A 144179-nucleotide genomic window follows, 5' to 3' on the forward strand; every position below is an offset into this window, starting at 1 on the left:
ACTTTTCAGGACTAGTGCTGTAAGTGATTACACGCATGATTGAAAACCATACATTGGGCTCCGCAAATACAGCTTGACCTACCTGTATATTTTCAATAAGAAGTAATGTCTCCTATTTCTAAGAGAAGAAAAAAAAATACCCTGCTGTTTTTAGCTATATACAAATGATAAAAGCAAAGACATCAAAGTGTGCAGCCTTTCAACTCATGCTCAATTAGAATAAAAGTTTGGTTGCTGTTTTAAACATTTATGGCTAACTGACTGTGACAGCATCTCAGCTCTGCAAATGGGATGATTTTGGATTGACTTTTGATCTGACTGACAGTTTCTTATACACTTCAGTGTTGGTTTATGGCATACAAGTCTGCATTTGAATCCACATGTGACTAATTAGAAACTGTTTATGGTCTGTATGTATACATTCGCACAAGAATAAAAGCTCTTTTCTTACTGGGGCCATGTTATTAATGAAAGAGTTAATTTAACAAGGTGCTTGATATGCTATTTTTATAAGGTCTACAACAAAGATAAAGTAAAAATACAAAAAAGCATATTTAGCTTAAAGAAGGAATATATAACTCTTAACAACAGAGATGTAAATTGTAACAATGAAGATCTCTTCTAAAAACCCTCCATAGTTTTTGGGTCGTTACACGAAAATAACAGGTTGAATAACACATTTTAGAGCACATTTACAGTTTGAGTATCTCAGTGAAAAATCTCATTCTGGTATTGTTTTTAGCCTTTCCGTATAAAACGCGACAGAAGAATGTATGTTTGTGCTAATCGCTTCATCTACCTTTTTATCGTAAGGGCTCCTGACAACACGAGTGGTGCTATAGCATTTGTGCCACCAAATACATCTGGGGGTTTTGAAGAGTCCGTGAAAAGGAGTGCTAAAATGGATACGAATATAATAACATTTTCTTGATAAAATAATGCTTCCGTGTCACAGAAAACGAAACTGTCAGCATTCCTTTGTAGGCCTCTCTCAGGCTTAAGAAAGGGTCCGTGGCAGTTTCAGCATTGCCTTTAAATATCTTATTGAAATGTAGATTAAGACTGTACATCTTATAATAGTTGGAAAGCCTTTTCATTTTAAGTCTTGTAGAAAAGCAAGTATTAAGTATTAACTTTAGAGTCATATTTTAGCATTTTTCTCAGGTTGATCCCTCCTAGACCTAATATTTAGATTTATTTAAAGAGGCAGTAGATTACCTGACAGTACAGTAGTACAGCATTGTGCATTCCTCAGAGTCCCCATAAAGTAAGATTAGCCGAGTCCTTTGTTAGTGCCATCCCCCATGTATTTTACAAAGGTATCACGTGTACGTGGGTACTGATTTAACCAATGATGCCTCAATGTTCTTGGTTAACGTTCAGCATTTTGAAATGCTTATACTATAGTTCTGATATTAACTTATTTGAAGTAGAAATTATATTGAAACGTGTTCTATAACCAGGACTTTTTCAAAATCTTCTGTAAATCAGAGTCATTATCTGGTTCTTTCAATATAGTGATGGGAGATATAGTTTACGGTAGGTAGTATTTATCAGTCGGGATCCTTTCTCTGGTTTCACTTGGTATGTAAACCATTTATCCAGTTTGTGTATAAAACAGTGATATTTTAAATCATTTTGTGTGTCTCAATTCCTGGGTGCTGATTTTAGACTCTTGGAGAGGAGCGTATTTTTCAGAAAACTCTTAGCTCTCACCTTCAGAAAGTCAGTTGCTTGCAGGAGTTGGTGTTTTGCTGTGACACAGCAAAAATTTGGAAGTACCCACAATTATGAATCATTTGTGCATTGAATGTTTGTAGATGTAAATCTGCACCGGAACCCTGATATAATTAATAAGCTCACAGAAATCTTGACTTAAAGGTAGTGACCTAGATGTGACAAGGTAGCCTTGTTATTATCATTATTTTGTATATACCCCATATGATGCATATAATGAGCTTGATTTTTTGCAAAGCTTAGCTATCAGAAGAATAACTTTCAGCTGCGCAAATGTGATATAGAGCTAATTGGAAGCCAATAAACACACTGTTTATACACTCTGACCTTTCAGAATGGGTCCCTGCTTTAAACAAATGCAAGAAATATAGTGCTTTAATGACACTTGGACAGATTCATACTTGCTGAATGTATATAAATAAATATTTGAATATAGATAAGAAAATATTAGCCTCAGCTCACACGAGATGGGAACTAGACAGCAGAAGAAAATGATTCATGAATGGAAAAAGATAGTCTGAGCAGTGTAGTAACTTGGTTCAAAAGAATATTAAAATACTACACGGGAATTTCTTGAAGTCCTATGGTAGTAGTTAAGGCCCCAAATAGCTAACATATAAAACGCAGGAATTGTATGGAAGAGACTGCTAGGCATTTTCACGGTCTCTGTGAATGCTATGGTATTCAAATGTCCCAGGAGATTATTTTTTTCTTTCTTTTCTTTTGAATGTTCAGTTGGATTTTAATAGGGGACCCACCCTTGAGTCTGCATATTTGGGCTCTGATTCTGTGGTGGTCTATCAAGAGCAGAAGGAAGAAAAATTTTGTTGGCATATTCAATGGCCAAGTTAAAATCCTTCAGAGATGGAAAGACTGGAAGGGATTTCTGTTTTTTAAATGGTGGAATATCTATCTCAGGACTTTGGGTATGAGCTGTGTTGGTATATAAGGAAATAATCAAGTGGTTTTACAGAGCAGTTCTGGAGAAGTTTAATGTATATGAGACTTAATGTACAAAGTCAACTGAAATTTTGTGATTTTTCCTTCTCTTATTTTCTTGTTTCTCCATTCCTACTATTCTTCTACAGAGCCATAGCACTCCATGCTTCATGTGTGAAAGTGTAAGAAGCAAAAGACTAGTATCTACTATCTTATAGAGCTGGTTGATTTGGGTAGGAAGTAAAAATAAAGCAATAACACCTTTTGACGGATTTTCTACTTTTGGGAAAATTAATCTAGGCTGGGGTATTTCACTGTTTTTTTTAAAGCTGTTCCAGATGAGTTACTGAGTCTTCAAAGAACTTCGTCATGACTAAAGAATACGGTTTCATGTAATTACCTTGAGATGATGTGGAAGAGAATAATCTCGCATATACTTAGTCATGCAGCTGCACTCAGTCCTCTGGTAGGCACTTGTACCCCAAAGTGTAGTGCGCTTTTATGCGCAGTAACGAGAAGACTCTTCAGCTCAGTGGTTTGCAAAGTTTCATGTAAAGAGTTATTGGGTCCCGCTCTCCCCCTCTTCCCCAGGCTTGAAATGCATGTGAAAGTTTTCATTTGAAATGGTGTAACGCTGGAATAGCACCAATAAAATCAGTGTAATTACTCTGGTTTTATATTTAATAATATGAGAAAGGACTTTGTCCTCCTGATCTTACTTTGAGTTTCAAATAAAACTGAAAAGTTGAAATGAAGCGCACTTAGAAATGCAGTGTTGTATTTGATATCAAGCCAAAACCATGAAAAATAATTGAATTTCCCATAGTTTTGATAAAAAACATAAATCGCTCCAAGTTCGCTCAAGCTGAGTCCAGAGATTTCCGGCAGCCAGACGTGAGGAATTCTTGAAAAACTTTGGGAATTCAGCAAATTTTGGATGAACACGGACTGAGATTTGTGTTTAATTACAGAATCCAAAACCAAGCAAATTTTGCCTTGTTTTCAGCTATGTAATAAAAGTTTGGCCAGGGTCTCAACGGAACTGATAGTTTTTGGTGGATGCTGATGAATTTTACTATGATTGGTATCTTTTATTACAAGATATGCACTGAATGTGGTCAGAAATACTTTGTGGCAGTTACTAAAATAGGAAGTTAGGCATCTTAATGCTGAATATTTTAAGCAAGTTGTTTGGTTTTTTTCTGCTTAGTGAGAGCTTTCCATCTATATGTTAAATTTTGGGGGGTTTTGGTCTGTTTTTTCTCAAAGGAACATGATTGTCTTACATAATTTTTAAGCATTTGTAACCTGGTGAGGCAGATAGAAATATTCAAGAAAACAAGCCTCCCCAAAATAATAATCATTACGACTGAATATTAAGTAAGGATCTTTTGTAGCTGTTCAACACTCTTCTGTGTGCTCTTGTGCTCCCTCTACTGACTCTGCACATGGGAATGACAAACACAACTGCTAGAGCAGTGAACTTTCCTGTTGACATTGCTGGGGAAAACAAATCTGACTTTTAATGCAACTAGGCTGTTTTCAAAGTTCCGCTTTAGTTCTTGCAGTCTTGGAAACACAGGAAAAAGAATAAGTCAGAGTTTGCAGATGAAGAAGAGCATCCACTTTTTTCAATACTAGAAGAAGTTGTGAATGCTGAGGGAACGGGTAAAGAGGCAAAAGACATTAATAATTGACTTTGTGAGACTTGATGGAGACCTTAAGGAATATAGAAGCTGTTGGAAGAAGTCCATGGTGCGTGTAGAGAATAGCTGCGTCATTTGTTGTGTGTATTCAGTCCCATCAAACTCCAGGAAATTCTTCAGAGCAGTCATTGAAATCCATAGTGAGATTTTGATGTTGGAGTCATACTGACTTTTTCTTTCACTCCAGTGACTGAAAAGCTTTGAGTCCATAAGTATGTAAGAGTAAGGGTCTCTTGACTTGTTTTGACCTGAGCTTCTTTCATCAATAAAAATGTTATCTAAAACATAGATGACCAATTCAGCGAAGACATCTTACCTGAGTACAGTTTTGATATTTTCCTCCGCGTGGTCAAAATCCTTGAAGGATTCTTGGTTTTAACTCTGTTGGAGTGAGCCTTGGAGGCATTGGAAGGTGGTTTCAGTCCACATTGTTCGTTTCACTTGTGACTTAAAAAATTATTTCAATAACCTGAGAAATCAAGCATGCGGCTTCCATTTCTGTTTTTTCTTAACCTTCATATGTATATTTTTCATCTGATCAGTGAGTGGTGATGGGATTAATTCTGGGAATAAGTGTACTTTGCAAGTGGGGATGGTAAATCTGTCCTTGGATTATTGGTGGTACATTTGAACTTCCATTTTATCTGCAGAAAGCTGTAATTCTTGTATAATTTTCTGTTAGCGTATTAATTAAACGAGTTCATTACTTGTGAGATGATGTGAAACTCCCCTTTGCTTTGCAGGTCGGTTTGCTGTGACGTGTTGTGTGCTTTGTGTGGGAGGCACACGGGTTGGGTTTCACCTCCCTGACTTCACCTCTCTGTACTGTGGATGCCTATAGGCGAGTCAGTTATCTGAGGTACCATTATGGTCAGCAGAGAGGAATATTAGCTTCTAAGGTATGGCTAATATAGTGCATTTTGGGGCCGCGTTTGCCACAAGTACCTATCTAATGAGAATCCCCTGTCTAGGCTCCTGCTGCAACTTCTCGTGGCTGTGTGCTCCATATGTATGTCCTGTGTCGTGTAATTTGGAGGATTTACAGACTGGTTTGGGCAGCTGAACTGATCTTTACATTTCTTCCTTGCAATTAAATTACTTCCTAGAGGCACTTTTTTTCTACCTGTTGATTATTGAAGGTGTTACGAATGACCAGCTGAGATATATCTTGTTAGGTGAAGGAAATTTCATCACTTGTGCCTGTGAGACTAGCCAATGTGTGATGTTGCTGTGTTTTGGGATTTTTTTTTTTGTTCTTTTTTGATGTTTAAGTTATTTAGATTTTAGATCTTTCTGATGATCCATTTTTCCAGTTGCTTTGGGGGAATTCTGGCACCCTAGTACCAGGTCAAAACATTTTTATTTCTACATGAACCCAGAAACTCAAACAACGAAAATACATGTGTGTAAGGGTGGCAGTAACCACAATATGTACAATTATTGGATTGCTGTCATACAGCCTTAATATAAATGTTAAAATGTCCCTAATGTGATTCTGGAATAAAATTTTAAAAAATATATATTGCCAAAAGGGGTATATGAGACTCAGGCTTCTAAATGACTTTGACATTAAAATGTGGTTTTGCCAGATGATTTCAAAGCACTCAGCATGCACCTAAGAGCTTTAAAATATTTTTTATTTAAAGACTGAAGCTAGGTAATGCAAATGTCAGGGTTAGGTGGGACATTGTGGAAAAACATGAGGCTGAATCTAATCTGTACTCTAAATTCTCCAGGCTGATTTTTCTAATTTGATTTTTGCCACAAACATCGCTCTTCCCTATCCCTGCCATGCTGGGACTGGAGAAGGGTCCACCCTGGGTGGTTCCCCTCCTTCAGCCAGAGGTGAAAATTCACTGCAGATGCTGTACTTAAGTCATGTGCAGTGACCAGCCTGAAGTGTGAATCTGTCACTTGCTTAACAATTTGCCAAACAAAAGTCATCCCAGATTGCTTTTCCCTTTTGCTGCTTCTTGTGAAAGCCCAAGTGGTACCTTGTAGCTGATGCCAGGATCACAAGATTCACGAATATATATTTCAATGTAACTTTGTCTTATGTGGACTAAGCAAAATTTTCTTAATTAAACCCCAAATACTTAAATTCTCATAGGATTTATGTTTTATTGAAATATTTAATCTTTAGATAAAAATTACATGAAAAGTTATTGATCTACTTCCTAGTTTTGACCTGAACTAGAGTGATTTATTAGGACCATAAAATATTTTTACTAAATTTTATTGCTTTTGACACGAAACACCAGCAGTAAGCAAACTTTAGACAGAAGAAAAAGAAAAGGGGAAAAAAAATTGTCCTTGAAATTCAGAACTAAAGTATTTGGGTTTCAGACAACCCACCTGGGACTTTAATGTATGCACTAAAATTTTATTAAAATAATAAATGAGTTAATTTTCAGGTGGGTCAAGAGTTCTTTGTTCTCATCCTTGACCCTCATTTTTAATTGCTGTAGGCTTCAGGTTTCTCTTGTTTTGTAACCTGTGAATGATGCTGATTTAGTTTAGTGGGCTGCTAGTTACCTGTGACAGTGATTTAAAGCGACTTCAGGTGCAGCTTATCTGTCTCTTCCCAAGGATGACTGATCTGCCTTTAGGAAGAGTTGGGAGACAATTCATACATCTGACTGACTCGTACTGTGGGTCCGTACTGTAAATGGCAGTTTTGATTTCAGATTGTTTAACAGTATGCTAAACATAGGCTTGGGTTTAAGATTTATCTTTTAGGTAGCTAAAAATGATTTATTTTTTAAAATCATTTAAAAAGAAAAGGCAGCTCATGGTTTCTTCTTGCAAGTATAATGTTAAACTAAATCCTGGGAAAGAAGAGTAACTATGAAATGGACATTGAGAAAAGGTATATCACAAGAAATTTGTCCCAAGTCTGTGTTTAATCACATTTACAGCCAAGTATGTCATGTAAATACATATTCTGAATGAAATCCTGTTCATATTCAGCCTGGTAGCAGAATTCCCATCTCACTTCACTGAGACGTGTCTATAATCGTCCGTGCACACAAAGATACACCAGAAGCTGGGCTATGTCTTGGAAGAACAAACTTCCTTGAAAAGTTGTTATAACTTCTGCCCAGAGCCCCAAATTCTTCAACATCTTTTGTCTTCATTGTTTTCCTTCTTCCTCTCCCAGTGAAAACTGGGATGTAACGAGGCACCAAAAGGGAAGGGGAAGAAAAATATTTTATATTGGTTTCAGGAATAGTTTGAAATAAGTTTCTCCTCTCCATATTAGGTACTGTAGATGAGATTTTCCTTCTTGTTGCACTTGGCTTTATACTAATGTAACTAAGAAATCTGTCGGGTTTTTTCTTTCTTTTGGAAGAATATATTGAATTATAATTGTCAAAACAGTCTGTGACGATCCTATTTATTCAGGTAGAGTTATGTTTGTTTTGACTCCTGTATATTTAGTTTTGCAAGTATTAAAGCAGCAACAAAGTGATCCTTTGTTATTACTCCCTCTGATAATAACCTTTCTGTCTCGTAAATAATAATAGAAAGTGAGTCATCAATAGTTTGCAGCTTCTTAAGCTATAAGGTGTCTGTAAGAGAAGTCGGCATATTGCCTCAAGGGAGTAGATTAAAGGGAAAATGAATGTGTTTCTGCTTACTTTCTTGGCTCATTGCTTTATGGATATGTGGGATCTGAAAAATAAATGGTGGTCAGAAAAGAACAAACACATTTATTAGAGCAGTTAGAAAAAGACACTGTTTTGCTATTTGCCAAGGTCCTTCTGAACAGCATGTTTGGCAGCTACCAAATGACATGGCCTGCACAGAGCTGATTTTGACGAAGCCTCTGGGATGTGTTAAAAAGTAAACCAGAGCAAATCACGTACTGGAAAGCATAACTCAATCAAGGAAAAATGTATGATTAAGGGCGACATGGGCAAGGAAAGCTTTGCCAGAGCTCAGGGTAAATATTTGTATCAGTGTGAAGTGAAAGCTTCACATCGCTGATGTCAAGCAGCTGGAATTTTCATTGTTTATAAACTTTTGTTGTTACAGTTGGATTTTGGCAGAAAAGGTACCAAAGAGAGAGCAGTTTCCCAGCAAGACAGTTTGAGTTTTGATAAAACAGCTTGAACAGATAGGAATGTCAAGATGCAAAATTTCTATGCCTTTTTTTAAAAATAGCGTTGCATGTGACCACCAGTTGCCTTGTGACGTGCAGTTGACTTGACCTCTTGGAGTTCTTCAAGTGCGTTTGTGTGTTCTGCGGGCAAAAAAGACACCGAGAGTGACCGCAAGCCTCCTCTTGCGAAGGTGACTAGCGACCGTCACACTATGAGATTTAAATAGTTGCTTTACTAACTACAGCTCTATTTTGTTCCGAGTCCAGAGTTCATTTTTCTTCAGAGAACATTGCCAGTATGAGTCAAATATTTTAATGAGAGAAAAAATATGACCTACTTGGGGATTGAACCCAATTATTTGGATTCTGTCCAGGAGCCTTATGAAGATAAACTAATATGCCTCCTTCCCCCACCCCTTACCCCCAGTGCACTTAAACTGCAGCTACGGGCATGCGCTGTTATATTTTGAACCATATTTTATTCAGTGAGGTTTTTCTTATTAGAGTATTTCAAGGATTTTAGAGCTACGTATTTAATCTGTAGTGATTAATTTCTTGGGGTAAAATTTTTATGCCATATAAAGTGCAAAGCTGGTTTTGGTTATTCTCTGTGTTGGGTACATCCTTGTAATACAGGAGGGAAGTGATTTGTAGAGAAGTTCAGTCACTGTGAGTGGAACTTTTTAACTTTAACTGAGGGTTTTTGTGATACTGCTCATCATCTGGATCATGATCCCAAGAGCTTCTTACGGGGCTGGTCTCTGGCCTTTTCTCTGGGTGAATTTGCAGCTGGTGAGCTGGTTCCTTCAGGAAGAAGAGGGAAACTAAGGCATCGCAAAGGCCCATTGGGAGAAAATGACTTGTAAAAAGTTTAGATCAGTTAAAACTCTGAGAGTGGTGATTAGATTCCTGAGTAAGGAACTATTGAACTTTAAAGGAACCTGGGCTCTGCTGAAGAGTTGGTTGTGTGTGTGGCTGAAGTGTACGTGCTCCGTTACACACACATGTGAAGGTGCTTCAATTTAGAAAGCTTTAGAGTTTTGTCAAAGTAAATCAGGAGCTATCCCTGCCAGTGGAAAACAGTGCTCTGCAAGAACGTAACAGCATTACCCAGCTGCACTAAGAATAGAAATCAAGCCCCTGCTGGTATAATTAAGAAATCTTCACTTCCAGTCCCTGGGCTTTAGAGACCTGGATCACTAACTAATTCCAATTTAGAGAGCTTTTTTGATAAGAGCTTTTGTAAACTAGGAAATAAGCTGAGAATGAAAACTTTTCATTGCAAGTATTTTAGTTACGCACTCAGCCTGTTCAATGTTATTTAATGTTTGGTCTGTCCTGGAGGGAAATCAGATATATCAGCATTGAATTGAAGAAATACAGCGTAGTCATTCTCCTAAGGGTTTTGTTTAAGAAGGAGGGGGAAAAAAAAAAAAAAGTGGCACTCATCCATGGTCTCCAATCTTATATTTGGAAGAAACCAGCAATTTCATTCATAAATGTGGGGCCTGGCCATGTGATCTTACGACAGAGTCACCTCCTGAGACTCGTGGCTGCTTGGGGCTCTGGATCATGTAGGGGTAGAAACGCAGCCTGGGTGTAGATGGATGTTTGGATGAATTTAATATCTGTCTTTCTGCAACATCAACTCCACAGTTGATTCTAATCTCATTTGTACTGGTTTGGCAGCTGGGTGGGAGCTGGGGTAGGGGAGTTGATCTCATTGACAGTGATGGGAGGGCTCAGTTACACCTGTGTGTTTTTCTCCAGATAAGATTAAATACATATTTATCAATATATCTTCTCTCTAAATGGGAAGCAGTTTGTCAAGGACAAAAATTATCAGAAGCTGGAGTGAACGTATCTTTTTTTTTTAATAGGTGTGGATATTCTTACTTTATGTTTTTATTATAGCTTGTTTGACTCATCTCTCATTCTTGTTTCAGTTTTTTAAAATTTTCTTCATTCTTCACCAGTTAGGCGCTCCTTCTCCTGCAGTGTCTTTGAAACAGCATGCAAATTTGGTAGTACTTCTGTGTGATTCAAACCTTGTAACCCACACATTGCAGGAGGTTTAAAGACACTGGTGAGATCACCCGCCCACTCATTACTTATTATTTTATGTATCATAGTGTAACAGGTCAAATATCTGCCTTATAAAGCGTGCATCAAGAACAAGCTGTTGTGGTAGTGCTACACAGGAGATGGAATGGTGTATTCTATTTCTAACACTGCTGTTGACATCCAAGTCAATCTTTTCTACTTACATTCTCACCTAGGGATGCAAGAATGCTAATACCTACTACCATTTGAAAGTTATGTAAATTTTGGATATATTGGACCATGAAGTGAGATGATGATGAGAATGCTCTTTAAAAATTCTTGCAAAGATGGAGAATTTTTAAATGGCTTGTCTGCTGTTTCTCGTATGTTGAGTATATAAGAGGGCTTTTTGTCTTAGTAGAACATGATAGCACTGAGGAACCTTTTATAAATAAATTGACAAATTAATGGTCTCCTACCTTATTCTTAGTGAGGTCTTCCTTCTGTGTCTCACTGCATTCTTCTTGCTCCCCCTTAAGACCATGCCCCCCTCCATCTCCTTTGGGCATAGACAGTGACTTCATGGCAAACATCGAGGCTGTCTCTGAGCGTTAGTCACCCCGCTGCTTGTATTGCTTCTGTGACTTTTAAAAGCAGCGGTCTAAGGAGTAGGAGATCATGGCTTGATTACTCCTGCTCTGCAGAGGTTTCCGAGCAGTGTACTCCAGCTGATGTAAATCAGACTGGCCTTGCTGTCAGGGATGAAAAGAAACGCTGCTCATGAGTGTCCCTGGGGTGAGTTAGGCTTGCCTCCTTTCCTCTTTCCAAGATTTGGTGTATATTCTAATTTTTGTCTTTCCAAACAACATTATGGTGGGAATCCAAACGTAGGAATCCCTCTATTTGAAAAGGGCTTCTACCTCCTAACAGACCTGGTGCTGTCACTCTCAAGAGACTGGGTATTGAATGGAGCACACTGCTTTGATCTAGCACAGGGGTTTGTATGAGTTTGAGTTAACGCAAAGGAATACAATATGTACAAAGTACCTTTGGTTTCTTCTGTTGCTTAAGGGGCACCCAGCATACTCGCAGAGCTCCCTCTATAAGGTCTTCTATGAGGTGGTGGAAGATGAATGAAGGTGGTGCCCAGGAGGTGGATGACACCTCCTAACCTAATCCCTTCTGCATCTGGGGGAGCTGACTTTTGGCTGTAGAGCCTTCTCAAGGCTCTCGGGGCAGGTGTGGGGCAGGTGTGGCAGGGTCTTGTAGCTGGGGACCTGACCAAATACTCTTCTGAAGGCCAATGGTTGCTAATACCAGCTTTGCTCAGGAAGGATTGCAGTCTCCTCCGCAGAGGAGCTGCATCCTGGGTAATGAGACAGCAGGAACCTCCTGGGTGAAAACCTACAGCGCAAACTGCCGCAAGGCAGAAAGCGTTGGCTGGTGCTGCCCTTGGCCCTGCCGCCTCCCGGAGCTATGCCGAAATGCGGCGAGGCCACGAGGGTGACCCAGGCTGCTGACCAGGCTTCGGTCATGGTTACTGTTTACTTGGGCATGCAGCCCCCCCATGTGATCCATTACCCTGCCTCAAACATATATCTTCTTGCAGGAGATATACTGTTGTATGCTGCCAATGTCAAAGCTTGAGTTACTTTTTTTTTTTTTTAAGTAGAAAATAGGGATGATTTTACTTGATGCTTTCAAAGACTGGCTACTGCTTTTAAAAGTTACAACCCCTATCATGTCTGAGGCTTGACTGTTGTTTTTTTTAAAGAAGGGCAAGAGTACAATTTAGACAAACTCCCCCCCCGAATGATGAAACTACTGCACTGCAATCAAACTGCAATAAAAATGTGAAATACTGTCAGAAGATATGAAGCTGGTGCAACTGAAAGCCAGCAATAGAGACAGAATCCTAAAATAAATTCCAGGAAAAAGCAGGCTATTTACTTTCAAAATACATACAGAAAGCAAACTAACCTTAAAAGTACTTTGAAAACGCAATAGCTTTACCCACATACACATTCAGTTGAAATACAAACGCGGATCTTTTTGCAATGAAAACAATTATTAAAAAAAAAAAAAGAAAATAAAAATAACTGAAACAAAAAGACTCCTGGAGCAGCCGGCAGAGGAAAGCCAGGGCTGCTCACAGCTGCCGGAGTCAGCTTTGCGAAGGGGACTGTAGGTGGAGCTCGGCTCTGCGATTCCTCAAGCCGGCTCCACAATGAAGCAATTGTTTCCCCGTCTCCGCTCAGCAATTCCTCCTTCCTTCTCTGTGTGCTTTTCGGTCGCATGTTCTATTTATTTTAATGTATACCTTTGTGTAAAGCCTGTCTCTGAGTGGTTAGATACCCCGTTGATATGTGGTCTTCAAGGCTGGGGGAGGAGTGCAGCCTATTCCCATGACATCCGTGGGCTTTGTAGAGCCAAAAAAACCTTCTCAGGAACACCTAATCCTTGGGCTCCCTCCAAGTACCACAATCTCTCTGCACAACTGACATGGGCCGCTTGGGACACTTGAGGGCTTTAGGTGTGTCTCTCTGAAGTCAGCCACAGCCAAGCATGAGGCAAATGTGCCCAGACCAAAGAAAATAAATTATGTGGGCTCCAATTTTCAGCCGTTACGAAGTATTAAATTACACATCTGAAGAATTCACTCTGGGATTAACCCTTCGGAACCTGCACAGAGCATTGCGGTGGCTCCTCCTGGAGGAACCGCGCTGCCCGCGCTTCAAAGGCCCGTGGGTCATTGATCACAGGGCTGGAACGCTAATTGAAATACGTGTCATAATTAACTGCTAACGCTAAAAGGGGAAAGTGGGAGCAAGGGCAAGAGAGACCTGGTACCTGTGCAAAAGCAGGCTGGGGGGATGCAAGAAGCACCTCTGGCTTTTGGTGCTTCTCAGGGCGCATCCCAAGAGGGTCCTGCATGCCACCAAAGTTTTACGTAAAACTGTAAAGTTTTAGGCTCCCTTTGGGAACCATGAGTGCAACTTCCAGCACAACCTTAACATGCACTTTAGCACAATTATCATGGACCTTGTATCTGCCTCTTCATTCAGGTTTGGAGAAGTGGTTGTGAGCCAACGTAATTCTGCTGAATTTCTTGCTAAAGAGCTACCGAAAAGGCATTAGCTCTTGGTAAGAGATACAAAAAGTACATCCTGCCCTGCCTCCCTCAAGTATTTCTGGTTCCCCACAACCATCTGTAACATCAAATATCTGGTATATTATGTTGCTGAAACTTAAAAGTGTAAACCCCACCCTGGAAAAACAAACAGCTGATTTATTTTTTTTTTAATGCGTGGATTTTTAAAGGTATTTTCTTAAGCAAATAATTAGCCTGTGGAAGCTATAATAATAAACAAATAGACAATTATTCAGAAGGAATAATTGCACTAATTAAAGTTTGTAGTCTTCCTGCAAACCAATCTGAAGCTAAGTTTTATAATAACTCTGGGAAACTGCTCCGTTGGTGAGCTCGCTGATGCACCCGTGCTGCTGCCTCTTGGCACATGCAATATTCCCATAGATAAAAATCGACGTGCAATCATTACATGGTTGGGTTTTGGGTTTTTTTAATCTTGGAAGGACCTGATCCTGAAAGTGGTGCAAAGCACCGTATTTTTTTGTGCATAAAGAGCACATCTGGGAGATAGCATTTAATCTACAGAGGCATGGAAGTTGTGATAAGCCCCCCTGCTAGTTCCTGCCTTGCCTTGCTGGGACCACGGGTGATGGCGTGGTGGGCCTCTCTGAGAAGAGACACATCGTGGGCTTCGTGGGTCAAGAGGGTGCTGGGCTGGCCCAGCTGTGCAGGACCTGGAAGGGCAGTGGAAGAGACACGTGTGAAATCTGGCGGTCATCTCTGAGGTTTCAGGGATTGCTTTGGCCCCGTTGTCGGTAACCTCTGTGGTCAGATGGGAACTACAGTGGCCCTGTACAGTCTGGAGCTTGTAAAATGCTGTGTGTATCATTAAACTGCTTGTATGTCTCATACACCTCTTGGAGATGATGTGTTTGCATGGTTTGTATTACAGATGAGTATCTCTTTGGCTTGAGTGTCTTTCCAAACTCCCAACATATTTCTCAGTTCCCTGCCCCAGTGACATAATAAATTTAAAATACAAGCTAGTTTTCCACCTTTGTATTTTTGGGAAGGTTTTTCACTAAAGAATAGGCCTAGTGTTTGAGGGGGAGGCAGCTGTAAGCATCAATGAAAGATAAGGCATGAAGGAGGTATAAATGGATTTTTATATATTTTGAAAATGGCTTTGCAAGTGAAGATGTTTCCTTTACAGCAGTATCGTCTCTTTTTTTAAAGTCTTGTGCAGTAGGAAATTAATCAAAGTATATGTTTGTGCAGGGAGTGTCTCTTTTTTTAAAGGAATCACTTAATTTTTCATGGTTTTTTTCAGTAGCATGACAAACTTTCCATGAGTTTCCAAAACCAATTTAATGGATTCAGTATTCTGATTACATCTTTTTATTAATGTATGGTATTAAAACTTTTGTAAACTGGGATTCTTTGGATGAAAAGAATGAAAACTACGATACTGGGGTAACACTATAACGAAATGTGAGCCTCTTCTATATGTACAAGCAAATAGACAGCAAGAGTAAATGACAGGTTTCATGGGTTTGTAAGTAGCCTGTTAAAATTGTTTTAGCTAAAACTTGGTGGAGAAATTATCCTGTAGCTATTTTTATGAAACACATGGAATTCTATTAGCAACTCTCACTCCAGTTTTGTCTGACTGCCTTGGCCCTGGTTGTAGGAGGCTGCTCTACACAAGAAACCTCTATAGAAACTTTCCTCTGGGGTATCGAGGAGGCTTTGGATGGGTGCAGAGCTCAATGCCCAACCAGTGCTCTCTGCATCGCCTTGCAGCATGCAGGGCCACACAGTGCTCTGCTTGTAAGCAGGGATTGGTGGGGGAAACTTCCCTTGTGTTGCCTCCGGACAACATTGCGATGTCTTTCCTTAAGTGGAAGTCCATTATCAATTTCAGGCTTAAGGTTAAAAAACTCTTGACCGGAGTACCGTGCTGAAGTTACATGAATTTACCTCTTTCATTCCTCCCCTTCTCCCTCCAGCTCACAAGAGCATGTGTTAGGCCCACGTCAACCCAGATTTTCAGGTTTATCTCTAAATCTACATCCTTTTGCAGGTTTGTCAGGCCCTTAATGCTCCTTATATGTCACCTTTTTAGTTGAATTATTTCTCTTTTTGTGCTCATAAAGTTCAGAGACCTAGGACAACCTATGCATTGAATCCAGGTCTTTGTTTATACCCTCAAACCCCATCAAATTGGAATTCATCCTTAAAGCCCCAGAAAGCACAGGAATTTTGACTTGTTATACTTTATTGCAAAAAGGCAGAAAGCTATGTTTGCTGGAAGCAATTTGTGTAACTCTGTTCTAGTCTATTCTCCTTTTACATAGCAATCAGGTGAGAAGTAAATATTTTTTTTCACCTGATTCTTCATAGATATGTGACACTGTTGACAAAAAATGACAGTGGAGTAATCATTGCTTTTAGGATCGAACATAAAGCATTTCTGGAATGTATGAAAATCAGGAGGCTTTTTGTCTGCTGAAGAGAAAAGGGGATTTGGGAAGTGTGGAATAGAGCTGTACGTGAGGGCTTTAATGAGGATTAGAACACCAAAGCATTTTGGCACCTTTGGGTCTGGGCCAGAATATCACTGAGATGAGGCCAAATGAAAATCCTGGATCTAGAGTCTTTTCCCAGCATCCCCAGTTTGATGATTAGGTTGCTGATTTGTTTCCAACTTTAGGGCAAGCTGGTGTTCCCACGTTCTGGTCATGAAGACCTTGAACACATGGATTTCCTAGCGTACATATTTAAGAGACTCAGATGATTTTCTGAAGCTTTCCTGAGCTCCACTTTTTAACCCAATCAAGCTCTTTTTGTAGAATTTAGAGTCAAGTAGAAAGTGCGAAAACTGGATTGTATTCAGAGAAATGCAACGAACTCATGAACTGGGAGGTAAGGGGTAAGGTGCCTCCTGTGACTTATTAGATCCAAAACAGCACTGAGGATATTCTCTCTCCTGTTCTAGGGAAACCAGATCCAAGTGGTTTCTTCACTCTGTTCCCTTTGTAAAGTAGCTATGAGGAAAATTACAGATAAGTGTCAGCCAGAAAATCCATCTGGTATGAGAAGAAGGGGCCAAAGTACAGCTCTTTGAACACTCAAGACTGCCTTCTGTCTTGACTAAACTGTCTCCCGCCCTGCCCGTTGCTGGGGTTTCCCATTCCCCTCAACCCTTCACATCAGCATTACTATAGCACCTCCACTATCCACATGCAAAATAAACTTGCTTTCAATTCTTGAAGGACTTAGCATAGCGTTTACTGCCCTTGCGGAGGTGCCCTGCTCATTTCCCTCCCCAGGTTTCTCTTGCATCGGGTGATGTATGGCCCTGTATCTGTACCTATGTGATGGGAGGACAGTGATGGGTCATCGTGACCAAAGTCTGGTGATCAGAGGAGTATCTTTGGCAGGCCTGTTCTTATAGCTGGCGCGTAGGTTCATGGGTGGTTCAAATTTTTTTTTTTCCTAAAAAAGATTTAATAGTTGCTTTGGTTCACAATTTTCAACCAAAGTTGGAACAGGAAATAATAGTTCTGTGTTGAATTTCTTGTTCAAACTGAAAGAGAACATCCAATATGAGAAGCTACTTAAAGCGGAGAGATTGTTTAGAAACTGTAAAGCTGAAGGGTTTCTTGATTTGTAAAATATAATTTTTGGTTCACGTGCATGTATTTAAAGACAAATTTTCAAACGGTAACACTTTTGCAAAGTCTGCATGATTTTTTTAATTGAGCAAAGCAGGGTATGGCTGAGATATTGCCCACCTCTAGCCTACGGTTTCAGTTGAAATATTTACAGGGAGTATAGAAAAGCAAATGTGGAGGGACCTGATCCCTTCTGGGTACCCTCTGCTAGCTGCAGGGGCTGGGACATGGTCTGCTTGGGGCTCTTCTGCAGCCTCACTAGCCCTTCACCTCCCAGCAGGGCGATGTTGGGTGAAGCTCCACGATTGGGATGATAGCAATGTAGTGTGCCAGGTGGGAAAATATAAATGACTATTGCCCAAGCCCACACACTGCAATGACAGTCACCTCTAATTAAATAGTTAAGAGAAGTTGCTTTCAGGCAGTTTCAGGGCAGCAAGAAAAAGCATGTTCAAAGGTAGGATCAGGCACAGCTGCAACAATATATCCCTGAGGGCATGTAATGTGCATGGAGTAGAAGTTAAGGAACCAGGAATGTGTCTAAAGAGGTTTAAACCTTTCCTTTAGCTTTTCTATGATCCAGCTGGGAAGGAGATTATTCTAATTCTTACATGGCCACAAATATATCCACAAGTTGCAGTAGGATCATCTCTGTGTCTTTTCTTCTATTCTTTCTTCTGCTTTGTAAAGGAAAGGTCTTGCACTGGTGGCACTCAGCAGTTGGTGACACCTATTCTGCGGTGGTCTTTTTGCTGTGTGCCAGATGGAGTTGGGTGTGCCGGGCAGTTTTGTGCCAGAGGTCCCACACCAGCCCCTGGGAGATGGATGGTGCCAGCTATGGGAAATGCAGCTGGGGCTCTGCAACGCTGGCCTCGGTCTGAGCATGTCCATCAGTAGACAGTAGCTGTGAGTAGAGGAGGAACTAGTGCTTCTGGTAGCAGGAGACCTGAAGTTACCTGTACGGTAACTGAGAATCTGTATGGGTGTTATATGCTCAGACAGCATGAAACAAATACTTTGCTCTGTGCATCCCTCTGCCGTGCTCCAGCAGCTCCTTCTCACGCACAGACCCAGCTCAGGGCACAGACCCAGCAGTGCTGTGCAGCTGCGGCAGTTGGCCGATCGCAGCGAGGTGCGAAGGCATCTCGGGCTGCCGTCCGTGCCAAGCACCGCGCTCTGCAGTCCCTCCTGCGACGGCTTCTCTAACCCCCTGCAGCGACAGCAGGTCTCACTTGAAACCGTTTCAGAGCCACAGATGACATAGAGAATCAGGCGTCTGACATTTGCAAGGAGATTGAAATGATTCACTGTTCTGAAAGATACACTACTCGGGGAGACCCTCACTGCTGTTGCCGTTTGTGCTGCAAACTTATTTTTTTTCCCCTGTCCTAAATACTGTGGAATATTGTATTCTTTTGGCAGATTGATTATAGCTTGAAAAATATCTCCTTGGCCTTTTTTTGTGAGGCTGCAGTGGTGCCCTTGGTCTGAAAACGTGTATGTGATTTGGGCAATGGCTATTTTACGAACTCCAGGCTAACAGAGATGTAATCTGGAGTCAGTCGCTCTCTCCAAAGGAGCCAGTGGATTTAGCAGCCAGGCTCATGTAAGCCAGCAAGGGACACAGGCTAAAATTAGCTTCCTTGCGTAATGCCTGTGGCTGTCCCTTTGTGTCCCTGTCCCGTGGCGTGTCCCTGTCCCCAGGGCCACATCTCTTGCCCTATCCTCCCTTACCTCATGCTGGAGGCAGCAGAGCCGCTCCCCTGACCCTGGGCAAGGAGGTCTCAGGAGCGAGATGTTGACCAGATGAAAGACAAGGATGCTAGTTGTGTATTTCCGCATTTATTTGTTGTTTTTTATAAATGGGAAATGGAGGTGGTGTTAGAGGGTGAGGCTATGGAGCGGTGGTTACTCACTCCTAAAGGATGGTGAACTGGGTGGCAAGGTTTGCAGTATGCAAAAAAAACCTGTCCCCTTGCTGTTTCTGGGAAGTATCAATAGCTGCTCTCTCCTCTGAGTTATACTAAATAAGAATAAGCTAACGAGTAGCTTCCTTGTTGGGTGCTGTGCGTTCCCTTTGTGTGCCTGTGGATCTCACAAGGCCCAAAGCGCATACCGAAAGTGGTGAAGGTAAGGTTACAGTAAGGCTCCGGACTAGCATTAAAAATGCCGAGGAAATAATCTTGCTCAGTAAATGCTCTTTTTTCTCCTCTTCAGCAATCCAGCGTACGCAATAATAACATGCCATCACAGTGGATACAGCATTTATGCCACTGGAACTCAAGTACTACTGAAATACCAATAAATAAGTTGAGAAAGCAAAAGCTAATGCTGCAATCGTGGGGAAGTACGTACAGATTGCAATCCGTGGTGTCATTTTTCACTTGCCTTGGTGCCTTCCATAGTATTTCCCTGCCATACTTAAAGAAAAATAGTTATATTGACATTGGCCTGGGACCATCGCCTATTTTGAGAAAGGGCTGGGGTCGGCATCAGAGGTGGTAATTCTTTATCCTAAACTTCATCCTGCGAGTTCTTTGCACAAGGGAAACAAAACCTAAGTGTGAAAATCATTTTTTCTGCATTATTTTGTTTCTGCATTGTTGAGGTTTCTTGTTTGGCATTTTCATGGAAGGAACTTTAGTTATGCTTAAGAGAAATCTCTGACTTTGTACCATCAAAGTTAAGCTGTAAAAGGAAACGGAGGACGATGAGGTGCCACATGTAGCTGCTATACCCAAACACAGCACTTTGCTTCCCACAAACTCTTTGTAAGCAGATATCGAGGCTTTGCACAGCACTGGCAATCACCGTCCTGCCTCACCCGCGGCTCTCCTGGGACAGGGTTCCCTACGCGTCCCCTCAGGAATCGCCATCGCTGCTGGAGTGGCACTTTTCTCAGTTGCAAACCACGCTGGGTTTAAAAGCAAAACTTGTACCGTATCAGGTTTTTAAGAACAGAGCTCATTTTAAAAAAAGACAGAGTTTCTTTAAGGTTTCTTTAACCCCATTAACACAGCTGTTAAGAACATAACCACCAGACTGTGTTTATTTTTTGTGGGAATTCTTGGCAATCACTCAAGGGATGCTATTTCCCCCACTTATTTGCCTCTCCCTCCACTAGAGGCAGAAATTTAGCTTTTTCGCTATCAAAGAGAGTAGGAAAGCTGCCATCAGGGCTCTCTGCTCATCATAGGGGTAGAGAAAACTAACTGGTTGCTGTGTGACAAGTGGTCCAAATCGGGTGGACCTGGTCCCTTAATGGGGTGTTCCTTCATGACAGAATGGACAGATTTGGTTTTCAGGCTCTGACCACTGAGATTCATCTGGCCTGTGATTGCAGCATATACAGTTACTGTATGTGTCCATTTCTTTTAACCTGTGACACAAAATATTTTTGCAAACAGTAACGTGACCTGCCCTTCCCAATTTCCTGGCACATCAAACGAGAATTAGTTGGGTCTTTTGCTGAGCTTCTAGCAGGGGCTCACATAAATCTCAACTGACTCAAAACCACATATAACCCTTCCATCTATCTCTGTTGGTAGAACAGAACATGCACAGGAAGTAAAAAAAGCATAACTTTTAATCAATGAAAATCTTTCTAGCCATTTTTCTATACGTAGAAGCTAATTTTCAAAATGTCTTAATACTTTCCTTCACCTTGACAGCTTCATCTTTCACCAGTTTTGACTCTAGTCACTGTGTAAGCCAGACTTGGAAGCAAAAACATATATTCAATTTTCCCCCTTTTTTCAAAAAAGTGCTGTGAATTGGGTGGACAGTAACGTTATCTTGTAAATTTGTTAATTATTTGATCAAAATGTTTCCTGTGTTTTGTTTTAACATGTAAAATAACTGTTTATTTCTGGACTTTAATGGACAGTATTGGCTCAGTAAGACGAAAGAACCTGATCTAAAAATGCATGCTTGAAAAATAAACACAATACAAAATATTGAATGCTCTTGAATTTTGACTACCTGAGGACAATTATTAAGGGTGGGATTAAATATGATTTAACATGAATAACTTATCTCCTGTTAATTTTTCTGAGACCAGAGGGTGAAACAATCCCACCCTTACAAAATGTTGTGACAGAACTATTTTTATTATTATTCAAGGTAAGCTTTTAGAATAAATATAGGAGGGAAATGAATGATCAGAACTTAATTTCCTCTTTAGTTCCATTGTTTTATATATACTTACGCTAGCTGTCTAATACTCTATTTAAATTGCCTTTTACTCAGAGGAGGAATAGGGCTCTGAAAAAGGTGGGTTCTGCACTGAGTTTCCCCGTTCATTACCAGGTGTTGAGGATGTGGTTCCCCCCCATGCACTGCTGCCTTCATTAGTAAGTATGGATTTAGGACTGCTGTGAAAGGTTAGGCTAAATTGTCTATTGCAGTTCAGCAGCTTGAACAACCTTAGGAAATGGAAGTCTTTTAACCTTAGTACAGCAGTGATATGACTTAATGGTGCTGTTATCACCTTATAATAACGCAACTACATGTGAAGCGAGTTGTCCATAGGCCATTGTTTCCTGCAGAGATGATGGCTCGTGGTAACGCAGCCCAACGGGTAATCTTGAGAGAAACTGCCCGAGATCTTAAAAAAGGCCGGTCAATTAATTTGTTCCATCCCTGCAGGTCAGGAGACAGATAAAATCACTGCTGTTTACAGCTGATCATCTCATATTAAATATAATTATTTTAAATGTTCAGCTATGTTGTCCATGTGGTGTGCTGGGGCTGGGCTGCACCAGCGTCGGTTGGGGTTGGGAACATCAGCGCTGCGGCGCACCGAAACCTTGAGCCTGCGACTTGTTAGGAATAAAGCACCTTGCCCTTCTCTGAGTCCCATATTATTGGATCCTGTATGTTGATCAGTTCCCATGCTGTTCTTTTCTCCTTCTGGTATTTTTCTCAATATCTTGCTGCTTCCCCGCTCGCTGTTTCGGGCGCGGTTAGTGGTGGCGCTCCGATGGATCCTGTTTTATGTCCACGCAGTTCTAGCGTTCCCTTACCATATGGTCATCCTGATGTTACCATTTGCCTCAATCATCCTTTTTGTAGCTGCTTGAACATCTTAATTGATCTCATGAGCTATGTTAAAGATTTATAACAGACGCCGGTGTAATTCATTTCACAAGCACGTAACTATGCCTTTCCGTCTGATTGGACGTCCACACCTCTCTCTCATAAAAATGTACACAAAGCACGGTCTTTTGTCTCTGCGGTGAAATAATGGTCGTCTTGAAGGATATTAGAAACCTTGTACCACTCTACCCCAGCCAAAAGAATAAGCTCTGGGCTCTCAGTTCTTGCTAATAAGATGTTCTCTACTCTCTCTTAAATTATACCTCCAATTGGAGGTATTATTACTTTTCCTTTCTTCACTGGTAATGGAGACGGTAAAACTCTATTTTTGAGTAAGATTCAAAACCATGTGTTGATAATATTGTTAAGCTGAAATGCATATATCAGAACGGCAATGGTGCCAGGAACTGCTTTTGGCCAGGCCTGTGTTTCTTAGTATATGCGACAGAGGCATGTGCAATTAATGATGTTGGCAAAAGGAGCGCTGTAGAAAAGGCACAAAAAATGAGAGCTTTGATGGTTTCTGCAAAGTACTGTGCCCATCTCTTCATGCAGAAAATGAGTAAACCATTACTCTACATATGATTGGAGCATAACATAGCACTTTTTGATAGGGTTTGTCAGAGAGCGTTCAGAAGAAGCTGTATATTAGAAGATAAATTTCATCACACAGTGAAGAAAATATGTCTAAGGGTAGATAGGAAGAAGATAGGAAGCATCCTTCATGCCCTTAAAGGGGTGGATTTTTGAGTGTAAAAGAGAGCCAAATCTGTCTTACGGAGAATTTTCTGCATCAGGATATCCAACTATGGTGTAATTGTTGAAAATTATCTTTGGCTAGAGACTCCTCAGAAGCTCTAGCCTTTGTGACTTAATTTTTCACCTCTGTGGCTGTACTCGAGCTAAAACCATCTTTATTTGCTTTCAGCTTTAGTTTTGTTGAGAGAATGAGTGGCAATCTGTTACCTGCATCTGCATGCACCGCCTTGGTAGGACCTTTGTGTAACAGTACCTGGTCAGACTTCGTGTGCACTGGCCAGACTGCTCATCAAAACTAGTCAGATGCAGAAATTATCTTAGTACACCTTGGAGGAAAAGATGGACACGTGCCATCCATTTACAGAGCTACCCCTTTGCTAATAGCCTTCTCCTGTCTTACACTCCCTTCTCCTCTTTCTGGCAATAACATATTTGAACATTGGTCTGTGCGCATGAGGGCAGTTGGCATTCGTTCTGGTGGTTTGTGTCTTTTTTTTTTTTGTTCCTGTTCTCTGATGTCACCCATTTTCAGGTTACAGTTATCAAGCATTAGTTTTTCTCATCTGGTATCTGTACTAGGCTGAACCCCCTCTGGTCTCAAATGCCTTGTATTTCTTTTTGGAAACTGAAGTCTCTTTAGTGAGAAGATCAAAGTACTCAAAAGCTTTGCCTTACGTATGAGATTGGGACGAGTCTTTCCACAAACTCGTGCTTCAGTTCTGTCCCTTGTAAAATGAAATAAATTTGTCCCTATCAAAGAAATATATAAATAAAGTTAAAACTGGTTCTAAATTCAGCAAGTTCTAATTAATCTTTCTCGCATATTTGAATAGTCTTAAAAACTGTACAAAGTGTTTATTTGTTCCCTAAAACATGGATTGAGTCGTTGGTCTCAGACCTTCACGTGGCATGGCCATAGCTCGCAGGCAAGGTTGGAAGGAATTAGTTCCCTTCTAGGGAGTACAGAGTAACTTAGGACTTATTTTTGAGATAAATGTTGCTATTTTTCTCTAATTTCAAATGCTTCTGTTTTTAGATGTTTGTGAAGTTGAATAACTAGAGTGACATTATCAGACCTAAGTCATCCAATAAAAGCGGATCTTTAACTGTTGGAAAGCCAAGATATTACCTCTGATTTTTCAGTCCTGCCTCTCCTCCTCTCCCCAGAATTTATGTGCACTCTCCAAATGACTTTCCATAGCACGTGGCCAGTCCTTTGGGACAGAAACAACAAATTTATTCCCTGGGTAGTTTTATAGGAAAGGACTCAATCTAACCAAAGGAAGGTGTTTCATAGGTGACCAAAGCCTTTATATAGTCTTTTATTCTGCCTGGAAAATGCTGGAGGAAAAATCTCCCCAGTTTTTGTGTCAAATAAAACACATAAAGTAAATATGTAAAAGAAACAAAGCAAACTTCCAGAGTATCAACAAAATCACAGAAGAAAGCAAGCAGTAAATGTGCATTCACCTTGGCAATAAACTGTGATTGCATGTTGCCCATCACTTCAGCCTCCTCCAAGGAAACTGCATGCAGGACTGGCAGCTGAACACCGGTGCCTGGAAACAGAGTGAACCCGAGCACCAGGCCTGTGTTTGTACATAACACTGAAACAGCTGGTTTGGATTTTAAAAATTCTCTTTTTATTAGAACACTGACTCTTGTTTATCGTTATTGATTTTATTGGGTTATTATTGACTGACTGCACCCCATGGGCCTATTAGTGAAGTGCTAGTAAAGCATTAAAGGAAGACTTAGGCTTTTCTGTGCTTTGTACTTACAATGTTTGCTTTTATCAGTGATTTTTAGCCAGCTGCCTAACTACAAACATGGGTAGTCTCACCCAGCAGAGATTGAAAGGGCGACAGGAAAGGAAAGAATTTTCTATTTTTTCAACCTATAGAAGAACAAAACAATGTTTTAAGGTTATTTACTGTTTTGTTGGACTAATTTTAATACTCTGAGAAATGTTTGTGTCTTTCTCATCTCGCTAAGACTTCTGGCTAATATTAGAAATAGAGAAAACTCATCAGTCTTACAAAATAATAAAAAGAATCTGCTTTTATGTGCTATTTGATCTTTCTGGGTGAAAAGGGAAATTTATTTTCTTATTATTATGAGTCAAATGGTACATGATTTTCAGTTAAAGCTAGATGAGAGGTAGGTGAACTCTGGCTGCTGGTACATTAAAGTCTAGAGGCCATCTTAATGAAATTTTAGGTATCATTGATTACTCTGTCCTAAGATAGTGTGTCTTCTCATAACACTATAATCTCCTGATGGTCCTACTGATCCAAATAATCTCTCATCTTTCCCTTTGGTGTTGTTTTCCTCTTCCCTGCTCCATAGAAATGAAGTTGTCCTCTTTTTCCATATACCCCAGTTGAGGGTTATGGGCTGGCCTTAATGAACTGTAGCAGTATCTGTGGAAGAGGTGCTGAGCAAGCAGTCAAAGCCATTGTCTCATCTGAAATTGCAAGAATTTCAAGTACTTCTTCCCTTTTGGGTGGGGAGGAAAGGAAGGAAGAGTTGAAGAGCAGCACAGGGGTCCTGAAGAAGTTAAACAGTACAGGAGCTAAAGGGAAAGTGGTAAAAGTGTCCCAGTATCGGAGCATGACGAATACCCACACTCCAGACGGAAGCAAGGAGAATTTAAATGTTCCCAAAGCTGCAAGCAGACAGATGGGGACAGCAAAGAGGCCTCAAACAGGTCCCCTTTCCTATTAATGGTAGCCTGTTGCTACTCCTGGCTGCTAAGAATATTTGTTATGGGTTAACAGCAACGGGATAGAAATAAGAGAGACTTTTGCTCCTCTGTAAGAGCAAGAAAGTCACCATACATTAATTATGAAAGTAATATTTTTCTCTGTCAAACCTACTGCTGTGAGTAGTAATGGCTTCCCCTGAAAGCTGCCATAAAGTAAAAACGTGACAGAGATGGCTCTACAGTATAACGTCGGGCTGAACTAATGGGCAAACTGTATTCTGTCTGAACAGTACAACTTTGGGGGGGTGATGAGGAAATAGCACCTAGCGTTGAACATAGAGATACCCAAGGGTGAGCCGTAGCACTGGTCAGATGTCCAGCAGCTTTAAAACTGCAAATTAAACAGATTTACTGTATTGTCTCTCCCACAGGTAGGTAAATAACTGACCAGAGGTACTTGCATTTACTCGCCTTTGGCGTGAACCCTGAGGACAGTGTGATCACAAGAGAAAAGTGGTGCTGAAAATGATGCAGGGGGTCTGAACTATATGCAGAAGAAAAACATGCATCAGAACTGCGAATCAAAAATAAGTTTGTTTTTCAAAATTATCTTGGTACAGGTTTGGCTCACAAAGGAGGCTGTTTTCCGCTTTCAGCCAATCTAATGTGTGAATGTGTCATTAAAGGCGGGAAGTATACTGGCAACTTTGTTCAGATATGAACACCATTTTATTTTAAAAGCAATCTAATTTTGTCTTTGAATTTCACGATGGGTGCAGCAGATAGCAGCCAGGCATCAACAGTTACTACTTAATTTGCTGGTACAATCAAACAGCTAGACGCTCTTACAATTGACTGTGCCCACAATTTTGTGCTTGACTGCAGGTGCAAAATCGCGGATGCAAAATCAGAGCACAACTTGATGATCGCTTAAAAATTTGGTCCATTACCGTCTGAAAGCCTTTAACTTCTGTCTCTTATGTAAGATTCAATATTTTGGATTTATTTCAGAATTTGAGCTCTTCACCAAAATTTACTCTCAGGAATAAGTAATCCACCTGCAAGCAGAGACTATATTTGCGTTAAGTTTTAGAGTATAAATAAGAAGTTATGTTATTTTAAATGATTTTTATAGTGTTTATCTAGCTTCCTTAAAAACTAGCAGATTAACTCATTGTTCCACTTATCCCAGATAAGCTGGTGTATTTTTTCTTCTAAGTATTTTTTTTTTTACTTTTAAGTACGTTTTATTTTAGTTTTTTTTAAATACAGTATACAAATAGTATTTTTTTTTTTAAATCTTGTAATGGAAATAAAGATTTTAAAAGTTTTTTTAATAGTAGTCACCGTAGAAAGCTATGAATATTATGCAAATTGGATGTTAAATTTTTCAATCTGACAAAATACACATTAACAAATGTTTTGATGATGCTGTTAGACACAGCGTATAAACCTATGCGTTGTTCAGTAGCAGCAATATTACACAAAGGTCACTGACCTGAGTGCAATACTAAACTCTCAGACTTCTGACAAAGCCAGTGACTTACATTTGGCCGAATTCAGCAAAACCACGCTCCTGTGCTAGCCAAGCAATACAATTCAGTGACTGCTTCCTTATAATAATAATAAGCACTTCAGTCATATATTAGATGTATGTCAAATATTCTAATCACAGATCAAGCAGTCAGTATAATTTAGGTTTACAGCAGCTAATCAGCTATTTCTGGATAGTGATAAGTAGGGTTTCCCAGCCAGTCTACTTCAGAAAACTAGTACTCGAAGAAAGGTTTTTACTTCTATAAACTGAAATTCGTATTGTATTTTTGATAACTATAACAAAGCACACTTCCCAAGCAATATTTTTCTTTCATTACTGAAGCAGAGGACCAATTTGTTGATCTATCTCTCTTCATTCGTATGCAATTCATAACCCCTTCTTTATGCTAAGGGACATTGTGTGCTTGCACTGATGAAAGATAGACCAGAGATAGTTGGCGTACTTAATGCCTCCATGTTGTGCTAAGTATTACAATACACATGGGATGATGTAGGACAACGTTTGATCTGAGTTAAAAAACAGAAAGCAAGGATGGAGTTTTTGTGCTTGATTTGTGCCTTGTTTCTTGTTTGCATCATTATTCCCAAAATCATGATTTATTTTTTTTCCTAAATTTGAGATTTTTATTATTGTGAAAAGGATGGAGACACTACAATAATGTCATCTTCTAGTCTCCCCATCCAAATATTCCTGGGGAAGGGGAATGGACTATCAAAAGCAAATCCGGACCTGTTGCTGTAAGGGTTCTCAGAAATGTGTCAGAGCGAAAATCGAATTTGTAGGACATGGACAGCGAAACGAAGTGTCTGCAAGAGTCCTTCAATGACTCTGTTGTTTGCATATGCATACGCGTGACCTTCCCAGGGTCCGCTTATTTCTCTCAATCCCCACTCTTCTGTAGGGTCCCTTATGGAGGTAGCCAGTGCTGGAGTTAGTGTAGCTCTTGGCCCTCATCTTACTCCCTTTATGTTGCTCATCGTTTTTTCCTCTGGTCCCCGTTACCTCTGCGAGGACTGCTGAAAGTTCTAGTGGGCACTGCAAGACTTTTTTTTTAATCACTGCTCTTCACTTAAAAGAACAAACAAACCCAACAGAAGAGGTGCAGGGGGAATTTGTGGGGTTTTTCCTCTACTTTTTCTGAAATCTTTTTTTTTTTTTCTTCCTTCATAGCATCACATTCCCTCTACTTATTCCTCCTCATTTCCTTTACCCACTCCCTTGCTCACATCTGTTTTTTTTCTCCCTGTTCCTTTATTAATTCTTCTTCCTCGCATTATTTTTCTACTCGCTCCTCTCTAGTCCTTGCCAGTTTTAACAGTCCATGATTTCAGATGGAAAAATCTGTCGCCAGAGCCCCTCCTCCACTAACATTAATGGCCACTCTAGAAAGCCTGCCCTGCCCTCCGTCATCTAATTTCAGACACTGAGGGGGCAGACGAAACAGATGGTTGGCACAGGGAAGGATGATTCACTGCTTGAAATCATGGTGCAACATTTCTGAAATTGGTGAGGGAGAAGGAGGTCTGACATTTGACAGAGCCGTGTAAAAATTGCCTGATCCAGACAAAGTTCAGACTAATCACTTGACTGTTATTTTCCAGATGTACTGATCATATGACTGTAATTGTAAAGATTATATTGACAATGCACCATTTCCCAAACATGCCATACTCATTCTTAACAAAATGATTCTCCCTCAGGATGCTCAGGTCAGGCTGCTGTGGTGAATTGTGAGTGTATTGCTATTTATTCATCCTTGAGTTCTCCTTTTTTTTTTTTTTTTTTTTGTATTTTTGAGTGGGTTCATTCATCTACTTTCCAGTTACTGAAGGCTATAGGTTTTCAGGTACACGATCAATAAAGCTGAGCAATAAATTTGAGCATTTACTTTCAGGCAGCTTTCTTAATAAATTGGACTAAAGCACCAAGATTTTACACGTTAAAAATAAAGAAAGAACAGAAATAAGCAAGGAAAAATACAGGGAATTGGCTTTTCAGCATATATCTGATGAAAGTTAAATGGATTACTGTGGTCATAGAAAAATACACGTGTATAAAGATGGTCAGCTCCCAGTATGGTTGTGAGAATTATAAGATCATGCAGATTTTCTGGATTAATGTTCACAATTCTCGAAATTAAGCAAGTATCCACAGCACCAAAGTAGCATTGATTCTTTACAAGTAGCTGCTTGCTGGTGTCCAGAACCTCTTGCTGCTGTCCGCTTTGGCCATCTCCTTTGCAGCAGCCTTCAGTCACGCGTTGGACTGAGCCACGGTGAAGCAGGGCAGTAGCTTTCATGTAAAACCTTTTAATCAGTGAAGGGACAGTGATCTTGAGCACTGTGCTAGAAATGTCTGTAACGGCCATAAAAGCCAGACTCCTAACTGCATGATTTGAAAAATAGTTTAGGAGCTACAATAAGTGGATGAATATTAGATGAGCACTTAATTTTTTGGGTGTCCTTGAGAAATTCCCAATCCTTGCTCTCTCCCCTGATGTCAGTTGAAATGTTTAAGCGTCAAGCTTAGTGAAGTTGCTTATAATTAGTCTTGTTAATTTTTATGAATTTCGGGGATAGCTTTCCAAATGTTCTCAGCCTTCTGCCGCTCCTATTGCTCTAAGCACGTCTGCAAATCTCGCTACTTATTTAGATGTCAAAGTGGTAACTGAAATATTTTTAAATGTCAGTGCAGTTTCTGTTTAGCACCCTTCAAAATTAGGCCTTTGTTCACTTTATACCAAAACTGGTGGTGAAGAAGGAAGGTGGAAGAGCTTGATTTGCAGTTTTCAGTTACTTGAGTTTAACTCCTTTGAATTCTATGAGTAAAAATAATCCCTGGCCGATATGGCTAAGTATTATGTTAGAAAATGGACAAAAATCTAGATCATCTATGTTTTCTCAGCTGAAGCCTTGTTTTTATTCTCTCAGATAAAATTAACACCCAGAGAGCTTCAAACATGAAGGATGTATTTCCCAAGGGGTTCAGATGTCTCAAACTCCTCGAGACAGAACAGGTCTGAAAACATAATGAGCTGGAAAGTATGAAGCTAGGTGAAAATATGACATCTAAAAGAAAAGCTTAGGAGTGGAGGACAGACTGTGAGCACCTCCAAACAGTGAAGAGCAGGAGCATAGGGAAGACCGTAAATAAAGCTTTGATAAACAGTTAAACTAGTTGATAAACCATAAAGCTCTTAAACTTGTGGGCTGACATCTTCTATGAAAGAGAGTTGAAGGAGCCTTCCTTATGCTCGTGGACGTGGGGACCTTTTCTTCTGGAAGAGAGAGAATCATATTAGTCAGGAGAAACCTGGAAGACCAGACAGGACCTGCTTATGGAAATGCCTACGCATACCAGACCTCGTCACCGTTCGTGGCAGGTGCCCAAGTACATTTTAAAACTGTCTTAACTTTATTTTGGTGCTTACATATGTAGGTAAGACTCTGAGTCCATGTTATCAGTTCAGAAAATGCTGGTCTTAAGGTCTTACTGAAGAGTTGTGGATCTTAATGCAAGCAGCTTTCAGTCCACAACAAGCTATGGGAAGGAATTCAGTAACCCATATGTAGTTAGGAAGATTGATTTAAGATAATACTGAAACAATTTAAATGGAATATTTCTTGTACTCGTTTTCCAGCTGGAAACCTTCACCCTCTCAGTTTATAAAGGTCTGTGTTTTCCTTTTTTTTGTCTTTTTTTCTAAATCTGAGTGCTATAGTAGGGTTTTTCTAGCAAGCTAGTAGCTGGATTCTGATCCAGACCAGGATACCTCATATGTTTAGGTGTGTAAGATCGTTCTGTGGCAGTGAGATCTAGTCAATATAATAAATGGAGTTAAGAAGGCATTTCAGACCAACCTAAGCCAGATACCTGTGTCTGGCCTTCTGAATTGCCATTTGCACTGCATGAACTCCATTGACTGGCTCTTCCCTGACCGTGGTGGACATGTATGTACCCAATGAGCAGGCAGACATCAAAATATCAGTGCCTTCATCTGGAGCTGAATTTCCACTTGTGTGTCTCAATCCTGAGCATTTTTGTTTCTCACTGGATTAAAAAACCTGGACCCTTGGCATCAGGGAGGATTAACTTCTATGGGGCCAGGAGTATGAGGACCTGCTCCAGGACAGGGACCAACTTCAGCACCTTGTAAGAAATTTCTTCTTTTTATTTAATTCTTTTTGGCTTGAAAACGTCTTTGGAATGAAGGTAATTGAAGTGGTAGAGTTGTAATAACAAACCCCCAAATTCCTCATTATTATAGTGTAATTGACGGGAAAGACTGAGAAGTAAAAAAGGAAAATATTGCTTTTCATGCACTTATATTTATGTGATGCTGGTCCAAAGTCACCAAAATAACTCATGATACTTTATATGTACATATGAATATATACGCGTGTGTGTGTGTGTATAACTTGGGTAATTTCTAAAAAAATGTAAGTTTCTTAGTCTCCCAAAAACGAGCCGCCTCACAGCTTATGGAAAAGCTGCAGACATGCTTTTGTCCTTTCCCACCATTCTTAAACTTCAAAAGCCAGATAGGACTTTACATGAAACATAACTTAATGATTTCTATCTCACAGTGGATTCTGGGAAACTCTCCTATCTGATGCTACTGAATTTAATAAATAAAAGGATTTGTTTTCTTCCCAGCCCTTGCCTTTTTGAATGGCATTCCGAATAAACGCTCCTAATTTCATGGTCTCAGTGAAAAACAGAGGAAAGGAAGGAAAATGACAAGTTTGGATGAGAGAAACTGATACAATTTGGTTTGGCAACATTTAGCTGAGAATTTATGAAAGTCTGGTTTACTTTCTAGGGGTAATCACAACTGCTTCTTTTTTTTTAAAGTCTGTTTTCCAGGTACTGCTTGTGTTTTCACTTTTATGACTAGAAGAATAGGTATATTTATCATTATAGGCAACTGCTAATACAAGTTTGGTTACATTCAAGCCTTTAAGCTTAAAGGAAGTGTCAAGAAATTATTCCTTGCATGAAAAAATGTTCGATCTTTTGCTGGGGTTTTTGTTTATGCAGATAATTTTATTCTGAGATATATGATTTTTTTAAAATACAAGCAGCCTTTTAATAACACTTCACATAGCTTTCCATACCTGAAAGCATGTATTAGTTGATTATGAGAATGTATCGTTTACAGGAGTTGGCAAATATGCCATTCTTGATCATTGGAAAACTATATTTAGATCTGAATTTCTGAATTATTGGTAAGCAGGAAATTTTTAAGAGAAGATGCAGAACTTGCAGAACGTGTGCATTGCGAGCAATTTTTATGCGGCTCAGATTAACCACAGTTGGGATGAACACGTCTTTGTCAAAGACCAAAATAAATCCAATATGGTTTGGAGAATACTCATTTAAGTAGAAACTCTTCTTACCTCTAGAAATTATCTATATGGTGTTCTTTTTTTCAAGAACTTGTGCAGGGCAGTCGTAAGCAACTAGGAAAACCAGGGCTTTATATTTCTCTCTTTATGGCTGCGTATGTACCAGGCATTTCATTTAAAAAATAACAATGAAACTACAGTAAAAGTGAAGAAAAAGGCAGGGGCAGAAATTAGATCATGTATTGATAGTAAAAGCAGAGTGTACTGGATGGACTCTATCACAAGTAAGCAACATTTTATATTTGCTAGCCTTTTCCCATTTAATTTTGGACAACTTCACAGACTAAATAATTTGTTACCAAAAATGCCTACATGTAAAGATTAAAATCATCTTCGACACCCAGTAATGGTTTAATATAGGAAAGATTATGAAGGGAATTATAACTAGATCCTGGTTTTCTGAAAGGAAATCCAGACCTATGTGTAACTTGGGGACAAGAACTGGGGCTTTTACAGGTTTTTTTTCTTTTAATTAGTTGGGGTTTTCTCTTCACCTTAACTTAGAAAAAGCAATTGCCAGGAAAAGAACGTGACCTCGTGTGCTGACTCTGGGGAAAATCCATGTCCCCATGGGGTCATGGAAAAATGCACCATGGGGTTTTTAGGCATCGCAATGCCCAGCAGCAACTTCATTTTACAGCTCTGCCAAAAGATGTCGCCGGACACCCAGCACCCTGCCAGGGTATCTGCTCGCTGGGCACGGGGAGCCCTGCCAAACTGCACGCGTCCCACCCGGCCAAAAGGCTTTTCCTCAAAAGCCGGTTGCTTGAGCACAGCACAGCCTGACCTTAGTTAGCTTCTGAGATCAGGGTCGTACCATGGTATGGCTGAAGCTCTCTTCCCATCTCATGAGCTATTCCTTGATCCTGTATAGGAGAACTCTGTCCAGGTTCAGGCGTCGGTGATTGTGCTGCACAATGAGCCGAAACGCCCACAACAGCCTAACTGGAAAATACAGCAACGAAATAGCAACACAATAGCATGATCTCACACTATTTATCTTTAAGTATTTCCTCCTTTTTGAGTTAAATAGCATTTTGGATTTGCTCATCCCATTCACTGTGGAAAAGCCAAGTTAATAACCGGACTGCAAATAAGAGAAGAAAAACACAAAAAAAGTAAAAAGCTGGGATTTCCGCAATGAGCCCAGAAATCTGTTTTACATCCCTCGCCCAGGCAGGGTACTGTTGTTAGCTGTAAATGTACTTTTTCCTCCATGTGGGCAATGAATCAGCAAACACTATGGGAGTTCAGGGTGAAAAGTCAGGTGCTATTTCAACAGTTGGTCTTTCACAAGCATTAGGGTGGATCCTCATGGAGGGTACCGACCTCCGAATTAGGGACCCGGTGGCAGTGATAACGCCCTTATCTCTGCTCCTCTCTGAATGGGGAAAATAATGACTCCCAAAGATGTGCTGCCTATTTTGGTTAATTGACGCCTGACCACAAACTGCTTAATAAATAATTTCTGTCTGGAAAATATTATTCCCTGAAATCATGTCTGAATTACACAAAAGTCAAATTAAGTAATTGAGAAAGCATCTGCTGTGTGGAAGGATGTTTGTTTGTTTGTTTGTCCTGTGTTTTGTGTTTTTTTTTTTTTTGTTTACCAGGACAATCACAATAGCATCTGTCTGGGAGGAGGTTTATTTGCGGAACCACAGCACACATCTTGAGATGAGGGTGTATTACAAAGAAATGGCATGCCTTTCAAATGAAGGCTACAAATAGGTTTGCAACTTTCTTCTGTCTTTGGTAAATTACCCAAGTGAGGCCAAATCACATTCCTAAAGACAGTCCCCTGGCATCTTTCAATAAGCAGATTTTGCCCTGTGTATAAAATGTTTTGCTCAGTGCTTTATGAAGTAAAGGTCATCTGAACATAGATGTTGCAATAAAGGGCTGTCTGAAAGTGCTTCCACTGAGCGTGAATAGCAGCAATATTGCCTTGAAAACTCTGTGCTAATTGATTAAACTCCCAACAAACTAATTTTAATTAGCCATACTAGGCTAACTTTATTCTTCCTTTTTATGATTCCAAAGGTTTGTTAATGGTGTATGTACAGCTGCTGTTATTTATTACCAAAAATGTTAAGGTATCAGAGAGAAATATGAATGATATAGAAACTCTTTTTTACATGTGAGTTTTCTGCTAAAATGTACCTTCTCTCAGCTGGTAGGTGAAAGAACCACCACTTTTTTTCTATTGCTGCTGGTCCTTAACATTCACATGCTTGCGCCCTCAAATTACTCCTAGATCTGGTATCGTTCTTGGAGCTCTTAGGAAAAAATCACTGCACATACTGAAGGCACGTGCAGTTGCCCTGCACTTCTCATGTGTTCCCACTCCATGGCTGCTTGTAACAGTTCTTGAGGGTTAAGAGCACCCTAAGGAATTTTTGCAGCATGTGTATTTTAAGTAGGGTTAAGCTGCCTGGTAATTAATTATTCACCCCACTGCTGATTATCCCCAAATCCTTGGTATCTTTCCATATCTTGTAGAGCAAAGACTCTGGGTGCTTTGGATGTTTCTGTAACAGGCCTTCTTATTTCTGTTCTGTAATGGTGAGACATGCTTTTTGTCTCGGTGCATACATATTGGTGGATTTTGGCTGTAAAATGCCTGTGCAATGGTTGAAAAGTTAGTGTTCATCTTCTCCAATTTTAATCCAGTTTTTGATGGAGATAAGAATGTTTGAGGCTCACACAGAAATGGGGTGTCTAAGCTTAAAATAAGAGCTGTAAAGAAGGGAAGCAGTGTGAAGATGATGCTGCTGGTCTGCAATTTCAGTGAAACAGTGCAGTGTGGTTCTCTTATGGTGTTTAAACTTCTACAGGCACAGATGTGATATCTGTGTCTATAGAAAACCAAGCAACTCTCCTGTAGCATGGTCTGCAAAACAGGCCTTGTCACTGAGACTGGAGGAAATGTTCTATTTCTTTACCTTGGTTTCTGGAGGGTAGCAAAGAGGAGAGACCACGTTGTCTCTGGAACACACCTCCTGTCTGTAACAACATGCCTTGTGATCTAGGATATGATGCTCCTACCTCTGATATTGACCTTGCAGGTGATCACGAGCCTATCATCCTCTTCTGGGTATGTTTCTTCCCATGCCGGATTGGAGAATTTGTACTTGCAACTTTAATTCCAAAATGTTTTGATCTACTGATAAAACATGCTACAGAAGCAGCATGTTGGTCTGTATATGGTGATATGCCATGCTTTTTTAAGTGCGACATCACCAGTTTTAGGCAAATGAATGCATTTCAAAGGGCTGTAGGAACCTGGCAGCTACCACTACTTTATATAGAGGTAAGAGGTGACAGATGTGCTGCTCCTGCTACAAGGTGGGTCTAACACTGGGTGCAGCTTGTAATGCCAGGCACCTTGAGCTCTCTGTGAGCTTGGAGACTCTAATGCCTCATGGAGAAAAAAAATGGTGCCGGTGACCAGCTAATTGCCCCTGCCTTCATTCTGTGCATAGTGGAAGCTCCTTGCTTCCCCTGAAAAGTCCTTGCTTCCTCTGAGCTTTTCAGGCCCAGAAACCGTTGCTCCATGAAAGGAAAGAACAGGACTTTTTCTTGAGCAGAGCTGACCCTCCCATGCTGCACCAATGCCTCATAGAATCATAAAATCATTTAGGTTGGAAAAGACCTTCAAATTGCCAAGTCCACCACTAAACCATGTCCCTAAGAAACAAATCTACACATCTTTTAAATATCTCCAGGGATTGTGACTCAACTGCTTCCCTGGGCAGCCTGTTCCAATGCTTAATAACTATTCAGTGAAGAAATTTTTCCTAATATCCAATCTAAACCTCCCCTGGAGCAACTTGAGGCCCTTTCCTCTTGTTCTATTGCTTGTTACTTAGGAGAAGAGACTAGTACCCACCTCTTCACAATCTTCTTTCAGTCCTCCCCAGAGCCTCCTCTTCTCCAGGCTAAACCCCCCCAGCTCCCTCAGCCGCCCCCCAGCACACTTGTGCTCCAGACCCTGCCCCAGCCCCGCTGCCCTTCTCTGGACACGCTCCAGCCCCTCAAGGCCCTTCTTGTCCCGAGGGGCCCAAACCTGAGCCCAGCATTCGAGGTGGGGCCTCCCCAGGGCCGAGCACAGGGGCCCCATCCCTGCCCGGCTCCTGCTGGCCACACCAGTGCTGACAAAAGCCCGGGGGCTGGTGGCCTCCTTGGCCACCCAGGCACTGCTGGCTCATGCCCAGCCGGCTGTCAGCCAGCACCCCCAGGGCCTTCTCCGCCGGGCACTTCCCAGCCCCTCTGCCCCAGGCCTGGGGCGCTGCCTGGGGTTGGTGTGACCCAAGGGCAGGATCCAGCACTTGGCCTTGTTAAACCTCACACAACTGGCCTCGGCCCATCGATCCAGCCTGTCCCGGTCCCTCTGCAGAGCCTTCCTGCCCTCGAGGCGATCGACACTCCCACCCAACTCAGTGTCACCTGCAACCTTAGTGAGGGTGCGCTTGATGCCCTTGTCCAGATTATTGATAAAGATGTTAAACAGAACTGGCCACAGCACTGAGCTCTGGGGAACCCCACTCGTGACCAGCCACCAACTGTATTTGACTCCATTCACCACAACTCTCTGGGCTCGGCCATCCAGCCAGTTTTTTACCCAGTGAAGAGTGCTCCTGTCCAAGCCATGAGCAGCCACTTTCTCTAGAAAGGATGCTGTGGGAGACAAGGTAAAGGCTTTATTAAAATCTAGGCAGACATCATCCACAGCCTTCTCCTCATCCACTAAGCAGGTCACCTTGTCATAGAAGGAGATTAGGTTAGTTAAGCGGGACCTGTCCTTTATGAACCCATGCTGACCAAGCCTGATCCACTGGTTGTCCTGTATGTGCTGTGTGATAGCACCCAAGATGATCTGCTCCACAACCTTCCCCGGTGCTGAGGTCAGACAGGCAGACTTGTAGTTTCCCAGCTTCTCTTTCCAGCTCTTCTTGTAGATGGGAGTCACATCACTGGGACCTCCCTGGTTAGCCAGGACTTATGATAAAGAATTGAAAGGCCCCCTCATGCTGGGGCTACAGTTGTAATCAACTTCCCATTATTTCTGCAGAAGGCAATGGCTGTTGCTGGAGTCAAAACCATCATCTCTTTGCTTTGGGCATGGTATGCAAGGGGTAGCTAGCACAAGTATCACATCTCTTAAAGTGCTCCAGATGTGTTGTGTGGAGTAAGGATAATAATGATGTCATACAAAAAATGGTGTCATGTCACAAACTCTGCCAAGTGCCTGCATATAGTTTGTGTTTGTTTTGCAGAGCTCAAACCCATCTGGTTGGGAGGAAGATGTGCTAATAAACTGCTTCCCCCTTCTAATAGGATTTGGGATCAGCATTTGTTGGTAGGCTCGAGACTTGCTGTCTGCTACCTGTGCAGGATTTCACACCTCTGCTTGAGGTGGCTAACTCACCACTTCATGCCCCCACCAAGGGCTCGTCGGCCCGGTGCTCCAGATGGACCATCGGTCTGCGCGTCAGCAGGCTGGTGCCAGCGAGTTGTCACCAGACTTCTGGCTCGGGTTACCCATGAGGATGTGCTGTAGACTGTCGAAACACTTCAGGGAATCTGTGTTACTAGCAGCAGAAAAAGAAACCTATTGTGGGACTGCCACTTATTCTGAATTTCAAGGTAGTTGAAAGAAAAAGGGGGATTGAGGAGGGAGGGAATCCTCTGACACCATGTTAGCTCTGCCCTACTGTGGGCAGTGGGAATGCCAGCTCTGAAGATGCTCAAAAGGCCATTAAAAACATGACACACAGACAAAATAACCTCCAAGTCTCTTCTCCCTGCTTTGATTTCAAATATGTCCCCTATTCCTGCAATAGGGTAACAGCCAATTTGTTTCAGGAGAGCTGGGCTGAGAAACTGTTTTGATTAACTAGAATAGCCCCGCTTATTTAGGTGTTGCAAATTTTGGGCAAAGGCCGCCAACTGTCTTTAAATTAGGCACTGTAATAGGTGATGATTGTGCAATATGGACTTGGAACTTTAGTATGTGAACACTAAATTTATTACAGTACCCTCTGAGCTTGGGTCTCACTTGCCAAATAGGCTAATCTACTAATTCACTTTGCTTCTAGCTGCTCTCAGAACAAAACCAACTTTCAAACATTTTCCATTTGCAATTGTAATCAAAGGACAAGCAGTGATACAAGAAATGAAGCAATGTGGGTGAAGTAGAACAAAATCATTTAGTGGGCTACTGGAGGAACAATTTAAAATGCTTAAACATGCCAAAAGGAAGGGGGGGTAGACCACAATTCCACTTTCACGAACGATGTATCAGAAAATGAGTGAAACTGTAAAGTGCTGGCTAGAAATCTAAGGTGGTGTTGTTTTGGGGTTGGGTTTTTTTTCCCGATTTTATGTATTTAATAATTTAATGCATCAGAAAACTTGGCAAGCAAGTTCCAGTATTGGAGGTATTCACTGACATTATACAAGTGGTTAACACGGTTCCTCAGTCCAAGGGGATATCAAGTCTGGATGGTACAGGGAGTGAATGTGAGTTAAAACAGTGTTAATGGGGTTAAAGATCTGAGATAAAAAAAGTACTTTTGGGTAGAAGTACTACGGTGTTGAAGACGTTATATCACCTGATGGCTGGGTTAGAGAAAAGCATTATGGTGAAGACTGGGATTTTACAGAACTAATGTAATTTGTGGGCTGTCTTCAAAAGTATGTTCCTTTTTCTTTTTTTAATGAAGTCTACAAAATATTCCAAAACTAGCTTCTTTTTCTGTCTTTTTAATATTTTTTTTTATCCCCCCCCCCCCCCTTGCCCCCCGAAATGTCATACAAAACCCTCCAGCTCTCTTCTCCAGGCTCAATTAGTGCTTTCAGTTCATATTAGGTTTTGGGATCCATCCAACCCTCCCCACAGGGATTCAAGGCCCTCTGCAGCCCTCCTGGCCACTGCCTTCCCACCAGCAGAACTGTGTTCCCTGCAGGCCTCTCCCAGGCACGTTGCCCACAAGGCATGGCCAGAGCCTCCTCTTGCTCTTAATCGCTGTTGATTAAAGTCAATTGCAAACTGCTTTAATATTTAGTGTAGAGATATGTGACTACTACCTTATATCCTCCAGCCCTTAGATGGTGCAAACAATCCTCTGGCCAAGCATACCTGCTTTGTGGGCAACGGGATGTGGAAAGCGGTAGTGAAATATTCACAAGATCTTTTCCTAGTGAATATTTCTGCGCAGTTGTGGTGTTTGGTTTTTTTTCTTTAGTTTTATTATCTTTTGCTAAATATTTTCTACTAACTGTGGTAGAAACCAACCAATTTGTTGGGTTTTTTTTGTCTTTTTTTTTTCTTCCTGGATTTCTCTTACCTGATAGAAGACCAACTTTCTGAACTGTGGTGTGGTCTAGAAAAATGAATTCAGATGAGGACTGAGGTAGAGAAAAGGAATGGAGCAGATACAAAAGTTTTTAGCTTCTTCAGCCTACCACAGTGGGGGCTGAGAAGTTAGGCTATGATTTCAATAGAGTTAGAGTCAGCTTTTCTTGGTATCAATTTTTATGTGAATTCTGGGATGTGGGCTTATCACCAGGGAAGTGAAAGGCCTCTAAATTAGAAAGCAGTGTTGGTGCCCTTTCATCCTGTTCCTTTCCAAGTGCTTTGTGTCTGTGTTTCACTAAAATAAGTAGTAATTCTTACCTGCATGGCTTTTGCAAGGGCAAGAAGACGAGGAAGTCTTTCAGAGCACGCTTTTGTCTTTTCCAGACTAATTAAAAGCTGCAGAATCCCATTTAAAAAACTATAGCTACTTGGGATGATCTCAAGATTGTTATAAGTTTTGTTGTAGATCTGAACTAGAAATCACGAACCGGGGGGGGGGGGGGGGGGGGGCGGGACACACACAAAAAAAAGCAAACAAAATAGTGTTGCCAAAAATCTCTTTTTATCCTCCCTGAATCTTTTTCTGTTCCCAGCCCAGGGAGTCTAGTGCAATGAGTGGTAATAAGTGTATACTGTTACTTGCAACAACTAGATGAATGTTTAACTGCCCAGGAGCTTTTCTTATCTGTGTAGGGTTACAAAGGTATAAAACCCCTTATTAGCACCCTTTAATGACGAGTTGGAGTTAATGGCCCTGAGCTATGCTTTGAGCCATCACCTCCTCCCAGATGGTCATTAAACCCCAGGAGATGCCCTGTACATTGCTCATTATTGCTTAAATAAAGATAATATTTTGTAGGTTTTAAAAAAATCTGTTGTGCCACTCTTTCTTTAGCACATTTGTTGTTCCACTTCCAAGAAGGTGGCAAAGATTGCGCTTTATTGCACCCTTGTAACCCCTCTGACTGTTGGTCTGGAGAGGAGGTTTACAAAGCTGGACAGATTTTAAAAAACACGTATACATAACATTGTTTTGGAACCAGTCCCATCTATTATCTATGCAATCTATTGCGTAATTACCTAATTAATACTATCTGTAATAATTAAAAATCCTTTGGAGAGTTTGTAAAAACATTTTACTATGCATGCGTCGTAGATAATTTTTAGACTCAGTGTCTCAGCTGTTTCCTTTTTTTTGTTGTTGTTGTTTTTAATTTGGTCTTTCAAGTTGCCAACAGTCTTATTGCTGCTTTGTGGCCCAGGCACTTAACAAATTTCATTTCTCAAATGGAAGGGACCAAATTTTCTCCCCAGAAGTGCAGTTCACAGGCAAGGGCAACACTCAGTGCTAACTTTTCTTTTGCAGAGACAAACACAAAAGACAGGTTTTTATACGTGTATTTCAAGGGCTTTTTCAACTGTTGGAGAGATTTAATAAAGAAAAATAAAAATTTCTGTGTAACAAACACTGCTTTGGGCTACATTTTAAAATCAAGATACAAAAATTGATTTTGCAGATGCATTATAACCCCACTCATCTCAAAATGGTCCTACAGTGCAGTTGTATTAGCAGTACTTATTTACTCTAGCAGATATTTTTGAGCACTATATAAAGGTCTAAGTCTACATATCAGCTACGTGGCCTGTGGTGATGCCTATTTGTATGTTTGAGATGTACAGGCAGGATGTGAGGTGCTGCCCCAAAGCTGGTTTTACCTGGCGGTGAGGGGACGGTGCTCTCGTGCAGCCGATGATGCTCGGTCACTGGTTATACCACACCCTCCCTAAGGAAAGGGCAAGCCAGTCGATGGCAAACTGCTTAGCAAAGTGGCGCGTGTAGTTTCAGCAGAAATAAGAGGAGACACTTATTTAACAGCCAGACAGCTCCGGTCCTCTGCTTCTGTACCTGGAGCTCTTGCAGTTATATTCAGCAGAGCAGCCCTGCAGCCGAGCACAGGAGCAATATTAGCCCCACAGGTGCACCATTTCAGGTCAGTTCTCCTTTCTGTGCCTCTGAGACAGCATGGGAAAGCTTTTTATTTCCCTTTCCATTTCCCTTTTTTTAAAAACCCAGACAGGCATCACAAGCAAAGGGCAATGGTGAAATCTGCACTGAGCTGGACAACCCCACTGACTGCAGCTGATGCCAGTGCTACAAGCAGAACTTTTTCCTCATTTTTCTCCCTCTGTGATACCTAAAATAAAATGTTTTTGCTTTGTTAAATGCTGTTGAAAAAAACTCTGCCTACTAACACCTTAATATCAGATAATAAGTTAAAATTGGAGCATCCCGAGATCTGTAACCTTGGCTTTGCTGTTACCAAATCATGAGCAGTTCAAAAGCCAGACAGCAAACTTGGCAGAAACAAGACTCGTCATTAAAACTGATACTGGTTCTATGTCGGGGGGGCAGAGGGGAGAAATTTTCTTTGAATGATTACACATAGTGGATGGCATTAAGTGTGTGGTCAATGCAGGAGGTGCTCAATGAATAATTATTAGAAAATAAAGGATTTTTGCTTTATCGAAATGTGGGATTGCATCAAATTGATTCTTAATTGTGAAATCCATTTTTCACCTCACAAGAGCCACTTAATAGTTTTTGTCAGCTTAGACTGTTATTTAACTTTTCGGTAACCGGAGCTACTGAAAAGAGTCTATAGCACCTGGAATGAAAATGTTCACCTTCCTATCATTCTGGTTTTTAGAAAGCCAGCAGAACTAATTCATTTGCCAGTGAAAGCAGACCGGATAGTTTGGTCTTTTGGGCTTATTACTGATCGTGGCACACCAGCCAATGGAAAAATAATCCCAAAATATCGAAGTAGAGAGTGAGGGCTGCATCCAAAACCACCATCTTACACATCACAGCAGCAAGAAGGCAGCGAACGATGCTGACTGAGTGCGGTGTCGTGAATGACGTTGTTGTTGGCTTTATTTAACGTTAGTTAAACTGCGGTGGAAAAATGCTGAAGGGGAGATTTCGAAATACGGTCTCCTGGAAAAGACTTTGGGTTTATTGTTGGTTTCTGGAGGCTGCTTGTGGTATGCCCAGCAGTGCGGAGGCTTTGCCCGGGTGCTGGCTGGGATGAGGGTTGCGGGGGGCTACCCTTGGCTTGCTGACCTGTTTCCATGTTATTGCCCTTCATCAGTGATGCCCAGCACGTCGTGCCAGAGTAGAAAGTCACTTTTCCTTTCCAGAGAGCACCTGTAACTCAGAGGCATAACTTAATTTGGGATTTTTCTGATGTAATTGTCTTTCCATAACAAAGCAGTATTTTCCAACCTCCTTGTTGTAAGAGTGTGAACATCTGTTTTGGCCTCAAAGTCAGTAAACAAGGACTGAAGATCAGCTCAAACATTCAGTCACATTCATTCTCCAAACCACGGGATTTCAGCTCACTGGTCACCTCTTCCCTGCATGAGTGCTGTGAGAAATTCCCCCTTGCTCAGCACCACTGTAAACTCAAATCAAAATTTTGGCAGTAAGTTTCAGGCAAGTTAAGGAGCTCCCCTGATACACAATGTACCTAAGATATTTAATTCTGGCTGCAGATGTTAAGTAACTTCTTGATTTTTTTTCATAACGCAGGCGACAAAAATACTTCTTTTTTAATCTCTATTTTGCAATCACTGTGACTCATATGATCAGCCTAAGGATATATATTTTGCAAATGAAACTGGATTATTATTAGTCTTGGCTATTTCAGCATGAGGAAGAAAAAAGAAAAAAGTATCCTGTGTACATTTTGCAGACCAGTTGCACTTTGTTTTCACTTCTCATATACACACCAAGGAAGGTAATGCCTACACAAAATACTTTCATGTGAGCGGGATGGCTTGTATAAGTGATAACTGAGAAACGTAGGATGCCACTTTTCATCCACAAAATAAAATAAAAAATCCCAAACCATATTTGTGTTTTAAATGAAAAGGAACACGCACATTTCTATGATCTTGTTTGTTGTTTTTTTTCCCCTACCGGCAGGAGGTTTCTTGAGAGAAATTGTGCCAGCAAATTAACATTTCCAGTCCTTTAATATACATTCCTGGAGGTATTCTTTTCCAAAGAGAGCACTTCTGGGAATGACAGCAACACGTTTGGTATTGCTCCAGCTGTCTGGCAGTGAGGTGTGCTCAGCATCACTTGCCTTTCAGTCGTTGTTGTAGGGCACCTGTGTTTTATTTGCTGCGTTATACCTTTGAAGTTTTGTCTCTTTGACTCTTTAAAAAGATAATGTGCCTGCCAGGTGTTTCTTGGTAGCCTGCCACAACTCAAATGCTAACCTGTAACTTCTCCTGAAGTCACTACTTAGGTGTCACACATCGCTTTCAGTAATTCTTTTTGATAGCCATAATATGGCCGTGACTAATGTTATTCTTAGTATACTCCTGTTTTTATTTTCATGTGTCTTTGCAAACAGTTACGCTAATTCAAAATGAACAGCGGTTGTTTAAATCATTTGTGACCCTGGTGGTGTAAGAGGAGGTAGCACATCATCTGAAAGGCTACAGTATGTTTTGTGACATCATCGTGACATGATGTAAAACATCATGTGACAGCTCTTATTGCAGAGGTGTCATTACATTTTTGCATCAGAATGCTGAGAATATCTTTTGTCAGTTTGCTAATTGCCTTGTATTCCTGTCTGGGAACCTCCAGTGCCATCACCTTGGTGAAATGGAGAGGGACGAATGCAGTGGTGCTTCTACCCTCATGCCCAACGTACCCTGTCCCGTACCAGCTAAGGCTGCAGCTCGCAGCAGGCACAACTCCTACTCTGCTTTGTGGCATTCTGTTGGCTGGTTTTGACTCTACAGTGATTTCATAATGACTTATTTAAAGCCTTGAGGGCTACTCTTTGGGCTAGAAAGACTTCTGCTGATCCCAGCTTCAGCCAGCGTCAACTCTGACTTCATGAAATTGAGTCTGATTCTGAAAATGGAGCAGAAGTAACTAACGTGAGAGTTTTTAAGGTCTTGGACCCAGTGATCAACGTGTCCAGTGGGGAGGGGAGTAACCTCCATTTGGACTGGAGGGGTGGTGTGGCAGGACCTCTTGTGGCCCTTTCTCTGGGAAACTGCTGCTAAAGTTGTCAAAGCTTTTCCGGCAAATCTGAGTAAATGAGGCTTTGGATAATAACACCTTGGCACGCAAGGAAAGAAGGGAGGCACATGTTAATAGTAACGATATTTTTTTTTTTTCTTTTTAAAAAAGGGCCCAAAGACCTTGTTGTGCTAAGGAAGCTGTAGATCTGATTATTTTTCCTGGTTGTTTTTTCCCATTGCCTTCAACTGAACCAGGATTTCACTTTTCTTAAATTTTAGAGTTTATCCGAACCTTTAGATCCTGCTGGCTGCTTGAGCTGTACTATATTTTTTTTAAAGGTCAGTGTCTGCTGCTGCCTAGAAATGCAGTTTTATTTGTTGCACAGAGTTTGCCCTACAAAATGCTTGGCAACACAGCACGTTTTTTCATTTACGCTCAGTGCGGTTGCATGTCCTGTTATACTCAATCCGACGGGCCTGAGAGTGGGAGCCCCTGCTGCATGCTCTGGGACAGCTAGGAGAGCTGTCTTCTGCCTTCCTTAAGTAAGACAGACACACAAAAAGCTATGAAAGTACTTTTCTCTGCAGCATACATTGCATCAACCAAGGGAAGTGCATCTATAATATATAAAGCCATACCCCTGCCTCCACCCCCACACGCCCCCCCCCCCCCCCCCCAAGACCTATCCCTTGATTTCTAACTTTGTGTAAAGTTGAAACACTTAGCCTGTTGTAAGCTTTAAAAGAGTAAAGTCCAACATCCCTCATTATGATTTATTGTTGCTGGGATATAAATCTTTCACATCTAAAATCAGTCTGGGCTATTACTAACTCAAATTGAAGCAACTGGAGTGTTACATATGGATCAAATATAGCCCATAATTAACCAATGCCAGCATTACGTTATTACCAACAATTTACAGTTACGGTCCATTTACACAGTGCTTTATTCTGTGATTATCCCATGGAAATTTGTGATAACTATCAGTGCAATCAGTAAAGCTAATATTTAAACTTTTTTAAACAACCAAGAGTGAGAAATAAGATAAGCTATTGGAGAATTTTACAGGTGTTAGAAAAATTGGTCAAGGAATTATCATCGGTGTTCTTAGGATTCATGTTGTTGCTCACTCTTTCTTTCTGTAGGAGGTGATACCTTTTGATAAGAGTTTACAGGTAATCAGTAAGCTACGACCCCTTGCACTTTTTCCTTTAACTCTAAAGGCACGTACATTTAGGACAGTTTAATTATTTGGATTGTATTAAACGTGGATTGAAACCTCTGATTCAAGCTTGAATCAGAAGCTTCCTATGCTTCTGGACAAATTGTGTCTTTTGTGACTTCTCTTAATTTTCTCCTCTCGCTCCTCCCTGATTACTTAAAAATGCTTTAAGGAAAAACTTCAAGCTGGTGTTTTCCTTCTTCCATACATGGTGTGATGAGGCAGAAACTTAAGGAGAAAATGAAGTCATGAAACCTCAGTCATCTGCAAGTAAAACTAAATGACCAAAACAGAAGTGAGGTGTGAAGTTGGTAAATTTTTAGTAGCTCTGGAATACAAATTCCCAGTAAATTTGCTGCAGATGACATGATTCGTATAGTTTTATTGCACACAAAGTTTATTTTGCAAATTATGGATCCTTTGATACCACTGTGAGGGTGCTTTAGGAGTCCTTGAGATAGTAGATGGATATAAGTATGCAAACCAGGCAGTGAATACCAATGCCAGAGGCATACACTGAAGGGTTTTATGTTGGTCAGGGTCTAGATTTTATCCTCAGGTTTAGAAGGAGGTATTTATTACACGAAAGTCTTTCTGATAATTTTTAATGGTGTGCAATGGAGCATTATTTAATTAAATGCCCTATAAGCTGGACAAGGAAAAGTTCAGCAGGGCAACTGCTTTTGGGATGCTTTCTAATTTGTTCCTTAACTATTAGTTAGGCAGATGCACTCAGTATGTCAGGTTTCCTAAATGCAGAATCACTGCCTCTGAATACATGAAGAAATGTGATTTCAGGCAACCCATAGCTCTAAAGCAGCTGGGCATGTATTTTCAGCAGGTATCCTCCCCTTAAATATATGCAAAAGCTGAGAGAAAGGTTGTCCTTAAGGAAAAATGAAATGAGCCTAGAGTAAGTGACACAGTGTTGAGTCTGGGGACAGCGGGATTGCTAGGGGAGGGGAAGGAGGTGCAGAGGAGAAAAAACAAAAGCCAAAGCTCATTATAAAAACAACGACAGGCTAAAAGGTGAGACAGAGATGGTCATTTATCCAAAGATTCCAATAAAATTTGTCTAGTTCTGTTTACTTTAGGTCTGGTAGTATCAATTTAAATATTGCCATTTAACCTCCAATCTGTATATTCAGTGAAGAATGCCTTCTATCATTTTTATGGGAACCTCGCTAACAGAGGCAGTCAATGGTCTGTTGTTTCTCAAAAAACCCCCAAACCAAACAAAAAACCCCACCCTGCCCACTACAAAAAGTGAAGGCCCAGTACGCTCAGAAACACTGTCTGAGTGGTTGGATGTTAAATCTGAAAGAGCCAGCGAGAACTGTGGTAACCAAAATTTGTAATGAAGCTCACAGAGTAATTTGGACATGCGTACTAGGCAAATATTTGCATTTAAACTGGGAGCTGAGCGAAGGCTTGTCGCAGCTAAACAGGCCAGAGAGCCTCGGCTTGGGAGGTCTGATGTCTAGAATGCTATATGGTAAACTTCTATAAGCTGAGTTCAATTTAAGATACAGTTCTCTGTGAAAATGAAAGCTTTACTTGCAACATTTAGGGGAGGAGTTTTTCATATATGCTCATTCATATGTGTCTAATTTCATTCCACATAAATTTGTCGGGAATTTAACCACAGCCAGCAGTTGGAGTTGAGTTAGGCCAGAGCTGATCGCTTCAATTGTCTGATCAAAATGCCTTTGATGCCTTTATTGAAAACATTAAAAGAATTAATACCTCCCAGAATCTCAATGAGAGAGAAACTGAAGGAGATGGAAGTAGTCAGAAAATCAGGGATATGTCAGAAGATCAAGACATCTGACAGAGGAACCCTAGGGAAATTGCACACCTTTGGACAGCTTTCCTTAAGTAAAAGCAGTTATGTAGCAAAAACATTTTTATTAGGGAAATTATAACCTGTTTCACCTGATAAACATACTGAAGGTACATTTTACTCCTTACACGGACACAGACACCTTGCACCCTCCCTCAAGGCTTCGTTCCTCTCCCCTTTCCCACTGATGAAACACTCCTCCGTCTCTTTCTCGTGCCCTTCTCCCACCACCCTGAAGTTACCCAGCATCTCTGGGACATTCCCACCCACATCAGGAGATCCTGCCCATGTACCCAGTAATGAGTTTCATTCTTAAAAATCAAACCATTTAAGGATTACATATCAACAAACAGGGAAGCAGTGCAAAGAATAATGCATATAATAGAAAACAGGATTTTTATTGTCAGCACTTTTAGGCAGTGGCAGAAGTTTTGCTGAACCACTGAAAGGAACTAACACTAACAAGAGGAAGATGAGCAGAAAGACACGTTTCAGTAATCAAATCTGATTGTAATAAGAACATTAAAAGGAATCTCTGTGCCTGTTAAGCAAGAAAATGTCTTATGTCTTTTTCTGGAAGCACTGTTTAGATGAGGAAATACTGAGGTGCTAGTAGTGTGCTCAGATGCGGAAAGCCTAGTGTCAAAAATGATCCCAGATTTGCTAAAATATCCCGATAGCAAGGTATCTGTCGTTGCAACGCAAATAAGGAGTATTGCTCCTTGTCACAACCATATCTCTATGTTCTGCCAATCAGCAGCGATCTATTCTTTTTTTTTTTTTTAAGTATTGGTCAAGCCCTAGTAAAAGTTTTCTGAGCTTAAATGTCAAACCCTTTGAAAACTAGAAGATTGCCATACCAGAATTTGATGGAAAAATAATAAATAGATTATCTCTTCAATGAAGAAAACACCCTCCATAATAGTGCTGCAGTGGGAAACTCAGTATTTAATGAATAGTGGTAGAACTGAAACAAAACCCAGCAGAATAACACGCAAATTCAGTGTGGCTGGAGGTATGTTAAAGGAACAAACAAAATCCTGGTGCCAGATAGGACAGAAACCAAACGCTCAGATAGTCCAACACAGGACATTAAGCAGTCCAATAAAACTACATGGTTCACAGAACTGAAGGCAGCTGCAATCTCTAATAACATGAGTACAGTCAAGGACCCTGCAACAGAATTAATAAGCAGATCATTACAGACTCTGACCAAGGCAGTCTCCATACTGACCTAATCGAAATCCAGAATGAAAATTATCGTAACATGCATGATGAACCAATTAGCCTGGAGCTGGGTTGCTTCCACCTGCTCTAGTATCTCAATTTAGAATGGTAAATTAAAACAAAAAAGAGATAAGAGAACATAAAAGAAGAAGAAAATGTGGTTCTTTAACATGGGAAGATGGCACAGACTTTAAGAGAACTGGGCTGCTCTGTCTGGCAGCAGCTCATTGCTGCCAAACAGACCAGTTTTTTAATGGATCTCCATGTTCCCATGGAGGTGGGATGGCCAGCCCCCAAAGCAAAAAATTACTTGTCTCTCTAAGACAGGGCCTAGGCTGGCTACAGAAATGTAGATTAAAAACTGATGCGTGAAGGCTCTGCTCTGTGGACCTCTAAATTTTTGCTTCTTTCTCAATGTCCCTGCCACTTTGCTGTGGGCTGGCCTGGCTTGGGTGTCAGCCACACACTGGTGGCCCAGCTCCCACATTCACACCTGCTGAGGAGAGGTCCACATGAACAGGGGCGGAGGTGGCAGCTCCTGTGCAGCTGCCAGGTGGTGTCTCTCTTCCCCACCCCTTGCACGAGAACGTTGTGGCTGGAGCTCTGGAGCCCTCACCAAGACCGTGGAGATGAGGGGGAAAGCTTTCTTCCCTCCTTCCCAAGGATGTTTTCCTTTTGATGGGCTATTGCGAACATCCAGATCTAGAAGAAATCTTACAAAGGGTTTGGTCGAGCTGGGCCACTGTGCACCGATGAGCAGAGGACTCATGGGAGAAGCACTGCTCTGCTGCTTTGAGTACCCATCAAGCAGGGACAGGATCTGAATGCATTTTGCACAGCACTGGCGTTCAGTTAGGAAAGAGACTGTGAATGGTCTGGAATGCAAGATTTCTGATTTGCTTTCTTGACTTATGTCCAGGCTACGCTGTGGTATGGTTTCAGTAAAAGGAGTGCAACTTACCCTTGCTAATTCCTAGCAAGCTGTTAGCCAATGCATCGCATAAGGAAACGTGAGATAGTGGGAAAAGTGTTGCCCAGGGATTTGCCATGCTAAATAAGTTTAAGAGTTGGCCTTTGCTACTTGCAATAGCATTTGGGTCCTTTCAGCTGTTTGTAGACCCACCCATGAGTACTGGCGTTGTATATAACAGAGGTTTGAAAGTTCAGAGATGGGTGATTAGCACAACTCCTATACACAGATACATTTATGAGGCCATGACAGCTTAATGCAGAAAGTAAATACACAGGAACGTGGCAGGAGTAGGAGTAGACCTAGACAAAATATAGGTGATTCTTTGTACTTTGTTTTAGAAAAATAGTCAGAAGGAAAAATAATCACACAACCTAGAACTGGCTTGGGAAGCTCAGCTACCAGATAATCCTTTCAGAGTCTAAACTATCTCCTAAATGAGATATCTCTGGGTGCATTCTTTTAATTTCATCTAGTAAAGGGCAATTTCTTATGTCTTTCTTAAAGGCGTTTGGTATCTTTCAGTATCAGAGTAACTAGATTATTTGAATGTTCCTGTCATCTGGGTTGGCAATTTTTGTTCCTAATGTTTCATCTTTCTTTAGTTCTGGTTCAGTATTCATCTGGTAAACCTTTTAGGCACAGATCCTGAAGTATTTGAGTATTGTATGAGTTCCTGTTGAACAGAATTTAGATTAATGGCGCCCCAGCTCACCTTGCATGCACTGTGGCTACAACCAAGCAAAATTGTTGACACGTGTGGACGCGTGCACTTGTTAACAATGAATAATCTACTGGTAGATTTTGCGAAGTTCAAACTTCCTTTGTTTGTAGATTTTTCTAGTGGTTAGGAAAAAGGAAGGGAGGAATGGCTGCAAACAAAAATATAATTGCCCAAAATCTCATTCTTTGAATGTTGTTCTACATTCGAAGGGCAGATGTTCCCTCCTCTGCAGGCTGCCCGTACCGATGGCCTCTTGCACCGTGCAGTGCTGCTGACTTTTGTGATTTACTGAGAGCCTCATGATTTTGCGTGGGTTTTTTTCCCCTTGTGGTTTTGGAGGAGAGTTTGAGAATAAGATCTGTAAGATTAAATAACAACAACGAGCAGTAGGAAAATGAAAGTCCATAACATTTCACTTCAGAAGTCGTCTCGTGTTCTGCAATGTAAGCTTGTGGTCTGGGCTGAGGGCTGGGTGGTGGACTCGGGCTGCCCGAGCGCTCACGGCACTCCCAGCCACGGGCACTGTGCGCAGGTGAATCCGCGTTGCCTTGTACCGCTGTCGTTGAGAGTACGCCGAAGGATGCGAGTACCAGCATGGCTGTAGAGGGCTGACATGTGGAAGAGGTGGCAAGGAACAAGGAACACAAAGAAAGACTCTGGGCTCCCGTGTACACATACGTATCCTAGAGTCCTGGCTTTAGCTGGGAAATGGGAAAGGTTTTAATTTAAAATTTGATTTAAGGGAGAGAGGCTTTTTCATTAGCGTAGCAGTTACTCACTCAGTTGGGAGCTATTGGAAGAAATTAAAGTACATTTGGCAATCTATATGCTTCAAGCAGGAATGGGATCTATCTATCTATCTATTCATCCACCTTGCTGCCTAATCACATAAATTCCATGGTATCCAGCATTACGTTTTACCTTTCCTGAACTGCTGCAAAATCTGACTGTTTGAAACTCAGCTGAAAGGTGAAAGTTGTTCTTTCTTTTACTATAATCAATGTCAACTAGTCTCTTTTAAGTTTTTGTATTACTTTTTTTTTTTTTTTTCCTGTTAACATAGGATTTTTTTTCTTGTAATCAGCTGTAAAAACACACTGGAAAACAGTTTCTTCTTGTCTTATTCTTTCCAAAGACATTTTTCAGGGGGAAAAAATGGAAAGCAGGCAAAAAGAAAGAAATTTAAGTCAAGCAAACCTGGACAAAAAAGAGGGGAGAGTGGTTCAGGGAAGAGTGTGTTGTGTACATAGCCCTGTTTTGATATGCAGTTATCTCCTTTCACATACAGCTTAGCATAAAGTTTTGTAAGTTGTGGGGTTTTTTCTTCCCTTTTGTCAAAAAAAATTATGAAAGTGTCACTTTTCCTTTGCAGTTAATTCAGGAGAGATCCTCAATTCGAGCAGGGCACATTTTCATGCAAATACAGCAGCACAGTTTCCAGCCCCCTAATAGCTTCTTACAAATGATGTGCCATTACAACGAGGTTTATTTAAACAAATTTAATACATCTTTAATCAAGCTGGAGAGCATTTTCAAAGGTCACGCTCCAAATCAGGATCACTGTTCAGAGCTTATCAAAGTATTAGCTTAAGGGGGAGGGAGAATTATTTCTTGGACAAGTAATTTTAGGCAAATCTTTATTTACATTTTTATTCAGTTATTAAATTTTATTCCTTTCCCTCCTCCTCCTAGTCTCCATTTATGAACCTATAAGAAAGTCTGTAAATGGAGCCATAAGCATATCACAGCAGTTACTATTTCCAGGGGCTATTCCTTTGAATCTAGTGGGCCTATAAAAGCACGGATGAAGTCACTTTTTTTTAAAACACAAGTTATGTATATCCATTTCATACCACAACCTCTTGCCTGAGGATCTGATATTAGGAGAAATACATGATTAGATATATTTTAAATTAACAAAAGAAGTTAAAAACAAATTTTGAGCATAATGGGTATTTAAAGGTGCTTGTTTGTTCCTGCTGCGAGAGGACAACTGTTCACGTTAAGTCCTATTAAAACTAATGGCATCTGCACTAAGGTACGGAGGGAGTCCACCCTAGTTCACACCTCCTGTATCCTTCATTGGGCATATATCTTTAAATAGGTCGCAAATGTTTTAACTCGTATGTAGCCAGTATTGTGCACGTAGGACTGTTGGTGCCTCTGGTGACAGCCCCCCACCCTCTGTTTTGCCACGTGCTCTAAAGTTAGAGCTATCGGAGCTCATGCTTGTGTTCATAAAACTCAATCCTTTGGCCTTTGCTTCACAGAAGTAACTAATGAGGCGCCAGGATTAAAGGAGGAGTGAACGCTCTAAGTGTGTGGACAGAAATGCTTCTGAGAGTTTGATGCTCGTTAGACTGAGGAGGCTTCAAACTTCTCAATGCGGAGAAGTAAAGCTGGCCATCTGAGGAGATAATGAAAGAGCTTGTGCAGGCTCTGTTAATTCTCTTTTTAAGGCTCACCTTGCAGCGAGCATTTGGTAATAGGGTTTAAAGGGAACTACGGTGAAGTAATGAAAAGGCCCTCCTGGGAAGAGGGTTTTGCAGGCCACTGACTTGGTGCATGTGAAGAATCATTTTGTACCCAAGCCTTCAATCCTTGCCAAGAACTCTTTGCAACTAGCACCTATGGCATCCGCATGGCTTCCAGCTCGAGAGGCAACAGAGTATGCAAAATAAATAAAGCGTAATCGTATCACCCGGTTTTCACTGATTTATGAACCAGTGGATGTCCCTTGATGCTTTTGGCAGAACAACGATGCAGATGCGGCTTGCTAAGTGCCAGCCTGGGTGCATTCACTCTTTGCTTCTTGACAAGGACTTTGGTGACTCGCAGAAAAATGTTGGTTAACATTTGCCTTTCTGAATTGCACTGACTAAAAGGTCTTTATGAAAATGGGCAAAGAAATAACTGTCCAGATGTTCAGCTGCAGCTAAGCATCACAAAACACAAATGTTGCTTCAGTACTGGACGCAGGTTTGTTGCTGAAAACTATAGGCAACTTCAAGCTTCTGCGATCACAGAAAGGAAATGATGCTATGTGATATATATGACAACAAAAATCCCACTGATTCAGACTAAAAAAGGCAGCAGTTGACCTCGTAAGGGTCAGTGGAGCAACAGACAAATTTCTGTATTGAACAGTTAGTGGTACACCGTACACAAACATCCACTGAACAACAAAATCAAAACACAAGTTTGGTCAGCCTAGGGTGAGGAAACGTCTGGTAGTATCCCAGAAACAAACCTCTGAGAAATGCAGCAAGCTCATAACATTTTTTCTTTTTTTTTTTTTAATTTTTTTTTCTTTTTCCTTTGAGGTCTCCCATATGATTATTTGCCCTTTGCTGTGTTACACAAATTCTGTGTTTACCTGCAGCTGGCGAGTAAGAGCTAAATACAGGTGTGAGTCTGGGCTGGTTCAGCGCAGTCATATACGTTCCGATCAATAGATAACAATTCTATGCTCTGCACTTGCTGGATAGCATGGCAGGTACCATACTGGCATATCCTGCTGTGAAGTAACACAAAAAAAGTGCAACAGCCTGTTTCTGGAGAGCTGCCTTAATATAAAAGGAATGTGAATATGTTTATGTGGAAAAAAAATATTCACAGACTAATTTACCCAAACATTTACTGTATTTTTTCAACTTCCAAATGATATTTTCCCCTAGTGGTTATGAATTTTTATTTATTTGGTTTTTTTAGTAGTCACAAATGGTTTTTCAGTGATAGTTAGTATTTGACGTCCACACTTTGTTGCTGGTGCCATAAAGGACATGATATTGTTTCCTTTCATTGCTTAGAAGAGCCTTTTAAGAAGGAGGACTTGAAGAAACTTTGAGCTTCTGAGCAACTTTCTAGAGCAATACCAGATCAGTAGAATTAGGGAGCATCAAAGGACATTTAAGTGCCTGAAAGGTCTGGAATTCCACTTCCTCTGTTGTCAATGGGGCTGCGGATTCAAATCCTTGGTTTCTGAGACTCCTTCTTCATCTTTACTTTTTTTTTTTGCCTGTATAAAGCATTCCTTAGAGGAAAAAAAGCAATGAAAAAAAAAGGGGATAGTTCATGAAATGTAATAACTACGCACAGACTTCAGGTTGAGTTTTATCATAGTCATTGTAGCTTCGTATTTGCTTGTTTGCACAAGTAAAGCTATCCCCAACCAGCTGCCAATGCAGTGCCTTCAGTAGCCCCTGGGGTGAGCATTAGTACCCAGAGCCCAAGCCCCAGCTCATGACCCTCCGATGGTAGGGGCTGCATAAGCACAGGGTAAAAGGACTCCTCCCAGTCCAGAGCTGGTGACATAGGTGAGGATGGAGGCTGCCAGAGGGAGCGTAGGAAAGTTAATAAACTTTGGTAGACCTTAGGATGGGCTAAGTATGCCAGCACCAAGCCAGAAAAAAATGTGAAGGAAGAAAGGATGAGGGGAAGTAGCTGCAGCAGGCGTAAATTTTTCAGCTGTATAGCTAGGAGTGAGCACACAAGGGCATCAGACCATTATAGGTAATCTCAAGATGCGGACATGGGGCTGAAGGTTAAATGAAATACCGTTTCTCATACCTGTAACAGCACATCTCCAACCTGACGAACAGATGATAAAGGAACACTTCAAAGCTCCTATAATTTTCCTTTCCACTGGACATATGTTGGTGGGGATCCTCTTGTCTACAGGTACAGATTCCTTGCAAATTCATGTGGCACTTGAGCAATAGTTATCCCTACCAGGTTATCTGTCTATTTTCCTTAATATCTAAAAGTTTATAAGAATTTCAGTATTCAGTGTAAGACTGTCCTTTCTGTGGTGCTTTCTAAATTACACTATTGGAATGGGGTTTTTTTTCATTCCATATTCGTATTATATTAGTTTTGTATTTGTATTATATTAGTTTTCTGTTTCCTTTTCTGTTTTCAACAGTTTACCTGTCAGTTATTTGAAAATCAGTAGTTTTGGAATATTTTGTTTGACTGTAATGGGTTCCTTGACCTGTTTTCATTCCCAGCTCAGAACTGGGATTCAGCACTTGCGCTCATAGCAAGAGTTTTTGTTCCCCTGGTTTGACAGGCAGTGACTCTTCCCAGTACGTACTTGGGTGCGTACAGTAAAAAGTTCCTGCTGCAAATATTAGTGCATATGAAGCTCTCACTACCATTTACAAAATGTGAGGAGGAGAAAATATAAACATAGGTATGAAGTGAATAAATTTTAATTCTAACCTCAAGGATGTACGGAAAAGAGGTAGCGATCAAACTCCGTGTTCTGTGCATCCCCTTTTTCTTTTGTATCTATTCTGTTATTAGAAATACCTAAATATAAAGGCTTTATTCAGGTAAAAGTAATTGTCAACTGCTTAACTGTTAGGTTCCTATTCTTTAAAACCATAAAAATCTTCATCCGTCAGTGATATTTTTCTGTTTTTTGCATCAGTGGTGTTAAAGTTCTGTGATTTGGGTTTGAAGGTAGAAAATATAATGGCTAAAATGGCATTGTGGGCACACACTTGATGCATACGAATTACATCTTCCAGTGGGTATATACGAGCCTGACAACACTGCTAAAATTTTCATCCTTTTTTATGCTATATGACAAAACTTGATATGAATTAATTAAGTGCCCTTTTGATCTCTTGTTTTCCTTCTGCTAAATAAGTAGTGGTTTGAGAAGAAAAGCAAACAAACCAGGACTGTTGACACTCTAAACCCTAAGGGTTTCTTTAGAGATATACTTAGTTGAATCAGAGCAAATAGGTCAGCTGCTACGCAAACTGCATTTAAGGCCTTCCAGTACTATATGACCCATTAGGCAGTCGGTAATTTTGGCCAGATAGTGCCTTAATATGCTCTGGTAGAGCCAAGAAGACTCTTTTCCAGGAAATAACCAAAACAGCAGAAATGTAATCACTCGTATTTGTGCTCCGAGGGTAGTGTTCTGTCATGTCCTGTGATAAACGCTGAACGCATACGCTGTAATGCTGTCATTTATTCATTGTAATAATCTGAAGAAGAGATGGTTATTATTAACTGAAAGCATTGAATATTATAGCTGAGAGGTTTTTTTTTTAATGTAATCTAAAAAAGTGCAAAAGAGGAAAATATAAAGAGCAGGCATTCTTCATGATTGTGATGTTAAATTTACACAGCTGGAAATTTTAAAATTTAAAGAATGAAAATTAATTCATCAGTGCTAACAGAAGTACGTGAAAAGTGAAATAGATATTTAACCAGAAAGAAAGGAACAGGAAATGCATATAGTAGATAAGATGTGAATATATAAATTTTGCTCAATGTACTAAGTACACGCATCTCCAAAAATAACAATGACCTGCTGAAAACAAGAAAAGCACCTCTGTAATATGATATTGATCTTGTAACAACTTTTTTTTTATATTATTAGTGCCCTCATACATCTTTCTTATGAAGTTCAAGTTTAAAGCCTATGCTATAATGGAAATTTAAGGACTTTCACCTAGTTTTTGTATGCTTTATTGTAAAAAGGCTGCAATAATTTTCGTCTTTCAGCATACACCTCCAGAAATGAGGTAGAGGTGAGGATGTGTGGGTGAATAAAGGCTACATGTCATTTTATAAAACAAACAGACAACCTTTATCATTATAGTACTCAAGAAAAGGGTTTTTTTGAGGTTTTTGTCTGGCAGGTCAGAGAGCTGTTTTGGATGAATGCTGGGTTTGTCATGGAGGTCCACAATGTCCCGTGAGGTCCTGATGTTGGGATACCAACAGTCATGTCTTTGTAGAAAACGTTTCACAACTTGCAGGAGGCAGGGTTTACTCTTTAATTTGTAGCTTTGGGCCCTGTTCTGAATTCCCACTTCACCTTTGTGAAAAATTATGGTAACATTTACGGTGCATGTATGACCATCTCTCCTTTGAGAAAGGGCATTTCTGCTTTTCTTCAAATCTCTTCCCCTTCCTGAAGGACACAAACCAGCATGGGTATCCTTTCCACCATCTACTGATTAGGATAAGATGAAAGAAGTATTTTTCATGTGATATCTGTGGTCCTACAGGGAAATGCTGGTCCAAAAGAAATAAAATTTTTATTTCCATAGCCCCACCAGTGGTCTCGTGCCACTTTCCCTGGTCCGAGCCCAGTTTTACGCTAACCCACAGTGTCCGTGTTTTCTGTGCCAGCACTAAGATCCAACCTCCACTCTTAACCCAGGTTGTATTTCAGTCTCTTTGCCTAGAGTTGCACAATGATTTGGGGAAAAGGTTCAGTTTACCATAAGCTTTTCCATGCAGAGCTGCCCTACACTTCCTTACCGTCTTAAAGTCTCTGGGGAGATCAGGACTCTGCCCAAAGTTTATTTGACCCAGTTCCTGCAGTATTTTCTTCAGAAAGCTCCTGCCTGTTTTTCCCTCTCTTTTTTTTTCCCTCTAAATAAATCTTGAGTTACTTGGTGTTTTCTATTTTAATCTCTGGGTTTGGAAACATAGGCCAGTTGCCTGTCTAGTGATAAGCATTACATTTTCAACATTATGTCATGAATAATTATTTCTTAAGAGCCTTTTATTTCCTTGCAAATCTCTTTTGCATTATTTTCTCTCCCACTTGTGCCTTCTAACACTGTGTGTTTAACATTTGTTTGGTGCCAAGCTGCCAACAGGATAGTGTATATCTTCTCCCATCCTTCAGCTGAAAATCATTTTCTTGGTGCAGTTGTGAAGTCCCATGGGTGGGCTGTGCAACTGGTCTGCAACTAGTGGGAGAAAGAGATGAAGGGAGGCAGAAATAAAACAAAACTAAGCCCTGTATGCATTGCATCAGCAGTGATTGCAGAGGAGAGGTATTGACAAGTGCTTAAGTAGTTGGTGCATAGTCCAAAAGGAAATATTCCTCAATTTAAAGACCACAAAGGCTATAGTAGTGCTAGGCTCAATAGGAGATGAGGAAGAAATGGCTCTGAACCCCCTTGAGTTGCCAGGGTGGGAGCTAAAGACATGGCGAAAGCAGATCCGGAAGAGGTAATCAGTTAATATCCTTATCGCCTTAGAGTCAGTAGCAAAATGCTCTCTTATTGGTGTGAATATGTTCACCAAGGAGTTCAGGATCACTCACTGAGACAGAGGATGCTAATAGACACTAGCAGGCCCACTCACAAAGTCTATCTTCAGGCACCAATGGTTAAGTAGGGGAAAATTTGTCCTGAAATGCCTGGAAATTGGCTGGCTAAAGCCTTCAGAATTAGTTGATGGGGGGGAAATACTCTTTGCTGTAACCATCCCTCCCACCTGAGGTTCCTGGAGTGTGTCACAAATGCAGGTGGAGGTTCAGGAGACCTTTGAATGGTTGTTGATGGTTTGTTGATGGAAGGGAGAAACCAAAAGCCGGCTTCCCAGCTGAGGGGGTGTGAGAGGGACCTCAGCGGGATGAAAACAAGTGAGGCTGCAGAGGGAAATGAGGTGATATGCAACAAGAGTAATTCTTTTGAAAAAAACCCACATTCACTCCTGTTTTTATTATGGGGAGATTAGAGAAGACAGCCCAGAAGAGAGGAGTAAACAGTCTGCCCTTGCCCTCTCTCCAAGCTGGCATCTGAGCTGGTGTGACTCACTCCGTGTCCTTCAGGGAAACGGTCCTTGTTCTTACTGTATATGGAGAAACATCTCGGTTGCCCACATTTTAAATCAATCTCAGGTTTAAGTGAAGGTGCAGGCTTAAAAGTTATTACAGTTCCACTGTTTCCCCTGATAAATTACATGAATAACATTTGAGACAATGCATTGTTAAATATTTATGTCTAGTACTATAGAACCAGAAAAAGCACAAGAACCCCTAGAAGAATAAATATATTTACCTAAATAAATTACTAAGACAAATATACTCCTATGTGCTCTGTACCAATAAACAGTAGGTATTCACTAAATTGTGGAATATAAATGGCTCATTTCCTCTAAATGTACACTGAAAGATCTATAACATGTTACACATATCCTGTGCTTTGCATATATATTTCAATATTCATCATGAAAAGGCTTGCTTATGTGTCAATATACATTACTTTGCATACATTAAGAAAATATTTTTTTAATTTTACCATTACAGATGTGCTTTACTATTGGGGGGGTGGCGAAAGTGAAGGCCTTATTTCATGATTAACCCTTTCGTGGCTCGTCCTTTTTTATCAACGTGACATTTGTACAAAATGAATTGCTGCTTAGACACAGCTAACTAAATAAAAGCAGGCCAGAGCTGATAGTATGAAAAATGGATTTTCATTACTGTTTCATTGATTCTTGTAAATAAGGGCCTGAGGCCTGCTCCAAAAAGGCTGCAAACAGTAATAATTTAATCTGAGGTGACATAGACCAAAATGTATGTGGACAAAAATCATCCTTGAATATTAAACAACAGCCTCAAGACAGAGAAAAGTGTTGCAGGCGAATTTAAATGTATGCAGATCAGTGGGTAACATATTTAAAAACAGAAATTAAAGATTCCTGTCATAAATCACATTTGCTGCCATGGATATGCCTTGTTATGGTGGCGTTTAAGAAAACCTGAAAGGTTAAGGCAGTTGGTGCATTAAATCGTACAAGGATAATTAATACTTTTCTTGTGGCTATTTATAAGAAATGGAAAATATAGTTAGATCAGCTGTGGCACTGTAGTAATTTGAGGGGGAAGAAATGAAAGTGTGAGTCAATAGTTTTAACTGGACAAATGTCAAAAGCTTAATGAAGCAGTATCCTAATTTGGAGGCCTTTTGAAAGTTATATATGAAAAAATTAGATAAAATAGTTCATTCTTCTGTTGCACGTATAACTTGTTTGCCTTTCAAACCTTCTAACCTGTTTAATAAAAATAATTAAAAATAATTTCTCCAACTGCAGTTTAAAAAAAGATAATCTAATCTGTTCCATGGAAGCAAAGTTTAAATCAGCTCTCAACTCTAGAATCATGAATTTTGTTTTTTTCTTGTACGTGTTCTAATTAAAAAGACCACTATATTTTGCCATAAAATAGCCTGAAACTATGTGTAAGAACATTATTTCAGTTGTAGTACTTTGACTTATTACAGTAGTACTTAATGCTCAGGATGGCTCATAGCAAGACTAATGTAGAAAATAATTTTCCCCTTCAACCTGCTGAAACATTAATTCTTTTTTTTCTTTCTTGGTTTTTTTTTTTTTCTTTTAACTTGGGGTTACATTCAAACAAACCCTTCCAACTACTATAATTCCCTAGAGGGAAATAGTCCTTCATCACTCATTGAGCTCAGGTTTATGATTGGCCTATTATTTAAAATTCTTGTTTTTCTTTTTTCTTTGCTTTCATGAATAAAAACAATAAACTTTAGTGGTATCAAACATTATTAAAGGGTCTCAAAGCAACAAGACAGAAGGTTTATATGACCAAACTCTCTTAATATAAAGGAGTTGTATATTTTCAGATGTCACTACCATTCATCTCTTCTCTTTCTCTCTCTCTGCCCCCCTTAAGCTAGGAATAAAGATCCTGTTTAAAAAAATCTCACCAACATGTAATAACTTTTCACCTGTTTCATGAAAAGTTAAACATTTGGAATACAATTTGCCTCACTATTATTTTTATTCTAAATGAAAACAGGAAGTAATTCTTTCTTCAGAAGGGATAAAAAAAAATAAAAAAGGCAAGTCATCCAAGAAAGCTATTTCAATCTGGAAATGACTGCTGCTGTGGGGGAATGTATTTCTCAGACATCACTGAATTTCTGATCTGTTTGGAGGACATTTAATCCATCATTATACAAAAAAAATTAGTTTTGAAATTTTACCCCAGTTTTGATTTGCAAATATTCATAAAAATTGCCAAGGATGCGTGCAGACCTTTGGAAACAAAGATTAGCAATTTTTTTCACAGCTCTAGCTAGAACACGCTGTTTTTGGCAAGTTTCTGTTTGCAACAAACAAAATATGATACTTTATAGGTTATAATATTCATCATTGCCCTGATGTGTCATTGGTATGTGGTGTCACACCCTGCTACGTTCTGGACAGTGTTTCCTATTTGATTATGACAAACCTTTTCTTAAAAACTGCATTTTTAAGAAAAAAAAAAAAATCATAAGAAATTAACCTAATCTGAAATAAAGAAAAATTCATGTTTCCTCACAGAGGATTACTTTACAAATAAAAGATTGGATGTGAAGTACATTCAGCACGCTGACTTCCCAAGAATTATCTGGAAAATAATCCAAGTTCAAAGGAGGTAAAAAAAGGTGTGAAATCAGAAATTTCACAATCCAAAACCAACAGCTTTAAAAAGCTTCCACCAAAATGGAGAGATGGAAAAACATTCCTTTGTAGTATTCCTTAGACAGCTCTGTGGATTTAATAAATATGGTGATTTTGGTGATACCCATATTATTTCTGTTTTAACATAAGATATCTTCCTTCTGCGGTGATAGAAATGTCTGAATATCAGAAGCTGAGCTGGATATGGACTTGTCTGGTTAGTACATTAAAAAAAAAAGACGACTAGTATAATGATCTGTTAAATGAAAACACTTATATTCGGTCACACCCTACTAATTCATGAACCATATCTTCATAGTTGAACAATCTCCTACATTATAGACAATCAACAATTGGTTGTGTAGGTCAGAGCCTTGTGGATTTTTTTTTAATTCTTTTTTTTTTTTTTTTAGTAAAAGCAAATGGTTTCACAGTCACTCTATCAATAGAAGTAGTATTACATTTTATCTCTGGTACAAAGCACACTTTACATACAATAACTGTAAACTGTGTGCAAAGTTATTCTGACAGTGGTATGTTCAGCAGAAGGAAAATGTCTCAAACATTATATTTTGATCTGAACGAACATGTGAACTGAAAGGAAAGATGTTAAGGCTTGCATTCACAGAGCAAACATTCTTTTTTCCTCTTTTAAAATTTTTAAATTATTAAACAAACAGTGCAAAGTCACAGGATCGAAAAAGCCTGTAAATCTCACCCTAGAATTTTAAAAAGTGGTTTGAACGCAACTGTGTTTATCTTTATTTTGCCTAGACATCTGCCAGTATATTTTAGGCTTCTGCTGATCGGTAGGCCTGAGCAAATAACTTGTAATTATTAATGTTTCCCTTGAATTTAGACTTCATTTTCTGTTTATGAAATATGTGAAGAAGATATGACATTTTCAAATGTCTTTGTTATTCAAAGTTATTTATGAATTTTTCCATGGCATATTTTACCCTGTGGGTGGTATTCGCTCTTGTGCATGCACAAGGACTAAGCAGTACTTAGACCCCACTTAAATCTTCAAAATGTGTCTTCTACAGAGGATTGATTTTCATGCAGAGAGACTTGTATATTTGATCAGATTGATATTAATTTTCCTATTCAAACAGATAGTTACAGGAGATAAGTTGTAATGTAGCAGTGCCATGTAAACGGCTGGATATGCAGTCCGGCAGTTGTAAAGGGACAGCATGTAAATCAGCCTATTTCTATAAATAATGTACAGTTCTTAGAAGTAAAACTTTAAAATGCAGAGCAGGAAATTATACTGTTGTTGTTAATATGTTAACTCTCGGTAAACACAAAGCTACCCATGAGCTACAAGTTTTTATATCTAATAGCTACACATTTTTCCCCCCTTCAAGTGCAAACGGCAGTTTTCGCTGTGTCATTGGTAGTTGCATTAGGAAGTCAACACTGTAATGCATACTTTTTGGTTTTAATATGAATGCTCCTTTTCATCGTCTGGCTGGAAGACCTCCAGATTAATTGACAGACTACAACTTTCAGGCTAGGAAAATAACAAACCCAAACAGTGCTTTGAACCTATCTTTTATGAGTACATGGGGTGCGTGAGTGGTATGGAGGAAACCACAGTACTAGAAAAGCAAAATCCCTATGTGCAGCAACCCTTTCCAAAGCCAGAGCCACCAGGGAGGAGGCACAGAAACAGGGGAGAGTCAGTAACCCCGACTTCCACATCACAAATCCCCAAATCACGCTGCAGCCAGTGGGTTCATTCAGGGGTGAAGGGGGTAAAGGGATGCACAGAAGAGGAAAAATTGCTCTTGCCTGAAAGGCTTGAGGTCAAGCATGACTTTGGCCATGTTCACTTCTCTCTTCGCTTAGCCTAACTCAGGCTTCAGCTTTTACATGCCAAAGCACCAAGGCCTACACCTCTCCCTTTAATCCTTTTTGGCAGTTTCTCCCTCTTATGAGAGGCCTTCTTAATTGCTTTCTTCTTCCTCAGGCCAAATGTTGCGAGCTTTCTCTGCTCCCCTAAGCACCAGGGATGTTGCTTCGATGTCCACTCCCATTAGATGACTCCCATTACCAGTTCCACCTCAAGCATGATTCATAAAGTTTAAAGCCAAAGGGAATGATTAGATCATCTAGTCTGACCTCCCGTATATCACAGGCCATTAAATTTCACTGAGTTACCCCTGGATTGATCCCAATAAGTTTTGTTTTTCTGAGATATATCTTGGAGAAATCACCCAATCGTCATTTGGAATGATCAGGGACTGGATCATGCCTGTTTCATCTCGGTGTATTATTCCTGTCGTGAATTACAATTGATTGTGATAAAAGGACTCAGAAAAGCATTAAAAAAGTCTGCTAATTTCCAAAGATTAAGTAGCACCCACCACCTAACAGATGGATAATAATCTTTTGTAGTGCAAGTCACGTTTCGCAGTATCTCCATAGAGGTATGATACGTTGTATGTTAAAGAGTGCTTTTGGCTCAGAAATGGCATTTTCCCCCCCAAATATTCCTACAATAATATTTTTTTTCAAGTGGCATAATAGACCAAATCCAAGAAAATATGTAAGTTTTACGATTATATTGCATGTACAAGTGAGTATATTGTTTCACTTCTGGGTAAGATGTGACTCTACAAAGACCAACCCAAAAGCTGATCAGTAGCCTGTGTCCAACAGTGGACAATAGTAGATTGTTATTGAAAAGGATAAGAACAGGTCAGAAGGAGAGAGAGGGAGTCCCTTTGCATATCCTTAGTGATCCTCAGTTGGTGAGTTAGAGACCCCTTGAAGCAGAGGTGACACGAATATCACTGTATCATTGCATTGTGTTTACTTAACTGATACTGCTTCTTGGATAAATACTTCAATAATTAATCTAATCCCATATAAAACTTCTGTTTTGGCCTCCACATCTTCCAGAATGAGTTCCACAGCTCAGTTATGCACTGTGTGTCTAAAGTACTTGATTTTGTTAGCTTGTAACTTGGTACCTGCTTGTCTGATGGTTGCCAACTTGTTGATTTATTAGCCAGTGTTGGGGTTAGGGTTTTTTGATAACTTGTTGAACCATATACACTTCATTATGATTTTATGATACTCTGCTCAAATCTTTCCAATGTTGGCTGACTTGGGTTTTTTTTTTCTTTCTTTCTTTTTGACAAGTGAGTCTAAACTCTGATTATCCTCATTGCCCTTCTTTGTCTGTTTCTGTGTTCATTGCATACTTTTCAAGGTGAGAATGATCAGAATACTGGGACTTCAATATTCAAGATATGGGCACACCGTAGACTTAAAAAATGTCACGAATGATGTTTTCTCTTGCTCTCTATTCCGTTCCTAATAATTCCTAGCCCTATTTTACCTTCAGAATGCAACTGATCATTGACATGCCACCTATTTGCCACCCATTAGTGACTTAAGGACTCCAAAGATAAATGCACCCTACTCTGTGGAGAAAGTAGTTGTATATATTTGAAATTGTTTCATATAGGAAATAAAATAGTGACTAGTTGTTCAAATGGAGTTATCCTGAGGATGCTTTTGACACTACTGTGATCTGGCTGTTCACGGATCTTTTAGTTAATCGCATATTATCCCTATCCTGGGTTTCATGCAAAGAGGGCTGCAACAGATGACCAAAATTTCTCTTAACTGTTACTCTTACTGCGGCCATTGTGTTTGAAATGAAGCACTTCAGTATTTAAAGCACATACATGTTCCAAATAAAACCCCCAGAACAAAGGTAGAAAAATATTTAATTCTCATCTATAAATAGACCAGTGAGCCCTGAAGAGCAATATAATACATTTGGTTTTACACAGGAAGGAGCTCGTTACATATTGGTCCAACCCCTCATTCTAGACCCTTATGATACTAGTTGAAAGACATGTGTCAAATAACCCACCACTGAAGCAATATACTCTATTTATATTTTATATAAAATAATATTCTGGTCTTTGAATGGTTCACAGAAGCATAAGAGGTCATTAACCTAATCCACAACATAGCATAATGTAAATCATATAAGATGTCATGCATTTTTAGAGGAAGTATTATTTTGAGTGAATACAGATATAGCTATTTGGCATGATTTCTTGAAGGGGATGGGAGTGTTATGACCCAGAAAATGTGCTGCATTTATTGCTTTGACTCAGGATGTCATGAAGCTTCACATAAAAATGGAAGTTTCAAAACAACAACTTTAAAAAAAAAAAGTTAAATACCAGGAATGTCTTTGTCTAGCTTTAGATTTGGGCTGTGCTGAAGTGAGCATTCCAGCCCCTCACATTCACGTCTTTACAGAGAGTCACTTCATGCAAAACTTACACAAAACAGGAATTTATTCTCCACAGAGAAAAAAATAAATTAGCGGTAGCATTTCTAGAGTCATTAAATATTTTTTTTTTCTTAGGAACGAGGAAAGGAAAATCTGAGCAATTACTTAAAGGACAGTGTATGTGATTCATTTTTTGTCATCACAGCTGTCTACACAAGGCCTCAGAAGTGTACCTACTCTTGCACATGCTTGGGTAATAAAGATCCAGCCCACATAAAGCCAGATCCAGAGCTTGCTGAAATCATGGTGAGGCTTTGTAAGTATTCCAGTGTTCTTGGATGAAATCTATAGACTTAGTCCTACAAATAAGGTTGCAGTAATATCTTTGATATGGTTAAATGAAGCAACATTTTTCAGAGAGAGAAGTATGTGCATAGATGCTGCATGCTTGGAGTATTAGTTCAGAGAAATGGAGTAATCGTAAACAAGTTCCTGGCTGTGTCCCACACGGAAGCAGAATACTTGCAACCTCAAAACGCGAAATGGCACTCATTACAAATTCCTTTGGAAGAGTTACAAATCATTGCTTTTGAGCTTACCTGGTTGCTCCACAAAAACAACCTTAAAAGATTTTTATATTCAGTGAAAAAGTTCTGATGGGCTTCCATGAGTTTTTATACTTGCCCCTTCCTCTTGTTCCTGGGCTGTAGAAAGGTAGGAAATCAGTGTTGTACGGTGATGGCATGAAGAAAACGGGCTCATTGCTCCACAGCGAGGTAGTTCTTAAAATCCTGATATAGCTGGACTTGTGATGCCGAGAGAAAAGTTGACGCCCTGTTATTCTAACCTAAACTCAGGCAGGAGCAGTGGAGATGTAGTTCTCGCATCAGTTTGCAGTCCGCTTCTGCAGGCTTAAGTGGTTTATGTAGTTAGGGCTCTTAGCCCAATGCGTGAGCGCTCATCTAAATGGAACCTATGATCTCCTTTGAGGTTCATCCATCATTATTCAGAACCTCTGCTTTGTGCCATCATGCGGGCAAATGCTTTCATGTATTTATTCATCTCATTGTAAGACTTTCTGCAAGCATATGCAGACCACTAAGGCTAGCAGTGATTAAAGCCATGCAGTCTTGAGCAGATGTAGACACTTTAGTTTACCCTATTCATTCCACTGAAAGAGTATAAATCAAGTATTTTCGGCACCAGGAAGAGAGCTCATCTGTTGCTGAGGATCCCTGCTCTCCCCAAAATGTCTTTCTTAGTTGTTGTCTTTTTATAATCTTTGCCTGGTTCATGACTCCTTTTGTACATAACAAAGCAGTAAAATGGATGCTGAACTTTTCTCACATACCCTGTCTTCGGCTGGCTACAGTAAAAGCCTGCTTATAAGGAGGTAATGGGGAGGAGCTGTGATTCCTGGAAGGGGGAAGAAACCATATCAGTTTGATAATTTGTTACCTTTCCAAAACAGTGAAGCCATGGAGGGAGAGTGTGAGAGGAAGGATCAGCCATCGAGAGAAAGGATTCAGCCAAAATAATTAAAATTTTAATAGGTGATAAAACCCAAGCTGAAACTAGCCTGTAACATGCACAGCCGCTATTTACAGCAGCACACTTTTAAGCACAGCTATAAAATATATTTTTTGTCTAAGGAGCATTTCTCTACTGGTTAATTTTTGTGAGCCTTTCATTTATACAGTAGGTCATCCTCCCAGACAAGCTTTCTGCTGGCCCCGGAGCTGCAAAGGAGCATTTGATTCTCTGCTTGGACCCTGTCCTCTACCTCTGTTCCTTACTGGCCCAATTAGCCTTATACTACACAGTTGTCAGTAGCCTAACTACCTTGGAGCCATCAGATAAAAGTTTCTCTTTCCCAACTACTCTATTCATCAGGAATCCAGCGCAGCCAAGGTCTGTATAACCTGCTATGATGAACCCTCCCACTCAATTGATTTCTGGTCCCTAATGAACCATAGGCTGATGGACAATTACTCATCTTGCTGAGACATGTGGGGACTTTTAAAGGCAGGGTACTTAGGAGCTTGTAAAACTATATGCTTTTTTTATTTAACATTAGCTATAATTTTTGACACAGGCAGGATTATAACAGTAACTGTTAAAAGTCAACCAGACTATCTCGGTAATGGCAGAAGTTGTTTTAAAAACTCTCAGGACCTTTCTTATTTACTTGCAGATAAACACGTAACAATGAGTTTTAAGAGTCTGGTACATTTAGAAAAAGTTACAAGCCCCCTGAAATACACTACCCTAGAATTTGACGTTAATAGCTCAAAGCAGTTCGGTGCCACTCTTGTGAGCTGTACTGTGTTGGACTATAACTCGGATAAAATTAAAAAAAAAAAAAGTATGATTATTGCTGTTATTGTACTGTGTTATGACTGCTGTGAAGTGCTTCGGCAACCTCAGTGCTTTTAAGCAGGGGTTTGCCACACTGAGTGCGTTAAATCTTAGCACTGATGTGTTGATGAGGATACCGACTGGAATATTAGAAAAATAATCTATTCCTATACCTAAGCATGCTAATAATTAGACAGCTAAATTTGTTATCCCCAGGGTCATAAAACTCCACTGGGAAATAAATTATTAAAATCTCTTGGTTTGTAAAGTGTAAGGTATGCAGTACATGCCGCTTTCTAAAGAAATTACTTGAAAAATGACTGTCTGATTTTAAACTCAGCTTAGCTTGTTGATCATTTACAACACATTAACGTGATTAGAACATACACCACTCATACTGGTGATTTCACTTCTGGTTTAAGCAATTGGTCTATAAAGCATTGACAGAACGGGTACGCAAATATATAACTACAGAAGTAACTGTGTTGTAAACTGATTAAAATAATGACAACAACAACAAAAACTGAGCAAGGTAGTTCATCAGCTCACTTTTGAATCTGCCATATCAATAGAAATATTTGGCCTGCTTATCTTCTGAGAAGTGGATCAGATGATCTGAGATATAAGTAATTATTCATCTGTGTAGAAGGTAGGGACAAAGGGGAAAGTACTTTTTCTTTTGTTTTCCAATTTCTGTCCCATTTTTATCATCCAGCTGTCTGTCACACTTCGCATAGAGTCTGAAATGGTTTGCCGCATAGCCTCACTTTCCTCCTTGAACTCTTTTATGTTCTTTTTCCAGTTTAACAACAGTCCTGCAGACCTGAAACAGCCCAACACCTAAGACTGGGTACATTGTTCTTATACAGAGTGCATAGCCTGAGACTCTGAATATGTCTTCGTCTATGCTCTTAAAAAGACATTATGGTTATTTCTATTTTTAAAATTATTTATAGGCCCCCCTATAGATGGGAACTGTAAAAGGTAAATAGATAAGTTGAAGACCCTTCCCCAACAATACTGATTTTAAGCTAAGCTACGACTTAATGAGAAATGTAGCAGTTAATGGAAGCAAAAGGAATGGAAGGGGGGAGCAACAAACCCAATACGTTTCTTTGGGTTAATATTGAACATATCTTGGAAAGTTCTTGAGACAACATTTCAACCACCTGTTCTTATCCATTTTCCAGGTGTATCAAAACCTGTCTTAAAACCAATGAACTAAAACCTAAAGCTGGAACTAGTTGTTCCAGCCTTTTACACCTCTAATACACAATGTTGTGTTTATTTTGCATCTCAACTTCTCCATGGCAAATTATGCTAATCCCATTTGTCCTTGTGCCGACATCATCCTTTAGCGGATGAACCCCATCTTTGGTGCTGCATCGCCAGCACAGCTGTGTCATGGCCCCCAGCAGGCTCTTTGTTGGGGTAAGCACAGGAAGACCTTTTCTTCATTTTTAGCACAAGCTCTCTTTTCCCACCACCATCTTCTGCTAGTCCTTCTCTGAAGAGTAGTACTCACTCTCCCGGGTGAATTAATACTTCTACACCTGCCAGAGATACTTTTTCTGAAGCAGACACTTTAAATCTTGTCTTTTCCTGGTAGCAAAGAGAAGCAGTCCCCTTACCCCTCGCTGTTACTTCTCGTTCCCCTCCGAGACCACGTACATGAGTGGGCTGGCGCAGACCCAGATGTGGCCACGCATGGGCAAGAAGGTGGCTCTGTTTGGGCTGGAAGGTACAAAATTGTGTGAGGAAAGGGCAAACTGGCTTGCACAAAAAAAGGAAGTCAGCAAAGACTGTGTACAAAATGCAAACTAATTTTTTAGGCGTTTGCAAAGTGTCATTAATACTTATAAAGTTTTTTGATGTGGGGTATTGTTTTTTTATTCCATCCTTGGTATTTCTCAAAAACATTTGAATTTCTGTCTTTTGTCTGGGCTCTGAAATCAAAGTGCTGAAATGGCAGGGCAGAGAGCACGAGAAACGTCACTTTCAGAAAACAGAAGTTTCTGTTCAAATTTTTCAAGCTCAGACCTCAAAAGTTTGAAAATGTAATTTAAAAACAGACTTCTGTTCGTATCAGCTCTTCCGGCTGAGTGCACCACTCTCTGGTTTGTCCCTTTAAAACAGTCTCTTTTTTTATTATTATTATTATTATTTTATTGGGAGTGGAGGGCAAATGGTAACTGCAAGTCCACTAGTCACTGGTGTACTCCCTAATATTCCCAGCAGACCATGTTGTATCATGAGAAATAACTGGCGGGTGTCCTAAATGACATGGTGTCTAGCCTTTTGTGTATGACAACTTCCATCCAGTAATCTCTGCCTGTGTGGGGTATAAATATGTTGTCAGCTCTAACCCTCAGACGGGAATCAAGCTGTGCTACTCAACTCATCACTTTTTTGTTTTGAATCCTTCCGATTCTGACGATTCTGAAAACTGAAGGGATTTTAGCAACTAGTTTGTCACAGGTGAAACAGGGTTTCTTCTAATTTTAGGGTGGTTTAATGTTTTTAACTCTGTCAAGAAGCGTAGGAAAGTAATAGCGGAAAGCCTGCTTGTTTTTCACCTCTGAGGATGTTGCTAGCACTGAAGGTCAGGAGTTATAAGACCAGGATACTCATGGTAATCAGAGCCAGATTTAAAGAAAATATTTAGGTGTCTAAAAGCGCTCTTGAAAATGTAATGCTGATCTGTGTCCTTAAGCACCTAACTTACCATTAAAAGTCTGGCCATAAAGCTCATAATGGCCCTTTTAAGACAAAAATAGCTTGCACTCACTCATGGTGTGAGAGAGAAAACGTCCATTTGGGTTGTGAATATTTTGTAGAGCAGCATCACGGGCTCTGACGCTCTGCACAAGCTACTGCTTTTCCTTAGTTTCCCAAATGTTCTTTCCAGCATCGCTTTTTTCACGAGATCTCAGCCTGTAAGATCATACTATTTGTGTTATTCTGCTTTTTGTTGCTGCATGACAGCCTGCTCCCTGACGAAGCCAGGCCAGCTCTCACCACCAGACTCCGGTGGGTGGAAACGAGGACAGCTTCTGTCACTTTGATCTTACGCTTAATAGCAGAGACCGCGGCGTTATTGACAGCTGCGATACCTTTAGCTTCTGCTGGGATATGCTGAGGCGGATTGCACAGTCTGAAATAGCGCAAGGAAATCTGTACCTGGCCCTTGAGAGCATTTTGTTGCCGGCAGCAGGATTTTGGCTCTTCCTTGCCCACCGCTTGGCACCAGGTGGGGGGTGGAAAATGTGAGAAAGGGGAGTGGGGAGTATCTTGGCGTTGGAAACCTGATTGCGCTTTTTGGGCATCACCAGTCGGTGGGGAACGCGAGGATTTCTGCTCGTGGGGGAAAACTGAGCAGCCCCAAGGCTGCTCTCGTCTGCACCAACAGTCGTGTGCTTGGGGGTGTGGGGTGAGGGGTTGTCTTTGCTTCTCCTCTCCAGCTGCTCAGTTTGGCCTCACATACAGACTCAGGTTTAGAAAGTATGATGCTGCTTAAAAGGGAATTTCTTCCAGTGAAATCAAGCTTATAGATTTGCTGAAAATAGAAAATGAACAAGCACTTTTTATATTTTTTTTTTTAATAGAAGCAATAATAGCTTTTTGTTTTTAATTTTTCCGTCTCTTTTTAAAGGTTGTATATCTTCACTGTCAGTTCAGGTTGTGGTGTGTGTGCCGAAAATGATATCTATGCCTAATAACCAAACTTGTAAACCCAGGGCAATTGCTTTTCTTCCATTACAGGTGCAAAGAGAATAGCTGTTTTGTGGGACAGGTATACAGAGAAGTGAGAGAAACTAATGTTTCACTAAACATCATTAAGCATTACTATAATTTACAAATGCATTTTTGGATTTACTTTATAGGATGTGCTGCTTTCCCCGCCCCCCTCCCCAAAATATAAAGAATGAAAATGTCTTTGAAAACTGACCTTCAGATCATCCTGATGGGAGTTCAGATCCCTGGTAAGCAGTGAGTGGAGAGCTGAATAAAAGGTCTCAGCTAGGGAGAACGGGACTGAAGCCAAAACTTGGGGTTTGGAGGCACTAAATAAGAAGGTGCCAGGATCGGTAAAAGGCCAGTAACAGCGCTTTTCTCCTGTTAGGGGTGTACTGAGGATTAAAATGTTAATTGCACGTACATGGTGAAGATGGAAGCCCTGAAGTACCTGAGAGATGTCTTTGCCTAGTTATTTACTAATTCAATACTGAAGAGTTCCACTGTACATTTCTAGATCAGCATAATTTTCCTCCTTCTCCCATCTGACACAGTCTCAACACTCACTCTCTCTCAGCTGTGGCTGCCTTCCTCTCTCATTCCTCCACCATCTGCTCCACATGCTTTCCCATAAATTCCTGACTTGGACTCGGTTCCCCAGCTCTGAGCTTATCTATCTCAGGGTTACACGCTGGAGCCATCGGAAAGGCATCTGAGAACTTTCTGTGTAAAGCGAATAGCAATGGCAAAATCTCCAGAGGAGTTTGTGAGGTCTCTGGAGGGGTCAGAACTTAATTTCTTGTTTATTTTGAGTTTGTGTTTGTGGTATGGGAGGACAAAAGAGGTGTCAGGAGTTAACAGAAGTTTACATGATGAATGTTTTCATGTTTTGAATGTTATTCCCAGAGTGAGACTTTTTTTTCACGTTTCAGATTAAGGAAATTAAAAATAACAGTTAAAATATTACTAAGTGCTCATTCCCATTGCAGTTAAAAATTATCATATTTTTTTTTTTTTTTCAGCCACTGCTTTCTCTTTCTTGTTAGGAAAAGTCCTGTTTCTTTTAAAAGAATCCTCCCTGTCTCCTCATCCCGCCCACTTCCCCAAATCAGGCTTTTTATGGTTAGTTTTCTTAACCTGGCTCTCTCTGTTCCAAAAGGTTTGTATTGTACCTTTAAAGAACTATCAACTCAGAAGAGATCCAGGGAAGTATATTTCAAGCAAATATAAAGATTAGGTTTTGTTACTCAGTTGGTAAAGAGGACCCACAGAGTGGTACTTCTAGGAATGGAGATACTTTTAAGTACATCATGGATCCCTGCTTCATAAGATTTCTGAAACCCAGGGAAAGTACGCTTCCTGACCTCCTCAGGCTCAGCTTTCAATGGAGGCTGCTCTGGCATCGATCACATTTTCATGAAGGTTGCCATGTGGCAAAAACAGCTCTAGCTTTGAATGCTGAAAGTGGTTGGATTCTGCTCTGAAGGAGTGCATATTGTGGAGAAAGCCACATTATTTGTAAGTGGCTGTTGGTTTAGACCTCTCCTGCTACTGCAAGAGAGTAAAAAGCAAGGCTGAATTTGTTGAAAATAAGTCATACCTAGTTTATAGTATCTCAGTATATACAATATATATGCTACAGTATATAGCCTGCATATATAAGATATATACTATAATATATAGCATTTCTAAAGATTCTCTTTAAAAACGGTGTGTTGATTTTTTTTTTCTTCTTTGCAAAAAGTATTAAAACTATAAAGGCAAAATTTGGTGTAATTAAGGCAGAACGGAACTGTACAAATTTCTACAACCTTGACCTCTGCAACATCCCCCACTGCTATAAGCTAGCTAACCTGGGCATCCCGTTTCTTCTGTTGAAGCCACCCCAAACAGTCAGCAGGGTGATGGAGAAAAGCTACCCAACCGAATTAGAGAATATTAAAAAGGTCAAGACAATGCAAAGGACGGCGATGATTTATGTCACCTTCAGGCATTGCGATGCCAATAGCTCATTGCTGTGACAAGGGCTGGAGTAGGAACGCGAACGGCCCAATATGAATTCATGATCCTGGCAACAGCAACAAGGAGGAGGCAGCGCGGGGCGGGCGTAACCCAACCTCAAGTACCAGAAAAACTCGGTATCTCCAGGGCATACCGTAAGTACCTCTATGTTTTGAGGCAGTCTTGTGGTGTCAACTGGTTTATTACATTCAGTACCAGTCCTGTTCTTATGATTGAGCAACTGGTCATTTTAGGGACTTAAAAAAAAAAAACCAAACCTAAACAAAAAGCATTGCAAACACTAGAAATCATCAAACTTTCTTACCTCTGGTTCCTCTTGTGCCAATTCTCAGTGCCCACCAACCTGACTGAGCTCCTCCTGCAGCTTTGCCAGTCTGGTCGTCCCGCTGAATTTTATTCCTCTACTTGTCAGACTGTGTTTAGGAAACCTGTAGGTACTTTCTAAATGGGAGTTTCTTAACCTTCTCTTGAACGTGATTATAATGTGGGGTGAGGGGGATGATGCACTCGGAGACAGTGCAGGAGTTTAAATCCCTTTGCTGAGAGAAACCAAGCTAATAAACAAGAGTTGTATCAACATTATTTAACTTTAAAAATAATAATAGACTTTTTGATTTCTGAGATGGAAAAATCATTAGGCGTGCGTACCTAGAATAAGAATAAGTCAACTGAAGGAATAATCAAACTCTCCCCAAATAATCTTTATATCAAAAGCTTCAGTCTGTCCTTATTTCAACCCTACAAACAATATATGTGCACCACAGCATGTCCAGAAGGTCATGAAACAGGCATGTTTTTGCCCAGATAAAATGAGCTATCAGATACTGAAAAAACCCACTATTCTGGAATTGATCTTTTGTGGCTTCTGTGAGCAAGAAACAGGGTTTTATTAATTTTAGAACCATCTGAGCTTTGGGCGCTGACTTTCATTGGCTAAGATGTTAATATTTTATGTGAGCCTAAAGCATGCCCAATTAAAGTGAGATCAGAAATGTCCACAAGTATATTCAAAGAGAAGTATTAGAGTTTTAGACAGTGCCATAAATTCATGCGCCAAAAAGCTACAGAAGAATAACATTAAGGGTCTGGCAAATAAAGAAATAAATAAAAGCTTGGAATGTCATTCCTGCAGCCCAGGCAAGTCCCGTGGTGTGAAAGCAAGCCTCGCCATAAATCCTTTAAAATAATTACCGCACATGAATGCACCAGAGCAATAGCTGATTTACGGGGTGGATGACATTGGCAGCGCACACCCACGGTACCAGAGGACAGAGTCGAGCCCTGAAACGGACCTCGAAAGGCGGGCATCAGATAGCGAGTCGGTAGTTATTCCTCTGCAGGGACGCCACGCTTGCTCAGCCCCTGTGACAGCGCTGAAGATGTTAAGTGGCTGCAGAAATGATAAGATACTGACCATCTAATCACCTCTGCCAGACTATGATTCTGGCTGTTTCTAGTACCTCCAAATTTTTGGAAGTTCCTCTTTGATTACTCAAGGCGTACAAGAGTGAACCTGGGTGTGCTGCAAACTCACCAGCTGTGTTACTCTCTAAAGGGTTTTGTGAACCCCTGCACCACTGCAGAGTCTTTAACTTATTATTTAACTTTAAGCAGCACTGTGAGATGCTCTGGAAAAGTCTGGGTTGGGTGGAAAAGACTTTTGCAACCATGGCCAGTTCTTGTATGCCTGTTAATAAATTCCCTTACTGTCAGCGCTGCCCAATCTCTTTCACCCAAGCAGATCACCTCCATCCCTACCTGGAGGTTTCATCTGCATCCATTTAGCTGTGATCCCACCCCATACTCGGGTTTCATCACTTGACTTTGGGTCTCACCCACCCGCTTGCTCCTGAAATCTGTCCCACCGATTTTCTCTGCTTTTCCTACTGAACTAATTTAGGGCTGACTCTGTCCCGTCTGTACAGACCTGCCCTCGCAAACAAGGAAGCAGGACACAGATTTTAAAAGTATTAAAATATGTCTGATCTAAAAAGCCTGCTGCCATGGTATGCATGTGTCCATACATCTATGTCTCTGTTTAAAAAATTGGAAACAGTTTCTGGACTTTCTACAGAAAACATCTTTTCATCTGCCCAACTAAAAAGAGATAGATATTTTTTATGGTCCCTCATGCAGTTTTGTGAGCGATACAGATATTTAATAGGTTGCTGTCTGCATTCTGGTAGGCAGAACTTATAATTGTGGGATAAGGGAGACTCAGGCCAGGGGCTGATCTGGATGTCAGGTGCGGCAGGAGGTGTGCACGGTCGTGCTCTCCTGTGGTTGGGCACAACGGTAGTGTTGCTCCATCAGCCCCCTCTTCCCCCTGCCCCTGTCCCCATGAGTCTTGCTCCGGACACCAGTGCTTCTGTTCACAGTGCTCCGCTGCAGACTGAACGCTTAAATAATTAGGTTTTAAGGACCATTTGGAGGCTTTAGCCTGGAATAAATCTGTAAGAGTAGAAAGAAGTCTCCCTTTGCAGTTGTGTGACCTAAATACGTAAAAAATAATATTGTCATTTGGAGGGGGGGTTTTGCCCTTTTTTGTTTGGGTTTTGGTGGGGTATTTTTTTTTTTTTGGCATGGGGCTTTGGGTTTTTTTGTTTTCTTTTGTGAGCATCCACTCTTGGGATGAAAACCCCTGGCTACCGAGTGTCAACACAGAGCAAAGTCATGCGGATGCACTAGAAACAGTTGAACCACTTTAGAAAAAATAAGAGTGAGAATAGAACTGTTTTTCCTTTTCTTTTCTTTCCTTTTTCCTTTTTCTTTTTTTTTGGCATTCTTCAAATCAAACATAAACTTTTCTGAGGTCTATGAAAGTTTTGCAAACATTTTGTGTTTGTTTTACAAATTTTTATATGCCTTAGCACTTCCTGGTTGTGCTCTGGTTCTGGAAAGAGAAAAAGCAAAATCCTGTGTAAAGAAATGCCTGGTATTTGATGGTAACTCTCATGGAAACACCTCCTTTCAAATATTCAGGTGTTTTATACTCCTGTTCTGCACCCATGGTCAGGTCAGTGTCATGGAGCTGGTGATTATTGTTAGATGTTGGTGAAGATTGAATATTACTTGCACTTGGATATTTATTGGCTCGTTATCATGCCTTATGAATTAATATGGAGTTCAGGAATCTTTTAAGTCTTATGAAAGGTAAAATTATATTTGTGTAAAATTATATTTATTTTTGTTATAGAAAAAGAAATATTGGTTCCCAAATAACAGAGTGTCTTGGAAGCAGATTTGCTAAAATTTTCTTAACACAAACTCGTAGACCTGATCATCTGAGGCTTTTTGTAGTCGCAGACCTTGGGTGAGCTTGTTAACTTGGGAGATGTTGTAAAGAAACTTTTGAGAGTGTTTTGTCCAGACTGTGGGTACTTTTAGCTATATACAAGCAATAATGATTGCTTCCACGTTTTGATTCTAGATTTTGGTTTCATTCGAGGCTCAAAGTCCGTAGGAAAAGGTGGGAAGGTATTCTTCCAGCCTTTCTGGCTTCTGGTCTGTGCGGAGCAAAAATGACATTCATTGTGAATATATTCTATGTATTTTATGCAGCAAAACAAACAAACTCAGTTACTAACAACCTGAGTCACTTCTGAGTAACTGATTTAGGGCTGAAAGGCTTGTGTTCTGTTACCAATCCCTTGAGCTACACAGTCCCTAGAGAGGGAAATTATTGTATTTTTCCATCCCCTGCCTGCTCACATGAGCAGAGAAAGCAAGGCAAAGGAATGATGTGACATGTATCAAAGCAAAGATGTGAGGTCCAATTTTAGTGTGTTTGTAACTCTAACCATGTCACAGGGCCTTCAATAAATAATAAATTCAATTTGCAATTGTTTGGAATACAGAAAGACTTGAAGTCTGAGTGGAACCTCTCCCTCTTCAGGTATTCAGATTTTCTCTACATTTATGGTATTTTGCTCATCTGCAGCATTCATGAGCCTTCTGTAGGCTCTAACCCTGGCCTCCACTCCACTAAACATCCAGGCCAAAGGTTTGTGCTTTGCCTAGGTGGCTCAGCATGCAAACTGGCCTTTCCTCAAGGAGTTCAGGAGTCTTCAGATGCAGGGTCTCGCCTGTCTTTGCCACGGCATCTACGGGAGGAACACAATAGATCTGTTCCTGATGTGCTAATAACCAAAGAAAAAGAATCAAAGAAAACATGTGAAAATACCTACTTCTTGCCTTCTTGCAAATGCCTATCATGGTTTAAACCACCACTTCAGCTTCTTTGGTCTCATAGGTTATAATTTCCTGTTATCAGGGTAAGGATGTTTTAAACAGCTTTTTTTGCAGATGATTAGGTATTTGCTGATCATTCAGGACAATTTACAAAGATAAATATATGTTAAATGGGTTTCTTGTTAAAACCAATGTAGAAGTAACCCCTCGAGGCCAGACAGTAATTACTCCTAATAACAAATTAAAGCATTACCCACTTCTTTTCCGTTTTTCATTTTGAAGGGGAAATTACCTTCCAGAACTGAATGTATTCAAAACTCTAGATTCACATTTTTTGATAAAGCCACTAAAAAAAGCAAAAATGCAGGGGGTAAAATGCTCAGAGAATTTACGGGTTATTTTTGCAGGAACCGTGTAGCTTTTGAGGACCTCATTGTGTCCCAGATCCAGCCATAACTCTGTTCACTTCCCAAGCCCAGCTGGTGGTGAGGCCCCACGCGGGGCTGGTCTGTGGGTCACGGCTCACAGCACCCACCGCTGCTCCCCAGCCGCCGTCCGAACCGGGCATCTGAGCGCTCCCCTTGGCACCCGCGCCCGGTGGTGTCTGCCCGCGGGTGTGCGTTTGCACGCAGGGCGTGAGTGGCAAACATGACTTCTTGAAACAGAAGTAATGATTAATTCTGTCTAAACTAATGGGCAGACACCTTCAGAGATATTTAGGTACTATCTCACTGATTTTAGTTAACGCCGGCATCAGCAGAAACTAAGCATCTAGACTCTAAATTATCCAACTATTTCTTTTTTTGTCCAGTTCAACATAAAAAAGGCTTTTAAAACAATTGTTGACAGACATGAACTCAGGTCAAGGTTTATTACTCCCAGTGCCTGCCTCCTTCAAGCTCTCCTTAGTCACCGCTTGAGTTTTACCCTGGTTCCTCCTAAAAAGTTCTCTTCTGCTCAAAAAGAGACTTATTTTAAACCTGCCGTAGATTTCTTCCCTCGTCTTTAATTTGGCCCTTTGAGTCCAAACCAAAATGTAGGCTTGGCTGGAAATGTCTCAGCCATTGGCTCTTAATTTTCCCTAAAATATATGCTGCATGGTGGTTGTGTTGCATCCTCCTTTTCCTGGTTGCTTTGTCTTATGGTTTCCTATTAATTTTACCAAATAACTTCAGGACGTAAACGTCGTGACTATCAAAGCAAAGTACAGTATTCATAAATTATTACAGAAAAGCTGTAGCTTTCAGAGGGCTTCTACAAGCTTCTCTATCCATGGTTTAGTTGTTGATTTGGGGGCTTCTGGGACATAAGAATGGCACGTCCTGTGGTCTTCTCCGTCGGTGAACTGTATATAGAAATGGACCTCCCAGATCCTCGGAGCTTTTTGATTGTTGGAATAAATGTCTGAGACTTAGTTGCTGGGGCACTTTTTACCGCTTTCATACTTCTCTAATTTATACTGAAATACCAGGCAGTGCACACCTCACGGTAAATCAGGCCAATGTGTTTGACACACTTCCTCCCAAGTAAAGATGACTTTGGCTCATCTAGTTCATTTATGTATAACAACTACTTCAGTTGTTTTTGAAGACTCTATAGAATTTGTATGAGTAAGACTTTTTTCATGAGTTTCTGTCTTTTCACTTAAAAAGCATTTTCTATCTAGGTCTTGCCATCTGTTTGCATAGCTGTCTTGCTAGACACTCATTTTAAGCAAATCACTGTGGCTTCTGAACCCAATCATATCTTTCTAGCTCTGTCAGAATCTGTCCCGAGTTTGGCCAGAAGTTGGGCAACAATCTATGTGCCTGGAGATCTTTGATACCTAATTCATCAGCAGGTACTCACTAAGGTGCACCATGCTATGGATGATAAGAGGCTTGGCTTGTAATACATAAACATTACATTAGATTCACTTTATCAGCTATGGAAGTTCTTAAATATGGTGTTGTTTTGTTGTTTTTGTTTTCCTTGTTGAAATTTTCACTGAGCTGAGGTCTCCCCGAAAGCGGAGCCACTTGGTTCTCATGGGCTCCATGTGGATGCAACACAGTACGCATCTGGCTGTGAAATAAACAGTATTTTCTTGCAAGTGTTTTTCGGTGACAGTAGAGCACTAGCAATACTTCCGTTTGCATAGTGCATCATGCTGCCTCTCACATATAATCTCTCAGGAGAAAGACCGCAGGGTGACTCTTTGGTATCCGCTTTTTAATATTGTCCCTACCTTGGTTAAAGGTAATGATGTTGGTTAAAAAGTTTGTGCTAGGGTTGGAAATAAAGGTTTCCATCCCATAAAGCCTTGATTTTAACTGCAAGATCTTCAGAAGTGACTTGCCTCTTTCTGAAATAATAGTGTTTTGAAGGATGCTTTAGAAAGCACTTAGAAATATGTTGGTGTATCTGGACAGTTCTTCCTAGGATAACTGCAGCATAACCTGCATTAATGAATTACAGCGTTGCGATCAAAAAGTCCAGATGAAAATGTGTCATGCGTAACACAATTAGTTATTTTCTCAGTTTGTCTTCAAATGTACCATTTTGTTTGGGAATATTGCAGATATATGTCACTCATTATTGATAGATTTGTCTGACTTCCTGTCAAATCTATGTACATTGACAAAAATCTATTTTGTTGTTTTTGTCACAGAAATCTATACTGGCATTTTTCCCCATGGAGATTTGGCTAGTCATTGTCAGCATGAAGTGCCAGCTAGAGCTTTTACTGTTTTTATTGTGCCAGCTGCTTTCTTGGCTTCAAATCTTTTGGTTCAGATTGTAAATGGGGGCGAGACATCCGTATCTAGCCAGCGTGCTCGATGGAATATGACAGGGACTTGATTTTTTATTTCTTGCTGCGTTTCTTAGTATTAGTGGAAGATGACAAGAATGGCTTTATCTTCTGACCAGCAGAGATGGTGAAGGAATGGGGGAAGAGAGAGCATGCATGAACATGGGCTGTGGGAAATATTAAAATAAAAATTTAAAGCTGCTCATTCTTACTGGTTTCAGGTTTTGGTTTTTTGTGTTGGATTTTTTTTTTTTTTTTGTGAGGATCTCTGAGGAGATCTTAAAGTTCAGAGAAAAAATAATTTCTAAACCTTTTGGCAAATGTTAAATCAGAATCGCTGCATTCTTTTCATAATAGTTTTGGCCTAATTTATTGTAACTAAGCACACACCCTCTGAGAAATCAGGTCCTTTTTGAGGTGTCTGTAGTTTGTTTAAAGGTGTCCAGAATCACCGGCTAGATTGACAGTGTAGGATTTAATTAATAAACAGTTCACATTTTAGGCCAAATTTAAGGGTTGGGTTTGTTTGGATTTTTTTTTTCTTTTTTAAAGCATTGGCAATTTTTGTGATTTTAGTACAAGGCTTGTGATATTTGCTATTTTCCCTAAAGCCCCAACTGCTGGAGTAACCTTTTAATCTGAACTTGTAGTCCTTTGAAAGTATGTTTCCAGCTCATGTGTTTACTAAGAAAAAGCTTAAAAACGTGAAACCAGTTGCAGCAGAACAATTAAAACCAACACAATTCTTGCCTTTTGAACTGCCATGATTTTAAAGCCAATCCTCTGACTTTTTGCATTCTGGCTCGTGATTTTTAAATACTGAGAGCTGGCATCCCGTTTGCATTAAGCTGTTTTCATTTTAGATGGCAGCCTTGTGACAGTCATCCAAACTAAAGAATGGGGCTGTATATTACGTTACAAATCCATACGGAGGCAGGACCAAAGGACCATTTTACTCTGTTGCGCGTACAGGATGCTGAGGCATCCCCACGCATCCCCACGCGTCCCTGTGCCTGGAGGGTGCAAGAAGCCTGACCCTGTTCTCCACAAGCCATCAGAGTGGCTGCAGCACGTGTAGGTTCAGCTGAGCTGGTTTTAATTCAGCTTGCAGGCATGCCAATGGCAGTGGAGCCATATCAGTGTGGACTTTGGTTCAGGCCAACTGCCTGAGAAGACATCCAGGGTCCCAAGCAGGTTTGTACAGCTCGTGCTGAAGCCCACTGCTGCCACAGCTATTCTGCTGCTGGTACCCAAGGTAGCTTGATTAAAGCTAACTTGGATGTTTAGACGCACGCTGTAATCATTCCCTAAATGACTGCAAATTTGGCCTTGTTGATCTTTTAAATCCTTGCACTTTCAGAGTGCTGGTTCACTATAAATCACAGACATTCTCCATTTTTCTTTATTTGATTCCAGAAAACTGTCTCTGTACTAAAAACAAGTCTTTGAAAAATGCTCATGTATCCTGCTGTCCTGTTCTACTTGGGGTGATTGCATAATTAACCTGGCCAAGTATCAACCATACAAGAGTTGAATGCATCCCAAGTTCAGTTGGGGAGGTTTTTACCATAAGAATGTGCCTGTCCTGAGAGTAAAACACAGGTTAGATTTCCAAGTTTCTGAATATTGCTCAATGAAAAAAGAATATGTTGCCCATGAGAAAAAAAAAAAAACAAATCAAATGGTGGTGTAATCTATAATCAAAAGCCCTAATGGGCACAAAGCATTTTAGAACAAAGGTTTGCTGAATCTGCAAGGATATTAAAAGTGTGAAAGTCTGAACAAAGAAACGTTCTTATTTACTAAGTATAAGGAGGTTACTAAAGCACAGATAAAAGGCTCGTAGGGCAGACAAAGCTCTCTGAATCCTTTTTCTTTTCCTGCAGTCAGATATGAACATATGATACATGAATATTTATCAGAACTGCAGATAACTAGTAGCTACAGTTGGATTTAAACTCCGCAAACCATGGCTTGCAGTTTGCGTTCACAGGGGCTTCGTGCGAGTTTTGGTTTGGGTTTTTTTTTCCTTTTTTTTTTTTTTTTTGTACTCCATCTATGCGGGCTTGTCCTCCCCTAAGCTGTCTTTTGAGTCTAACTGAATGAATCTAAAAATACAGCGAAGATCTTCAATACAAAACATCGAGTGCACATCAACTAAACGCTGAGAAGGTTTTCTACATTCAGCGTTGCCGAGACTGGCTTTCAAGCTGTACGTGGTCATATCCAGAAGTCTCCAGATTTAGACCCGGCTTCCTTGTGACTCTGTTCAGGTTATGTTGAAACATTTATGAACCTCCCAGAGCCTTGTCTTGCCTCAGTTTTGTAACAGTGTCTGCAAGCCGGTGATGCAATGGCAGTTTCACACTGGTGTAGCTGCAACCCGATTGTCTGCTACCCACAATTTTGAACAGCAGAAAATTGGAGGTTCTTCAGAGAAAAGGAGGAAGCTGTTTCATTCCCATCCCTATCCGCAGGTAGAGCGATGGATGGTAATTATAGGAAAGCAGCCATGCGCTCGCTCTTCTCTCACGTGCTTGCTTGCGCAGTGTGTGCACCAGCATCTCATGGATGGCTCTGAAAAAGATGTGTTGTGAGCAGACAGACGGGAGCATTGGAGATGCTGGTTGCAGCAGGCGCCCTTGGCAGTGAGAGGAGCGAGGGCTCACCCATCTCGGTTGTGAATGACCGTGCGCTGACCAAGCTTTCACCCAGTCCAACCCCATTCAGACACTAAAAGCTATGAATGCAAGAAAGGGAGACGGGAGTACAAGGTGTGGCACTCCTTTTACCTAGTTTTCCACTGGGGTATATTGCAGTAATATTTTTTTTCCCTGTGTTTCAGACAGATTTGCAGAATTGTGGCAGAGGGCGGGACAGTGCGGGGGAGAGGTTAAAGCAAGAGAGCGGGAGTCAATAGGTCTGCATGGCTTTACCCTGGTGGTGCCAGGCTGCTTTTATTAAAGATTAGCGAGTGATCTTCAACTGCTAATGTAAGAAAGGGTATTCTGGGCCAAACCAAAATTCCCTCTAGCCCAGTACCCTGTCTCTGACAGTGGCTAGTTCGGGAAGCCGTGTAAGAATAGGACTTTGGTATGCCTTCCTGGCTTTTGGTAAGTTGTGTTTTAGGGACTTTCTGAGTTTGTGGCTGCTGGGGGACGACTGAGTTTTTAGGCTGATCATCCATAAGCTTGTGTAATCCTTTCTTGAGCTCACCAATGCTTTTTGCCACTTTGTTTCTTAATCTTAATTTACTCAAGTGTAACGCAGGTTAATAGTTCTCTTGCAGTCTCCTTGTTTTCTGCAGTCTCTGAGCAAAAAAAAAGCAGAAATGTGAAACAAAAACTATTCCCCTGTTACGGGAACATGTCTTTTTCTAGCTAAGCCGGGTTAGCTTTTGCTCTGGAGCCAGACCTACGATGACTTTTCTTTCACGTAACAATACTAAATGTTATTTTTCCTTTCATCTGTTTTTTCAGTTACTACGTTCTTCATAATATAGGCCAGGGTCTCCACAAATGCCATACCAAGGGAATAGAGAGGTCACTAACGTGGGATTTATGATTTGATCTGTTGTTTTTATTGCAGGGAAAAGTGGACAAAACCTGCAGTTTGGGACCCAAGCCTTTATCAACTGTCTAGTCAGGGAAGGAAAAGCAGTTTTGCATCCCTGGTTTGGAAAGTGTTGCCATATTTTATAATTATCAATGTGATTTTAAAAAAATAAGAAAGGGACTATTTTCTGCTCTGGTTTCAGATACAGCTGAAATCTCTCAAGGGTCCAAGGTACAAATCCACTGAGGGTTTTAAAGCAAGTAAAGCAATTTTGGCTTGGGTGGGATGTAGGTCATGTGTAACAATGCATAAGAAAGCACATGGCAGTATTCGTCCTGAGCTAGAAAAGTGATAAAACTGAGGCTCAGGCAGGACAAAGAGGGGAAAAAAGGTATAAGACAAGGGGAAATTACAGAGCATAGAAGAGGATTTACTCAGAGGTGAACTCAGGAGGGAGGTATGCACAGGAAATTTTGCAGAGGAGGTAATAGGCAGACTTGAAGAGCTAGGAAATGCGAGAGGGGAAGGAGATATGCTGCATAATGTAACAAAAATTGGCCGGGTTGTAGAGGGGAGAGGTTTTTATTCACAGTCTTAAACTAAGATAAGGGTCATCTGATTCATCGTGACCTGACTAGAACCAACTAGGAGAGCTGGACTGGCTCCATGTGAGTCATTTTCCTGCATCCTGAGCCATTATTATTCTTATTAAACCAAAAAACTACACTGCGTTCACATGATAAGATTTTGGGAAAAAGAAACAAGAGAAGCAAGGATATTTAGAGCTGAAGGATTTGGTTTGTTTACGCTTAGCTGTCTCCCTGCCCAAGCCTGTGAAATGAGATCAGGGACTCTTCCCCCCGATTCTGCAGTGAGTGGCATCGGGGATGGAGCAGGAGCTGCACCTTGGCACTGCTCTGCCTTTCTGGAGAGGTGGGGTCAGGTCATGTAAGTGCTGCAGGACTCTGTTGCTGTCCTGGGCGGCTCTCCAAAGACCTGAATGCCAAACGGAGCTCAGAGAAGCACCCAAATATGCAGATGTTTTATATGAACATGACTTTAGAGCTGTGAACATCACAGAGGCACAGAAGTGAGCTGGAAAACTTTTTTGTGACTCAGCACTTCACTCGCACATGTGAATGCAGAAGCATACAAAAGTCAAAAACCATGGCAAAAAAAACCCAAACCAGTGTTTTTCAGATCTTGGAGGGAAAAAAACATATTTTCCAATTCTGGTTCAAGGCTTTGGTTAGTTGTTGTTTAACAAAGTTGGGTCACAAATTTGTGTAGTCATCTGGATTTCTGTGGGGCTCATCTTTTAACTTTTAAAATAAAATTTATCTTAAAATCTTTGAGGATGGTGGTCTCCTTCACAGAAAAAACCTGCAGTTTCTAAGCATGTATAGTCGGGGGGGGAAGCAACTTCAGACATCACTGCTCCATGGTCCTTCACAAGCAAACAGTGGAAGGGGATCAACAGAGGCCAACAAGTAATTTGGGATGGAAGAACAATCTGTCTGGAGACTGACAATTCCCAAATTAATTGCTGAGGTCACACAAGATGGGGATATACCCCTGCTCACCTCTGCAAGGAGCAAACACCCCAGGGCAGAGGCCAAACTTGATTGCCTGAAGCTTTCCCTGTGGGACTGGATTTGCCTGAAGTGTGGTTAGTGATTCCCAGGGGATCTAAGAATACGTCCCAGGGTCTCTGACGTTGTTGCCCCAAGTCCCTGTGCAGATCGATGCTCTTGGCAGCTCCTGTGTAACAAGAGGTTGATGAGCTGAAGACTCACTCCAGAAGACTCCCTGGTGAGCACAGGGAGCATCCAGGTTTCAGTGTGATTCTTGCCTTTTTCCTTGGCAGCTAAGGCAGACTTAAAGGTCTGGATGGTGGGTTATGGGGGGTGGGAAAGTAATGAGTTAAGCTTTTCTTCCCCTTATCTAACTGTGTTTCCCCCGGATCCAGCAGCCAGTGGGTTTTATCAGTCCTGCTGTGACTCAGCCTCATCCTCCCCCACTTTATATCCTACCTGATAGTTATGATTTCATAATCCCCTGCATGGGAGAGAGGAACAGATATAGTCTTGAAGCACCCAAAGTCTGTGAAGGCACAGATTCAGCAGCGACAAAGGGTGACTCAGAGCTCCATCTAAGGTAGACAAATCTGAAATCCACCCAGTTAACTGTGTGGGAGTCCTGTGGATCAGACTTTGGAGACCAAGATCCTTCCTGCTTCTCCTCTGCATAGCCAGTAGATATTGAATGCTTTTCTTTCATACAAAAATAACTTAGTACCAGTTTCTCTGGTCAAATTTTCCCCCTTCTCCGACTCATCTGTTACACTGCTGTTGTCAGGTTTCTGTCACTGTCACCCACGAAAAGGTCTGAATTCTCTCTGTATAGGGAGAAATACTTTATGGACGTTTAGCCATATTACCTATTTCCATATGAAAACCAAACTTGACCGTTCAGTCCATATTACATCCAATTTCAGACTGCGGGATCGCTGGAGCACTTATGCGAACACTGAACCCATGGTTTACAAAAAGCGTTTTATAGTTTAAAGCGCGTAAGAAGTAAATGAAAAAGATCGGGAAAAGTGTTGCACCTATGTCACAGGACATGCTCAAATCTGTTGACATCCCTTCTGATTCAGTTGTCAGAATCCTGACGGTGCAGGCTTGTAAAACAGGAGAAGTGTCTGCTTCAGCCGGACATTACACGCCATGCCCTGCAGTCGGGCTGACCGTGTAGCAGGTTACATCGCTACCACCAGCAAAGAGCCAGCCTCCAGCTGCGTGTGCATGCCTGGTCCTCAAAGGGTTGATAGCCCAGGTTCACCAATGCTGGTGTTGGCTGTTCCCATATCCACAGTTATAAGATGCTGCCTCTTCTGACTGTGGTCGCTAAGCTGGGGTTAGCTAATTGCTCTATAAAATGATCCAGCTATGATCCACGGGGCGAGGAGCGTGCTATATACAGCGTAATCCCCAGCACAGCTGGGTTCCCAGGGTACAGTTGCACCTGAATTCTCAGGGGTTTCTGCACTTACCTTTTCATTAGCATGTGCTAGAAAGGCATATGTTGTAGCATCAAGAAGAAGCTGTATCCAGACATTTATTTTAAGCTTGTAGCTAGCCAGAGAATCATCAATATTCTATATGTTGAGAGTGGGTGTGCAGCACAGTATATGTCTCTGCAGTTTCTGTGTGGTTCTAGCAAAACCTATTGAACTATTTGAGAAAGTACATATGCCCTTCAGCTCACCTTAGCTGAAGTTCTTTGATACCACTTGGGATGTGATAGGCCAAAGCACAGGCCAAGGTCATTATCACTACAATTTCTGTACAAACATATTTTTAGTCTTTTGCTTAGGGATCGGGCAAAAGGGACTATTTGGAGGGAAATAACTGGGAAAATGCATAGAGATCCATATTTTTAGTTTACACAACTCACGGTGAGCTTTAGGTTAAAGTATCTAAGGTTAGTAAGACCCAAGATGCATCAATGCAGGCAACTACTTGCAGGAGTTAGCCTCACAACGCTTAATCCACGTACCAAAAAGATAATTCTTCTTTGTTCCAAGAGTATGAGTTCTGTATAACAAAGGGAATCTTGCAAAAGGAGATTCCTGCACAGGTGGCTCTGTTTGACATTGATGCATTTGTTCTAACTTGAAGATTCAAACATATATTTGCTACAATAGTTCAAAATACATAATTGACTTTAAAAGCGTGGAGAAATGGCTGAGCTTACAAATGAATTGTGGGCATGCAATGGCACACCTGTTCAAACACGCTTTCTTGGTGCACTGTCTTTCTTCTACAAGTCCTTTTTTTCCCTGTGGTAATTCGCTTCGGGTCAGATTCTGCAATTTTTATTCATATTGTATAGTAGCTTGTTTTATGCATAACCTCACTGAAATAATGAAGACAGAACGAAGCTAGAATTTACTTGAGAAAGGACAAAAAAAAGGGCATTTCCAAGACTTGTCAAAGATTAGAGCCAAGGTTTCGGTCACTTCTCTTCACATGAAACTGCCTATTTATATATTCAAAGTACCTGACCAGCAAAATTTGGGTTTTAATTTATTTTCATGTAGTATTTGCCTTTGGGGAAAGAAGGGTTTTCTAAGTTGAGCGCTCAGCCCCAGAACCGAATGCTTTGTCTCAGTTTAAAAGTGACTCATAAGGCAGTGAGGATCCAGAACCTGATTTTGATCTAAAATGTAGCAGACAGTGCAAATACCCACAATATGTCTTGTCAAATCAACTTCTGTGCGAATAAAAGTCGCGACTGACGTAAGGCCGCGCATGTAACGTATCCGAGAAGGGGATCCCACTCATATCGTTAAAATAATTACCAGGGGTACAAATCCATATTTTCTTTTATGACCAATAACAGAGAAATTTGTTTTGTTTGTCCTTTGAATGTTGAAGTATTACCTGAAGACATTATAAATTCAAGACTAGCTAAAGTATTTGAACTGCTATGGTCTTTAACTTGCCTTCATTATAGCTTCCATGATCTATAGCTTCATTTTATGTAGACCACATGCAGTTAAAAATAACTGGAGTTGCTGCATTTTATATATGCCTTTGTAAGCATTTCCAACTGCAAAGGGATTTTTTTATAAATACAGAAAACCCCAACAAGTTTTATGTTTTCATTTCACCTCTTCCCTTTTTATTTTTTATAGAAATGCTACAAAGGGGAACTTTCGATAAGTATTACCAGCAAAGCCCGGTATTGCAACACAGTTAACTGCTGCGGAGTTGCTATTTAAGGTTACCTGGCATAGTCAGCTCAGCCAGATGTACTTCTGCTATTGGATAATCTGATTTGCTGACAATGTGCACTGCCTTAAAAAAAAAAAAGAAAAAAAAAAAAAAAGAAGGAAGTGCCTAGGTGACTTATATCCAAATCACACATATTCTTTTAGTTAAAATGAAATGTGAGCCTGAATTTAGCCTTTAATTACATTTCCTTCCCTACCTCCAACAAACAAATTTTTATAACCTTTCCAATGAAGAAAGTCATATTTTGTGAATTACTTGCTTGGAAGCTTACCAGGAGCAGAAGTTATTTAGGAAATTTTCTATTATTTGTATCAATCAAAGATTATTCTCTAGGTTTCTGACTATTCCATAAGATAAATTAATCCTTTTCAGAGAGTTTGGTGTATAAGTTTATTTTTATTTTAGAGCTTTTATCTGAGTTGCTATCTGGCAAATGGAAAGTATGCTCATGAAGAAGGAAGCATAGCATAAAAATAGGATCCATCACACCGTGTTTGGGGGATATATAATAGAGCTCCTACAATATGTTAGGGACTTACATCAACTCAAAATCTTATTTTTATAAGAATCTGTGCGGTGCAAGCTCTAATATAAATCAACAATGGAAAGAGAAGGGTTCTGTATGTATTTGAAGACATAAAATAGTATTGCTTAAGTGAAGCATTAAAAATAAGTATTACTTAAATTATCTTCCCTAATAAGATATGTCTGTCATTTTTTCATTTAGCATTGGCTCTGAGGAGATTGCATTGTTCTGTCAGGATTAAAATATGAAAAACCTGTCCACATTTGAGCATGTGCTTAAACAAGCAAGACGAAGTATTAAATCTGAGTCCTCTGTACTTCAGGAAGCATTTTTACAAGTGGAAAGTTGTTCAGCTCAGATAGTTCATCCATTTTCCAGAACCTTTTAAACCTGCATAATATATTGAATGTCAAAACGCTATAAAATCCCTTTAACTATTGATATCTATTTGTAGATAGCAGTATAAATTCTGCCATAAATTCAAATAAGCAAATGACTTTATCTAAAAGATTAGGTGCACAGCTATGCTGTTACCACGACAGTGTTGGCTTCTTCAATCCAACACCACGGGGGCAAGATTTGATTTTTTAAATTTTTTTTTAACTTGGTCAAGGCTTCAAAATTATTGCCATTGGAAATCAATATTGGGCAGTTGCTAACAAAAATATTATGGAATGAATCCTTTATACAAACAGCTGCAAATATATTATTGAATGTACAGGCAGAGATTGTGCTTATCTCCAGAGCTGGGCTTCAGTGCAGGAATCCACATGTTTGTAGGCTTGGTATATAATATCAACATATATTAAAGCAATTTATTTCCTCTATCAACTGAGGAATCTTTATTTTCTAGCACCAGATGATACGCTTGTGGTCATTTCACGCTTCCTTTTTGTGGACTGTTGAGCTTACTTGGCAAAAGCAGTGGCAGAAAACTGGTTTTGAAGTTGTCAAGGTTTATGAGCAAAATTTCAAGTTATCCATGAAATATTTATGCCACTACTGTTTGCACATTCTCTTAAGTTAGCAGTGTGCTCACAGTAACATTTTTGAACAGTTGCGTTTAATTTACACCATGAATAAAATCAGTAACATGTTAATTATTACTTTTTTTTTTTTTAAAAAAACACACTAAATAATGACCAGTATTGGATAGTCCAGGAAAGAATATACAGTTTGTGACCAAATTCTTAACCAAGCCTTACACATCCTACACGCTTGAAAGTCATAGATTAGACATCCTTCGTGTTTCACAATCCTGTCCACCCTCTTTTACCAGGAAAGCAAGCCCTTTGGTTTTAAAATCACTTAATGTGGCAAAAGTGTATAATAAACCAAAACAGAGCGAAGGAGGCTGGCAGGAAGCTCTTTATTCTTTTACAGAAACTGCCTGTTTGCCTGGGCAGCAGTGTTGCTGGAAAGCTTTAAACATTCTTTTACATGCAAAGGCTCTTTGGCTTCATTTTGGAGCAGCCCAAACCCCTTTAGTTTCTGCAGCCACATTTGAAGCACCCGTAACTGTTGCACACAGGTCAAATACTGGGTAGACCTTAAGATCGTGCTTCAAAGACCAGGACCTCTGATCCCGTTACCTTTGGGACACCGCACTCTCTTCAACCTATAAAAGAAATTAGGTTTGAGAATCTTCATTACTTAGGAATAAATCTTTTATTTCTTATTTTTTCGCCCCACTCTGCCCCTTTTCACCCCACCTCCACATGCTTTTTTTTTTTTCTTCCAGACAACAAACAGGAAAACCACAAGCCTTCATCAGCAAGCTGCGCTTTCCTCTCGAAAGCCAAGATGCTGAAGCTCAGCATACAAATCACATGCTTGTGCCCTCACTCCTCACAAACCACCCCGTAGCTCACTTCTGAAAATTATTAAACTTAGTAGGTTAAATATAAGTGGACCGCTTGGTTGAGGGGGGTGCTACCTCAGGATGCAGTGCACGTTAGCATGGCCAGGAGGAGAAAGAGTCCTGGGGTGGTGATTTAATGAAAAGGGAGGGAATATTTAGTGAACATTTAGAGGATACAATTATTTAGGGAATAGCATGCAACAGTTACCTCGCACACAGTTGTGCAGATGCCTCCGAGGAGTTTATTACGAAACAGAGAGTATTGCGAATTGGCAGCGCGGACTGTTCACCATCACCCAAATAGCTGGCGACGTGCTCCCTTCGGTCCCGCATCTTTCTTGCCAGAGCATTATCTATTTACTACAGGTGCTTACAGGGCTGTCTTCCTGTCATACCTGGCAATTGTTTCAGGTGCATTTATTCTCCGTGCTGTTGTTAATCAAACGTAGAAGGAAGGTGCAGTGAGGGTAAGGACACACGCAGCAAGGCCCTGCCTTGGCCAAAAGTAAAATACGAGAGCCTGGCTTTTTTGCCCTCCGCTTCAACTTCTATTTGTAAATTTTTCTGTTTTTTCTTCTTTTGGCCAGAATTCATCCCTGTACACTGCGAGAAAAAGCGATCATAGCCTAACATATGTATAAAAAGAATTAAAATGGAAATCCCATTCAAAGCCTCAGGGCTCGAGCGTGGCACGCCTGCGAGAAGCCGGCGCCGGGAGTGCAGAAGCAGCCCGGGAGCCTGCTCAGAGACAGTCAGGGGTGTCCGTGCCGCCGAGCCGCTTCGGCCCACCTTGTGCTGGAGCTCTGGTGCCCGGCGCTGCCGGTGCCTAGCGCACATCTGGCATTTCCACCAGTTCACCTGGTTGCTTTCCGGCGAGGGAACCGAGGCGCTCCCCAGGGAACAAACGTGCCTGCGACTGGTGCCAACCCTCTCTGCGCACCCCAGTGTCGCACACCCTGCAGCACACCGTGCTACACGCCGCCACAGAGCGGCGGTGGGCTATGCTATATACGTGCAGGGTTGGCACGGTCTGCCCTCCTCCTGAGCGCGGCGCAACACCGACTACACGCAAGGGCAGGCAAAGCCATTTTTTCAATTTGCCCTTGATTTTTACCATGTTCTGTTTGTGGTGCGTTACCTTCCTTCCCCTGCGTTCAGGGAATGTGACTGTGCCTGGCTCGTGCTACAAGGGCTGGGTAATGGAGAAGTTTCATCACCTCTCCCCAGACTACACAGCCACGCAGGACCCACGCTCAATCTTTTTGCTGTCAACACGAAATACATACTGTTACGATTATAACATGAAGACAAGGATTGTGTTTTATCTCAAAGAATGGAAAGGTTTAAAAAGGGTTAAAATAATCTAACCTCACTTTTTTCCCTTTTTTCCCTTTTTTATTTTTTTTTGTTCACAATGGCAAATGTTATTTATATTAAAGGGAAAACCAGCATAGTGTTGCCAGATCGAGCTCACTTCTCTTTGCCAGCTAAAACACAAAGCAGAGTTACTGCGTTTTTGGTACCTGCAAAGCAATCTGAACACAGTGTTCTGTCATCCTTTGAAATGGCAAATGGAAATCATTTAAACCAGATGAGTGACTGAACGGGGAATTTCTGCACCTACAGCACAGGATATACAGTACTCTGCACCTATTTCAAGAGGACTAGAGTGGGTGGCCGGAAGAAAGGAACTTTTTTCCTCATTTAACCTGTAATTTGACAACATCTGCAAAGAATTATCCCTAGTACTGGCATTGTAATTGTTGTATCTAACATCAATCACCGGGCAGGGGAGGTTGCCTTAAATAGAAGTTAGCTGCATTACAGTTTCAAAACATGAAAGCAAAAAAAAAAAAAAAAGGAAGGAATGAAATATGTAAATTGGTATAGAAATTAATTACTGGAAACTTTGACACTAATTCATTGTTTAAATAAGACACGTAACTGGCCAGTGTGGGTGACTGTTTCGTTTTGACCCCGTATGCTTTGGCAAGTGTTAGAAAACAGAGGCCACTTTTTTCTAAATCGTAAAAAATGTAACCTGTTTTTTCAAGTCTCTGTTAATGCACAGAAGAAGAAAGGGATTAGACTGACTAATATTTTACACTGAAAGGACAGCAAGTAGGAAAGGTTCCATAAAGAGTACGTCTTTAAAACAAAGTCCTTCCTCCTCAGCTCTTTCAGTGGGATTTCTGTCTTTGACTTCATCAGAAATATGACTACAAGGAACAAACTATGCACGTTTTTGGAAAGAAAAAATTGTAATTCCAAGCATGCTCCAGATTTCCAATAGCAGCTCAGCAACTACAGGAGTAAATTCATATTCACAAGTTATCAAATTTCCAGCATGTATCCAATTTTGTATTGGGTTTTGATTCATATTTGTGGCTAGATGTGAATCAGATCCAATATTTGTTTCTCAGAAATGTCATGGAAAAGGAAATCGTTGGGTGCACTGGTATTCACAGCCAAATACAACGCGCAGTACCACTATCCAGTCTGAGAGCCAGATGAATGATTATGATGGTCATGGGAATTGTACTTAACCTGGGAAAATGTTTTAGAGACAGAGAAGAAAAGCCATGCACTGTAGTGTCTCTAATAACCACCATGCTATATATATATGTATTCCTACGTGTTCAGCCTGAAATATTGCACCGTATTTTTAGAAGTTAGGCAGTAAATTGTGTTCTTTTTCCTCTTTCTTTTATCCACCCGCCCTCCCCTTCCCACCCCCCCTCTCTTTTTTTCTCCCTCTATTTCTCTTACTGGGCCACTACAGAGAAGATACTTATAGGGCCTCCTGGATTCTCTTCATCAAACCGCCTGCTCATTTTACTTACCTGAAGACTTGCCTGTAGGCAGACTTCCCAGCTGTGCCTCACATTTATGTATTTACAGGATAGGGGACCTTTTGCTCAGAAGCTGTTGCTCATAAGGAACACATCATCTTCAACAGGATATCGCCCTAAAACTATTTACATGCATATGTGAAGTAAGGATCTCTTAACGAAGATTCTTCCTGTAACATCTCATCACCTGTAGTTTAACATATTTCACTTCTTTAAAGAGAAAATAACTTCCACTTAAAAATAAGCATTATAATCCTACACCCCTTTAAACCTATTCCAACCCAAAAGTTGGCTCACTGTTTGGGCCAACTGGCCTATGCCAGGGGGCTCAGAGATGTTAGGCACGTGAAGGCTACGTCACGTTGTGCAGTTGGCGTCCTCCTTGGCTGTGGTACTTGCCCAGGGATGAGCCCTTGGAAGCACCATGACAAAACCTTGTATCTGTTTTGGGAGTTGGTTGTTTATTATGAAAAGGTTAAGAAATAGCTTTGGGAAGAGCAGACCAAAAGGCAGAGCTAGTCCTAGCATCCAGCAAGAGAGGGGTAGGAGAGGTCAGTGGCCTTGCATGGATGGTGCCTGGGAGGCCTTATTCGTGTGCACAGGATTTACCTGAAAAGTTAAAATTAACCTATTTTTTTGTCTTTGAGTACCTGCCTCAGGAGAACACCCTGGCTGCTCATGTGTTGTTTTTTGTAGGTCCAGGATTTAGCAATGCAAACTAGTTTTCTAGTTTAAGTTAAGCAAACCTCTTTAGTTGCCTAATAACTTCTCTCCCTATTTGATTTATTTCCTGAGGTGAAAGACAGCAAGCCTATATGCGTACACTGCCATGTGTACCCGGGGGAAACGGTTGCAGTATGCTGTTCAGCAGCAGGTTTGTCTACTTGTTTTTGAAGTTTTGTAGTAGTTCATTAGCAAAGTTTGGCTCGGTTGACGTGTACTGTGACCAGAGTCAGCATTTATGTCACGTTTTTGCAGAGAACAGCCCAGCCCAGCTGTGTCTCTGGTAGTACGAGATGTGCTGTCACCATGTGGGCTAAAAGGACTTTCGAGAAGGGAGGGCAGCCTTAGGCGATGTTGGCTGCTTGAAACCTCTCAGGAGTAGGCTGGGAGTGAGAACCAGGTGTGAGCATGTCGGAAAGGTGAAGACAACGGCCAGGATGTAGCGTGGCACAGCTAACCTTCAGTGTCATTATAAAACACAGGTACGCAGACACCTGTGGGCATCCGGGTGTGAGAAGTGGTATAGAAGATATTTAAGAGGACTTATTTATGCCCAAAACTAATTTGTCTACTCTGGAAACATTTATGCTGTGCTGTTCTCAGAGCATCTGGAAATCTCACAACCTTCTGGTATTTTTATGTGCCAGAGGGTGTTAGCCGTGACGGGTCGAGCAGTTTTGTGCAGAGACCCTGGGACAGCACAGCGTTCACCCTGAGCCTCTGACCGGGCAACGCTACTGTCCTTGTCACCGCACGGTCACTCTGTCCTCAGGGCAGTTTCCTTCCCTGGGAGTGCCAGCGCTTGCACACACGCCTTTCTCATGCGGCCCTAAACTTTCAAAGAACACCGTTCCGTGTATAACCTGACCGTAGTGCCAATAAGTCGTTTATTTTCTATACTATCATCATAATTCATAAAAATTCTCTCCCTCCTGAGGGAACATTTTATCATCTGATAAGGGGCAATAGCAAGCCAAAAATATAAGGCCTTAACTAAATGATAAATACAGAATGACATAAGCTATAAAACATAAAAGAGCGTGTATAATACATGCCAAGGATGGCTGAGGATCAATTTAAACTAAACGTTTTCTGTTAACATGAGGATTTTTGTAAACTAGAGAAAATGAGAGGGAAGGGGAAGAAAAGAACGATTTATGGAGTAAAGTGTGGGAGGCATGTAGTGTTAAAACAGCTAAGGCTGGGGCATGTTTGTTCTACTGTCTCAGGAGTAGTTTGTCCCATCCGTACTCTCTTTCTGGCAAGCTTGCTGATGCCTTTTGTTGGACACATTTGAAAGTTGAGGTTTGATGTATCTGTATTTCCTTTTTTGGATTAACTTGGAAATGGAAAGCATTATTCAGTGAATTAAGCATTCACCTGACATAGCCTCACGGATTAAGTCTGTCTACTCACATCCCTTTCTGGTGCTCACGTCAATGCTTTGCCGAACTTATTTTCCATCTCCTTTTCCTGTGGGATGCTCACCTTCTTGGGCAGGTCTGACGGCACCATCGTTATTCACAGCATTGAGCAATATCTGTCTGACTCCTGGAGGAGCCTCATCTTCTGGCAGCAGTGCCTCTGAGGATGGTGGCGCTGCACATCGCAGGGGAGCTACAACCTGGCCGTTCATCGCTCAGGGTTTTCCAGCAAATTCATCATCATGCTTTTCAGCTTGCAGTCCGCTCCCACCCCCAAATAAAATCCATTTTCTGATCCATGACCTCATTCTGCATATAATATTTCAGCCCAGCTGCATGATTGGGTCCCACATTTGCAAAACTGTAATTGCCCTGCCAGCTCAGCGCCTTGCTCAATTTTTTATTTCTTTTTTATTTTCGGGCTCATCACTACTTTGGCTACCTATATGGATACAGTGAGGCATATCATGAAGGCACAGACTTTGAGCCAGGAGAAGCAATCGTATAACCTCTGCAAGGCCAATTCTCCAAAGCTTCCCAGCGGGGAGCACAGATCACTAATCATTGCAGGTCTATTTATGAGTTTGGAGAACTTTCCAACTTCTAGAAACTTGCTGAGTTTATTTCAGGTATATGTATTTCCAAGCCTGTAAATGTTTAGTTCTAATGTAGCTGTGTCAGAGAAGAAAGTGAAAATACTGCCGTGTAAACAGAGAGCAGTACTTCAGCCCCGCATCTCCCCTTTTAAGTGAGTGCACGGGCACATGAAGAGCGAGCGATTCTTAGATATATAGCCCACCTAGGTAAAGCACTTTCAAATGTACTTCATTTATTTATTCTAGGCCATTTTTTGGCCCAAAATCATCAAAAATTACTGTCTCTAGTTTCATTCTGCCCTTTTGAAATTGTCCAGATTTTGCGCTAAGAGTCTAAAGCCACAGCAAAGAAGCAGGCCAAGAGGGAAAGCTTTTGAAGAGTTCCCACAGCTGTGAAAACACGGGCCTCAGGCTGTGTGTAGAGTTACTTCAAACAGCTGCTTCAGGTGACTAAACACCTTGAGTCTCATTCATCAAGTGTTGTTTATACTGGCTGACAGACCAGACTTGGAGAATTAACTCTGAGAAAAAAAGATGTACTACATACCAAGTATGGGAAAGGAACCGAGTTCCCTAAATAAGAAAGAAAGGGGAAAAAGGCGGGAGGGGGGGGGGGAAGAAGAAGGAGGAGAGGGAGGGAAGAGTCCCTTTAAAATAAAACAGATGAGGGGTAATTTTATTTCATCTTACTAGGCCTTTTGACGCCCTTTGCGTGTTTAAATTCAGAGGCAAAGCAATATCGATGGTTTGCCACTTCGTAATCATGCAAATAAAAGTGATTTGAATGATCCTGGTACCTTGACAAAAAGCTCAACTAACCTGGTATAAAATCCCGATGGTTAATTAGTAGCCTCGGCTAACCTATTAAAATGAGGTCCTTTTTCTTAACGACCCTCAACACAAAATATCAGGAAAAAAAATGCCCAGTGCCGCCTCCTCCCTGCTCCCATTTAACATCAGATTGCGCAGATTCCACCCGTAGTTTTGGTACAGGACTTATCGCTCAGCTTGAGATAATATTCTTTCATCTCATATCCATATGAGAAGGTGACATGATAAGATATTTGCAATCGTGTAACTGCTTTGCATGGATCAAAAGAGGAATGAAAGAAAATGACACGAGTCAGTGTCAAGTGAAGTGCTACTAGTTAAGTAAGCTTTAAATATTGAAGGGGATTTTTAATATTTCCTTTTAATCTCGAAATCTGTCACTTGGTGATTTTTTATAACATTGGAGTTGTTACTAACAACATTTTCCATGGTTTCATTCAGTCCAAATGTGAAAACCCACCCCATCACAGTCATGGCAAATGTTGTAATTTCTACTGGCAATTTCTCATCCGCAACCCGGGCAGATTTCAAAGAAAAGGACATGTTTTTCAGGCGCTGGGATACTGTTGGGATCCTGATGTTTGAACACTGGCACTAGAACATAGGCCAACAGCGAGATTTTACTGTTTTTCTTGTTGTTTTTTCTTAACAGGCAGTCAGACTGCGAGGGTGAATATTCCTTAAGAGACAAAAATAGCGTTCAAAGGAAGAATTTAGCAGTAGAATATTATTTTAAAAGAAGATTGTTTCAGAGCCTGTTTCCCTGACAAACTTGGTAAATAGTTTGGCAGATACTGAAGCTGTTGGATTTGCATATGCATATATAGGCGCTGAAGAAAAATACCAGGTGGTTTACTTCTTAGCGCTTCTGAATAACAGAAAGTTGATCGCAGTAGATTTGCATCTTACTGTCTGGAAAAAAAGTTTCTCTGAAAAACAGGATTGCAGAAAAATAGAATAGCATGCTTAAAATTGTGTGTGAGGAATGTGGATGCACCAGATTTTCCCTTCACTTAGGGTGAGATATGTTGTTCACAAAGAAGGATCTCCCCATTGGTTTTTACCTAGACTGAAAGAAGCAAACCTAATTGGATTAAAAAAACCCTAAGTAATCCAGTGTACACCCAAAATAAGACGATCAAATGACTGGAATGATATCTTATCCTTTTCACTCTTGAAACAGTGATATCACTGGAAAGGATTAAAAATTAAGTTGTTTATGTCCCCGGCTAACACGGTTTAGGACAGTTTCCCTCATCAGTTATAGTACAGTACGCTCGGGCTTGTAGCTGATACCTACGTTAGGTAAAAATTTAGGGATGCTTCACCTGGGAATTGAAGAAGCATGGAAACTGCAAGGTGTTTTCAGTAGCAGGGGTGCCACGGGATGCTGCAGCGGTGACTTAGCAAGGGAGTGGCTTGGACAAAGTTTCCTATTTAAAAACAAACAGCTGGAGATGGGCAAGGTTGGTTGGAGACCGCGATAACGGAGGAGTTTAGCCCCATCCCTTTCCAAGCAGAGTAAGGTTTGGTGCCTCGGTGCCCCCTCACTGTCCCAGCCTTGCTGTGGTGGCAATGCTGAGCAGCAGGGGCTTCCCGTGCCCGCCCCGATCCCTGCTCCGTGTTTGCGCCTTGCACGAGGGGCTCCGCGCTGGCTGAGGGCATTTAAGCACAACTGCAACTTAAATCACAGAGATTAATGTATAGCTGTGGTCGTACATGAAATATAACAGATGAATATTGGTTCTTTTTGCAGGGCTCCAGGGGGAAATAAAATAGATTTGTAACGTTTATTTTCAATAAATTATTTTTTGAGTCCAAACAAAATATTTTTTTCTGTTTTGCTCATAATTCTGGACGGCGCAGCTACTTTTAACTTGGAATGGGTGACTTTTGGCGAGCCCTGGCAGCTCAGCTCATGTTAAAACGCGACAGTCTTACATTTTTTAATCAAAGCCAGCGCTGGGCCCGTTTGGGGCACAGGGATGCCGTGCGTGTGGCCCTGCCGCCTTTGCTGACACCTCCTCGTTTCTTCTTGGGTGCGTTCGTGAACCTCTCATAAAATACTCCCGCGTGCTGGAGGACCTGCGATCCCAAGCCTTGGGAAAGGGGGTGGGCAGGCCGACGCGTTGCCCAGGTGTCACTGTTTTACGAGGTGAGTGCTTTTCTCCCTCCTTCCCATCAATGCCGCTCTCCCTGCCAGGCTTCGAGTGCTGCCACCCCGTCTCTTCATCCGGACGGGGCTGCCAGGAGCCACTTACGTTTCTGTCCCTTGCTGGGAGTTGAATGCTCTCCAGGTCCCTTGATTTCTCCCCCCTCCTCCTACTTCCAGGCTGATATTTTTTTTTTCTTTTTTTTTTTTTTTTCTCTCCCACTTTGATAATGCAAAGTTTGTTTGTTTCCTTAATTAAAACTGAAATTTCCCTGAAAAAGCACGAGTGCCTTCCAGGCTCACAAATATTCTGTTTGCTCCATTTTACTGTTGCTGCTAATTGCAGTTGTGCCTTTTCTATGAATCTGAGCCATGACATTTGCCTAAAAAAGAATAATCTGCCCACTGGAGTGAAATTAAAAGAAACCGATGATAATAAGAATCACCATTAGTAGCAACTGTGTAAATATGGTATTTTATAGAGTGTGGCTCCACATTTTGCAAGGGAGCTGAGAAATAATCAGATATCTCCTCTTTGGACAGCTCAGAGGACAGTTAAAAGGTAATGATAATCTGAAAGATAGTAAATAATCACCCTGGAGGTATAAACGAGCCCCCCCTCCTTTATTAACATCACAAGAGTCCTGGCATCAGTTTATAGCAGTGCAGATCATCTTCAGTGAGATGTTTGCCATGTTTCATTAGGCTGAGCTTGGTCCACTGGTTAAACAAAGAAAAGACAGAAATAAATTATCTAGAATATACCTGGGCTCACGAGAGGCCGCATTAATCTTTCACAGCTTGGTATTTTTTTCACGTAATTTCTAATTTATTTTGTACTTTAAAAGTTTGTTTTGGGTAGGATTGAAATTTAATTTGTTCTTCAAAGAAACATAACAATGGAAATACAAAGAGGAAGCTTTTGTTCTCTCCCTAGGAGTTCTGAAAGGTAATAATTATGAAATGATAAGATTCTAAATGAAAATGTCACTTGCAAAGGTTGAGGTTGAAAACAGCATAGACCTATGTAAAGCGAGAAAAGTCACATTTGATTCATGAACATAAATACAACCCGAATGATTTAATTTTAAATCATCTGATGATTTATTGTATAAATATTTTATAATTTTGAAAGGAAATTCTTCAAAGCACGGATGTCTGTGAGAACACAATGCAGCTTTGGAAAAACAGTACTCTTGTATTATTAATAATAATAGTAATGGTAGAAAGATTAATAAAATATCATAAACATAGACTAGAAGAATAGTTATTTGTATAAATTCTAGCAACTGCTTTTCAACAATACCCTAAATCAGATGTAGGAGTAAAGTTTTAAATTGTCTCTGTGCTCCTTATTGTTAGAGTGATCAGCATATCAATGGCCCTGTTTCCCCAGCTTTTCCCCCCCCTCCACTCAATGAGAGTATTATGCCTCAAGGTTTAAAACAAATATGTTCCTTCAAATTTAGCTTTATACACTGTATCTCCTGATTTATCTGGAGAAATTTAACCCCTTCCACTTTGTCTCCTACCTACCTGTCTTTTCCCCTGGCTTTATTCATGAACGTAGATGTTTCTGTAAAGGGTGATTCATTGATATTTAGATAAATCAGTGGTTTTATACACATTACCTGTCTCCTTCCGTACATCTTAGTCAGGCAAACTCTCATTGTCTGCTTGAGCAAAATATTTTGATGGAATTTTTCCATGGATAATATATGTTGGGTTTCCCCTCTAAACGTATGTGTACGTTTTACAGTGAAAACGTCGGTTCGGCATTGTAGTTAGCATGAGAGTTATTGCTGCCCAAGAGAATGACCCAACCACGCTCACACTCAATACCTCCTACTGCTTTGCCGAGATGTAGAGCTCCCACACAGGTATTAAATATTTTCGCATGGAAAAGTTTCAAAAGAGGGTATGTTGCTGGGGGATGTGAAGTCAGATATAAAGGAAGAAAGGACACGGTGGTCTGCATTTCCTTGCTGACAAAAACTTCTCTGCACTGATTGCTATCTACGTCTCGTTTCAATTTTCCCTTTGAAAGAGATCAGACAATATTATCAGCTCCTTCTCGGTTGTTTCAGTTCCTCTGAAGTCTGGATATAGCTGGCAACCCAGCTCTCCTCCCAGTGCTGTAGTCTTTCTTTTTGGCTGACGCGTTTATTTTGTCATTCGATGTTGTGCTTCTTTCCGAACTGTTCCTGAGCTAAGGTTGTGTGAGGTTTGACTTGCATTAAAAGTTACTTTTTTCAGTATCCAGAGTTAGATGTCCTGGGATGTGAACTTTGAGCGAACAAAGGAGGTTTCAGTTTCTGTCCCTGGGCTGGTTGGATAAGCCTGCATAGAATAACCTATCTAGAGAGAGGTTCGTAGTGGGGAATTCATTCGTTCTAAACCCACCTCCTGTGTATGTGGATGCTTACAAAAATTGTGTTGTCGAAGAATCGTGTGCACAAGAGCAAAACTGTGGTGCCATTAGAGACAGTAATATCTGCTTGTGAGGTTCATAAACCATTTTTGCCAACGTTTGCCCAGCTCTGCCTCGGCTATGGCCAAGAGGCCAAAGGATGCCTCCTAACTGGTTATGAGAGGGGAGATGGTAAACCGTCCTTCCTTCTGAAGGAAGTTTTCTGAATATTCACAGCTACTCTCCAGAGAAACTCCAATGTCTGTGCGCAACTATGGGGAAGTTTCTCGGTAATCATTAATAGAAACTACAAGTGGTTTGTGCATCAGCTTCTATTCTGTTCTTTTTAATTTCTTTTGCTGAAGGATAGCAGAGTTTCACAAAAACAATGAAGTGATACCAACGCAGTTGGAGAAGGGAATTTTATCTAAACTGTCTCTGTCTCTGTGTTGTAGGATACTGGGTGTTGATTAGATTCTAATTTCAGCCATGGCATATGGTATAATTTTTGCTTGAAATGAACAAAACCACTTACGATTACCTGAACTAGATCTGACTCCAGTATTTTGAGGCCATTTTGCCAAAACAAAAGGCAACACAGGTATTCATTTGCATAATCAAATACAAAAGCTCTAACATAATTTGTACTTTTTGTGTTCACTTCAAAATATCTTATTTAAAAAGGAATATTATTAAAAAATGGAATACGGTTAAAAAAATTTGCTGGAAGGTGTTCTCTTAAAAACTACTTTAAGAACATATACTTCTTAAAAAGATAATGTTGTAGAAGTTGTGTTGGATACCAACTTTTTAAAGGTTTTACGGTCTTTGCTTACAAGATTACAGAATTACAAGCTACTGAAATAGTTTGTTCCGTCACCGCGTGCAGCGGTAGCCTAGAAAATCTAGTCGACTTGTACCAAACTGACCACAGATGACTGCCGGTATAAAGTAGAAATTGGCCTGGGGGAAGTTAATATTTACATTTCATTTTGCCTTCTCTTTCAACTTTTTAAAAACGTTTTTGGTCACAGTTATAATGGGCCATCTATCTCTATCTTTGCACCCGTAGAACGAGCAATCTCTGTTGTTGAACACAGGTCAAAATGTGGCTAATGTGTAAACCTCCTTTTCCAAACCTACATTAGCAAGAGGTTTGTTGATTAAAATTGTGGACTTTGCTCTATGGGGTATTACTGTTATTCCCAGTTTGAATTTAAAAATATAAAAGAAAAGCTGCATAGCTTGTATAATTAGTCTTAGTTGTACTGCATGTACTTCAGACCGTTATTTATGTCGGTTAGCAGCAGGTTAATGGTAATTCGATTCATTAAAGCAAACTACTGTGGAACATTTACACGTCTTTTGGTGCAGAGCTTCTGTGCAGAGCTTTGGTGCAGTTTCCTTCTGAAATGAAGGCTAGTGGTAGAGGATCGCGAATGTATATTTCTCTTGCAATTTGAGCAGTGGAACCTAAAAATATACCCGCAAGACTTTTCGATGGGCCAGGCTGTCAGTCTCCCAGGAGAATAACCCTCATGATCATATGAACCTGGAAGAAAGACCTTAGAGTGGACAGAGAAATTCTTACCTGATTTTTTCACTCATTTCATAGAAATAGAGAACAATCTAGAAACCTGCCGTAGGTCAGCAAAATTTTTTATTGACACCACTGCAGATGATAGAAGTGGAAGTTTTTATGTGGGCTGTAGGAAATATTGCTGTGAGGAAAAGAATGACCTTGCATTCAAACATGGTTATGTTAACTCCTAAGTATTTGGCACATTTAAACACTCCAATAGGCCTATTTTTACATGTGAAGAGTAAATAAATATTAGGGAAAAAAATCTTCACCAAAAAAAAGATGCTAAAACAAACATAGGTATTGCATTTTATGTTGGTCTTAAAACAAGCCCAAGGCATTCTCCCACACTTTTTTTCAACATTATCTCCACCTGTAATAATAAAACATGTCTTCTGATTACTGTGCTTTCTATTATCTCATGTCTGTATCTAATTTATTTGCTATCCAGCCTTACTTTTCCTGTGTTAAAGGGTTCTTTCTTTTTTGGTAGTGCAATCCAAGGTTGTGATTTAGTAGGTGGACATACCCCAGCCCCCCCCCTTCAAACCCCCAATTTTATTTTCTTGCTGAAAAAAGTTTTAAGTTGTCAAATATGTAAGAATGGGATGTGTACCACACTAGAAAATGAGACTACTTTTGAATGATGCATTTTTAGATGAATATAAAGGGTGAGACAAAATCACCACTTTAGAAATATGCGATTGCAAAAGCCCAGGGAGTGCAATGTTTTAATGCCCTTCAAACCGTAATAGCCCCACAATGATTTCTAAAATATTAATGCAAAGTTACTCACAATTTTAATATATATGTTCTCAAAGGTATCGAGACACCTTATGCTCCAACGGCTGAACTCCTATACAGATTAAAAAAAAATTAGAATATTAGAATGCACATATAAGGCTATCGGATAAATTAGAAGAAATTTTCCACAAGACATTTGCAAGGTGTGAAAAACGAATGAACCCATTTTTTTGTCCCAGTGTTATATGGTTTCCTTGCATGCGTGCATTCATTATATAGAGTTAAAAGTACGGACTGCTATAACTAGCAGAAGATCATAGGCTTCAATATATTTCTTTGGTAAAAAGCTCGCTGCAGGTCTTGTTTTAAGACCTTTGTGGTCTTACAGCCAGATGCAATATTCGTCCCTTGAAGTTCGTGTCAATGGGAGCCTTTCCATTGTTTTCAATGGATATTGGAGCAGGCCCTTATTATTCTTCTAAGGCATAGTCGCCTTTGTTGACCCAAAAAACATGTGATTATCAGGACAGAGGAGATAGTGTATGTGAGTGAGTGATTTATGTTTTGCTTGTTTCTGTTGTCTACAGAACATGGGTTTGTTACAAGACGAACTCTGATTTCAGGAAATTACCCACGTTGTCAGCAAATTTGCTTGTCCTTCTTTAGCATTATGAACAGCCCATTTTTCATGTTTTTAGAAATATTTTAATGCTGGACTTTGATATATTATTACCACATGGTCATATCACAATAAACTTTCCACCGCACACATACAGACTTGAAGATTCTTAAAAAAATAGTATCAAAGGAGCAATACTCTTGGGTCCCTGCAGAGATCCAAAGGAAAAGCTCTCCCTAGAGCTGGCTCAGTTTTACTTTTCCCATAGATAATCACAGTACACAGGAGTCAGAGGTTCCAGTCTCAGATTTACCCTGAAGAATGAGGAATTTTGGGAAAAGCAATATACAGGACGGGTAGAGAGAGAGGGAAAGATTCAAAGGAAGGCGTGCCAATCTGCATAAAAGCAGTAAAACAAACAATATCATAAAACTCTCAAAACTGTTGATTTGCCTTTATCTAAAAGCAACACGTATTGATATCAAGGGGGGCTTAATATATGGGAAGGCTGTGTAAGTCCCTAATTTGCTGCATAAAAATACACACCATAGAAGCTGCATTTAGGATCTTCTGTGTTTTGTGGGACTTTTTTATTACCTGAAGGGAAATTATGAACTCGTCCCTGAGAAGGCGGCAGGGGTTTATTATTTCCCTTGTTAAAAGGAATGGGAATTTGCCTTTCCTATAAGTTTTGTTTAAGCAGACAGAAGTAGAGGAAGGTCCGATTAAGATTCTCTAAGAGTGGCAGAGTTAGTCCTGAGCTAAGTCTGATGGGCAGGTGTGTAATTTGGAAAACACAATTTGGTGTTGGATGGGTTTTTTCATCTCTCAAAGTCCCCATAAGTAAGAGAATGGTGATTCTCAGCTGATTTGTACAAGTGCTGAGAGCAGGGTTCTCTTAAGAGCTGAGACATCTGTCATAAAGGCTTTGTTTTCTGTTGTTAGCTACAGAAAAGGCTAGTGTGTTCATTTGAACTTAACTATCTAATCAAACTATCACCCTGAGGATCTGAAAGCAAACGAATGAAAAAAAAAACCAAGGCCCTTATTTTTTATCAAGCTTGAGATTCCTCACTTTGAGGCTGGTCAAGTACTGGAAGAGAGGCCCACTGGGGATGTTAGGAGAGATTATCCTTGGAGATGTTCCAAACCCAGTTGCAGAAGGCCCTGGGCAACCTTCTCTAACTCTGAGGTTGGCCCTTCTTTGGGCAGGGACAGGACCAGATGGCTCTAGATGTACTTCCCAAGCAAAATGAGCCATGCCAAACGCAGGCATACGTAGGTGAAGTTTGTCTTGGTCTTCCATAGCATTTGCTGACTTCAGGCATGTATTTGGGAAGGAAAGTGAAACTAGGTATTTTCTGTCTCTTAGGCACAACTATAACTCATACCTTCCCTTTTAGATATGTGATGGTTGGAGGTACGTTTAGCAATTTTAAATTAACCTGATAGAAGCGCTTTGTATTAAAGCGGTTTGCTTTCTTCTCTGGCTCTTTATAAACACTGTAAATATTGAAGCCCAGCAGAGAACCATTGAATCAAAAGGAATTAATGCAATATGTTCAATTAATGAAAATATCACTGGAATCAAAGAGGATCCCGGTATTTCCCATAGCCTGCAGTCTGGAAGTTTGCAAATGCCACTGCGCAGGTCGGCTGTGACACAATCCTGCTAAAGAGTGCTCAGCTGCAAAGGTAGCCCTCACCTCTCCAGAGCCAGCAATGCCTCCCCGCAGCACAGCGTGGGATCCTTCAGCTTTCAGGGCTCTGCTCTGTTTTTCTTCAAACTGGTTTCAAACTCCACCAAATTCGCTGCCTTGGGTTTAGTATCCAAACAGACAAAAAGAATTTCTTCTAATTTTGTAAAAGGTGGAGGCTTAATACGCTGGCTTTAGGAGATGAGGTTAAAGCAATAGCTCAGATTTTTTCATGGAGGGAAAGATACCAGGACCTTTCGGTTTATATTCCTCTAATTCTTTCTGAAAGCATGAGCTTCCCCTTACAAATTCAAGATTGCTCTTGGACACTAATTTCAAGGTTTCAACTTTCATGAAAAACCTCTACCTAGAATCCTTTTTACCATGTTTTTGTTCTGTGTAACTTCCCATGCCTTGAGGTTTTCCAGTCGGGATAAACCAAGGGATCATTTTGGCAATTATTATTTCCTCATAACTGTAAAGCCTCATCCACCACATCTTACAGTCTCATGTGTAACGGGGATAAGCTCAGATGAGCTCACTGCGTTAATATTTTTAGACCTGATCTGCATATTTTGCCCTGCTTCTTTGGCGATATGAAGCAAATTTACTTTATAATGATCAGTCTCACCTTTCCCTGTGTACCTTTATTATGAGATAGAATTATTCTTTTTGAAACACGTCACAAAAGAAGCTGCATGGATTTCAGGGCAAACGACATTACTGTTATAGCTCCTCATCATGGCTTAAGCTTATAATATAGTAAGTGAGGAGAAAACGAAGGTTTTGCTTATAGCCACCCAACCCGAATCGACGTGTTTTTCTAGCTTATTGATATCACTTACTCTTCCAAACGGACGGCTCACCAAAGCAACGTTTGTTCTGAGTTTCTCGATATTTTTGCTCCAGCTTGTAAGTGGAAGCCTCTGATAGGTCTTGATTTCTTTGCACTTTTGGTTCTGTTTCTTGCTGGCAAAACTGAAGTAAAAAAGCACCTAGATGTTCCTGGGCAGTTGGAAAGAACTGTGTTGAGTTTAGTTACGAATCAGGGAAAGGTTCAATAGATTAGAGCATGTTGTTTTATTTGCATTAATTGAGCTCAGGAACTCCAATAGGCTATAATTTGTACCTGGCATAAACAGGAGCATTATTACCCTGTCTTCTCCCCAGGAGCCAGCCTGCTGCTTTCTGCAAGCAAGGATGACTTAGGCAGAGGCTTTAGACCCTTTTCTTAATAATTCTCCCTTTGAATCTTTATTGAGGGCTTGGTACTCTACCTTTATTTGCATTTAGCTGCATTTGCCATCTACTTGCTACTTAAAAGATCTAAATCTTTCCCTGCAATGCCGGAGTTGTTGATCCTGCTGCATGGATTAGCTCTTTAAAAGCCTGTTCTTGGCTGTGCAGGTTCATGTATCGTATCCATTTCTCTAACTTTAGGAACACTACCCATTGACAGCAGGCCTCATCAACAAGTACAGTCAGAAAATGGCCAGGAATGTCAAATATTTATCCCTTTTAAAAAATTTAATATGTTCTCCTGGGGCCTGATTACAGAATTTTTTAATGCTTACAAATTTCTTCAGTGCAACAGTACTAGTTTGTTTCCAAGGAAACAAATGTACTTATACTGCACTGCACACATTCTTAATCATTAAATTCTATAATCTCCCTGGCTCATTCTTTCTTTTTCTCTCTCTCTCTCTCTCCCCCCCCCCCCCCCCCTTTGAATGGGTAACTTCTAAAAATTGTTTGTTTTTACTGGAGTCCCCAGATAGAATTTAACTACAGGTAAATTTTCAAATATGTTCTCCACAAAGGATTGTTTCAAATTACTGAAACCCCCCCGCCCCAATTGTCAAGAGCTTTTATGAAATCATCTTAATCAAGATAAATATGTATTCTTTATTCTTCTACTATTTAATGCGCAAATTTATTTTTCTGAAGCAGATCTTTAGTGTGGTTTGATGTGAAATGTCGGGGTATGAGCGATATTTAAAAATCAATCTTAAATGTATATTTTTTTAATTCAGGCTTTGCAGATTATGTGTGTTTATGCAACACCGTTTCTGTATAGGAAAAAGTACACGAGCCTATATGGTACATTGCAGATATCCATATTTACATACAAGATACTGACTTTGAATTTTTCATTCAAAATATACTAAATATTAACTGAGAACTAATAGGAGCTCACTGGAGGGACGACACATTTTTAAAGTGACATTTTAACATTCAAGCCATTCATATTCTTCAATGTGAATGTAATTTTTATCTAAATGATTTCAGTAGAAAATTGATTCATTTGACTATAGTGCTCCTAAGACCGGTGGGAAGCTCATCATCTTAATATTGAATCTGTAAATCCTTTCCACTAGGGATGATTAACAGCTTTGTCGAGTGTTTATTTTACTTTAAGAAGAATATGTAATTTCCTGGCATAACTCGGACAGATTTCAGTCTATTTCTTCTTTTGCATGTCACATTCATGCTGCAGGTTAGTATGATCTAGCCTACCTCTATTAGACTTCTATTTTGAGCAGTAAAAGGATAGCCTAATAAGTTTTCATAGTTTAATGAGCATACATCAGTTTGCCCTATGATTCATTTATACTTGATAAATAAAAAACCCTCAGCAGTCCTGATAAGAAGTAATAATGGGGAATTACTTCCAGATGGCACTTTTGCTATACTACACGTGTGGTCTGAGCTACCCATGGGATATAAACCCTGTATTAGCGCAGCGATGTGCTGCTCACATGACTGCTATCAAGAAAGCAGTGCTGAGCCCTTCCTAGTGGCAGGAGAAGGACAGGCAACAGGGTTAGTGGAGGTATTTAGCTGTGCAGTGACATTTACGTTCTCGGCTTTGCACGCGGGGTGCAGGGGCAGGCATCAGCAAAAGCTAACGCGAAAGACAATGTCCTATAAGCAACCGTAGTGGTGTGGTTTAATTAAGGTGCCTTAGCTGGACTACCTGATCATCTACAGATTCTTAATCCTATACTGTGTTGGACAATAAAAGGTTATTGAGGCACGCACACCCCCTCAAAAATAAAAAACAAAATTCATAAGATTTCCAATGTCTAAGGGTTTAAGACACATAGCCCTAACATCTCTTTTTGGGGATTTCATTTGTGGTGTTTTTCTTCTTTAGCTGCTCATATAAAATATATATCTGTGTTTTGGCCACAACTTCAATGCTGAGGAAGGTACTATATAACAAAGGGAGCGAGGAAAAGGTAAATCAAGAGATTCCTATAAAGGTTTCCAAATCTGAATTATTCTCACTTGCACAAGAGAGGGGAAAATTCTGTCCTTGTGCTGCTGTTTGTCCAGCTAAATCTCAGCTTTTTGGGCGGGTGAGGTGGGAAATGTGCATGAACAATTTAACTTTATAGTGGCCAGTAATGAGCTGTGTATGGTTTGAACTTTCTTGAGCAGATCAGCAAAGTAACAGGCTTCAGGGGGAAAAAAAAATCAACCAAAGTTAGTTTGCTTGAATCTATAGGTTTCTCTTCCAAGATGAGATTAATTACAGCCAAAACCATCAGTGAATGTTCCTGCTATAAGAATAAATGTTGAGAGCAAGATTGCCTTCAAAACAGGAGTGACACAAATCTATTCGGCTTCTGAAACGGTATCATCAAGTTTTGTTTGGTTTTGGTGTTTTTGCAGAAAGTGCTATGTGCTCTTTTCTCTCCAATTTCCTGCTCAAAGTCTAAAATAGAAATTGCAGATTAGAAAATCCTTTGAGAATGGGGTTCAGCAAGTGAAACTGTTTGAAGGTAAGTTTCATACTAGTTTGACTGAATTTAATGAGCCATTGTTAGGAACCAAGCAAGCAAGTATTCTAGTGAGGCAGGAGGTATACACAAGCTGTCTTTTTAAGAAACCATTGTAAATCTGATAACAAAGAGAGCCTGACTTTCTCCTTGAATTACCATGTTGACAAAACGTATACTGCATGCACTGATAGCAAATGAGATACATTCTGCTAGTAAAGAAAATTAGACCTTAAATTTAACTCTATAAAGCCTAATGTCGAGGGCAAGGGAAAAGCCAGAGTCATGCTGAAAAGCAAGCTGTTGCATCAGTGTAGAGTGAAACGCAGGCTGTGTATAACTCCTTGTTCTGAAACAGAACATTTTGTGCAACTTTGCTGTATGATTAACAAATGTATTTTAACAGAAACTAAAAAGCACGGGGAGGGGAGGGAAAAAAAAACCAAACCAAAACCCAACTCGTAGCAAGCTGTGTCTTTAACCAGTAGGGATTAAACAATTCACTTTGTTACCTAGGAGGCATCAAGGTAAAGGTCTCTTGTTCTGAGGGGCTGTGCTCACTCAGTGCTTGCTAACCTTGGGCTGGCTGCTTAGAACGTGTATCATTTCTTTAGCCTGAAAAGGGTTTTTTAATATTTAAAATTATTAGTTTATAGTATCCATGTAATTTCTTCAGCCATAGGGCTTTAATTTCTTTGATGTGCATCTCTGTTCCAGCTGGTACTCCTACCACTCCTGCTGTCTCTTAGCCCTAAGTAAGGTTTCTCTCTGTTAAAGCTGGTGCCACTGATTTGTCTTCAGCTCTGAGAAGGGCTTTTATCCATTTTAAAAGTGATGCTGCTGAGACAGCTTTCTTTTGCCCTGAGAAGATTTTTTTTTTTTTAATTCATATTTTGTGGTTGGTTGTTGGGGTTTTTTGTCTTTGTCATTTTTTCTTTTCTTTAAAAAAATATCTTTCCAGAGATGTGTATTTCTTTTGGGTTCTTTGTCTGTGGGGTTCTTTTATGCTGTGTGTGTTCCCAGCCAAAGAGTTTGGGGGAAAACAGCAAATTTCCCCTCTTTCCCAGAGGGCGGCTCTCCCAACCCCACCGGGGCCACATGAAGTATTGCCCTAAAGCGGATCTTGGCTGCACTAGGGTGGAACACAAACACTGAGAGTTTTCTTATTTGGGGTCTTTTTTCAGCCAAGGTTAGACTGGACCTTTCCCCTTAAAATATTCAAACTATGTTTCCTCTGTACATGTACTGGAGCCAATAATTTCCTGTGAGCCTAGCTCATAATTTGTTATTTAAAGTAAATGTGTTGAGTTTATACATTGATGGCTTCCCGGACTCACCTTCCTAGACTGTTTTTTCTCCCCTTTAATGTTTATACTCAGTAGTTTACCATATTTTTTTTAAATACATCTAAAATGAAATTTTTTTTAATGCTCTTTAAACAGATAGCTAAAGGCATCTTTTGAAGTCATCTGGTCTTGCTTTGTGACTTAGGTTGTTGGAGCACACCAGGAACATTTATTTCATGTAGCACCTTTCATGTAGACAAATCCTAAAGTACTTTATATTAATCTTAATAAAAAAGAACATATATCAAATAACTGAAATCTAACAAAATGCAATAGATTTAGATTAAAGAGATCTTATAAAAAGATGGCAGATCACTCTTAAAAATAGAAACAGGCTCTGAATATGGAAGTGCTGGCCAGGAGACCTCAGACACTGAACACTAAAGAGAAGACCTTTTTTCACAGGTACCTGTAATACCTGCAGCAAGCCAGCATCTGTCGTAACAACAACAAACAAACAAACAAACAGTTTACTCTTAAAAGTAGCGAGCCATTTCATTCCGTCAAAGACAGAATTAACTTGTAACTTGGTATCACCGAAGGCCCTGCTGCCATCTACGTGCTGAGAAAGAGTTTTAGCTTTTTAACAGTCATCTTTTTTGGACTCAGTCAAAATTATGAACGATCTGGAATATCTTATATTGCCTCCAGACTAGACAAAATGCTGTTATGCAGGCCAGCAAATAAAGCTTTACACTAATCAAATGCTCTGCTGAATAAAATATGAGCATGTTATTTTGCATAATAAATAGCAAGCCAAAATATAAATTGAACAGTAGTACTAATAAATAAATAAGATCATCTAAAGCTGGTTTTCAGAAGCAAAAATTTCTAACTTCATCAATTATGTACGTACGTGTGTGTGCATGTATGAGTACGTGCATGCGTGTGCATTAGCGTGTGTAAAGGAAGAAGAGAAATGGTGGCAATATATGATCTTTACCTTTTTTGTGTGGCTCTCTCTTTGGATCATTGGGAGTTATGCTGGAGAAACAAGAACCTTTGGCAGTATTTTTTCTTTCTTTCCTGATATCTTGCTGCAAATGGAACAAGGTTGGGTGCTTCTTTTTTTTTTTTTGCCCCTTTTTTTTTTTTTTTTACTTAGGAGCAACTCTACTATCTTATGACAAGAGGAAGGTGGGAAGCTATTTCTTTCAGTGGTTCAGTAGTGGCAGGTGCTCTTAATACAGAAAGAAGAGTAAAGGAACCCTTCTTCACTTGTCTTGCAAAGCCAAAACCTTGCACTCAGTTTCTACTTTCCCCCAAAAAAACCCAGATCCTTTTTGCCTTGATATAAAACCAGTTAAACTATTTCATTTATCGTCACTGAGGGTCTGGCCCCTCTGTCTGCACCCAGGTGAATGAGGAGAGACCGCAGGATGGCGGGTGGTTGCCCGGAGCATCGCTGCCCAAGCGCCTGCGCTCCCCGGCTGGGCACGGGTCCCAGTGCTTTGGGGAAGTTTTCTCCTCATCAGGGAAGACCAGAAAAGGGGAAATGTTTTATTTTGCAAATATCCAGATTTCAAATGAAATAAGAGACTTCCAAGCAAAAAACAAGCCTATTGCCATAGTGAGGGCCTGTTATGTATATTAACGAAAATATTTATTGGGACAAGGCATTCTCAACCAGTTCAAACATAAGTGTTTAAGTCTTCATCTCCTTTATTTCCTATCTAAAAGCAGACTATATGAAGAGGTTTAAGCAGCCCAAAGTCAAACTGGACTTTAAATTCAGACTAAAAGTCTATGGGGCAGAAGGGCTTTTTGGTACCCCTGCCATAAATTATGACAGCAATTGAAACGAACATAAATAAGGATTCTTTCTTGGGAGGAAGTCATGTGTCACCTGTCACCACTGGCTACCACCAAAGCAGTAACGGAAATCCGAAGATGTCAGCAACTTTTCAGTTACCTCATTTCCTCTTCTCTTTTTTTTTTTTTTTTTTTTTTGTTTCCAATCATGGGAAAGCATCTGCTTATTTTAGGAACAAATATCAGGAAACTACTTTGCCTCTTCTCTTTGCTTTCAATTTCTACCCTGAGGCTACAGTGAAGTAGCATGACTGAAGCCAGGCAGGGGGGTCTTTCCAGTGGAATGCAAAGGTTTGTAGGGTAGCCCAAAGCTTGGTCCTCATGCCAGACTGAAACTCTCAACAGGGCAGCGTCCGAGTCTCCAGGGATGGAGGGAGCAGAGCGAGAAAGACGTGAACCTGTGTTAGGCCTGCACCATAATGAGTCCATTCCTGAGTTTCTGCTCAGAAATGATGCCCACAAGACATGTAAACCCATAGCAGGAGGATTATCTTTTATACCTCTCGTTTTTCTTTCCTACAAAGCCAGGCAATGTCCAAGACCATTTTCTGTTACTTCTTAAGGAATGTAGGATTGGGTCTTTTCCGAAACTTACAGCTAATGCTTTCAGTTACAGCTTTGAATTTTCCCCTTTGATAACCATAACCTCCACCTTCCCCTCTTTGAGATACTCATTCCTTCCACATCGCCCTTCAGGAAAAATAGAAAGCCACCTGAGATTTCTTACTTTTTATCCCATTTCCTCCTAATGCAACAAGTTTAATCTTCAGAACAGTTCTCCCAGTTTATCTCAACTAATTCCCATCTGCTGTTCAGGGGAACACTTTCGCCCATCGTGCCGTCAGTGTCTTGGATATCTATAGATAATTTCGCATCCAAATCCCCCAGGTTTCTGACCGTCTGCTTGGAATCCTTAATTCACAGCACTAAACATCTCGCTTTCCATATACATATTCAGCTAAACCACAGTCAGCGCAGAGTAGCCCAGTGGCTATTTTGCTGTTTATTACTTGTGTTTTTGAAAAGTCGTTTTAAGATCCTAAACTTCAGGCTTACACACCTCAAGTGATAAAACTTCCCTGAACTTGTTCCTGAACTTGTTCCTTTACCTGTAAATTAACGTGAACGTTTGCCATCGTGACAAATACAAAAAAACTAATGAAAACGAATAACCTGTGCTCGTAACGACCATTGTCTAAAGTCAAGGTTGCTTTTTCCATAAACTGCTAATCCTAAATGAGCACATTTATAAAAGATATTACCTATTTGCAGGTAACTTGTTAATAGAAGGCAAGGTCCATATTTGCCATGTAATTTATTCTCTGTCAATAACTCAAGCATGTCTTTTTGTCCCTTTGCCCTCTAGATGTGCTAAAAAAGAGTAACAAATAAATCCTATTAAATGAAAGGTCTCGTATTCACATTCCTCCTGTCTACTGAATACGTTTCCCCTGAAAACTTCTTGGCTTGCCTATTGGTGTTGGATAACACCACATTTTATTAAAGATCTGTGAAGTGTTTCCTAAGATGTTACATAGTGTAGTTTTTTTTAGACAGTAAGTTTTACAAAATCTTCTTGGCTTTGCATAGGTGATAACAGGAAAGAAGAATAATGAGATAAAACCCCTTCTTTCAGGTTTTTTTAATTGTGGAACAAATTATTTCATAGTTTCTCATTAGTTATTCCCATGGATTCCAATGACAAGGTGCCAACTTTCACACTTTATACAGGTTAATTAATCAGGTAGTAATGAAAACGGGTGATACCTGCGTGTTGTTGTGCCACAGCTCCTAATAATGTGCTTAACTGTCTGTAAAACTGAAAGGATATTTTCAGCTTCAGGTCTCCTCAGCACTGCATAAATAAATGCTTGCTAGCTAATAGGCAGACTATTTTTAAAGTTACACTTTGGGTATCATTATTACCTATGTCATATAAAGTAGATGTTGATATTTCTGCTCTTATTAAGACTATAAAGGGACACCAAGAAAGCTGGAGGACCTCAGAATTGAAGTGTTTATTTTCCTTCTATCCACTGGCCATATGTGTTAAATACTTTAATGCTGTTTCTTTCCCTGAGAAAAAAAGAATTGCACTTCCCTGATCTTCGAGGATAAAATCAATGCAGGAATCCAAGCAAGTAGGGAGAACCAAGATTAACAAAGTAGCATGCATGCATGCACTAGGAAGGAAACACATTTAAAAAGAAAAGAAAAGAGAAAAAAACCCACAACACAACAAAATCTGAGTTTGAGGCTTCCCAAAGGCAAATATAAGTAGATTCGTGAAATACCTCATTTAAGGAATATCTTAATAATCTTTTAAAGAATTCTATAGAAGTATCCTTAGCGAGAGAGTGGCTTATAGCCAGTTGTGCTAGAAGAGATATAAAGAAATGGTTGAGTTTAGTTTCTGTGTTTGAAGTTTTAAGACACAGGTAGTTAAATTATTTATGACAAATAAAATATTCCACAAATTTTGTGTTCTTTCTTGCTTGTGATTTTCTCACACAGCTCTTCTGATTTCTAGGAATGTGTTTGCTATCTTTAAATATTTACTGGATAGTTTATGCAAACAAGCGTTGAACTTATTCATGCACTGATCATTTCTACCAGTCATTGTTTATAATACACAATTTGTCATCAAAATCACATGGGCATTATATCCATTCCCTTACTGGGTGTTTGACTGTTTTTAAAATGGGGAATAACAAGGATGGAAAGCGAATGAAGAATAACAAATAAAGTCCTTCCTCATATGAATTTTTGAACAAATAAACATTTGGGCCAAACTTAAAAGGTCTTGCAAATATTTGTGTGAATAAACCAGTCCGGGCTCGTCTGAACACTTGCAGAGAGCAAATAACATGACCCCGCAGAAAGCGGCAAAGCAAATTTCTAAGACATAGTTGCAGAAGTAGCCTTCAACAAGTATTTTGGATTGTTTGACCACATACGTCCCAGTGTTTACTCACAGTGAACAGGCTACTGAGCTTGAGGGGTCTTTCCCAGCAAAGGAGTTTAAATATGAACTAAATTCATGGTATCAATGTCACGTAGTCTTTAAAGAATTTTTTTTTTTTTTTTTTTAATTTAAACAGTCTAGTTTTTCAGGTTAATTTCTGAGAAGTTTTTTGTAAGCCTAATAGAAGATTTCAGCAAAATTCTGTTGACAGATGAAAGACTCGGCTATGGAAAATGCCAGTAATTTTCTTTACTTGCTCTAGTCCACTCTTCTAATAAATTTTTGCTCCATGTTTTATTTCTTTGTTTGGGGGAGGATTCCTTGTTTCCTTGCTTTTCACCAGTGGGATCGTCACTTGGGAACAATTTTCTTTCCTGGGATAGAACTTATTATAGCTGGAAGTACCAGGAAGTCCGCAAGAAATTGATAGACGCGGTGAGTAAAAGGTAGCTAATCCAACAAAAACAAAATCGAAGTTCTCAGGGCTAGGTGGTCTAAAAAGATTAAACTCCACTCTGCTGGGGTATGCTGAATAATGATTCAACAACCAGCGCATCTCAGCCCTGCGTCTCCCACTCTTTTTATGTTACACATTACAATTACCAGCCATGATCTTCATTCATGACTTATTGTGGGCGACAGGCCATAATCCTCATTCATGACCAGCTATAACAAAACAAAACAAAACAAAAAAAAAAAAAAGAAAGGAAAACCAAGCCACCACACAAAACAAAAGCCCTTCATGCTACTTAGAGAGACATGACATTATGCAGAGTTTCCCTCATTCTAAGCACAGTACGGAGATATAACAAATGCCACAGAAGAGATGCTTTTAAAGAATTTTTTTAAAGAATTTGTTAAAAAAAAAAAAGACGCAGCTTCCCGAAGTTGTTGTGGGGAAGAGAAAAAACAGGGTGGAATTGCAAACATGTATATCATTACTGCAACTGCATTCCATTTATTTTCCTTTGCAAAATAAATTACATAAATGGGCTTTGTATTGTTAGCTATTCTTCATCCAGAGATTGGGATAATTAGGTTTCAAATACGGTGATGTTTTAAAACACATTTAATTTAGTAAAATTGGTAAGGAAGCTACAGCAATTAAAAATAAAGGACAAAAGTTTCTTTTGCCTTCCTGGGCAATTTGGCGTGAATTTAGACTATGGCATTAGAAGTACAAAAGGTAACTAAAAATGCCATTAAATGAAATGTTCCAAGTCCAAGCAATTTCCTTCTTAACAGAAAGTAAAATGCAAACAGAGATTACTAAAACCCTGCTGTGTTTAATTTAAGTGTATGTAAGCCTTTTACTCACAGTTATTTTGTCTGGAGATAATCATGTAGATCCTCAGTGGTCAGAGCTGTGAAGCGTGTGTTGTCAAAAGTTGCTCACTCTTTGATTCCCCCTCGCTTCTGTCAGCCATGGTTCACATCATGCAAGCTCAGCTCATTCATCTTCTGACAGGGTGGGATTCTCCCATTTCTGTCTCCATCAATTTGTTCCTGTCGCCTCTGGATTGCTTGCAGAAATACCGAAAAAAAGTGTGTGAGTTGTGTGTAAATTATTATTATTTGCACAGCTAACAGTACCACACTGTAGGCATGGAGCGTATTATCTCTTATGGCGCGGCAGCAACAGGCAGGGGTAGGTTTTCAAACTAAAGGGAAAATTTGGCATCTACTGTAGATTCATTATTCTACAGAAATGAAAGAGTTGGAGGTGCATTAGATACAGAGCCATACAGTGACAAAGGCTGTGTTCTGGAGAGGTTTGGTATGGGCATCTGAGAAACAGTTACATCCAGCAAGAAATTAGGGGCTGGTGCCTATAATACAGCCCTCTCTAGGGCAAGGACGTCAATGGGAAGTTTTGCCCACAAAAAGGGGTGCCGTGTGGGAAGTGCCTTTTGTTGTAGAGATATTTTGTATCGATACTTTATACTGGTACCTTATATCTGGTATAAAAGTGCTCCAAGAGAAGGGAGGGCTTTTTTGTTACCCAGTGCTGGAAATGCCTTGGTTTGTAGCAAAGCGTTCAGATGCAGACGCTGGTTAGATGGTCGCCATCACTTCTTAGGGAGCAGAAATTGCATTTAATGCAGTGCAGTGGAAGCAGAGCGGATGCAAAACGGTTTCCATTTGCCCGTCACAAAGTGTTGAATAACTACAGCAGCCGCCAGCTGGGGATGAGCTAAATGCATCGAAGGTTGACGTGCTCCTCAACCCGCAAAGGCAAACTTGTGGTACCCCAGAGGTCAGGACTGAGGCAAAGCAATACAAAAGTGGGAGATTTAACTGCAGCCCGACTGCCAGCGTGGGAACCCTGCTGCCGGCGTGTCCCCTCCTGTGACCTTAGGTAGTACCTCAGGCCCATCGGCTGCTTTTGGCTTGCCCTGTTGTGCTTACTGATGTTGCCCTTCATTTTGCGATATATGCCGCTGCTAGGGCTGTGTGTGGATTTTACGGCTAGGCACAAAACGTAACATTTTTTTAGGAGCTCAGCTCCTGTGACACTGGAATGGAAAGGCAGTGCACCAAGTGGTGGTCAAGCAAGTCTTTCTCAAACATACATTTGCGTCTCTCATTCCTTCACTCACACAAAGCATGTTGTACTCTCTTGTACAGATCATCAGGCAAGTGAAACACAAGTTACTCAGCTGTGCTACAGCGATATTTTATAACAGCAGATGAAGTGTACTGAAAGTGTGCCTTCCTGTATGTGTTTATTTCCACTCATATCTGTACTACGCCGGTTGTTTTGCAAATGGAAAAGGGAGAACATTTCAGCGTCTCATCAAGACAACCTTCGCGGAGAGATGGAGATCTGGTACCCGGTGGGAATACACCTTATCTCCCGCTATAGTTGAACTAGTTGTAAGCCAGTTAAATTTGTTATAAGACAAGTCATGGTGGTATCAGCATATAATAATCGCATGAGTGCAGTTATTTTGGTAGCCGTATAGTGTTTCAGCTGTCCATTATAGCTTCCTATGGGTGCTGCAGAGGAGGGAGGTCTTTCAGGAGCCTGTTTCTTTGGCAATGGCAACGTTCATGCCTACCATCACAGGGTCCATGCTGGTGGAGCACGTGGACCTCCAAGTGAGGAGTGAGATCAGCGTCTCTTCTGGTGCCCCTGACTTAGATCTTGGACCACGCAAAGATTTAGTTGCCAGCCTCACCTCCCCCCGAGCCACAGGGCACGGGCTGGGGTGTGGAGAAAGTCAGCTGGGGGGAAGCATCAACTTCCGACTGTCCCAGACGCTTTCCAAAGGTAACTCCTTCCACTAAAGCTGGACATCTTTCCTGAGCAAAGACTCTTTTAAAGAAAATATTTATTTCTGTGTGATTTTTCCTCTGTTTTGTTGGGGATTTTTTTGTTTTTGTGTTTTTTTTTTTTGTTTGTTTTAATTGGGAGTGTTAGTTTAATTTTGGTTTTTTTTTTCCTGTTGAACATGATGATGCTCCATTTTAGCTTATAGGCTACTTCTGTGAACTCAAGCCCAATTCACTCCCTTAAAAAAGCCATTATCTCCTACCCTTCAGAAAAAAAGGCGTTTCCCTCCATCATCTGGACAGGAAAACACAAAGATGTCCATGATATTAGATAAGACCTTTATAACTTCTTAGATTTTTCTGTTGTCCTTGGCACAGTGAGTGAAGTAGCTCTGAGACGTCTAGTTCTTTTAACATGAGAGTAACCAGAGAGAGAATGATGGCAATTACCCCTCTGCGGGGAAGGACCTCTGCTGGGAGGTACCAAAAGCCCTGTTCTGATTGCTCTTCTTTAATGTGCTCTGGGAAATGGAATATGAATTAGTCGGATGCGATGCACAGTCTGGCTCTCTGTTTCACCCGGCCTGACTTTTGCAGCTCAATGCCAGGCCATTATCCCTAGCTGGGAGTCACGACTGAGGAAACGAAAAAAGGGAATTTGTATACAAACAGAAAATAATGACAAAATCTGTATTAGAATAATGGGATATAAAGCAATGCTAATAAAGCAACTATTTTTTCCTACTGCAAGTATTGTGAGGGTTTTTTTACCTTGTCTTCAAATGGCTCAGGTTAGCTTAGCTGCTCTAGGTGTTCCACAAACTTCTCAGTGCGTCGGACGGGAGATTTTTCTCAGTTACAGTCATTTGTCCTGTAGAAATCCATCTGACAGCAAAATTGAAGAGAAACACGGCTTCTGTAACACACTATCTCCCTGGCACGAGGAGACACTCTGAACATATGCAATAGCTGTTTGTTAACTAAGGAGGTATCAGAATTCAATGCGAAATCTGTCGTGGAACTCTAATGTCTTAATATCAGCGGCGTCCCGTAGAAAGATGATTTTATCAGTGGTACAAAATTCTATTGATCTAGCTGCTGTGAGCAAGGCTGGTTTGGGTCTTTTTTTTTTGTGCAGGGGGAAGGACAGACAAGTAAAATAGTTTAATTCTTTCGTGAAACATTATCATTGTGGTTATGAAGAGGAAGGATTTCTGTGCCTGTGCTGGTATATTGTCATGATAATTTTGCAGGGAAGAGTTACAGTGTGTGCCAATGAAAGGAAATGCATTTCTGGCCAATTAAGAAGAAATCATAAATGCTAGCAAAGTATATAGAATATTATGAGTCCTTCGCCAATCTTTTAATATTAAATAGGCTACTATTTGGGGAGCTGTCATTTTATATGCTACAACCTCTGTGCTATTATTTTTGTGTCTGCATGACGGTCATCTTAGTCCTACCTCTAGATTTTCATGATGTTTTTTTCTTCTTGTAGAGATTTGACAGAAAAGCTAGTATCTGAATTTAATTATCTGCTAGAGAATGCAAGCCACTTGTGTGTTTCAGGAAGGCTTTGGATTGCTATCAAGATATGTTCTAACCATAAACTACTAGGTTACCAGAACACTAAACTTGGAGAGTTAAAGCTTAAGGTTAGGAAATGATCACAAGTACCAGTGACTACCTTTAATCATAGCCTAGTCTGCCAAGAAGAATTTGCTTGGTATAAAGTCTTTCCTTCTGTACTGAATTATAGAAGAGTATAGGCTTTTTTACTTCAGGAAAGTCTTGTTATTTCCCAACATAAAATGTTATTTTCTACCTGATAAGTATTGCTTGCATGAAAATGCAAATGCTGTATTGCGACAATATTGCTTTTCATTACATCATGTATCATTAGACACATTAGGCTTATTTGTCTTAACCAAAAAAAAAAAAAAAAAAGCCAACTCTGTTTGTAGTTCTGGAAATGAGGTTTTATGGAATGATATGAATTATGGTTATGTGCAGACACTTGGAATAAAACTGTTTCTGAGGAACTAAAGAAAAAGTTACAATATTTGAAGTTTATAAAAAGCTCCAGTTTGGAATTAAAACAATCCTTTCCCTGCCTCCCCCCCTCCCCCTTGGCACTGGGAAAATCCTTATGATGATGGAAGTCAGAACGATGAGCAGCTGGTCATGCCAGGGAAGTCTAGCAGATGCAGTGTGAAGAACTTGCTCCTCTTTAATTAAAATGGGGATTAGAATCAGCTTCTGGGTGCTTCAGAAACCACCTTTTCTCTCTATCAGAAACAGATCTCCCCCCCCATCATAGACTCAGACACCTAGTACTCAGGATAGCTGAGCTTTCTAATAGTCTTAAAATTAGATAAGATTATGCTAAATTCTGCTTCTTTCCAGATATTCCTTGTCAAAATATTCTTTGTCAGTCTTCAAATATCTCTTTGCTCAAATTGCCGTTTTCTGAATCAGAGAATTGCTTGGATCACTGTTGAATAGCTAAATTGCTTGTTATGAACAATTTTCCGTTAAAAGTTTTTTTATATTTAGGAACCAATCCTGATTTCTGTGAATACCCTATTTATTTTTAGATATTTTACAAACATTAGCTGTAGGTGTTCACATATTTTTCATTTTAACTCTTTATCCTTGATTCCTGCTGTATGCTATTGGTCTCCTAAGACACATGACATTTCCCCCTCGCTTCTTGATTAGATCATTGATGCTTTTTTTTAAAGGGGGAAATAATTAATAGTGCTTAATGAATAATCAAATGAGAAGGCAGTTAATGAATAATGTGCACCCTGCACAAATTTTCAGACATTGATCATCGTTAATTTTGTGCAGTCTTTCAAATTCAGATGTATTTTCATTCATAAATTTGTGGTCACATGGGTACGCAGGGCCTAAACGCTGCTGGCCAATGAATGACAGAAAAGAAAAATCAGCGTATTTCTTCATTAAAAAAAAAAACCCCAACATAGCTGTTTCGTTGTTCCAGCTCTTCTCACTAGGCTTTGGTGACTCAGTTTTTCTATTCTCGCCATCACCTAAAAGCACAGACTAAAGCAATATGTTTTACAACGTGTTACGCAGCCACTGCATATCTCCGTGTGCTGTACGCGAGTTCCAGGAACTCCGTGGTTGCTGGTAAACCTGGGAAACGGCGCTGGGACGGGAGCTGCCTGGGAGCCTCTGGCCGTGTCTTTAGTTAACAGTTGTCTCCCTTAATAGATGACCGTTTTTGATGGACTGTGGGTCTCTGCTTTGTGACACATGGAAGCTTTGCAGTTTGGATGGTTCTTTCTTCTTTGTTTTTAATTTCTTCTGATGTGCAGCAAGTTGGAGAACAGGAAAGGCTTAAAATCTATTATTTGGAAAGTGATGCCATACAAAATTTTTCACAGTCTTGCTGGACCAGAAGGGTTTAACTTTGCTCGCTTGGCTCCACCAGGTCTCTCCTAGCTCCTGTCCTAGGAGGTCCTCTTAAACAGCACAGGGCAACTGTGTAGCTGGGTTGAAAAGTGTCCTTTCATACGCGGTTGGCAGAAAAACCGCTGAATTTAGGGATGTGGCCACCAAAGGGACCACGATCTCTGCCCAGCATTTGAGCTCCAGGCACAGTAAGTGCACAGAAAAAGTCAGTCTCCAGAAGGCTAAAAGCATCGGTCTGCTGAAAAGCGATCTGTCTCCAGATAACTGATGGGGAAATACTGAGTGGGGAAGGCCTATCCCAGTTCTACTCGTCCTCCAGCCACTCAGCGTAGACAACCCTGAACCCTTAAACCAGAGCATGCACAATTCTTCAAAGGTTGGCACATGCCTCCACTACTCTCTGCTTTTTTAAACAGCAGTTCACAGCTTAATGTGGCTAAAGCCATTTATGTGGTAAAAGGCTTCAGTTCCCTCCTCTCCTGAGGAAATTCAGACACCTCTACCCAGCAAGTGGTCAGGGCCCATTGCTGATTTGACACGCTGGGAAAAAAGCAGCACTGGGCTCTGGTTCCTGCTTCTGAATTTGTTTTGCAGGATTTGAAGGGTTATTATTTAGGCTGTATTACTTCTGGTGCATTTTGTGTGGCGTGCTCCATCTTTGTGGAGCGTGTTAGAGGGGAAGCTGCTTGGCTTCATCTCCAGGTGAAGGGGGACGAAACTAAGGTGGAGAAAGGGGCACTCCCAGGTCTTAAGCCAAGCCAGGGCTACTGAGCTCTGGCAAGCCTGGGCCAGCTCTGGGCTGTGCATCCCAGCATCCAGCCTGCACCAGCGCCAGGGGAAAATCCCTGCCTGAGCTCAGTTCCAGAGGTGCTCCAGGCTGAGAAGTCAGCCAAGCGTTTCAGGACCAAAGTTTAGGCTTAGGTATCTAAGGCCACGCTGGCAAACTCAGACTTTTGGGTACTTTAATGGACCTGACACTGTGCATCTTGTTTGGGGCGAAAGATGCTCTTACGGTGTAAATTAAATCTCTTCTTGCTGGGTTTAGCTGTTGTAATGTTTTTATGTTATGCCGTGCTGGCTTCAAAAGAGAAACAGTTGCATGGGTCTTCTTTCTTCTCACAGCCTAGGAAATCCTCCAGACCTCAAAAAAGTGGGATACCCACAGGGAAGTCTCTGTAACAGCAGCAGATATACCTTTTTCTTCCCTGCTTCTTTGAGATTCCCATATTTTCGCTATTTTTGCTGAATATGGTACCAAAACCCAGCTTTTTCGTTTTGCTCAGATGAGTTCTAAGACTTTGGAGTAAAGTTGTATACAGCACTCCACTTTTCAATGATTTTATGAAAAATACATTGTAAAACTTTAAAATCCAACTAAAATATATTTTGGAACTTTATTAGCTGTGGCTAATCCACATAGCTTTGAACATAGATTATAGTGAATGTGAACAGACAATTTATAGTTTTTTATTTATCATGCTTATCTAAATGAGCAATATTTTATTAATACAATAAAAATATAATGAATGAGTAGACGAAGTTTGTTACTTTTAACTGAGAATAAAACTAATTTTAGCATTACAAATGCTTTCACTCATTTAATCCCCCTGGCCTGGTAGTTGAGTGTGTATTTATGCGAGTGTATGCACATATACATATAAAGTAGACACACACATAGATACATATACTTTTTTCTTTTTTTTTTTTTTTTTTTTGCTATTTCAGTTGTAATTCATAACTACTGAGCTACAGTTTATTATAAGGTTACTCAAGACAAACTGTTCCATTTCCTCTATTATCCAAACAGAATGGTTTATGGTCAGCCTGGTCAGGATCAAATTCAAATGGCCTCAGAGTTCAAAGGAATGGTGATGACTCGAGCAAACCATTTTTGTAATCTGTAAATTCCATTTCTACAAAAATAAATTGGCCAGAGTTTGTAATGGGTATGGCAAGATTTTGCAAGGTCAAGAGAAAAGACAGCGTTATGTGTTTTGACTCCGTCTCAGGACAGTGTGTATTTGTAAATGGGTTCATGTTACGCTGTTTCAAAAGTTTTAAGTTTTGGTGTTTTTTTTTTTTTTCCCCCTTCTTATTGCTTAATGTGTAAATACGTGGGTGTAGATGTAGCTGTGCCACTGCAGTAAAGGTATAAAAGCCCTGATCTAACTCCCATCGAGCAGTCTGGAGTCTTTTTGCTGGACTCACGTAGGGAGGCTTATATGCAGAGAAGGGAAAGAGCTGTATGGAGGCTTTTTATGGTTTGGTTGTTACGTGAACGTACACGAGTTCAGGAGCTGTGCCTGGGCAATTCACCACCGGGCCGCTCCAGGACGGGGAACCAGGATGATGGGGCTTCTTGCCTGAAGGGCATTTCTGAGCTGTTGCTGTAGGAGCAACTGTGTTAGTATGTGCATGCAAGTACATTAGTAAAAGCTGCTTTTACGGCTACCAACCCTTTATTCCCATACTTACCCCACCTGTCTTACAGATTGTCTCTTCCCTTCTTCGAGTTTATCCCTCCCAACCCATGCCTACGTATGAATGCATTTTTTTTTCTATAGTAGAAAAGCAAAAAAGGTCTCGTTCCTACTTGCGTAAGCAAAGCTATAAGTTGTTCTTTCTACTCGCGTGACTTGTCTCAGACTTGGAATAGTGAGTCTTTGAGACACCGGTACCTCAGAAAGCTGTGGAGTGAAAGCACCCTTCACCTTACCCTGAAAAGATAAAATCAGGGTAGTGTAGAAAGAAGACTTCTCTCAGAGGGTCTTCTCAAGAGATTCCTTACAGCGCAGAAGAAAGTTCTCTCTTGAACAAAATCCTTCCTGAGGCTGGAGCGACTCTTACAGCCATCCTCACAAACATGAAGGAGAGATCTCTCTGCATTGCTTTAGACCACAAGGATTCAAAATACAAGTTTTAATATGTACGTGTGTCAACACAGAGCCTAAAAACTTGAATTGTGCCGTCCGAGGGGCAGAGCGAGCTGAGCTCTGCGGCTGTGCTCCGCAAACACAGGGCAAGTGCTGGGAGGGCAGCTCAGCCCTGCGAGCACTGCAGCACGGGCCAGAGAGAGGTCCGACCCCACGAGCATACAAACCGAAATGCAAGTTTCCAAGGGATAACCCGGCCAAAAACACGGACGTGTACAGATTGTGAGTGCCTGGATGTTAGGTGCTGGTTTAATGGGGGAGGAGAGTGGAGGATCAGCATTTTGAACATAACGTCCCCAAACCTGCCTTTGTCTCACTTGAGGCACCTCTATTCTTCCGTGTGTCTAGCTTTTAGGAGCATCCCTTTGAGCCTGTCATGTTGATTGATGATTGCTGCTGTAACCTATCAGATTGCACTGGGCATGCTGATGTAAAATACTCTTCTGAAAACAAATTAGATATCTTCTAAAGGTGGTGCTCATTCAGAGATCTGTTAAAAGTTGCACAAGCCATCTGCGATATACAGTGATCTTAAGCGTATTTAGCAGGCGCTGCTTTATGAACTTAGCGCCGTTGCATTGCACGCTTTATAATAATGGTCTAAAAACCTGCAAAATTAAAGAAGCCTCACGGTGCTAATATTGGTAGAAATAATACAAATGGAGTTCCATAAAAAGTTTATCTGACTAATTTCAGGCTCGCTTAGAAACTGTACACGGAGATGAACGAAGGAAAAGATGTTAACCTCTTGAAAAGCTGCCTTTGAACTAAGAAGCATTAACATGCAGTTGAAAGATATTGCAATTTCCAGGACCTAACTACTAGTATCCTACTGTAACTAGTAATTACAGCTCTGTTTAGCTAAATATATTTTTTGTTCTTTAAAAAAAAAAATAAAATAAAAAGGGTTTTAAAAATGCCTTCAGCCCAAGATATTTCGCATTCGACTAGCAAGTTTTAGGCATGGGGTTTGTCAGGCTCAGAATTTATTGAGACTGGTAAGACATTACCAAGGATCAGATCTTATATGCAAGGTACCAGCATGTGTGGCCTCAGCTAGCAGCTATGGAAGGTAATGTGAGCTGAGCTAATGGAAGCTGACTTGTCTAAATTTTGCCATCCTAACACCTAATGACTACATTAGGAATCTGCCCAAGATTAAAAAGTGTGAAATATGCCTTCTAATTTATAATACAGGTTTTTGCATAACCGGATCAAAACTGTTATCCTGTTGTGAATGTAACATCACAGTAAAATAACAAGTATTTTACCAGTTAACATGCAAGCTAATGTGACAAAAGCATTTTTACATTCATTTACAGAGTGGCTATCACCCTAAAAAACTCTTGGGAGATAGATGACACAAACCAAAACAAAATAAAACTTCAATCATTTCCATAACAAAAATGAAACAACTGTGGCATACATAGGGAGGTTTAGAAGGAAGAAGAAAAGGAGAAGGGATAAAGAAAGAAAGACGGCAAAAAAACAAACAAACCCTAAAATACAACAAAGGCTGTCGTGTCAAGAAAACAATGGTGAAAAATTACTCATTCCTCAGGAGAACAATTGTAATGAGAATGGGAAACTAGTACTGAACCAATTCTCTTCTCAGTCTTCAGATCTTAATCATGTGATCCTCTTAGGATGCCAGAATCTAGTTTTCCTAAAGGCCTGTATAAGCATGTTCAGTGGAAAATCTATCTACCAGCAGGTGTCTTTTAACTTTATTTTGTCTTCAACATCAAATAAAGATTAGAAGAATGGCATGAATTAGTTGATAAGTATTAGGAAAGCAGGTGAAAAGCAGGAGGATTGTGTCACAGTGAGGTTTCTGGCTTATCCACAGGCTGCAGCATTTAATTAGGGAGTTGGCCCAATCCTTCTGTTGGGGAATATAGCTCATTCAAAGCTCATCTTAATAAGAAATGACCAAAGATTAAATTGTATATAGAGAACTTTGAATTTGAGATGCAACATTAAGTCATAATGAGCTTAATGAATTAATTGCATGAAGGTCTGCAATGGGTAACTAAAAATATAACTGATGAGTTACAAAGCAAATAGTTTTGCTAGGAGCATCAGGTCATTCTGATTATTTCAGAAGAAGTATGGATCTGCACAGATAATTCTGGGGCATTTTTCCTTGATGAGGCAAATAGATGACGTGTTTCTGTCCATATATCCAGCACAAGGAAAAAGGAAAACCATGCTACTGCCCTTTTTCTGCAGACCTTACGAATATTCCTCTCTATCTCCCCATTACGTTGACAAATTGGGTACATTTGTTGAGAAAGTGAATCAATAAAGTGGATTTAAACACAATATTTGTTTTGGCTAATAACACAAAAAGCAACTATATTCCATGTAAAACTTGTAATGATAGTTATACCAGAAAACAGGCCTTCGAATATAAAAAATATATATTAAAAGGAAGTGGCAGGACATAAATATATAACTGAAACCATTACTGCCAAGTGGAACAGCGGGATATAGCAGCTTAGTGTACAAATTGTTTCAAACTATAGAAACGTAACGGTAAGCCTGTTTTATTTTAGGAAGCAGAATATTTTCATTGGGTACTGGATATCTTTGGGTGCTTGGATTTGAAAGGACTGAAGAGTTTCAAAACAAGAATAAAATCCATATGTTATCATGTCGCTAAAATAAAAGATGTAAATAACCATGTATGAATAGCCGCAGTAGTAAACCCGTGATCATTACGGTTCAGTTGTGGAAGTAGGTGAAGGTGAAGGTTTTTTCCGCCGGCCCTAGCCTAGCAAAAAGATTGGTCAGCAAACGTGGAATGCTGACCAATTTCCAAGAAAACTTGGTCATAATTAGCATATGCAATAATAGCGGCAACCGTGAATAACAGCAGAATGAAGCTTTCCTTAAAAGCACATGTTTAAGAAAGATATTTCTGCTCCAACCGTTAATTTGCATAAGCATCCTTTATCCTCTGGGGTATTTCTTCTGCTGGAGAGTGGCCGGTGCCGAGGAGCTTCGTGGGTGGGGGTGGGTCTCCTCCTGAATGTGATCAATGAACTCAATTACGACCCCATTCCAGAGACTTTCAGCCTTAGTTTACAGTGATACATAGTTGCCGCCATCCCTGACACTTCTCCCAAAATCTCTTCAATAAATAAGAGGATACTAGAGAGCTCTGACTTTGTTTCTCCCCCCACCACCACCTTTTTTTGTTTTTTTTTAACAGCTCTTCTGGGTCCCCAGTTGATTTTCTTCGCAAGGTTAGTTGCTAATACATTCCTAGCATCCATGCATTATTAATGCTCACTGCTCTCCAAGGTGGCAGTGACAAATAGGGAGCAAAATTCACTGACTAGTGGGGAATGTACTTTTTAGTCATGCTTGAATTTTTCAATCCATTCTGCTTGTTGAGGATTTTTCAGTGGAGGTACTGTAGCAAAATATGATTTTTTTTTTCCCCCCCAAACCTAAGAAGCACTCTAGTAACCAGTGGAAAGCTTATGAGTCAGGGCTTTTCCCAGGAGGCTTTGAGGGGGAGTAGTGCAAAAAGTACCTTTGATGTTTCCAGTAGCATGGAAGTCATTGTTTTTCCTCCCATGTAGTAAGTGGCAGTTTTGACTGCAAATCGACTATGCATGCAGTCAAGTAAATTATAATATTTTAACTAGGCTGTGCATGCCAGCTGTAGCATTCCCAGAAATAATACCAAGTGTGTATCATGAGAAACATTGATTTTTAATGTGCAGATTTGTTTCTTCAGATATAGAACTCTATTCATTTTGCAATATAAAGAAGCAATCTGTGAAATACATTCTTAGACCGTTACTGGTTACTATAAATCCCACCAGTAGTACTAGCACACTTGTTTAATTCAGAATTACTTCATTTAAAGTATGATTTTGTGCATGTGGTGGAGGTGCTGAAGATTTGGCAAATACCTCTTTAACATAACAAATAGCTGACTGTAAATATTAGGCTAATTCTTCTTAACGTTTAATAGAGGGATAACTCACTGGGCAGAATAATGAATTCTTTTCTAATGGCTCTACGTAGGGGATTAACACCTTCACGCAGCCATCCAGAAACGCACTAAAAATATGTATGTGTCTGTTTTGGTGATTCTTGATATTTGTCCAGCTCTGAACCGTATGCACAGGCTCAGTCAGGCAGCTTTGGAGCAAGATCTGCTTTCAGGCTCTGAAGGGCCCAGGTACGCAGAGTCAAGAACAACTCCCAGGCTAGAGCCACGGGAGGCACAACGTAGTGCAGAGTCCACCGCTCAAATTCTCAGTCCCTCTGCAGCCAACTGTGTGCCATTTTAGGTCAGAAAAACTTATAGTTGCTCCAAGCCGTTAACCCCTTCCACAAAATCACAAGCATGTCAGATGGGAAATCACAAAGGTAGCTGCTCCCTTTCCAGGGCCTACCGTACCCTGCTCCCGGATGGTTGCAAGAGGGCAGGATTGGGATGCAAGAGAAACTCTGACATGTGCTGCAATATGATCGTGGGTGTTGGGCCAGATATGGCATCCTTAAGATCAGAATATTTTTTTCCCTCTGTGATAAATGCAGTATAAAGATTAATCCACCAGTCTTACTGGTGCATTCTCTTTCCTCCTTACCTGAAATCTGGTTTACAGACCAGCTTTCCTATCTTCTCTGCCAGCCTAAAACTGGTAGTTGATTTATATGTGCAATTAGAATAAAGAGTAGCAGATTGGGAATGACAAACATATCCAGGGCCCTCGTTGATAGGCCTGCACTTGAGGCTACCTTGGGTTTGAGTTTGTTATCTGAGCCACTGCACCTACACTGAGGTCTGCATCTGTGGGTTTATGCAAAGGAAAAAGCTGTTATGGTGTAAGTGGGAGCTGAAATTATGTCACTTAGGAGGATACATGGGGAACTGGAGAGCAGTAATTTTGAAATAAGAGCAGGAAAGGGGTTATAATTTTTAACACTGATTCTCAAAGATGAAAATGAGTTTGGGATGTGAAAAAAATGCCATTCTGCTATTCTTGCACATCAACCTAAACACAAACACATCTTTATACTTGTCAGAAAGGCTTTTCCCAGAAGGGGATTTTCTTTCCCGCTCCTCAGAAGTCGTCTCCCACATTTCTCAATATGTCCTTCACAAATCTGTGCTTCTCCCAGCTTCCACGCTGCCTGTCATCCCCACTCAACCACTCTTTCTACCCCGTGACATCCTGCCAGTACATCAGCAACGTTGTGGGGAACCATAGCGTGTGGGTAAGACTGTGAGGATGCACCAGGAGACAGAAAGTACAGGGAGGAGAAGGGTAACCATGAAGGAAGTCCTCAATTTTTGTATGGTCTTTAGAGCGAGGGGAAATTCCTGTACCTACATGAAAAGTAGTGTGACTTTAAGGTATTCCCGAAGTCTGGTGCTTTTTCTTCCTTCTGAGATACTTTAGTGTACTCAGCGTAAAGCCACTTGCATATCGAGACTGAGTTTTGGGACATTTATGGTGCAATATTTCCAAGAGTCATCCATAAGAAACAATTAAGAACTATAAAAGCAAAAGAATCATCACTATTTCAGTGAGTTACATGTCACAGGAATTGGTAAGGAATACAATATAAGATAAGGAGATGGGAGGAAAATGCAAAGTAAGAGTAGAAAGTGAAGGTGGCAGAACAAGCGTGTGGAAATCAGGGGTGATAGCTCAGGGAACATTATATTAGAAAGGGATGGAAGTATCAGAAAGGAACCAGAGAGCAGCAGATTGGCTTAAAAAAAAAGTGTGTTCAGGAGATGTTGATGGAATCCATCCAACATCTGAACGACTCAATGAATAGCAGACTGTTGAAACTAGATGAGACGCTAACTAATTTAGTTCAGGCTGTCAATAATTTAAATCAGAATGTTGCTGTATGCGATGCTAATATGAAGACTGATTTCAGAAGCCTAAGGTTTTAAGAAGCTGAAATGAATCTGTGCCATCGTTTTCCAGTTGTTATTGTTCAGAAATTGTTGAAAGAAATGTTATTGATTCAATATTATTTCTGTGTATAATTTTTAATATTTAAAGATGTTCCTTGCATTTTTAAGCTATGACCCGTATTACCTACTTCGGAGGGTGCTGTGTGCGGTGGGAAAGGGCACGGTTTCTTTAATACTGCAGTAGTCCAGCATTACGCGTACAGTTGCTGTCACTCCTCAATTCTGTAGATTGCTGGTATGGAGGTGGGGGTGCGGAAATTCAAAGTCCTGTCTTTGGCAAAGCCCCTAGCTGCTCCCTTCCAATCTGCAGTGTCAGAAAACTCAGATACTTAACGAATCCTCTCATGTCTGTTGGCTTCATTTAGCAAACGTCTGTTCAGTTATCATCGATTACAGGAAAATATTTATTTTTAAATAACATTTTACTGATTTTGGAGATATAGCAAATATGAGTTAAAGAGAAATTCAAGGTGGGATTTATTTTTTTAAATTGTGATTTGTGTTACAAGGACATGAAGTAATGTAACAGCAACAGAAAACATTTTGTGGATGGGAGGTTTTAGAAGGGAAAAAAGTATTTCCCCCGGGATAAATGTCTACCAATAAAGACTAAAAACTACACAGAAAACTTACTTAGGCTCTGAGCTGTAGGAGTAGTAAGCGCAGAAAAATCTGTGTCCAGCAGTGAGCAGAAATTGGAGCGTTACCATGCCAGTCGAGCACAAGTCACGGTGTAACTTTAAGGTATTGCTCTCAGTACCTTCATAATGTATGAATTTTCGCAATAATTCTTCCAAGGCACGGATCTGTTGGATTACCTTCCAGTGTCCATCTAAGTTGGATTAAGATGATATTGGATGATATTGCAGAGACATGGCCTATGCCTTACAAACTCAGAAAGCAAAACACCCAAAGTGGAAAGCACCAAGGGAAAGCACAAACAAGGTGCTAAGGCACGGATGCGTTCGAATACTCTGCGTTTGGTGCCCTTCAGACCATAGCACGTAGCTTGACCACCTGTTCTCCAAACCCACCAGCCTATGACACAAGGGTCCGATCCCTGAGCAGCTTTTCCCCATTGGGAAATTCTGGTCTGATGAAGTCAGCTGGGGTTTTACTTACCTTGCAGGGCAATGTTTCACCGTCAAGTTGGCTCCCAGTCGGATGTCACGTTTCCCAGCATAGGGCGAGGATCTGAGCGTGCAGCATGCTTTTCTAATTTATATAGAGCTGCATGGATGTGTGTGGAGCTTATAAAAAGATCCAGAGAGCTAAAACATTTAAACAAGACACAATGGAAGTTGGAAAACAGGGGTTATGTGGAAATGAAAAACTGGAAGGCATGAAAAGAAACTGTTTCTTTTTGTTTGGCTGTTTGCAGAGGCGTGAGCTGCTGCTTTTGTCTTTCCTCTTCCCTTCAGTGCAGTCTCCTCTTTCAAAACAATGTTTTATCTTGCTAGTACTTTATTGTGTTCAGCTATGCTAATGTGCTTATTTTTCCATATGCTTTCTATATACCTGTGGGATCTCCTAGTGCCTACGTTGTTAAGCGTGCGCTGATAGTTTCCCGAGGTGTGTTACATGCACAGCGGGTGGGGATGAAACCTCCTTGGCGTCTGCAGCGCTGTATAACTCGTTCTCCAGGACACATGCTATAGGCAGGAAAAAAAAAAATTATTTGGAAAAATGCATAATGCATTCAGTAATTCCACTTCTTCGTGTGTCTGCTGTGCGTACCACTGGGACCTGCTGTTACCATCCATATGTCAGGAGTAAGGACTCTCTGCCTGATGCCCGATGCCATTAGGGGTTCTTCATGTTTCATGTCACTCACAGTTCACTTGTAAGACGGTTTTGGCTTGGTTTTGTTCGGGTTTTTTTGTTTGTTTTTTTTTTTTGTTGTTGACGTTTTTTTGTTTTGTTTTGTTTTTTCCTTTCAGTGTGTAAAAGCCTGATGTGTATTTTCTTGCAAGTAAATAAATAAATAAGTAATGAGCTGAAGCCATTTACAGCTGTGTCGGCAGACGTGTCTAGGCTAAGCCCGTGAGTCAAGATCTCTGACGAAGCCTCGCTAAGAAATGTGGGTTATGATGACAGGATGAGGAAAACCCCAAATCCAAACCACGCGTTGGCTGAGTCACTGGTGCAGGAACACAAGAGCCCCTTTCCTATAAGACCTTATTTATACAAGAGGTGACAGTTTAGAGACACCAAAGTGAGCTCGAAGACAAAACAAGTAGAGGACAGGCTACTGAGAGTGCTTCGCAGAGTCAGTGAAGTAGCAATGGTCAACGGTAAATACATCCTCTCACTTTCTAGATAGTTTGCTTGTTCTTTGTTTTTCCTTCTGCTGGCTATAATAAAGTTTTGCTGCTCTGGTCTAATCTCTTTTATGAAGAGCAATTTATCTTACTCGCTCTGTCTTCATCACATCAGGGGGACAGGTGAAGTAGCTGAATTTCCAAAGGCAGCAGCGATGCGCACCATGTATCATAGGTCATGACCTATTCCCAGCTCTGAATTTCTCATTTGTACCAGCCAATGCATATCTGTAGCCTTATTTTTCAAAGGCACTTTATTGTACACATATAATTATTTAAACAATTCATACTTAATTCAATTTTACACTGACAAATCTCTTGAAACCCTTTGTATCCATACAACAAAACAGTCTGCCAAAGGAAAATCTATAATATCAGCCTAAAATGTTATAGCTTCCAGTAGAAGATAATGCTGTATCCTCCGGAATTCCTACGGTGATTTGAAGGGCTGTTGTACAAGTATTCAAATACTACTCTGTTGATGATCAGATTAAAATCCGAAATAGTACGCATTAACAATATGTGGGTGAGATATGGACCAGATTTTGGCCAGGATGAGTTCAGCAGTCAGAGGATTATTAAATCATCTTTGTTTTGTTTGTTGGTTTGTTTTTTCTTTTTAAGCATTAGGTTTTTTTACAAAACAATAAAGATGTTTACTGAAACATCTGTTATTCTCTGATTCTGCGAAAATTACTACTTCTTGGTCTTGTCTATTGGAGATTGCTCTTGGATTTTAGATCAGTCTGCATTTAGTCAAGTTCTACTAAGGGCATGTTGCATTTTTGATAGTTTAAGAGGTCAGACATCCCTTTCAAAGGTGAATTACTTGCATAACAGGCAGCATCAGTTCTTTCCTGCCCCGTCTTAACATTCTGTATTGAAGGCATGTTGAACAGTTTTGAAAGAAAAGTTGTTAGAAAATTTAAATTATCCAACATTAAACTCTAATCGCTTGTCTGTTGCTTTTACTAGAGGACTAAAAACATAATTACTGAAGGCTTCTTCAAACTTCAGGTAACACAAACTGGTGTGGCTGCATTGTGTGTACAAGCTGAATCGTCGCGAATCCAAATTAAATTTCCATTTATGTCTCGCAAAACTTCGAGAAGACCAAAGGCACGCTAATACAGGCCAGAAATCCGGCATGCCAAGTTCCATTCGGGAGATATTTTTTTCAGATGTGGAATACACTCCTGTGAACCAAGATTTATAGTCGAAATGCTGACAGACAGTATTGGTGATACTGTTCTAATTTATTTGTGTTGAATGTTTTTTTCATCTCTTTCCCTTTTAATGATCTAAGTCTTTTTGCATCTGGCAGTATGTTTCCTCACTGTTTACCTTTCCTGCCAAAGCAGTATCATCCATCTATGACTATGCTTTTCTTGGTTTCTTGCTTTCTGTCTTTAATATTTGGAGCCAATTTTCCATTTATTCTAGGACTCCTGTACCTCTGATGCTGCCATTAACTTCTAAAGTGGAACCCTGTCAAAAATGCTTTCAAGATGCAATTTTTTAATTATGAAATATGTGGTTATGTTCTAGTATATTTTTATCATAAATACTGAAATATCCTATATCTACTCTTAGCTGGCATTTGCTGTATTTAAAAAAAAAAGAAAGCCTGATCTTGTAGATGTTGAATGAGCGTTTTATGCTGCCTCTGCCGAGTAACATCGTCAGGCATTTCTGCCACTTACGGGGTGCTCAGGACCCCTTGTGCTCACTTTACCAACCACAAGAGCACTGGAAAACATTGATCCAAAGGAGCATGTAAGGAATTTGAATCTCCTATATATCTATATATATAAAGCTAAACTGATGATTATGTAATTCAGTGACATCTACATTTTTGGAACATAACCGCTGCCATCGCACTTTGCAGTACCAGTAATAACTCTTAGATCTGTGACCAGATGAATATGCTTCCGTGGCAGTTGAAAAGAGGGTGGATCTCTGGTTGTCCAGGTTTCTAAAAGGCTACAAGCAGGGAACAGGTTTTCACCGAACATATTATAATACAGCACCGGTGTTTCTCCTTACAAGCCTTCAGATCCCTGCAGGGTTTCAGAGCATCTCTTGGAAAGAGATCTGGGACAATAGGAAACATCTTCCAGCCAAGGAGGGGACCGAGGGCAAGACAAGGGCTTTCCTTTCTCTTGCTTCTGCCTCCCACGATCTGGAGATCTGTACTCGCTCCTCCTGCCTTTAGCTCAGGACTCGAAGCACACCTTCCCTTTGGTGTACCCCATGACTGCCCCTGGCCTCTCAAAGGGGCGTCTCGCACACAGACCTCCCCAGATGATTTTGCCACTTCTCTGGTTGGATGGAGTAAGTGGCAGGGAACTTGGGGTGGGCAGCCCAAGTTGGAGACCTGCAACACCATGTACATGCGACACAGGCTGGCTTTGTAGCAGGCACGTCTTCTCCAGCACAGCAGGGACAACTGTGCCCAGCTTCTGACATGCTCAAAAATCACTTATTTTTATTCAAGTTTAATAAAGAGCAATGTCCTGAAATAGAAATAAAAGCATGAATTGCAGGTAGTTAAGAGGGTGGGCAACCTACCTGAATAAGTCTCTTTGGTTTTGAGACTTTACGACCAAAACTGAGACCAGGCATTTTAAATTGGCCTTTTCTTTCTGCTTTTAGTTTGCATGAATCGTGGGGGTTTTTTTGTCCTGTTATTCCCAAGCATTGGCCACTTCTAGTTGGACATAACTCTCATAGACAAGCCCTTAATTTAACAGCTCATTCATGCTACTTCATTTAAACAAAGATTATAAAGGGAACTGTAATCCTACTGATTTGCAAATTGAACTGTTTTGTAGATGTTATTTAAACAGTGCCACTACGACTGTCTTTCATGAGAAACATGGTACAGTGAGAGAGATCAAAGATTCATAAGGAAGCTCTTTTTTTGAAAGCTGATGCTCCTGGCTTCTTTAACTAATTGAAAAATTTTCTTTACAAGAACAGACCTTCAAGCGCTCTGGCTGCTGCCACGAGCCTTATCATTACAGAGTTGTTACTTCCTCCTTTAAGGGACTGAGCTGGAGATTAATGGAAGACTGTGCTCGCACTTTAGGATGAACTTTGCTTGTTTTCAGTACACTATTCTAATGCTAAAACACAGGTGATTATCAATGGCCTCAGATTGACAATAAATGAATTCCTCCCCATTTTTTCACCTCAGAGGCAGTGCTTCAGAATGCCATGGGATGTCACAGTACTGAGCTGTATTTGCTCCTAACTGAGGATGAATTTGATGATGATGAAAGGGGAGAAGGGGAGTACTGGCTTGATTTTTGAGGTGAAAGCTTTGCATGGGGGAGTTGCTCCTGGGGCCGAGTGGTCTGCCAAGGTAAGAGGTATTCTAGTCCTGGCTTTGGCACAATTTGACCACTAGAAAGACGTTCAGAAAAGCCCTGATGTCTCATAGAGCAACAACTGCTGTGCTGGAGTGCTGTGAAAGAAAGGTAGCATCTGTCCAGCTCTGTCACTGTAGACTTCACCCTAAGACAGTAAATAAGCTGAATTTCTTTAAGCATGTGGCTTCATTTTTTTGCTGAATGAGAAGTCATACTTCAGCCTTGGTGCTCTGCGAGAGGTGTGTGTAGTTGAGCCAAGTCTATCAGTCGTCAGGCGTGTCCAGTGATTTTCTAAAATGAGAAAAGGGTCAGTAAATTACTACCTTTTAAAATAGAAAACCAGCATATATGTAGCCTGTGAATTTTAAGGGTAATATGGGATATTTATAAAGTAATGGATTTATAGACTTACGTTATAACCATGGAAGCCCTTTGGCTTCAGCTGGCAGAATACAGCCCATGAATGTTAACAACGATCTCTACTTCTATAGGTTAAACATAACTGTAGAAACCCATCAATATTTATGGATGATATGCTGCCATCTGAAGTCAGAAAGAGTCCATGGCCATAAGTGAAAGACTGATTTGGCATTAAGTATGACCAGCCATCACTATCACTTAGGCTTGATCATACAATAGCTAAATGTTTGAGCGCTGCCACTGTTCTGCGAAGAACTGAGCACCAGCTTAGGTGCTAAAACCTGGCTGTTATGTTTGATAGCTTGTAAATAGTGAAAACCTTTGCACTTAGCATACTCCAGGATTTACCCTCTAAGGTGTTACATTCTCAGAACTTACTGAGAAATAAAAAGAGAAGGATTCTGGGGGTGAAATGGAAGCTTGCTGTTGTAATTAATTTCAACCTTAAATGGTGTATATCGGAACTGCAATTGAGAGTTAAAGCTGCCTTTGGAAAGACCTACACGCAGCACAGCTGTCCCAGGCTGCATTTTCCTGAATTCAGCTCTGCATCAGTGATGCACTTCAAACCTTTTGAAGTAGAACTGCTCTGGGTTGCTCCGTCCTGCTCTGTGTGAGCTGATTCCTGACCCCTTCTACCCTTTTGGGTGGGGGGAGGGATTTAAGCTAAATTGGCCTCCTTCATTACCATCAGGTGAACGGTCTTTGAATTCCAGGCAAAAGCGAGCTCCTTCATTAAAAATGTTCTAGCTCTGCCCCTGCCAGTGGGGAGGCAGGTGTGAGAAAACCCACTTTTAACCCTCCGTGGTTTGCTTAATTGCACAAGAGGACTTGATTAAGAAAGTACAGCGTTTCCTTGAATTTGTATGTTGTGCAATAGAGACTTAAGCAGTTTTCTCTGTAGTGGCACTTTTTTCCTGGGAACACAAGCGCAACGTTAATAGCTGTGTTCAACAGAAAACTTGTGAGTGGGCCTCTCTGGCAAGGAAGAGTCACATAGATTGCATTACATTGTGTGCCAGGGAGGAAGGTATATGTAGAAATAAGTTTATATTCCATGAGTGAGGCTTTTATCTATTTATATTACCTCCTACATAAAGCTACCCGGGCCAAACTCCCCTGCAGAGGCAGTCCTGGGCACCTTGCTATGCACAGAGCAGCCAGGAAGGGCAGAACATCTTTTTAATTCAAGATATCCTTATTTTAATCTAGTTAACAAAGTATCTCAGGAGCATGGTGTGGTAAATGAAAACAGACGTTTGAGTCAGGCAGAGTAGCTGGGATTTTTCCCCCCCCGTGCCATGACTGTAATTTTCCAACCCAATTAAAGATTGGAAACTTAAGCAAGGAATCATAATTGCAGCAAAGGAGGAAAAACATAAGAGGCAAATTCCTGTCCTTCCTCCTTCGGGGAGTGCAGGGGTGTGGGGGCGATAGAGCCAGACCTGCCTTGTGCTGCAGCACTGGGACCTCCCATGGGGACCAGGTCACCCTGGGGCTCAGCCTGACCAGACCCAGCTCAGCGGCTCCCCTGAGCTGTTTAACCTTTCGGTACCCAAAGCTGTAAGAGGGGGACTACCGTGAGGCTAAATTCGTTCTGCTCAGGAAGCGCTTTAAGATGCTCATTAGAAAGGTGTGATCATACACACAGACAGCAGAGGCCTGGGCTGAGCAGATGTCTTTCCCCAGTTGCCAGAATACCAGTCTGTATGGCAGTGAATCCAAACCCACCTTCTTCCTGGATTTATTAACTGAGTAATTAACAATAGAACACTTATCTTGACTCAGTTGTTCCTCCCAAGCTTGTTTCCCTCTGCATAACTTTGTGCCGTGCATGGCGCTGATAAGATTGCCGTGTTAAACAAGGAGAAAATAATACTGCTGGTGGAAAACCATTGATGACCTGAGATATCAAGGGATCTCCTTCCTGGCCCTTGTGATTAGCGCTCATCAGTTCCTAACTGAAGGTGCTGGCTGTCTGGCAGTGCTGGTCCCAAGGGTGGAGGCAGAGGTTGGCTATTTCCTCTGCCTCCCTGCCACCATGGCGTGGCTGTTTCCCCTAGCAGCATCGACAAGCCTGAATTTGAGCTCAACCTTTTATTTCTTAACAAGGGCAGGGAAGACGGCTGGAGGAAGTCAGGTGCACTGGTCTGTGATGTTCCTTCCCAAAGACGGTGCCTTTGTCGGTCAATTAAAGCAAGTTTTTGCGCGACTGATGCTAATCCATGCCCTTCTCTTCACCTCTAAGAGGTACCGCTGCTCATGGGACTGCATAATCACAGCGTTCCCCGTTAGTTACCTACATGTGCCAAGACAGAAAACCTCCATAAGTTTCTTATGTGCTTCCCAAGTTTTTGCCAGCAGAGGTTTGTTTTTCAGATAAATGGTTGCTATACAGCTCATTCTCACAAATTACAACTCCTGACTTCCTAGCTGGCTGAAAATGGGTGGAGGATACTAACTAAACTGATAATAAGATGCCAGTGGGTGGATGTGGAGGCAACATCTGTAGGTCTGATCTCATGTGCTGATCTCGTGTACTGGCAGGGACGTGCATGACACTTTGTTATTCCAGAAGTATCTCAAGGACATAAAATTCCGACAGCTGGAACCTGGTCTGGAGCGTCTGTGTTGTAAAAGTGCTCTCTCCTGCAGTTACGCTGGGGCTTTCTGGCATTAACAGAACAGGAAAAAATGCCCTTAGTTTTACTTCAATTAACTTAGGACGTAGCATGGGTGTGTGTAATGCATGAGGAAGATGTAAGCGTGTATGTATGCGTGCATACAATATATATATGTGCATATAGATTCCATATTTTACTGCAGCTGGATGGTTGAAGACCATTACCTGAGAGTGAGACAAACAAAAGTTTCCTTTATGCGCATGAAAGACTATTCCACCTGGAACAAAAGCACTGCCAAAAAGGAAAACACACTACTGGCCATATGAGTTAGATGGCCCCCATCCATAAATATGGTTCAATTGCTTTGCACTATTCCAGCACCTGGAAAAGCAGCTTGCCAGTCTTCCTCGAGCCTCCTCCTGCCTACAGGGAAGAAAAAACCCTTCAAGTGCATGGGCAGTAAACAGCATGGATTTCTTAAACAGAAATCTTGACAAAAGCACCTTGTATTTATGTAAAGTGCGGAGTGAAAATGCAATAGCTGTAATACATTTGTATTTTAGTAATGCTTTTTGTGCCTCATCGCTCAATATTTACTTCAAAAATCACTTTGGTTGAAAGCTAGGAGGTTGACTGTGCACACAAACGTAGCAGTACAGGGGAGTGTGTGAACAGGAATGATAATAGCAAAGTTAACACGGGGATATGAGGCAGGTCTGATGGTATTTAAGGTTTTAATTATCTGGACGTTGCTGAAGTGACATTTTCCAACAAACCAAATCCGAGTACATAAAGGAATTAGTGCAATAAGGAAGGCGGTCTAAAGAAACATCTTTTGCCTCTGATGTCCTTTAAAACCCTCACTGCCCTCAGCTCTTTCTCTTCAGCCTCCCTAACCAGTCTTCTGCACTTTGTAATTTGGAAAACAATGATGTCATTGGAAGCATTAACAGCAATAGTCATAGTGCTGCAGTTCATGCAAGCTGTTATGCTTTCTGTACAAGTAGAGTCTTTAACCAGGAATTTCCACTTTTTTTTTTCCTTTTCTTTTAAATTTTTTATTATTGTTATTATTTTTCCATATTGTGGAAAAGGCTTTCAGAAAAGGAGCCTTGCCAAGGTCCCCCTCGCCCCACTGCCACCCTGGAGATCCAGGATAACAAGCGGTGGGTGGGAAGGAGCTGGGAAATAGGTCTCCAGGGGGAAGAGCAGGGAGAATTGTTGGTTCTCACCAGGGAAAAAGGTTTTTTCCAAGCTGCCTGGAGGAGAGGTGACCATGCTCATGGCACGAGCAGCTGGGAGGGATGTTTCTGGCCTTCCAGCATGGGAATCAGAAATCTGTCTTGACCCGAGCCCCCTGATATCTTCCAGTGCGAGAAGGAAGAAGTTATTAATAGGAAAATACTGAGCTTTCTGCAAATGCTTTGCTCCTCTGAGGTGCCAGTGACAGATACTATGTGGGATTTTGTGCGTGAGATGGTGGTTTTGTGACGGGAAAAAAACTGGAGAGTTATTTAAATATAGGTCATGCTGTGAAAAAAGTTTGAGAAGCCTGAGCTGAATCAGTTTTCCAACGCCCTGCTATCCCACTAGCTTGTTTCTTTGCAATAGATGTTCCCAGCCCAGGTTGGAAGCGGCACCTAAATGGGTGGCTCCTTTGTAACTGTGGGTATCTCCCACCTTGCAGAAGGGATGCCTCTGCAGTGCTGATCAGA

Source organism: Phalacrocorax aristotelis, chromosome 5 (assembly GCF_949628215.1).
Source record: "Phalacrocorax aristotelis chromosome 5, bGulAri2.1, whole genome shotgun sequence".
NCBI lineage: Eukaryota > Metazoa > Chordata > Aves > Suliformes > Phalacrocoracidae > Phalacrocorax > Phalacrocorax aristotelis.